General features: G+C 37.6%; 7 protein-coding genes across 13 annotated transcripts; 3 read left to right on the top strand and 4 right to left on the bottom strand.

The window, feature by feature from the left end:
* Window positions 1-864: 864 nt before the first annotated feature.
* On the bottom strand, window positions 865-6789 carry n4bp2l2 (NEDD4 binding protein 2-like 2). Its single transcript, XM_056270772.1, has 6 exons — window positions 6651-6789; window positions 5280-6313; window positions 4943-5067; window positions 1988-2076; window positions 1659-1735; window positions 865-1326 (listed from the first exon to the last, which is right to left on the bottom strand). Exons 2-6 carry the CDS (start codon window positions 6311-6313, stop codon window positions 1203-1205), a joined length of 1449 nt encoding a protein of 482 aa, XP_056126747.1. The 5' UTR covers window positions 6651-6789; the 3' UTR covers window positions 865-1202.
* Window positions 6790-17390: 10601 nt separating this feature from the next.
* Window positions 17391-20823, bottom strand: mmp13b (matrix metallopeptidase 13b). The gene is made up of 10 exons (XM_056270817.1): window positions 20576-20823; window positions 20251-20489; window positions 20017-20165; window positions 19788-19913; window positions 19154-19309; window positions 18950-19070; window positions 18689-18822; window positions 18100-18259; window positions 17915-18018; window positions 17391-17798 (listed from the first exon to the last, which is right to left on the bottom strand). Exons 1-10 carry the CDS (start codon window positions 20669-20671, stop codon window positions 17698-17700), a joined length of 1386 nt encoding a protein of 461 aa, XP_056126792.1. The 5' UTR covers window positions 20672-20823; the 3' UTR covers window positions 17391-17697.
* A 4622-nt stretch (window positions 20824-25445) lies between these two features.
* Window positions 25446-61286, top strand: inpp5ka (inositol polyphosphate-5-phosphatase Ka). Of its 2 annotated transcripts, XM_056270751.1 has the most exons (14): window positions 25446-25603; window positions 25871-25954; window positions 35286-35390; window positions 35507-35615; window positions 38709-38825; window positions 38912-39087; window positions 40045-40156; window positions 40350-40459; window positions 41265-41291; window positions 42300-42528; window positions 42617-42754; window positions 59843-59926; window positions 60029-60133; window positions 60960-61286. In XM_056270751.1, the coding sequence occupies exons 2-14, from the start codon at window positions 25881-25883 to the stop codon at window positions 61038-61040; spliced, it is 1467 nt and encodes a 488-aa protein (XP_056126726.1). In that variant the 5' UTR covers window positions 25446-25603; window positions 25871-25880; the 3' UTR covers window positions 61041-61286. The 2 variants fall into 2 exon arrangements, with proteins under 2 accessions (XP_056126726.1, XP_056126727.1); XM_056270752.1 differs by lacking the exon at window positions 41265-41291 and having other exon boundaries at window positions 25447-25603.
* A 3024-nt stretch (window positions 61287-64310) lies between these two features.
* Window positions 64311-68355, top strand: tekt1 (tektin 1). The gene is made up of 7 exons (XM_056270756.1): window positions 64311-64512; window positions 64738-64903; window positions 65287-65415; window positions 66664-66804; window positions 66945-67170; window positions 67649-67845; window positions 67954-68355. Exons 1-7 carry the CDS (start codon window positions 64323-64325, stop codon window positions 68111-68113), a joined length of 1209 nt encoding a protein of 402 aa, XP_056126731.1. The 5' UTR covers window positions 64311-64322; the 3' UTR covers window positions 68114-68355.
* A 458-nt stretch (window positions 68356-68813) lies between these two features.
* Window positions 68814-70893, top strand: LOC130104351 (sialic acid-binding Ig-like lectin 7). The gene is made up of 6 exons (XM_056270818.1): window positions 68814-68877; window positions 69251-69598; window positions 69702-69992; window positions 70091-70369; window positions 70515-70605; window positions 70711-70893. Exons 1-6 carry the CDS (start codon window positions 68814-68816, stop codon window positions 70817-70819), a joined length of 1182 nt encoding a protein of 393 aa, XP_056126793.1. The 3' UTR covers window positions 70820-70893.
* Window positions 70894-73884: 2991 nt separating this feature from the next.
* Window positions 73885-83747, bottom strand: mag (myelin associated glycoprotein). Of its 3 annotated transcripts, XM_056270766.1 has the most exons (11): window positions 83597-83747; window positions 81857-81929; window positions 81273-81641; window positions 80245-80541; window positions 79884-80141; window positions 79408-79668; window positions 77413-77721; window positions 77229-77328; window positions 75623-75725; window positions 74623-74676; window positions 73885-74299 (listed from the first exon to the last, which is right to left on the bottom strand). In XM_056270766.1, the coding sequence occupies exons 2-11, from the start codon at window positions 81897-81899 to the stop codon at window positions 74138-74140; spliced, it is 1956 nt and encodes a 651-aa protein (XP_056126741.1). In that variant the 5' UTR covers window positions 81900-81929; window positions 83597-83747; the 3' UTR covers window positions 73885-74137. The 3 variants fall into 3 exon arrangements, with proteins under 3 accessions (XP_056126741.1, XP_056126742.1, XP_056126743.1); XM_056270767.1 differs by lacking the exon at window positions 74623-74676; XM_056270768.1 differs by lacking the exons at window positions 74623-74676; window positions 75623-75725 and having other exon boundaries at window positions 74145-74299.
* A 12701-nt stretch (window positions 83748-96448) lies between these two features.
* On the bottom strand, window positions 96449-116502 carry lsr (lipolysis stimulated lipoprotein receptor). Of its 4 annotated transcripts, none has more exons than XM_056270745.1 (11): window positions 116162-116502; window positions 111134-111460; window positions 109705-109824; window positions 108995-109051; window positions 107045-107191; window positions 105303-105509; window positions 105152-105202; window positions 104595-104708; window positions 100398-100686; window positions 99848-100313; window positions 96449-96653 (listed from the first exon to the last, which is right to left on the bottom strand). In XM_056270745.1, the coding sequence occupies exons 1-11, from the start codon at window positions 116199-116201 to the stop codon at window positions 96618-96620; spliced, it is 1854 nt and encodes a 617-aa protein (XP_056126720.1). In that variant the 5' UTR covers window positions 116202-116502; the 3' UTR covers window positions 96449-96617. The 4 variants fall into 4 exon arrangements, with proteins under 4 accessions (XP_056126720.1, XP_056126719.1, XP_056126723.1 ...); XM_056270744.1 differs by having other exon boundaries at window positions 104580-104708; window positions 116162-116500; XM_056270748.1 differs by lacking the exon at window positions 108995-109051 and having other exon boundaries at window positions 116162-116496.
* Between the last annotated feature and the right edge of the window lie 1954 nt (window positions 116503-118456).

The following is a 118456-nucleotide window of genomic DNA, read 5'->3' on the forward strand; positions in this document are numbered from 1 at the left end:
TATCTATAACTGATACTGTATCTAATGAAAAGGACAGAAGCACATAACAAAATGTCTAAACACTAAGATTAAAACTAAAAATCTAAAATTAATAAATACTGTAAAATAGTAAGTAACACTAGTAAATGATTCTGCACTGGGGGTCATTCTTAGAAGTTGGTGCACTTTGAGCTTTGACCTTTAAAAAAAATGATGCCTAGCTTTTTAGGAGTCAATGTTTCATCACAAAACGCAAAAATGTATCGTATACATTTCATGCTCAGTTAACAACCTTATTTCAGTTACTGCCAAGGACACATTTATAATATTTCAAGGTTTTGCCATTTATTTTTCTAAAAGGGGTTTAAATGCTGCTTTGGGAACATAGAATTTTTTTTAAATGAGTTATAAATAGATCAAATGAGTTTTAGGCTCAAAGCTGTGAATAATATAATTGTTTTTAATTTTTTCATATTTTAATTCAGCATTATAAATGCCACAGTTTATATTAAGTGGAAAAGCATGCAACAGCAATGTCCCTTGTGCATTCTTTTTTTTTTAAATGAATTAGTGGCATCATTTAAGAAAACAGCATTTATTTACAAAAATAACAAGCATTTAAGAAAAAGATATTTTGTTCTGTACATAAGCCATCAACAATGTACAGCACCATAAATTGCAAACCCTGAGATTAGATCAGTGTCTAGTAGAGCTGCTGGTCTTTGTAAAAATAACAGAGAATGCTTAAAAATACATAGACTGTATGTGCTGCTCCTAATTCAGCATGTCACTACAGATATTATCTTTTTATGTATTCTGCCTTGGAATGTATCTGGAAGCTCAGCACGAATTGTATGTGCCAGACTGCGTAAAAGGCAAAGGCTTTATCAGACTCTAATGGTCTTATCTTACCAATGGTCGACACTTATCAATGTGGTGATTTAGACGATTTACATTTCTATATTACAATGGGAAAAACTAGGACGGCAAAGAACATTTTCATATGCATACTAAGTTTAAGTATAGAAGAAAAGTGATACTATTTAAACAGACATTTTGCATTGTTCTCAAAGTTCAATAAACCATTAAAACCACCACACAGTCATTAAAACACCTTTAGCTGCATCAATATTAAAACCGAAGAAAATAAAACCTATTGTATTCTAAAAGATCATATGAAAATGTTTCTCTTTCAATAACAGCTACATGGCATCGGTTCTCTGTTAATGGCCTTTGTTTTTATGGGGCGGCACCACAGAATTCATCACAATGTTAACGTTCATCGGCCACTCGAAACCATCCAGCATCTTTGCTATTGTTTCTCGAGGGACTCCGTGCTTGTTCCTCCTGTTGATTAAATTAATAGACAGGAAATTACCAGGATATCCAAGCCCTATTAGACTGCTATACAAAGACTGTCGTAAATTAAACAAATAAAAGAAAGTAACAATGTCTCTTAATCCAATTAAAGTCAGCTGGTCTTATTCACAAGGATTTGAAAGATACTCACTGATCCTAGACTATAAAACATTTTATCCACTTAAACACAACTGAATTCCGAACCTCTGTACCGTAAGCCAAACCCTGATCCAAAGTCAATAGTCTTTCTCATTCAGTGATTAATACAAGTCACTGTGTTCCTGGCTTGACATGACAATCAAAGCTGTTATCAGACTTACTTTTCTAACTGGGCAGGATCATATTTCCAGCAGGTATCTGGCTCAAAAAAGTCCACTCTGTATCCGTTCTTTAAAGCCTGTGTGAAATAAAGGAAAATAATAAAAATGTGTTACTAAAGAGAATCCTCTTTAAGAGAAAGAGAATTACTAGCCCGAGAATCGTAATGTAATGTAATACAAGAAGATAATATCTGGATTCAAACATATGAAAATGTTTTTAAAGCGGTTGGTTGCATTTCAGACAGTTTTCAGAGCCAGTTTAAAGCCTAACTTGTGTTTTACAAATCCCTTTATCACTCCAGTTCCAGGCATTTCTGACACCAACTCACCAATTCAACATAAGGCTTCATCTCCCAGGCTTTAACATTAGTGTTGTCGATGATAACAGGTGAGCGGCCCTCCAACATCAGCTGTTCAGCTTAGAAATGACAAAGACATAAAAAAAAATGTTTTTAAACTTCATGCTCTTTCTCAAAACATCAAATGCTCAAATTTGCGAAAGTTTCCATTCTTAAAATTGTCTGAATAATTTCGTAAACAGACAAATCTTACAAAAATGTCCTGGCCCCCCAAAAACTAAATTATAGGGCGTTTTTTTTGTTGTTGTTGCATTGTAACATTATTTTCATGACAATTAAGCTATTTAAATATAGAAATATAAATTCCTGCCTTTTCATAATTCAAATGGTATTATATGAATTTGTATACCATTGATGTTTGATAAATAAATAAAAAACTTATTTAATCTTTATTTAATCTTTGTTTTACTGTAATACAGTAAAAATGACTGTATTGCAGCAATGACAATCAAAAGTGAATCACCACTGAAAAGAATTACAAAAATAATAGTCCTAAAAAATCTAATTTAATTTAATGTATCTAGTTTTTTAAAACTTTATTTATTTTGGGCTGAAATATGACCTGGACATATTTTCATAAAAGTTCATCAATTAATGTTAAAGGGGTGGTTGATTATGAAACTTTAGTTAGTGTGTAATGTTGATGTTTGAGCATAAACAACATCTGCCAACTTACACAACACTCAAAGTTCAAAGCAAAGGGAGATATTTGCTTTTAAAGAAATTGCTTTTTAAGGACTACAACAAACGGCTGGTAGGGAATACAGGACATTCCTCCCGAGTTAGTGACATCCCTAACCCTAGAATGTACATAAACCCGGGAACACGATGTATAGATTATCACAACAGAATATGCTAATCAATGACTAGAAGATAAATACACATCAGCTACATAACATAAATTCATCAACCATTCAGAAATGTCCTGTTGCATTGCACATGTTGTCACTTCCTCTTGAGTCTCTCCATCTTTATCTGACTTTTGTTTGAACATAAAAGGCTAAAAGTTTTTGAAATTTTCAGTGCATGTCAGTGTGAGGTAATCGAAGCTCCGCCCTCTATGCGTGTGCTGGGAGCAGCAGCTCATTTGCATTTAAAGGGACACACAAAAAAGGTGCGTTTTTGCAGTAACACTTCCTTTTACAGTCCTGTTACCCATGTACTTACTATGTACTTATTATAGTAATTATAATTACTGGGTAATAACTAGGTACTAACCCTGAACCTACCCCTAAACCATGTACTTACCTTATATTAGCCAGTACTTTCTAGGTAAGTACATTGTAAGTACACGTAAGTACCGTACTGTACTGTAAAAGGAAGCGTTACCGTTTTTGCTCACCCTCAAAAAGTGACAATTTTAACATGCTAGGCTATATAAAAATATCTGTGGGGTATTTTGAGCTAAAACTTCACATACACACTCTGGGGACATCAAAGACTAATTTTACATCTTTTGAAAAGGGCATTATACCACCCCTTTAAATAAACGTAATATAATCACATGATGAAAAAACAATATAAGGATTATTAGGAACACCTGTTAAATTTCTCATTAATGCAATTATCTAATCAACCAATCACATGGCAGTTGCTTCAATGCATTTAGGGGTGTGGTCCTGGTCAAGACAATCTCCTGAACTCCAAACTGAATGTCAGAATGGGAAAGAAAGGTGATTTAAGCAATTTTGAGCGTGGCATGGTTGTTGGTGCCAGACGGGCCGGTCTGAGTATTTCACAATCTGCTCAGTTACTGGGATTTTCACGCACAACCATTTCTAGGGTTTACAAAGAATGGTGTGAAAAGGGAAAAACATCCAGTATGCGGCAGTCCTGTGGGCGAAAATGCCTTGTTGATGCTAGAGGTCAGAGGAGAATGGGCCGACTGATTCAAGCTGATAGAAGAGCAACTTTGACTGAAATAACCACTCGTTACAACCGAGGTATGCAGCAAAGCATTTGTGAAGCCACAACACGCACAACCTTGAGACGAATGGGCTACAACAGCAGAAGACCCCACCGGGTACCACTCATATCCACTAAAAATTGGAAAAAGAGGCTACAATTTGCAAGAGCTCACCAAAATTGGACAGTTGAAGACTGGAAAAATGTTACCCGGTCTGATGAGTCTCGATTTCTGTTGAGACATTCAGATGGTAGAGTCAGAATTTGGCGTAAACAGAATCAGAACATGGATCCATCATGCCTTGTTACCACTGTGCAGGCTGGTGGTGGTGGTGTAATGGTGTGGGGGATGTTTTCTTGGCACACTTTAGGCCCCTTAGTGCCAATTGGGCATCGTTTAAATGCCACGGCCTACCTGAGCATTGTTTCTGACCATGTCCATCCCTTTATGGCCACCATGTACCCATCCTCTGATGGCTATTTCCAGCAGGATAATGCACCATGTCACAAAGCTCGAATCATTTCAAATTGGTTTCTTGAACATGACAATGAGTTCACTGTACTGAAATGGCCCCCAGTCACCATATCTCAACCCAATAGAGCATCTTTGGGATGTGGTGGAACGGGAGCTTCGTGCCCTGGATGTGCATCCTACAAATCTCCATCAACTGCAAGATGCTATCCTATCAATATGTGCCAACATTTCTAAAGAATGCTTTCAGCACCTTGTTGAATCAATGCCACGTAGAATTAAGGCAGTTCTGAAGGCGAAAGGGGGTCAAACACAGTATTAGTATGGTGTTCCTAATAATCCTTTAGGTGAGTGTATATATATATATATATATATATATATATGTGTGTGTGTGCGTGCGTGCGTGTGTGTGTGTGGTAGCACAGTTCATCCTACAACAATTTAATGATTTTAATCATATATATATGATTAAAAGGATTAAGTTGTAGGACGAAAATGCTTCAGAGCCCAATGTATAAAAAAATATGTAACATATAGGCTTTCCTCACCTCTCTTCTGATTCCAGTCGTGTGCGTCCCCAAGCAGAGCAGAATCAAAAACATATCTGTTGTCTTGGAAAAAGTAGTCATCTGTGCTCAATATTACTCCATTGGGACCAGTGGACAGGAGCTCTCTAAAAGACATGCAGTGTAACATTAAAAAAATCAGTTCTCTGCTTACCTAAACTATTCAAAACATAGGCCATGTTACAATGTTACCAAAACTCAAAATCAATACAAGTATTATTTGTAATACGTCTTTAGTATTTAATCAAACATTTGGCCACTGATTTGGTGTAGAAAAAAAACAATGAGGTCTTTTCTCTACATATTTAGTTTTACTCACCTGGCCAAAGTGGATTTTCCAGATCCTGGGACTCCCCTCAACAAAATGAGCTCCAAATGTTGATATTGGTCTTTTTCGTGATCTTGCTGCTGCCAGTGTGATAACGGTGTTTCATATTCCTCAGAGAATCTATGATCCTCCTGTGACTGGAAACTGCTACGTTCATGCCAGCTGTTTGAAGGTAATGGTGGCCCTTCCCATGGGCCCAAGCTGTTATTTTTGTTTTTCGTATGAAGACTGTGGAAGTTCTCCTGAGGTCTCATGTCTGGAGGATACATGATTGGACATCCAGAGGTTGGGGGAGGGAAGAACTGAATCCTTGGGTCTGGAGAAACCCATGGTGGAGGTGGATACCTTGGCTCTGGATGTCCTCTTCCACCAAAGTCATATGTATTCCATTGTAAGCGAGGTCTCCATCTCTTTGGATCTTTTTGGTTGCGTTCATGTGGATCCGGGTAGGGTCTGTAGGCTCTACCATGATCAGTTACGACAACAGGACTGTCCTTCCTGTTTGGTAGGTTGGTTTTGGGCTTCCAGGATGAATGAAGGGCATGCTCTTCAACCGATTTGGTGTCAGAGTCGCCATCGACCTTATCTACTTCCTCAAGCTCTTTGTAAAATTCACAAAGCTCCTGCTCGATACAAGGTTCAGGGCGACACGCAGGCCCAATAAATGCAGTACTAGTGACACCTAACCTTCTAATGACACGGTTTCTGTCTGCTTGGCTTGTACTCTCAATAGAACATGTGTTAACTTCTTTCACATTAGCGTCTGTTTGCATTTGTGTTGAAGGATCCAGTTTTCCCCCATCTGGATCGACATCCTGTTGTGTCTTGAAATTACTTTCAGCAGGTAACGTTAAATAAGCAAATTCCGTGTGGTTAATCGTCTGATTATTGGATGATTTAGACACTGGAGTCACTGGAGACGCTCTGACAACATCTGATTGAATTTGTGGTGTGGTTTTATATGGTTCCTCTACATTTCCACCATTAGATGGAGAAGTAGATTTACTGGTGTTCACATCTGGCATCTGTTAAGAATAATAAAACTGAATAAAGACTTTAAATAATCACATAGTAAAGCAATATTGTGTACATTTATAGATTCATTGATTATACAAAGATTAATAAAATCAAAGCAGGCCAACCTTTTAAGCATCGGATCACAGATTAACTAAGTCATAACATAATAATGTATAGACGTTTATATCTGTCTGCTTTACAACCATCTTTTACTATTTAAAACATCACAGAAGCAGTTTCGATAGTCAGGTTCATGTTTCAATTACTATCATAGTCATGACTAAGTAATCTACGAATTATATTTTCTGAAATCGATAAAATTGCGCTGAAAAGCTTTAACGTTACCTGAAGTGCGGAAAAACTTATAAGTACAAAGGTTAATTAAACGTTTTGTTTATCGACGTATATCTGATAGTACAGTAGAGGGAAGCCAGCCGCCTAGAGACACTCAACACCACAAAGGGGAAATAAAAAGGTTTCAAAATAAAAGTCGCTTAAAAATAAAATAAAAAATATTTAAATGTAATGTACGTTACATGTATATAAACATATATTGTACCGTTAAAAAGTCTGTTGTTATATATTTTTTTAATCTTATCACAAACTTTTCAACGGTAGTGTATGTGAATATTATAATATGGCCTATGTTGTAATTTATATTGTTTCATTGTGGTAGGATTGGTCGGATATTGTCAACAAGAAGTAATTACAAATTTCCCTCAAACCTGAAGTGTGCTCCTCCAGTTTAACCACAAAATGTGTCAGTCACCACTTCCTCTTCTGTGAAGAAATGTGAAGTTCGAGTCTACACAGCTAGCACTATTTTGCAGCCTAACTTATTTAATTAATTATTGCCAAAACCATATTTTGTTTTGAAGGATGACCTATACAAAATACACATAAGGAAGTAGAATCTTCAGATCCTCCTGTAGTAGAGACTGCTGGTAAACCGCTGGAACTAAACCAAAACTGCATTTTGAGCAGAGGTGGACAAAGTACACAACTTCCTTACTTGAGTGAAAGTACATACTACTGGTCAAATATTACTCCGTTACAAGTAAAAGTTGTAAAGACAGATTTTTACTTAAGTAAAAGTACAGAAGTACTCGTTTTTAAAAGTACTTAGTATCAGAAGTAAAAAGTAAATGTCAATGCATTGTTTTATTATTGTTGCATTGTTGTATGTAATACTTACAGTAGCCTACCGTATGCCTCTGAATCTATGTCTGCCTACCTACCCTCATATCAATATCAAATTTATTTCTGAAACACCAGTTCCAGTAGTGGGATTGAATGTGAGATTGAATAAGTGTACTCAATAACGTCCACAATGGTTTCGGACACCCAAAAGGCTGTTCCCTCAAATAGTGCCCTGTTTAAAGTTTTTTGGCTTTTAGTATTAATATGTTAGCCTTACTGTTATCTATAAGCTGTTGTGCTCCAAAACAATGACAAAATGGACATTTAAAAGACCAAACCCAACGTTGAAAATGAAAATCAGGTTGATGTCAGAATCCAACGTCAGATTGACGTTAATCTCCAACATTGGATAGACATTGTATTGTGGTTGAAAATGAGAATCGGGTTGACATCAGAAACCAACATCAGTCGGGTTCTGATGTCAATCCGACGTCGGATTCTGCCGTCAACCCGACTTTCATTTCCAACCAAAATCATCCCCTGACTGACGTTACAACTTTCTACTCAAGGACCTTGACAACAATGTAGTGGAGTAAAAATTACGAGATTTGTCTTTCAAATGTAGTGAAGTTAAAGTGAAAAGTTACATTACATTTACATTTAGCTGACGCTTTTATCCAAAGCGACTTACAATTGCTATATATGTCAGAGGTTGCACACCTCTGGAGCAAGGGGTTAAGTGTCTTGCTCAGGGACACATTGGTGTCTCACAGTGGGTTCGAACCCGGGTCTCTCACACCAAAGGCATGTGTCTTATCCACTGCGCCATCACCACCCTCTAAAAAAGATTTCCAGAATAATACTCAAGTACAGATGCTCAAAAAGTGTACTTAAGTACAATACTCAAGTAAATGTACTTTGTTACTGTCCACCTCTGATTTTGAGTAAGTTGAGTAATTTCTTAAAGTAAATCATTTTATCCCCTAAAACTCATCTTTGATCACCAAAATTACACAAAAATAAATTTCTTCATGCTATAATATAGCTTGAAGGTAACACACTGCCTCATTTAGTACGCGGTTCTATGAAAATGCAAACTAGCCCCGTCTACTCACTCACACCAGCTCAGAGATCCACTCCCTGATCACACGTTGATGTGATTGGTTATAAGTTAGTTTGTGACATCTGAAACACCAGCGATAAGCTTTAAGCTGTTTGGAGTCAATAAATAGGCTTTACTGTGGTATAATTCCAAACAAATGATAAAAGATGCTATTTTATCTTTTTTTTTTCCTTTTTTAATAACGTTTTAAATAACAAAGGCAGAAATCGTCTCAGTTACGTATGGTAACCCTCGTTCCCCGAGGAGGGAACGAAGACGTAAGTCTAGACAAATAGGGATCGCTTGAGAGAGCCTATCTACTTCGAGTGAACTAAACGAGCCAATGCAGATTGGCATGCGATAATTGCACCAGCTGCGGTGCCTCACATCCTTGTTTTTCCGCTGAGGAGCCAGACCTGTGACCGTACAGCGGAAGCTCAGCAACTGTGGGGAATGAGGGTTACCATACGTAAGGGGCTCTAGGCAGAGAAGATCAGTCACTGCTGTTCCGCAAGACCCAGTCAGTGTGACTTATTGGATAACGCTGGGAAAGCGTGCCCTTGGGGAAGGGAACGCTGCGGAAGCCACATCCTACCCCGGAGGGGGGCACTGTGACGGTTACACATATGGACTAGCCAAGCAGGGTAATACGACATATGCCAGTCTCTGGGGTGGTTCCAGACAAATTCTAGGGGGGAAAGAACACGAGCAGAGACGACAGAGCAGGCTCTTTCGAGGGAAAGACTCGGGCTCGTCCGCAGAGGAGCTGATCGTGGAGGAATACACATATGGGGTCGCCGCAGGGACCGCTACATATGGACACCCAGCCTAACACCGGTTCCACAATGCATACGAGTGTAGGCCTAGCGTCAGACGCTCCCCAACGTCTGACTGCCGCAGGGGTGACGGAGGAACTCACAGGGTTAGCCATTTCTGGGGAACACTACTGGACCAAATAGACGCACGTATCCAGCCCATGGGGGCGGGAGTGGCGTAGCAACCCGACACTAAGAACGGGTCCCTCGCGCTACTGCACTGTAAAAAGTAATACCTAGATCTAACTTATAAAAAGTGAGGCAAGTGGCTGCATTGGATGTTTTATGTTGATTCAACTTGCAGCCTTTTTTAAGTATATTCAACACTTTAACATTACTTTATACAAACGCAACAAAATCAAGTTGAGTTAACTAATAGTACTAGTATTACTCAGTTAGATAAACCCACTTTTCTTGGTACAGTAAACTTATTTATGGGTTGCTACAAGTAACCTGTACTCATTTTAATTAGGTTTTATGAACTTTATTTTCTTAGTAAAATTAACTTAATCATATGTGAATAAACATTTTTATATATTTTTTTTAATTGTCAATAACAATTACAAATTCAATTGAAGAAGAAAAAGATGAGAAGATAGATTGAAGACAATATATAATTTATTCAATGTCAACCAATGTCACTTTTAACAGTGACTACAAAACAGCAAATAAATGTGGCCGCACATGTACACTCTAATATAAAACAAACACTGTAGAAGTGTATTTTCAACCTGTTCTGAACAGTACAGTGAAATATCCAAACTGCCCAATCTGAAATGTTAGGATCAAGGTAAATGTGAGCCATAACATCACATTGTATCACACTGGAACTGCAATGTCAAAAATGACTTGATGATGGTTTAGGACACACAGGGTCCAATCCTACAAAAAGCCTCTGATATATCTCAAGTATACACCAGTTTTGAGGGATACTTGAGGTCGAGAGCATAGGTAAGTTCAAACAGGAGGCAGCATGCTTTCGACAGGTTTGGCACACCTCTGACCACGGGCTGTCCTTATATGATAATCCCAATCGTGTCGGGGTGATGGCACATGTACATTTTCAGTGGGCAACTGCCAAGCTCAGCGTGCACCTCTGTTTCAGCCCGACTCTATTGGTGGAGACAAAAAAGAAACAAGAGTTTGGTCAGACAAATAGGAAATGAGATGAATATAGCAGACAGGTAGAAGAGATAAGACACAAAGTCCAAATTGTACTTTTTTTGCTAAAGGTGGTGGATACAAGATGGATACTGTGACTAGAACATGTGACCAGAGTGAAGTCTACCATGACAATGCCATAGAGTGTGGGTACTAAAATATCATGATCTACTCTAGCATGAGTGTTGTATTTTTCTGGTTCAAAGGATGCATTACAATAAAACAAATGCAATTGTCCTTGCCTGTACCTGACTGGTCATCACATTACTGTTAATTAAGCTACAGAGTTTAAATATCTTTCAAGAGCAAACGTAATCACCCCATATCATCACAATATTAATAAACCCACTAAGCAAAATTATGTCCAAAAGACATCTTTTCAACGTCTTTGTCACAAAGACGTACATTGAGGAGCCAGAATGAAAGTTTTTACGACTTTTTTTGAGGTGTTCTGTAATGAACGTTCACGGAAGCTCCATTCAAGGTTGAAAAGTAGTTCAGATGTGGACAATTTTCAACATCATTTAAGGTCTCATTTGGACAATTTATACTTATTCTAGACCAAATAAACACTCTCAGGATATATTAAATTAAAACTCACATTTATTTCAATGTAATTTCCATGTGTAATTGCAAAGCAATTCACAGACAGTGAAGTTTCTTTTCATGATTTTTGGACAAACACGCACTGACACCTTTAGACAGTTTAGCATCTGTAATTTATACATATTTGGATCGTGAGAGAAATCAGATTCGAACCAGGGACCTTAAGGTGCCTGCCCTAAGTAGACAGTAATGATTTCATGATTTTTGGACAAACGAACACTGTCTGTGAGTTGCTTTGCAATTAGAAATTACGTTGAAATAAACATGAGTTTTAATTTAATGCATCCTGAAAGTGTTTATTTGGTCCAGAAACAGTTTAAATTGTCTAAATGAGACATTAAATTACATAAAATATGTCCACATCTGAAATAGTTTTTAACCTTGTATGGAGGTTCCCTGAACGTCTATTGGACTTACAGAACACGTATAATCTGATCAAATTGTAATTGAATCTATTCTGAAGTTTGTCTTACCTGGATGTGAAGCTCGAAGACCCCAGGTAACAAAAGTGCTTGGGTATCTAAAGAACAGGCAAATGTTAGATGTTAGAAATAAGGTTAATCAGACAGACTACTAAACATACATCTCTACAGTCTAATATGTGCATCTGCTTTAGTAATGCAAAAGTATAATAACATAGACCTGTCAAAGACACACAACACACAAAACAAAGTGTTGTCCATAAAACACCACATCTTACTTTCCCTTACTTGCCCGCACAACTGAAGGCTCGAAATTGCGACCGTCTCGATCGCATATGATCCCGAAATTTAATCTGTGCAATCTAAAAATATAACTGAGGGCATTTGTGCAACTAATTATTACATACGTAACTTATATGTGTTTTTAAACACTGCTGTTGTCTGCCGATCGACCACACTGTGCAGCCATCTTAGCTTACCATGTGTGCAGGATAGCTAGCTATACAATTTGCAAACCTAACCTCAGCTCCCTAGTGGAGTAAGCGATTTTGCGTGACTTTAGTTTACATCACCAGTCATTCGGCTAAATTTGCTCAACTTACCGTGTTAATCAGACCCTGAAATTCAGATCCGCTGCAGCGACCAAACAGTTGAAGTGCCGAGGAAGATATTGCATCTGCCTGGAGTCCCCGCCAGTAAAAAAGGGATAATGCCAACTTATAAAATTTAAAATATTTACGTTTGATGAACACACCTGTCACATCGACAGCTGCTCAAATAAATTGTGCATTGTCAACTCACTTTTATAACATTTATTGTACACAACAACCACATACAAATAACTACCCAAATAAATTGCATGGGTTTTATTTAAAATATATTGTTATATAAAAACTGATATATTTTAAGTAAAGAGGAAGTATTTTGATACTTGTATGTATAAAACCAATAAAATAAACTAGATTACAAATATTTAAAATATATAAAACCTACTTTGTGGGTGTAGCACTTTTTACAGTGTGGCCACTGGGGGCGAGCTTCCCCACAGTTGCTGAGCTTCCCGCTGTACGGCCGAGTCACAGATCCGGCTCCTCAGCGGAAAAACAAGGATGTGAGGCACCGCAGCTGGAGCAATTATCGCATGCCAATCTGCATTGGCTCGTTTAGTTCACTCGAAGTAGATAGGCTCTCTTAAGCGTATACGGGAAGATACCGGCTCTACACGGAGGCTATAGAATCTAGCGAAAGTGTTAGGTGTCACCCAGCCCGCAGCTGTACATATATCTGTCAGCGAGGCGCCTTGAACCAGCACCCAGGAGCAAGCAACACTTCTAGTTGAGTGTTCTGCAACCCGAACGGGCAAGGCACGCCTTGGACTTCGTAAGCCAAGGCGATGACATCTAGTATTCAGTGGGCCATCCTTTGCTTGGAGACAGCCTTTCCCTTCTGCTGGCCTCCGTAACAGACGGAAATTTATCTGAGGTCCTGAAGCTTTGCGTTCTGTCCACGTAAAAAAACCGGAGAGAGCGGACGGGATAGAGAAAAGCTAGGGCTGGGTCTGCCTCCTCCGAAGGCAGCGCTTGCAGGTTCACTACCTGGTCCCTGAAGGATTCAGTCTCCTCGCTCCCCTCAGGAACCTGACGATCAGGTCATGCTTTCCCAATGACTTACCTTCAACTGCATCATGATGTGTTGTAATAGCGGCAACATACACTTTGAGGGTGCAGGGAGACAGCCTTCGCTGCAACCCATCTTGCAGGAAAGAAAGCACGACTCGGACATCTTCGGGGGTCTTCCCGGTGGGAAGAACACCATTCAAGGAACAGGTTCCACTTCAGAGCATAGAGGCGCCTCGTTGAGGGGGCTCTAGCAGAAGTGATGGCGTCTACCACCGCCTGTGGTAGGTCACCTAGAACCCCAGAGTTTCCAGAGGTCTGGACGCGGGTGCCATAGAGTGCCCCGTCTCTGAGAAAGCAGGTCCTTCCTCAGAGGAATGGGCCAAGGAGGTGCTGTCGTGAGGAGTATAAGTTCTGGGAACCAGGTCCGGTTATCGCAATCCAATCTGCATTGGCTCGTTTAATTCACTCGAAGTAGAGCTCTCTCAAGCGATCCCCATTCGTCAGTCTAGACTTACTCGTACTTCAGCTGGGCCTAACAACACAGCTGCAGTGGACACCTTCAACAGATTTTCCTTTGGAATGCCGACGTCAAACTGAACAGCGGCTCAGGACAAAGAGGAAGCGTGGCTCGAGAGGAGGAATTAAACGCCGCATTCGTGCAAGAGGATCTAAACCCCCAACTATAGTCCTCTCTAATGTGAGATCGCTAAGGAACAAATTAGATGAACTCCATGCCTCTACGCAATACCGGTATGAATACAGAGATAGTTGTCTGTTATGTTTTAGTGAGACTTGGTTAAACCATACAGTAAATGATGACAGTCTTTCCCTACCCGGCTTTGGTACACCGTTAAGACTTGATAGAGAACAACAAGCTACGGGGAAATCGATTGGTGGAGGACTATGTATGTAGGCTACATTAACACCAAGTGGTGCAGACACCATATCATTAGACAGACCATCAACTCCCCAAACCTAGAACTCTTATCAGTTTCCCTAACACCTAAATATTTACCACGAGAGTTTGGGCAACTATTTGTATGTGACGCAAACTACAAAGCGGCTGCAGATGCGATATATCACCATATACAAGAACTTGAAGCAGCGTCCCCAGACACTCCGAAACTTATCCTAGGTGACTTTGATGGTTGCTCTTTGTCATCTGCATTACCCCACTATCAGCAATATGTGAAGTGCGCCACGCGTGGATCAAAAACAATTGATCTATACTATGGCAACATAAAAAATGCCTACAAAGCAGTCAACAAACCAGCGATAGGCGGGTCAGATCATAACACTGTTCTTTTATTGCCCTCTTATCGACAAAAATTGAAGAGGGAAAAACCTAAAATTACATCAGTGCGGGTGTGGGACGATGACAGTGTGACAGCTCTTCAGGGCTGTTTTGACTGCATAGAGTGGAGCGTTTTTGACTGTGTAGATCTCGACGACCATGCAGATGTTGTCACGTCATATATTAACTTTTGTGTGGATAATATAATCCCAACAAAACGCGTGAAACAGTTTGCTAATTCAAATCCATGGTTTACAACCGAAATTAAAAAACTGTTAGTGGACAAAGAAAGAGCGTTTAAAGAAAATGACAGGTATGGAGGGAAGCTGATTCAGAAGGAAATACAGTTGAAAATCAAACAGGGCAAGAGACAATAAGGACAAAGTTGAACAACAACTAAAGGAAAATAACTCGCGTATGGCGTGGAGGAGTATTAAAACTATCATAGGTCAAAACCACCACTCTAACACTATGGTACATACAGTCGAGCAAGCAAATACCCTGAATGAACACTTTGCGAGATGGGAGAGTGACGTGCCAGCATATCCAATCAGCCCTGATGGAAGACCAAGCGCCTCAATCAGGGTAAGCTGTGAGGAAGTGGGGCGGATCTTCTCCCACATAAGGACAAGGAAAGCTGCCGGCCCTGACAGGCTGGAAGGCACCATCCTAAAGAGCTGCAAAGAACAACTGAGCCCGGTGTTCAGAGGACTGTTTCAGAAATCACTTGACACACACAAAGTTCCAAAGATATGGAAAACAGCGGAAATTTTACCACTTCCTAAGAAACCTAAACCAGTTGGACTGAATGATTTCAGACCAGTAGCACTCACTTCTGTTGCTATGAAGTGCTTTGAGCGGATTATCTTAAATCATCTCAAAATACAAACAAAAGCTCACATAGATACATTACAGTTTGCTGAGAGAAAAGGGGTGTGGAAGATGCTGTCACAACCCTCCTGAATGGAATTTACAAACACCTGGAAACACCTGCCTCCTATGTACGTATCCTGTTTGCAGACTTCTCTTCAACTTTCAAAACCATCCAGTCATACTTGCTGATAGAGAAGCTGACAAACATGGGTGTAAACCTCAATCTTGTGAAGTGGATTCAGAAATTTTTAACAGGTAAAATTTTTAAAAGGTTTCACAGGTATGTGAGAGCGGGACATAGTCAGTCAAGAACCATCATGACAAACAATGGAGTTCCACAAGGATGTGTTTTATCCCCATTGTTATTTCGTTTATATACTAATGACTGTGTCAGCCACCATTCAAACTGTTCACTGATTAAGTTGGCAGATGATGCTGCCCTAGTCGGTTTTCTAACAGATAATGAACAGGATTATAGGACTGAGGTTGACCATTTCCATGAATGGTGCAACCAAAACTCATTAATTTTAAATATTTAAAAAACAAAAGAAATGGTGATCGATTTTTGGAAAAGGCCCCCTCCACTGCAACCTGTTACTATTCAAGGGACAGTTATTGAGACTGTGGAGGAGTATAAGTATTTGGGCACTATTATTGATTACAAACTCACCTGGTCTGCCAACTCACTAAGATACTCGAAAGCACAGCAACGGCTCTATTTTTTAAGGAAACTGCGTAGTTTTAATGCAGAGACAACAACTCTGACATTGTTTTATTTAACTTTTATTCAGAGTGTGGTGACTTTCGCCATCCAGTGTTGGGAGGGGGTCTCTCTGTCCAGAACAGGAACATGCTAGACAAGGTGACTAAAATGGGTAGGAATATTACGGGATCCGATGTTAAAAGCATCTCCAATCTTACAGATCAGTGTACCCTCAATTTGGCTCTGAGGATAGGATGATCTATCCCACCCATTATGCTCAGAGTTTTCCCCCCTACCCCCTGGACGTAGATTTCGAATGCCCCGAACTAAAACCAAACGTGCCATTACATCATTTGTGCCGAGGAGCATTCAGTTACTGAACAGATCGGACACAGACACATAGATATTTTTTTAATAGTGTATTATTAATTATTTATTTAATTATTTATCGATTCATTTTAGCTATTGGATTGATGATCGCATGTTGCCACCATTGCTGTGTTGTTGTTTGTTTTTGTTTTTTGTATCCTCTATGTCCACAATGCTGTTGGATATTTGGGGTGGTTTACTGTTGCTGATGTTCAATGTGGCTCTCTTGAGTGCAAAACAAATTCCCCTCGGGGCAAGAAAGTTTCATTCAGTGACTGACGAAGGGCCATATTTGCTAAACACTGGATATACAGTAATTTTAAACTTCTCAAATTCAGCTACATTTTTTATAACCACCAAAGCGACCATCAAGGAACTGAGTTTTCCTATAAAATCCCCAACTAAGCTCACAACAGGATAGGTTTGGCACATCAGGCACATAAGCAAACATGTGTGGTAATATGTGGGTTTTAACTGAAATCCCCTGCACTTGAGGCAGCTTGGTAGGAGTAATTCAGAGCAGCTTTTGAGAATGTTTTCACTTAAATGTCATCTTACTTCCAAAAGCATTTAGTCTAGTCATAGACAGGGTCAGATGGAAAAGAGAATAAAAACAAAACATGTGTCCATTTAGGGGACTGGTTTTCATGGTTATTAGTCATGACAGAGACAAATGATCCTCTTTGGATTGCAATTTGTGATTAAATGCATAATGTTCCTCTTTATTTTATATGAATGAAATGATATTATGTATAATTTACATGTTTTTTGCTGATTTTACAGTCTGATCACTTCTCACAATTCACATACTACGTCTAATCATTCACTTTAATTCATTTATATATCCATTATTTATTGTTTATTCACTGTATTCATTTACTTATGCATAGACATAGCCTAAAAAGAAATCTGTCCATTAACACTTATGTGACAAATTCATACTAATAACTCACCATGAAAATTTCCGTATTAATTTTTCTGTTTATTTTTTTTTTAACAATGGTATTGTAGAGGGCATAACACATTTACAGTTTTTAGTTCAATCAATATATATTTCACTTTCTTTGCTCCCCATTGGATGCATATAAAGAATCACACAGAAGTACTTAATTTTACCAAAATATCTCAGACACGATTCCAGAATCATGGTCTATAAATAAATGAGAAAATAATGGAGACTTTCTACTGATTTTCCAGCTCAGTAGTTGAAAACACAGAAAAAGGAATGCTAATTTTCACAGCAGTTGATAACAATTGACAGTTTATGGCACATCCACATTGTAAGTGCTCAACAGTTGAGAATAGAGTTGGCCCTCATGATGCGCATGACTTTCCGTGAGTTGTAACTGTATTCAAACTGAATATGCTCATGGTAGAAGTACAAATATCCTGTTAAAAAAGAGAAACAACAATTATTTTGTCATTAAGTCATTAATGCCTTGGAGAATCGGTTCAAATACATTAGCTGAAACAATAAGAAAGTTATGCAACTAATTTACACATACCAAAATGATAGGCAGCGGCATCCACTTCATCTCCAATTCCGGGAAAGTCCTCTTCAATGGATCGTGGGTATCCACTATCCATGGTGCCTGTCTGCTCATCATAACTGGAGAAGAGATGCAGCTTACATTAGCTTTTTTTGGGGGGGGGGGGGGGGGGATATTGTCCTCAGAATATTGTAACATACCTCCAGTATTCCTCTTCTACAAACAGTAGAGTCTTGCCAGTATCTTGGATGTTTACAGCTGCATCTATTTTGCGGACGGTCTTCGGGAGACCCAGTTTGTGGATGTATTTTGGATAGCCGTCAACAAGATTGTAACCATTGAGAGCCCACATTTTGATACCTGTAATATTTTTCCATCAAAAAACATTAATATGAGTTAGTTAAATCTAACTCAAAAATGCATCTGCAAGTGTGGCAGTGTTGTTATTGTTAATTTAAAAAAAGGCTAAAACGTATAAAAATGGTTTCTGTTAATTGAAATAAAGCTGAAATAAAATAAAATATAGATATTAGATGTAAAACCTATAAAAAAATGTTGCCTTGAAGTACTGAAATTACTAAAGCTGAACAAAAAATGACTAAAAACAAACTAAAATTAAAATAAAAACTGATACTATACTGACTATAAAAATAAAAGCTAATTTAAAATATTAATAAATACTATAATAGTATTTGATGAATAAGTGTTGTAAAGAAAACGTTCACAATAAGTTGAGCAAAATGAAGATACAATAACATAATCATTTGACATTTGAATCTCATAACTAACCACTGAATATGATGACAATATCTTTCTCTGGGTTCTCATAGGCAGCATCTACTTTGTTTGGTATTTCAGGCCAGGTACTTTTAATGAGGGTTTGTTCAGGCTCAGGCATTTGTGTATGTAGCCGCCAGTAAAACCTGCCAACAAAAATATTTTCAGGAACCCTATTAGGTTATATAACACATTATACAAGAGTTTTAAAAAGGTGCTAGTGCAGCCAGGGACAGTTTTATCACAACAATGAACTGTGGACTATTTTTGCACCTGTCTTTGAAAATGATTGTCTCTCCACGGAGTTCAGTGACGGCATCAAAACTCAGTTCAGGGTCACACTTGCTTGGAGCGTCGGGTTTGGGCTTGATCCTTCTATGGTTTGGGTTTTCACCTTTGATTAACCCAAAAGTAGGTAGAATCAGGACTATGAAGACTTCTAGAAAAATCTGTTGGTCGAAATGGTATATTACTCACCATAGAGAGACTGGATCCCCTTAATGTCATCCTCAGAGAGCGGGTAACCCTTGCCGTAGGAGTACACCGGGTACATCAGTGACCCAGGGTCAGAGGAATGGGCCATCCCGAGAGCATGACCAAACTCATGGGCCGCGACCAAGAAGAGATTGAATGCTGCAAGGAACATAGTGAAGATTACTATGATTAGAAATCAAGACTTTTTATATACACTACTTTTCAAAAGTTTAGGGTCAGTACATTTAAAAAAAAAAAACTATCAATTAATACTTTTATTCAGCAAGGATGGATTTAATATATCAAAAGTGACAGTAAAGATATTTATAATGTTATACAAATATTCTGTTTAAAATAAATGCAATCAAATCATCATATTAGAATGATTTCTGAAGGATCATGTGACACTGAAGACTGGAGTAATGATGCTGAAAATACAGCTTTGACATCACAGGAATAAAAATACATTTTAAAATATATTAAAATAGAAAACAGTTCAAATGTAATAATATTTCACTGTTTTTACTGTATTTTTGATCAAATAAATGCTGCATTGTTGAGCATAACAGACAAACCGTAGCGACCCCAAACTTTTGAAAAGTGGTGTAGCTACTGCATAAATGGTATTTTTTTGTACCATGAAAGTCTTTGGTCCATGTTTCGTCCTCATCAAAGTGTGTATCACCACCAATGCCATTTCCAGGGGGGTAAGCATGAGCAAGAAGCCCCTCTGGTCCATCAAACGGGTTGAAGTCTCCATGTTCTGTCATTTGCATTCAAAAAAAGAATGGAAATTGATAGAAATAAAAAAAAATCAGGAAGAAATAGCCTTCATTTAATTCCCACTTTAATAAAAATGGTGGTACCTTTTGCTCCAAAGCTGATCATGATGTCAGCATTTCCCTCATGCAGTTTCTTAAACTTCAGTGGAGTCACCCTGCTCCAGACATTTAAAGCATTTCGGACGGCTCTGTCCACATCCGCCTTCTTCAGGTCAGGAGTGTAATTCAGAATCCTGAACGTGAATAAAACACATATTTTGAAAATAAAACTGCCTCTCTTTTTTATCGTATTCAATTATTTAATGTGCAAACACAAACCTGAAGGTCACATCTGTGGTTTTCCATTTGAGGTCATTTGGAAAGTGATTATATTCGGCCACATCTGGAACTCCGCAGCGAGCCATTTCCATTAGCTCCAAAGTGTCGTCGTCCAGCTTTCCCGTAACGTCCAACCTAAAAAACTCTTGCATCTCTTGAATTTTCTTGTGCATGACATCGGATGTTTTTCCTTCTCCATGTAGACCAGCTGGCATGCCATAGTACCTTCGAAGATATTTCTTAAAAAAAGAAATAAATGAATACAATTTAAAGAACAGAAAATGAAGAAGCAAAGATTTATCCCACAGACAAATGCTCTCCCTACCTCAGCTAATAACACCTCGTCTTTCTCCTCACTTGAAATAGGTTTTGCTAAAGCGTGTGCAGCGATCATCAGCAATACCACAGCTGTGAGCTCCATGTTGACCGGATGATGTTCTGTGCGGTCTGACAGGGTTCTTTATAGTGCTCTCTCCTGTCAAAAATTGTTTGTGATTCATGTAAAAAGTACCTTGGCCAATCCGCCACTTCCTCCGGCCGCACAGCCAGCAGAATGTGGCTAAAAACTGCTTTTAGGACACCTGAGTGAGCAATGATATCACTGCTCCGGTGCTACTTTTAGCTTCAAGTGATTTGTTGACTCATTTTGGTAAAGGACACGAGTAATGAAAGGTTATGAAGTCATGTTAGTGCTTCTTGTTTTGATTGTTTTTTGTGATTTTAGGGTTTTAGAAGCCACAATAGTACATACCTCTCAGACTTTATTTAAAAAATACACAAGAAATCTATTTTAAGGCCTAAATGATGGCAAATCATTATGCCAACTTCATTTCAAGAGTACTATTAATATTCCCAGACTGCTGGAAAGGATCGTGAATCATTCAGTTTTGACTAAGACCTGGCATATGACTTCAAAACCTGTACAGATGATAAGACAAAGTAAATTTAGCAGCTAAAGACACCAATGGATGTAGTCAACATCTTTCACTACACAATTCCCAATAAATTAAATTAATCAAAAGCGACATTAAAGACATGGATAAAATTCCAAAATATTTATTTTTCTAAATAAATACTGATCTTATATCCATCAAAGAACAAAATATATCAGTTTACCACAAAAGTATACACTGTAAAAAAATATATATTCAAAGTTGCTGCCTTACATTTGTAAGTACAATAAACTTGGATGTTTAAGTCAATTCAACTTGAATTACAATTAAAAAAATGGTTTAATCTTGTATAACTTGTAAAAAAAAAGGTTGAAAATTGCTTAACTTATTTTGATGAGTTAAAGCAATGTAAAAACATGTCATAACTTATTGATCATAAGTTTTTTTTACAGTGTATTAAGCAGCATAACATTGACAACTAATAATTGTTTCTTGAGCATCAAATCATCATATAAGAATGATTTCTGAAGGATCATGTGACACTGAAGACTGGAGTTATGATGCTGAAAATTCAGCTTTGCCAACATAGCAATAAATGACATTTCAAAATATATTCAAATAGAAAACAGCTATTTTAAATTGTTATAATACTTCACTGTTTGTATTGTATATATTATCAAATAAATGTTGACTTGGTGAGCATAAGAGACTTCTTTCTAAAACATTAAAAAAATCATACTGACCCCAAACTGAAAAAAACAAAATGCTCTGCATGTTTTGCACAGCTGTTATAGGGGCTTTTTTTCCAGCTTTGCAGCATCATCACATGAAAAACACTCAATATGTTGGTTGAACCCATTAAGCTAAGAAACTGTTGTGAATGACTGTTAATAATAGATTGACTATTTTTTTCATATTTCCATTTGTTTGTCTCTAATTTTCTTTTAAGAAAAAAAATAGCATTAAGATTTTATTATCATTAAGTCCAAAGTTTCAAAGAGCAAAATATTTCCAGGGCCGCAAGTGTAGGCATGTCCTGTTAATGGCAGCTGTCTCCCATATAACGCAGTATAATGGAGTGACAGAATTCTTGAAATGTGACTTTGCAACTCCACACCTCTGTAAACACATTATTAAGCAGACAAGTGTTTCTAATAACACTGATTTTACTCGAGGTTTGTTAAGAAAATCGCTTCTCAAAAGCACTACTTGAGACATAATGATGCGCAGAAAACAGTTTAACAGCACAATATACTTCATGCAGTTTTCGCGATGATTAGGCCGGTATGTAAAAATGAGCACTGTGGGCATTTTATCATCTGATGTTTTGTCTGCCAGTTCCGCGAGAGAACAATATCTTGGGCAACAGTGGAAACATACAATTTTAGTGAAACCATTTGTCCAGATATATTGTTTGTGATTTTCTTCAAAATGAGCAATTAAATCTTTTAGAAGACCATGATGTCTCAAATACTCTGCAATTATTATTATTATTTAAATAATTGTATATATATATATATATACTGTGTATATATACATATATACATATATATATATATATGTGTGTGTGTGTGTGTGTGTGTGTGTGTAAACGCAAGTACAAGCTGACCAATTAAATCCTTAAATATGATGATGTTGTGATGATAAATAATATAACTACCTGATTTGGCCATTAGATATTTATTTCTAAATTAAAAAATGTGTTGTTTTTTTATTGGTGTAGCCAACTGTTGTCAGGTTGATTTAGTCCTAAAATCATATTTCTGGCTTGATTACAAATCACAAAATAATATATTGATTTTAAGGTTATTTCAGTGCCATAACTGAATCAAAATCTCATCTAGAAAGAAGCAAGCAGAGACATGTACAATAAAAACACTGACTAAGGAAACAGCACGAAATGTGATGGATGTAATTCATAACCTGGGGCCAAAACCTACAGGCTTTTCCACATTTCAACAAGGGAGATGCAATGAACTCCTACACTTTTCTCAGATGTAGATGATGGGCACCAATCAAATCCAGGAGCTGAGATCAGATCCTTTAGTCAGTGGAAATACCCTCATGTCACAAGTTGAAAAAGGTTTAAATTAACCTGTCCTCTCAATACTTATTGTTAAAGAATGCATCATGGTGTCCTCTATTCTTAAAAACTGTGGTTGTAAATGACATGATGTTTATGAATTAATACGCTTTTCAAAATTAGCCATGAAAATGATGACATCCTTTTAAACTGTTGAAAAGGGAACAGGAGCAAAAATATCAATTCAAATATGCTGAATGAGTGTGAATCATGTCAGAATGAGGCCATGGGGAAATTCCCAGGTTTATCATGTGTGTATCATGACCCACATCTGCCGTGAAGATACAGTATATGAAGAAGACGATGTCAGGACTCAGGAGAGCAGCTGCCAGTACTGAATAACTTGTGCCATTTACTGGAATAAACTGTTTGCTTTACATTTACATTTATTCATTTACTAGACGCTTCTATCCAAAGCGACTTCCAGTTGAGGAATACGACAAGCGATTCGTCATCAAAAAGCAATAAACACAAAAAGTGCCAGTAATACAAAGTGCCAGTCATTGTTCAAAATAAGATGGAACAAGAAGGGATTAAAGAATAATGAGGGTCGCTGTGACTTTGCCATGCAAGACATGTTCCTGGATCAACATATTTTGTCAACATTCCTGTCCAAAAATGAAGTCCTAACCCTATCAGTACCTCTAAACCAACTTTTCCTTAAAATCAGATGGAAATGACACTAATGTAGAGCTCCTAACCCTGGTTGTAAGCCTAAACTTGACATAATAAACTTGTCTCTTAAATCTGATTGGTTGATTGGAATGTTGTTCCAGGATCAACAAAGATGTTAATCCAGGAACATGCTGTACTTGGTGAAATCGTGTTCACCCTATCGGAATGGGGTTGGGTATTCCACCAGCAAGGAACGGTAAATAAAAAACGTCCTTGAGAGTGATGCCTATCTGGGCTGGAAGCACGAGCCACCGCTCACTTACCGATCGCAGGCTTCTGGAGGGATGTAGATTCGTATGAGAGAGTGGAGGTAGTGGGTGCAGAGCCCGTGGCTGCAAGCACCGATGTCTTCATTTCAGTTTCAGTTTATTGTCCCCTAAGGGAAACTTCAAGTCTTGAACTTGATGCAAGCCCTGCCAAGCCGCAACCTGAAGCCAGTGCAGAGAGATAATCAGAGGAGTGACATGGGCTCTCTTGGGCTCATTGAGACAAGACGTGCCACTGCATTTTGAATCATTTGCAGTGGTTTGATTGCACATGTTGGAAGTCCAGCCAGAAGAGCATTGCAATAGTCCAGCTTAGAAATGACAAGGGCCTGGAAGTGTTGCATGCTCTGTAGGAAGGGCCTGATCTTCATGTTGTGCAAAGCAAACCTGCATTATCATGCTGTTTTTGTAATGTGATCCTTAAAGGTCAGCTGACCATCAAAGATTAGCCCAAGATTCCTGGCTGAACTCATGGATTATCGTTGAAGAACCTAGCTGGATGTTCGTGCTATACTGACTGAATGGCTGGGAAGAGGAGAAGCTTTGTCATTGGTTAAGTTGGGGATGTTCTTTCATCCAAGATGTCCGAAAAAAATAAACATTTCCATTGACCCCCTAACACTCCCTTGCACCCCCTGGGGGTCCCCGGGAGGACCCACTTTAAAGTTTAACATTTACTTAGTTTAAAATTTGGTTTAATAGTATTTTAATATTAGTTTATTTTTATAAAAAATATATCTCACAAAAACCCCCCCACAAAATAATAACCCACAATTAGGACTATTATTAAGTACAAAAAGTTAAACAAAATTTAAATTATTTAAACAAAAATGTTGTGATCAGTTGTATCTTACAATTGTTCTTGAAGGGACAACAAATGCACTGTCGTTTTTCATAAAAGTAACAGTCATTTTACAGTTGGCTCCTTACATGAAAATATTTTTTCATTAGAATTTTATTTTTTGAAATGCATGCATGAAGCATGTTTATTGTTCACTGTATTTTATTTATAAAATTATTTTTTTCATTTAATAAATATATTCAAAAAACTATTAGTTGATCACGAAACACAAGTTGTGTTATTTTCTGTGGAGTACAACAATTTCATGCTAAATATTGCATGTTAAATTTACATAATTTAAAAGTTAACCGGTTAAATGCACAGTATAATATATTTAAATTTGATGAATGAAAAGAATAGGCCTATTTTATTACCTTTAATACCTCACGTGTGTGGTGCCTCTTCGGGACTTTTATTTTAACTTTCCAGCAGCCATGTACGGCTGAGTTATGTTGTGTGCAGTTTCACACACCATCTCTCATGTAAATACAGTGCACAGTTCGTGATGTTACAGTATATTTTTGTCTCGACTAATTGTTGAACACCACAGAGGCTTTGAGACTGCGGAAGCGAAGACAAACGAAGTTTGTACGAGGTAGTTTGAATACTGTTTTAAACGTATTTACGTTTGATTTTGTCATTATGTTGCATTATTTTAGACATTTCAGTATGTAAATTGATATAAGAAGTGAATCTGTACTTTTATTTCAGATTATTGCATGCAAAATTTGACATTGTTATAATCCTGACGTCATACTCTTGACTTCACAATATTCTAACGGAAATATTATCTTACGATGCATTTTGATGCACATGAGATGCAGAACAGGTTAATGAGATAACGTGTTCTTACGACTGACAGGTTGGCGAAGATGGAGGAAGATTTGTCACGTGCTTTGAATTCTGTCACCCTGGAGCCTAAAGACAGTAAAATGGACAATTTTGGGTAAATATTCTTATTTTTCATTTAGCATATGCTCTCTTATCAAAAGTTATTGATATTGTATTTTCCCATTATAAGTGGTTCAAGGAGATACAGTGATCAAGAATCACCCCATCTGGAGTTTATATCTATAACATTTGGATTTCCATCAAAATCTTTTAGCACTAAGCCACAAAATTATACTTTCATCATATATTCTCATTATGTGAATGCACGGATATTGGTAAACAATGATCAATTTAGAGTTTCTTCTCATGGAGCAGCACAAACAGGTAGTAATCAGTTTAGATGATGAAATTTTGTCACAAGATTGTCGATTAAAGACCTCAATCGCTTTTTATGTTTCAACATCCAGAATTCTTAGACAAGGTGAACAGTTTAGCCTCTTGTTTACTGAAATGGTGAAAGAATAAAGCAGGGATAAGCACTCTTGGATTAGCTTTCTCAACACACTTACATGTGGGGGTTTCTACGGAGCCCGGGAAGTCACCTGTGGGTAGGGTTGCCAACTTTCTGAAATGGAAATAAGGAAGGGGGGGGGGGGGGGGGGGCTGGGGGGAGACATGTGGTAGTGACATGCCCCCTGAAATTCATACATTTTATATCCTATTATAATGCAACTTATTAGGCCTATATATTTATAGAATAGCAAAGTAGGCTTAATCAATATACAAGACTTAACCACACAGATATATAAAAGCTATCATGATCATTTTGCCAAAAATGAACCATTTATTTGTTTAGATTATAATACGCTTTATTTTTAACTTAAACAAATACAACATATAACATTCAAAACTCATCGGCTTAGACTGCATTTGAATAAAAATAAACAACAGTTTTCTGTAGCCTTGTGCAAACTTATTCAATAGAATTAGACTTCTAGAATGTTCTTTCCGGTGCAAAATTTTTTTTTAAATGTTTTTTAGTAGTTTTTCTTATCATAGCCTACAATTGTCTTCGGAAACACATTTTACTCGATTTACTGAAGCCTGTAAAATGCATTTGCAACTGCACAGCTTGCACATTGAGCGTCTGGCTCGCTCAGGCTGCGCTGCGGCAACTGCACATCCAATGGCGTGGGCGCCTCTGACGTGCGTGCGAGCCCGTCAAGGTGGCGCTAAGTCCCCGAATTTGCCATTATAGCAGCGGGTCTTAGTTCGTTCATTCATCATAGTCTGTCTAACATATATATTAGAAGCTATGCGTCTGTCATGGATTTGCACTGAATTGATTCTCAAAAATACGGAACAAAGTGCGTTCCGTATCAGTTCAATACGGAACAAGCCTTTTATATGTCAAATACGGAACGATTCCGTATTATACTGAACGGTTGGCAACCCTACAGCCTGTTTTATGCTTCTGCGTCGAATCGACGGCGTACCCCCGCAGAGCCCTCTGCGTCGCCGCGAACCCCTCTCCGACCCCTCCGCCGTAGCTCGACGTGCACCTCCAAAAAATTGTAACTACGCGTCGAGGCGACGCAGACCGCAAGGGCTGTGATTGGTCAGATTATACATCATTTCGGGAGTGTAGCTTTTCCGGTTTCCCCCTCCCGCTATACCGCCATTTTTAAAGTGCGCAGTTTGTTTCAACGATGTATCACGTTGAGGAACGATTAAATCACTTCTGCGATTAAACATTTGCAATAAAATAATTTGTTGTTCAACGTCGATAAGTTCCAGCTGCAACAACATTCTCTCTCTTTCGCTCGCCATTACGCGCGTTTCCATGACAGATTTGGGCAAAACTTTTGCCTTTTTTTCTAAATGTCGATAAAAAAACTATTGCCGAATGACCGATGTTATGCGACTAAACGTCTTTTTTTCCATAATCATTCCAAAAATCATAGCAACGGACGTTGGTAGCCACCGCACTAGACATTTTTATTATTAATAGGAGACGCATTAATGGCATTAATTAATGGCAGGGAAAGACACGGAGTTCTCCCTCATTTCAGCTCCGAGGTCTTGATTGTGGCATTTCTTTGAGGTTTAGAGTCCAGTAGGCTATTCCTGTAATTATTGTTTCTTTTATGAATTTTATGAATCCATTCGTTTTACCTTATTTAACCCGTAATTGCAAAACGAAAAATGAACGGTTGTTGTATTTTTGAAACGCAAAGTTGAACACCAAAATTTAAATTTGAACTGTACACCAAATGCTGAAAAAAAAAATATATCAACGAATTTTCAGATAGGCCTAATTGTTTATGATTTTTTTGCCCCTTTATTAAACATTTAAAATATTCACAAATTAATATAGAAAAAATGTAGATTTTACTGGTTTTCTAAGGCCAAATTAGAACCTGGAAATAATCTTTTTCCCGGAGTGCTGAATGAGAAGAGCCATAACCACAGAGCCTACAGAAAGGTGATTTATAGGTGAGATATAGGTTATAATAAATGTTTCTGAAAAAATAACGAGACATTTTAATTGTTTATCAATAAACTATTGTTTTCTAAATCAATGTCGGCTAAAAACATATCTCCATCTCCGGATGCACCTTTAGAGAGAAATGCACCTTTCATACGGATTACATAATCAGAAGGTATTAGCTTTCGATTCGAATTTGTTCGTTTTAAAGTGGACATTTCAATAGCCTACATAGGCTATTTTTGTTTCAGTTCTCGCGCTTCAGTTCACGGAGACCATGAAAGCGCGCCTGATTGTTTTATTTTATTTTACAAAAGCAAAACGTTTTGTTGTTATTGTGAGTTTACGCAAATAAAAGAAGTTGCGAATAATGTATTATTATTTTCTGTATGACCAGAAATGATTGAGTATTTTAAGTAGTTTCCACCGTTGATAGGAAAACGCAAGTGTTCGCGCCCGAGCCTCCCTGCCATCCAGTGCGCGCTCCGCACTCTGCACACACACTTGGATATGCGTCAAAAGCTTGTGTTTATTTGTGATAATCTTAGCCCTGCCTATTATTATTGTCCAACCTGTATTTTGAATGAGATGTGACGAATTGCTTTGTTCCTTTTTTGGATAAAAGCGTCTTCTACATATGTAGCCTAATAAATGTTATAATAATGATTATTATTATTATTTGCGGACACGGACCCCAAACACACCGCGTCTTCTAAGGCAGGTGACTGTAAATGCGCAAAACCTGTTTCCAAATATTATATTCAAATATACAAAATATTCCTTTTTCAAATTGCCTGAAAAACCTCCTCATGCGAGTGTAAAATCTTTTTTTGCGATAAACGGGAGTTTTTGCGAAATGCGTATTTTCAATTCGCAATTTCAATTCGCGCAATTTGAAGGGTAATGGAAACGAAAGCGGAACCGGCGCACGGAACCAAAACAAACTAGCAAAGAGATTCGCAAAGCACACACCACCCTAGCGTTCTGGCGTTGAAATGCACCGCGATGCAACGCAACCTGACGCAGAACCATAAAACGGCCACGACGCCGTAGGAGTGACGGCGTAGCTACGCCGTGGAGTTGACGCAGAAGTATAATGAAGCCTTACCTGTGGGGGAAAAAAAAAACAATCCGAGGCGACGGTTTTGCAATCCGTCCCCTCAGTTTATAAACTGTACTCACGAATTCTTAAACTGTTCCCTCGGTTTAACAATTCGTGCCCACGGATTAATAAACCGTACCCACGAGTTCCTAATCCGTGCTCTCAGATTTGTAAACCGTGCCCTCAGTTTTTGCAATCTGTACCCACAAATTCATAAACCGTGCCCACGCTTTCGCAATCCGTACTCGCGGGTTTGTAATCCGTACTCACGGGTTTGTAATCCGTACTCACGGGTTTGTGGCTCGTCCCCCAGAGTGTGCCGCGTGATTCAACCAGGCCTCCTGTTTAGATGCGGGATGCATTGCATTGTTTTTAAACCCCTTTTTTTAAATGGATAATTTCTTGCATTTTCTAAAAAAAAACTACATTTAGGCTACTTTTATCTTTAAAGTCCATTTTTTTAGAGGAAAAAGCTCAGTAGGCCTATAGTAAGCGAAAATAATAATAATAATAATAATAATTAAAGCTGCAAGCAGCGATGAACAGGGCCCTCGCACCCGTGCCGCCGCCACCCCAGCGGCTTTAGGAAAACAGAGCACGGTGGGCAGTGCGTAAAAATAAGAGGACTATGTTAAAGTAATTTGTATTTGCCACATACTATGTTAAAGTAATTTGTATTTGCCACACTTCCTGCTACCAGCAGGTGGCGCTATTACTATAACCCAATATGAGCATGGTCATGTGTTCAGGACAGGACTCTTATCAAACATGTGAAGTTTGGGGCAGATCGGACATTGTATGGCTGAGTTACTGCAGGCTGTCTGTGGTCGCCTAGCAACATCGGAACTCCAAGCAACATAGACACACAGAAATGATCTGATGATGCATATTTCACCCAGAGGCTGAAATTGAGTTTTGCACATCTACATTTGTCAGGCCGCCGAGGTCACATCTTTCGACGAAAACTCTAGATCTTCGCAATTTAACGTCGCAAAGGCCTTAAGATTAGACTGACAAAATATGATGTGGATCTGATTTAATCTCTAGGAGGAGTTCGTTAAAGTACAACATCAGGAAATTACGAAAAATGCACAAAATCTAGGAGGAAGTTCAAAATAGCTCACTTCCTGTTGTGTTTAGGGCTATGCTCCAAGAGACTTTTTTGTAGGTATTGGGTCATTACATGTATGTACCAAATTTCATACCTGTACGTGAAACGTAGAGCCGGGGCAAAATTTGGGGGCAATAATTTACCGAATTTGCCCCACCCAATTTTGAAAACCACATCACACGTAAATTTTCACCACTTCTGAAGCGTGTGCAAAGTTTCATGAGTTTTCGAGCATGTTTAGGCCCTCAAAAATGCAATTAATTTAGGAGAAGAAGAAGAAGAAGCGGAATTAAAGCTGCAAGCAGCGATGAAAGGGCCCTCGCACCCGTGCCGCCGCCACCCGGCCGTTTTAGGAAGACAGAGCACGGTGGGCAGTATGTAAATATAGGGGGAATATGTTAAAGTAATTTGCCCCACCCAATTCTGAAACCCACATCACATGTACATTTTCACCACTTCTGAAGTGTGTGCAAAGTTTCATTAGTTTTCGAGCATGTTTAAGCCGGAGGACTATGTCAAAGTCATTTATTTTTATCACACTTCCTGCTACCAGCAGGTGGCGCTATTACAATAATCTAATATGAGGATGGTCATGTGTTCAGGACAGGACTCTTATCACACATGTGAAGTTTGGGGCAGATCGGACATTGTATGCCTGAGTTACTGCAGGCTGTCTGTGGTTGCCTAGCAACATCGGAACTGCATCATTTACACAGAAGTTATCTGATGATGCATATTTCACCCAGAGGCTGAAATTGGATTTGCACATCTACATTTTTGTCAGGCCGCCGAGGTCACATCCTTCGACGAAAACTCTAGATCTTCGCAATTTAACGTCGCAAAGGCCTTAAGATTAGACTGACAAAATATTATGTGGATCTGATTTAATCTCTAGGAGGAGTTCGTTAAAGTACAACATCAGGAAATTACGAAAAATGCACAAAATCTAGGAGGAAGTTCAAAATAGCTCACTTCCTGTTGTGTTTAGGGCTATGCTCCAAGAGACTTTTTTGTAGGTATTGGGTCATTACATGTATGTACCAAATTTCATACCTGTACGTGAAACGTAGAGCCGGGGCAAAATCTGGGGGCAATAATTTACCGAATTTGCCCCACCCAATTTTGAAAAGCATATCACACGTAAATTTTCACCACTTCTGAAGCGTGTGCAAAGTTTCATGAGTTTTTGAGCATGTTTAGGCCCTCTAAAAAGCGATTCTTTTAAGAGAAGAAGAAGAAGAAGCGGAATAATAATAAACGGAGCAAAAACAATAGGGTCCTCTCACCATCGGTGCTCGGGCCCTAATAATAATAAACGGAGCAAAAACAATAGGGTCCTCTCACCATCGGTGCTCGGGCCCTAATAAACAGAGCAAAAACAATAGGATCCTCTCACCATCGGTGCTCGGGCCCTAATAAACAGAGCAAAAACAATAGGGTCCTCTCACCATCGGTGCTCGGGCCCTAATAACACAGTTCAAAAACTGTAAAAGATTTGGTTATAAGTTATAAATTATTTTATGTTAGGCTAAACATATTACTGTCTTCGGTGAACTCATTCATAGTAATAAACGCAAATAATAATTAGCTATCAAAATCCATTTAGGCTACATAGGCCTATTTAGAAGACGCTTTTATCCACAAAAAAAAAAAAAAAAAAAAAGAACAAAGCAATTCGTCAAATGTCAGTCTTAGACAATAATAATGGGCTAAGATTATAACAAACAAACACAGGTTTTTAACGCATATCCAAGTGTTTGTGTGGAGCGCGCACTGAGCCGCGGCCGCAAACGCTTGCATATGATGTTCCTATCAACAGTGGAACAATTTAAAATAATCTAGCATTTCTGGTCATACAGAAAAAAATACATTATACATAATACATTATTTGCAACTACTTTTATTTGTGTAAACTCACAATAACAAGAAAACGTTGTGTATTTGTAAAATAAAATAAAACAATCAGGCGCGCTTTCATGATCTCCGGAGCGCGTCTCATAAATGAACTGAAACAAAAGCCTATCTAAAGCTTGAAATGTCCACTTTTAAACGAACAAATTCGAATCGAAAGCAAATACCGTCTGATTATACAATCCGAAAGCTGCATTTCTCTAAAGGTGCATCCTTTACAGCGGAGATGGAGATATGTTTAGCCCGTCACTAGAAAACTGTTCATTTAAACAATAAAAATCCATCGTTATTTTTCAGAAACATTTATTATGATTAGCCTATAAATCACCTATAAATCATCTCTCTTTATGGTTCCAGAGACATGCTCTTCTCATTTAGCACTGCGGGCAAAATATAGTTTTTAGAAAGTAAAATCTATTTTTTTTTTTCATATTAATTTGCGAAAATTTTAAATGTTTAATAAAGGCAAAAAGTCAATGGTATTTATTTTTTGTGCACAAACACTTGGATATGCGTCAAAATCTTGTGTTTATTTGTGATAATCTCAGCCCTGTATTATTGTCTAACCTGTATTATGACTGACATTTGACGAATTGCTTTGTTTCTTTTTTTGATAAAAGCGTCTTATATCTAAATATGTAGCCTAAATGTAATAATAATAGCCTAATTATTATTATTAGGCCTATTATTTGCGTTTATAACTTTAAATGAGTTCACTTAAGACAGGAATATGTTAATCATAAAACAATTTATGAATGTTTTATTTTTATAGGCCTATAACTTTGTGTTTGTGTTATATATATATATATATATATATATATATATATATATATATATATAATTTTTTTTTTTGTATGTGAAGTCCTTTTAAAAACAATGCATCCCGCATCTAAACAGGAGGCCTGGTTGAATCACGCGGCACACTCTGGGGGACGAGCCACAAACCCGTGAGTACGGATTACAAACCCGCGAGTACGGATTGCGAAAGCGTGGGCACGGTTTATGAATTTGTGGGTACAGATTGCAAAAACTGAGGGCACGGTTTACAAATCTGAGAGCACGGATTAGGAACTCGTGGGTACGGTTTATTAATCCGTGGGCACGAATTGTTAAACCGAGGGAACAGTTTAAGAATTCGTGAGTACAGTTTATAAACTGAGGGGACGGATTGCAAAACCGTCGCCTCGGATTGTTTTTTTTTTCCCCACAGGTGACTTCCCGGGCTCCGTAGGTTTCAGTTGTTATTGGAAAACCAAATCGTTTTACAGTTCTATAATTTGGCCACTAGGTTCGGATTTAAATATGCAAATGCTTAAGGGTCTATGACTCTTATAAATTATTTTTGAAGTGATTATTGTGTTTCTAGGATGTTATATGTTTGGCAACAGTTCTTCTAACCCTAATTGATGGAGGGTGTAACTTTTCATTTCTAAAACAACCATGACACATCATGGCCATATTCCAGGATGACAATGTCAAGATTCATCTTGCTCAAACTGTGAAAGAATGGTTGGGAGGGAGCATGAAGAATCATTTTCACACATGAATCTGCACCTCTGAGTCCAGACCTTAAATTCATTGAAAGTCTTTGGGATGTGCTGGAGGAGACTTTACAGAGTTCTGGACTCTTGCATTGTCAATACAAAATCTTGACCAAAAATTGATGCACCTCTAGATGGAAATAACATCACAACATTTATTTCCATCAAGAGTTGCATCGATTTTTGGTCACAAATTTTGTATTGACTGCAAGAGTCAAGCACTCTGTAAACTTAATTGTATACTGTATAATTAAGAGCCGGTATTCCATCTTTCACTTTAGCACCATCTTTGAGGTTGTGAGGAATAGACATGCATCCCTTCAATGGGTTGTACTGTTATTTAATGTGTTTTTGGATTGTTCTGCTGACGAAACACTGCAAAGAGTCAAGTTTTCTGTTCATGTGGGAGGTTTCAGATGCAGTTCAGTTGCAACAATACATCCATTGGGTAAATGCAGCATTGAGTTTTCCTCTTGTTTAAATTGAATGTGTTGAGGTGGGCCATGTAAGCCCTTGATAAACCAGATTAGGATTTTAATCTAAAAATCCGCCTACGCTTCCACCCCCCCCACCCCCACCCCCCCCCCCCCTACAGCCTATATCACACACTTTACTGTATTAATAATTTCTGGAATAACTGCCTTTGCTTCCCTGGCGCTCAAGACGAAATACCTAACAAGACAATTGAGGGCTATTTTCACGCGACCAGCATGGAGGAAATAGCTGATTATTTGAACGAGAAGCTGCGAGTGCGCTCTGACAGCGTGACCATGCTCATGACCTGCGTGGATGATCTGCACCCCGACGATAAACTGCACACGCAAGGTGGTTAAAACGTTAGATGGGGCTTTTCTCGGATTGCGGGCCGACCTAAGAAAGACCAGTTCAGGTTTTGTCTTTCACTTCTCTTGTTGTCGTGTCTGGCAGATCTAAACCTGACTGCTGGTTTCTAGTTTGGTTTTGTGGCAACTGAACACCTCGTCTCTGTTTTTCCAGAGAGTATCTTGTTTCGTCAGTGATCTTCAGGGAGGAGATATTTTGAACTTTAGATTTCAGTCTGTAGTTCTTAAAAATGGTTTAACGGATTGAGCTGTTTAAGATGTTAATCCGCAATTTGCTATGCTTAAAAGTGCTCGGACCAATTAGTTGAAATGGTGTGATTGTTCTCTGAGCAGTTATGTGAGGAAAACATGGAGATTTACTTGGAGGTCCATTCCAAATGGATTACACAAGCAGAAGGAATGAATTATTATTTTATTGAACTGAATACATCTTTCTTTCTTAAACCCACAGGCTGTATGTCGTCACGTGGAATGTGGGCACAGCTGAGCCTCCTGAAGATGTGAACTCTCTGCTTCAGCTCAGCTCCCCGAAGAAACCCGACCTCTATGTGATCGGGTGAGTCTTTATATCTTGAGGTCTACGGACCCACATAAAGTAAACAGTTATAGGTATCTGACCTCAGAAGTATGTGGTCTGAATGTCCTAATGTCTGTGATGCTGCTCTTGTTCAGTCTGCAGGAAGTGAAGGCTGCACCTCTCAAGTTTGTCACAGATCTGGCCTTCGAGGACTCCTGGAGTCAGCTCTTCATGAGCACTCTGGCCCCTTTGGGTTATATCAAGGTGCTTATTCTGTCCGCCTCATACTAACATGCTTTTGTTCATATGCTAATCATGTGATTCACTATGAACCAGTGGATGATTGGTTTCTTAGTCATTGAGCACACACACACACACACACACACATATACAGACAGGTAGACATGCATGGGAAATTTTAGGTGGTTTAATGATGAAGTATGTTTACAAACACACATGTATTAATTGATTATAAATTCATGATAAAGATATATATATACACACACACACATTATATTTTATGATAATTACAATATTTACATTTAAAACGATTTATTTATTTATATATTTAATATAAATCATATTATAATTCATATAACTCACTCACTTAACTATAATTCACTCACACTTTAATTATATATTGAATTATATAATTACTATTATAATGAATTTAAAAATTAATAAATATAATTTTTATCTACAAATACATTTTTATTTATATATTTAATATAAATTATATTATAATTTATATATATTTACACACACACATACACAAACTTTAATTATATATTGAATTATATAATTATCATGAATTTATAATAAATGAATACAAATTATTAATAGCTACAATTAACCATTTATATATTAAATATAAATCAGATTATAATTCATATAATTCAGTATTCCTTAGATCAAGGGTTAGTACCTGATTTGTGGAAAAGTTCAATTATTGACCTCTTTAGTTATGAAGGCTTTTGAAAAAAGATCAAGAAGTATATAATGACAGTTGCTGGACCAGTCTTAGATCCGTTGCAGTTTGCATATCGCGCTGGGAGAGGCGTAAATGATGCAAAATTGTTTTTGGTAAATGCTCTTTGTTGTCATCTGGAAAATAGTGGGGCTTTTGTTTGTGGACTTCTCGTCTGCATTTAATTTTCTGCAACCTGTTATTTTAGGACAAAAACTTGTCAATCAGATTCATTTTAATCATTGTTTAGTCTCATGGATCATTATTTTTTTAACAGACAGGCAACAGAGGGTTAGGGTTAATGGAGTTTTATCGGAAATAGTAAATATTTCTACATGTACACCACAAGGATGTGTGCTTTCTTCTATTTTGTTTATATTATATACAAATGATTGTCAGAGTTTATAAGATAATAGTTATTTGGTAAAATATGCAGATGATTCTGTGCTGCTTTCCTAATGTCTTCACATTCAAATCAGGAACATGGTTCGGTTTTGTACAATTTTATTTCTTGGTGTAGTAGTATGAAACTAGATCTGAATGTGTCAAAAACTAAAGAGTTAGATAGATAGATGATAATTAATTTTAGTAGAACACTGGCACTAGTGCTGGGCGGTATGACCAAAAATCCATATCACTGTATTTTTCAAAATTATACTGGTTTCACGGTATATGACGGTATTATTTTTTTTCAAGCATGACTGGGTGTTAACCACATTTTCTACTGACTGAGAGAGGAAATATTGCTGTAGATTGACTTAATGCCCTATTTTTCTGTCATGAGTGAATATTGTAGAAATATCCACACTAGTATTAATACAGGTTTGCAGTGTTTACAAAGAGGCGCTGTAGGAGCGGCAGATACAGCGGTTTCCACGGTAACGGCTGTACGCTCATAAACGCTGCTTTATCAGGAAAGATAAAGAGAGATTCAATTGAAATAACATTGAAACTTTTCTAAAAAACATCAGCTCGCTTCAGATACATTCATATAAAAACACCCGCTGCGTTTTGACTTTGAAACGTGCAGTGCTCATGTTTATTCTACGATGTCAATGCCAACCACAAATAGATTTTCCAAAAGGCTGTATTGATATTTGGAACCAATGTATGGGAAACACTGTAATATAATTTGACGGCTATCAATTATAACCTATCCATCTTCACCGTCACGCTTAGTAACACACACAGTGCAACAGTGAAAAGACCCTCTCAAACAGTGTCGCGCCGCATTCACAACGTTGTTAAAGCGACATACACTGGTATTGCGGTATATTAAAAATTCATATCATGACAAAAATAAACATCGGTATGAACCGGTATACCGCCCAGCACTAACTGGCACTTCAACCTGTGGTCATTAATGGCACACAGGTGGATGTATACAGGAATATAACAGGGTTCCTACGCAGTTTGGAAAAGTATGGAAAAAGAAAGCAGAGTATGGAAAAATATTAGCATTTCCAGACTATTGACCCTATTTAGTTTTCTATAATAGAAAATTAAGAATTTAATAAATAAATTGATCATACAACAAGTGTGTTTTCATGGCAGCTGTTTAGCAATTGTCAAAAACGACTGAAATAATTCAAGGAGCACTTTTTCATTATGCAAAAATGCATGTTTTTGGGTGCATTTTTGGGTTTCTTCTCATGATATTCTTAGCATTCAACGATCCTTTTAGTCACTAAAAGGATCTTTGCAAAAATAAAAAATATGCAGACTTTCGTGTGCGCATGAGAAACCATTAAACTTAGCATAGACAATGCACACTGAGCCACCTATTGCACCATCAGCCCATTTCACTGTGTGGTTTCTTGGCCGCCATAGAGTATGTGTTAAAGCAGACCTAAGGCCTTGAAATAGGATAATGTACTGCCCTATTGAAAGCCAAATTTTGACCACTTTTTTTTTTTTTTTTACCACCAGTGTTTTTATAGACCCTTGAACTTGGCAAATAGGACAATGCACACAGCCATATTGTGCCATCAGCCCATTTCGTCTCATGGTTTCTCTGGCGCCACAAAGGATGCATTAAATTGGTCATTAGGCCTTGAAATTAGAGGTCAAGGAAAGCCAAATTTTGAGCAAATAGGCCTAGATTTCTATTAATTCATGTGCATATTTGCTCTTTTTCTTTTTAACTGTTGGCCAAAATATGGAACTGAAAAAAACGTTTGGTTTTCCATACAACTGAAACCCCCACATGAACAGAACTTGAATCTTGAAAAGAAAAATGCAATAAATAAATATTCTTGCAAATGTATAATTTAGGCTATATATATATATATATATATATATATATATACATAGGGTGAATTTTGCACAGAAAATAGTGCACACTTTATGATTATGTTGTCTAATTTCCTGTTTTACTGTGGCCCATTCAGGTGTCCTCCATACGGATGCAGGGTCTACTCTTGCTTTTCTTTTCCAAGCTGGAACACGTCCCCTTTATCAGAGACATTCAGGTCACTTACACCCGCACAGGACTCTACGGCTACTGGGTAAGACCATGGAAATGCAAATACTTCAGCGAGCAGCTCTTGATATACCTACTGAACATTGCATCTTAATTTTCTTCAAATGAAAGGGTAATAAAGGAGGCGTGTCTATCCGTCTGTCCCTCTACGGTCACATGCTCTGCTTCCTGAACTGTCACCTCACCGCTCACATGAACTACGCCTCTCAGAGGGTGGATGAGTTCGAGTATATCCTGGATGCTCAGACTTTTGACACCAAAAACACACCACACATTTTGGACCACAAGTCAGTCCATCATGATATTTACTCCACTTTTTTTGGAAATAGGCTCATTTTACAACTCCCCCAGAGTTAAACTGTTGAGTTTTACCGTTTTTGAATCCATTCAGCCGATCTCCGGTTCTGCCGGTACCACTTTTAGCATAGCTTAGCATAGATCATTGAAGTGGACAAGACCATTAGCATTTCTAAAAAAAAAATGACCAAAGAGTTTCGATATTTTTCCTATTTGAAACTTGACTCTTCTGTAGTTACATCGTGCACTAAGACCGACGGAAAATGTAAAGTTGCGATTTTCTAGGCTGATATGGCTAGGAACTATACTCTCATTCCTGCGTAATAATCAAGAAACTTTACTGCCGTACCATGAGAGCAGCAGGCGTAATGATATGACGCAGCGCCTGAAAATAGTTCCGTTGTGTTGACCGAAGGTGGCCTATTTTCAGGCGCTGCGTCATATCATTACGCCTGCTGCTCTCATGGTACGGCAGTAAAGTTTCTTGATTATTACGCAGGAATGAGAGTATAGTTCCTAGCCATATCAGCCTAGAAAATCGCAACTTTACATTTTCCGTCGGTCTTAGTGCACGATGTAACTACAGAAGAGTCAAGTTTCAAATAGGAAAAATATCGAAACTCTTTGGTCTTTTTTTTTTTTAGAAATGCTAATGGTCTTGTCCACTTCAATGATGTATGCTAAGCTATGCTAAAAGTGGTACCGTCAGAACCGGAGATCGGCTGAATGGATTCAAAAACGGTAAAACTCAACAGTTTAACTCTGGGGGAGTTGTAAAATGAGCCTATTTCCAAAAAAAGTGGAGTATCCCTTTAAGCTTTATCTTCTTATTTTGCATATTCTTTTATTGATTATGTTCTTATTATCGATTTTATTGATTGTCATGATTCTTTATCATTTATGTATTGCACTTTATTGCATATGAATTCTCTCACCTCATTCTCTAGGGTTGTGTTCTGGTTTGGGGATTTGAATTTTCGTATCGAGGACCATGGTATGCTCTTTGTAAGGAACTGCCTCACCAGCCAGCGTTTCAGTCTACTTTGGCCTAAAGATCAGGTACTGATCACTCTTGAATCTTTATTAGTGACATCAATTATATGACACTCTCCTTTAGATGTAGGAACAATGTCTATACATGTAAATGTATTAATGTATGAATCATTTATTTGCAGTTCCAGAATTAGTAACTCGCTTAATTTGTATAATATTTTTTTTATCTGTGCATGTCAATATCTCAATATCTCACCAGCTCACCATGATGAAACAGAAGGAAGCAATTTTGCAGAAGTTTGAAGAGGGATCTCTGGACTTTCAGCCCACCTATAAATTTGATTTGCATTCGGATAACTACGACACAAGGTAAATGACACAACTTCTTTAAATATATCCTGCAGTATAGGGCTGTCATGATTATTGATTAATTGCACAATTGTGGTTATTGTGTCTAATTACAATGATTTGAGATAAGAGCAATAATTGTGCAGTTCAAATTTCAATTAAATTTTGCAAAGGAAGTTTAGTAAAGTACAGAATAAAGTACAGAATAAAGAAAATAAAAAACACTGTTAAGTACACAAAGTTAGTCGAAGGTCTTCCTTTATATGAAATGAAGGCTTGTGTGTTTAATCAGACTGCATTATAATCTAATTTAATATAATATAATATAATAATTAATTTCCAGAGCATTAAAGTAAATCATATGGGCTAATATTATTATATTTGGTATTATACAGTTCAAAGTAAAGAAAATTAGGCTTACACAAGTGACATGAACAGAACAGAATTAAATCATTAATCGCTATTATTTGAATGACATTGCATTGTACTTTTATTGTCATTATTTTTGTTAGTCATTGGTTTTTAAGGTTAACATGAAATTAAAATGTCTTAATGCACATTCCTAGTCTTATTAAAATAAAGTCCTATAAGGAAAAAATAAAGTCCTGCTCATTTTGTTTTACTAAGTAATAGATTTTGATTATTAAATAATCAATTATATTATTATATAACATTATTAGAATGGATTTCATGTTGACTTTACATTTTCTGGATAGCTGTGAAGGAAACGGTAATCACTACAATATCCTGGATCTCCCTCAGCTCCTCTGCGAGGGCTGTTTTTAACTGTCAGATGTTCACACGTGCTCTCTTTTCACCCCTGCAGGGTACAGAAGACATGGTTTGGTTTTAAGTAAGCTTTAAATTTCCCATGTGCTTCTTAACTTGAACCTTCCTCCCCTGCTTGTCTAGCCTTCTGTCAGCATTCCTTAAATTTTTTCATAATTGTAGCATTTCCGTCAGAGAGCGGAAATACTTTTTTTTTGCACTAGAGCTGCTAGACCTCATCCACACTTTAATGCAGACCAGTGCATTGTGTCACCCATCCCGTCCTGTAACACCCATTCATCTACTGCTGAAATGGAAGCACCAGAAATAAACCATTATTAACATCCATATACATCCAGTCTGTGTTCGGACTTTTGGTGTTGTGTGTTCCAAAGAGTTTTTAAGTATTAGTTATCTATATCTATCTATTATGTTATCTATGTTTCTATGCTGTCATTTCTAGTACCTGTTCAGATCTTTGCATGTGGACGACTCGGCTCACTTTAGTGAAAATGCTTTTTTTAAAAGCATTTAAATTTATATATATATATATATATATATATATATATAGGGTCTTACTCTATATATAGCCTGTATTTATAGACACAATTATACATATAAAAACTCATATATATATATATATATATATACTGTATATAGCCTACTTTAATAGAAATTGCTATTAGAATTATTTTCTATTAAATGTTTTTTTTATACCTTATTAGAATATGTAGTATCATAGAATATTACATTATTCAAATTCATTTTTATTTTTTGTAGCACTTGTAGGAATAAATCTTGTTTCAAACAACCGTGACATTGCAAGGTTTTTTTTCATAAAACCTATATGCTATTTTTTGTTTTTTATTTGTTGCTGTTAAAATATTTTTCATAGAATCCTTTCATCTCATGACTTGCATAGTTATAAAAGCATGCCACATAAATTCATTTTCACAAAATGAATGATGGCTGTACAGAAAGATACGCCAATGTTCTTCCAATTGAACAAATGTGGAAAAAGGATTGAAATCCACAAGTTTATTCTATTATATATTTGATTTAATATTGTTTCCCTCTCTTTGTGATTGGCTAGTGGTAAGAAACGCAAGCCTGCGTGGTGTGACCGGATCCTCTGGCGAGTGAAGCCCAAGTCCTCGCCTCCGGAGGACACTCAAGAAGACAATGAAGATGAGCCAAAGAACCAACTGGAGGGGGAAGATGACGATGAGTTCCCTATGAAAATGACCCAGGAGTATTACACGAGTAAAATGGAGTATGGCGTTAGCGACCATAAGCCTGTCATTGGCATCTTCCGCTTGGAGGTGGGGAATCACTGAGTTTATCTAAAACAATTAGTCAATAACTCAAATAAAATACTACAAGAATGACCATTTGTTAATCTGTTATCAGTTGAGAAAGATGTACGAGACGCCTCTGGTGCAGGTCTGTGCTGAAGGAGAGTGGAGTGCCGACTTCGACGCCCTCATAACCTACAGACTTCTTCAGTCCTTTCCCTCCAGTGCCTGGGACTGGATCGGTTTATATAAGGTGAGAGCGGTTCCCAAAATGTGCTCCGTTCTGATGGGGTCACAGACTGCAGGTCAAACAAATAATGGCAATGGTAAATGCATATTATAAAAGTATATTATTAGGGCCCAAGCCTTGAAAAGGCGAAGGCCCTATTGTTTTCCTTAGGATTATTATTAGGGCCCAAGCCTTGAAAAGGCGAAGGCCCTATTGTTTTCCTTAGGATTATTAGGGCCCAAGCCTTGAAAAGGCGAAGGCCCTATTGTTTTCCTTAGGATTATTATTATTATTATTATTATTTTATCGACTATTCGGGCACTTTTGGGGCTCTTAACGTGCACGAAAACTCTTGAAACTTTGCACACTGGTCAGAACCCGCGGCCATCAGGGCCGGGCTGAAGCTGGTACCCGGGCGTGGCAGGGGGGCTCGACAGCGCCCCCTGGAACGGGGTCCGAAAACTTGGTCCATAAATCAAACACGCTTCCATGTAATAATATGAAACTCGGTACACATATAGATCTCATCGGTTCATATATCCTTTGTACTTTTACTTTTTACCCCAGCCCAACAGGAAGTCGGCTATTATGGTTTGTTTGGAAGCGTATGCCCCTGGAATTCGATATACTCCTCCTAGAGAATTCAACCAATCGCAAGGAAACTCGGTCAGCATGATGTCAAGACATTGAGGATGAAAAATTGCCAGGGGATTTCTGATATCTCGAACGGTTTGGCCGTGACGAGGAAACGAATTTTTGGCGAATAATGGAAACAGGAAGTGTGTTATAACTTCTGCATACATTAACTGATCTTGATGAAACTTCAACAGTGTGTTCGCTGTAAGAGGCCGATCACATGGATGTGACTATTGTGAGTCAAAGTTATAGCGCCACCAACTGGCAGCAGGAAGTGTGTCACTTTCTAAATGCTTTTGACAAAAGTGGGGGGGTTAGTTTTATCTACAGTAACAAAACTCGATATGTATATTGTACTCTTCGAGCCGGACAACTTTCTAATTTACCGTAATTAGCTACGACCAACAGGAAGTCAGATATTTTGGTTTGAATGTGGATTTCAGATTCTGAGTTTTTAGCTACTCCTCCTAAGTAGTTTATTTTATTCATGCCAAACTTTTTCAACATGATGAAAATACATTGAAGATGCTAAATTGTGAACAGATATTGAATATCTCAAACGGTTTTGCTATGGTTGAGGGATTCAAGTAATGTCAAAAAAAGAATCAGGACATGTCTCATATCTTTCTAAAATGTAATTATACACCATTTATTTTTATATAAAATTATACAAATATTAGAACTAAACCCATTTTATTCCTTTGTTTCAATTTAAGAATTATTTTTAAGTTTAAAAACAGCCAGAATGGTTGTTTAGTCAAAAATAATAATAATCCAAATCATATATAGTGCTATACTGCCCTCTTGTGTTCAAAATCAGGTAGGCCTATTGAATTTATATATATTTATATATTAGGGATGTTACTATGGGAATATTTTCCCACCGGTTAATCAACGTGTGATTGTGTAAACCAATTGTGTAAACCTCCCGCTGGGGGGTTTAAAAACACTAACTTGAAAGCGAAAGTATAATATGGACGTCCGCACGGACATTGAAATGGTGGCGCTCGAATGAATTCCTATGGAAGTAGAAATTAACTAAACGTTCGCTCAGCTCTGCTCGCTCGTCGCCATGGACGCGCACCATTATGAATGCCAGTGCAGCCGCATACTTTTTAGTGTCACTAAAATTAGTGCAATTTCGGGGGCCGATTGCTTGAATTGTGAGTTCAATAGTCTATTATTTTTCACGGAAAACACAACAATAAAAGAGTACAATGACAGATTCGCTTAAATAGGCGTTTTTACATAAAATAGCCTATTCCGTCATCATCTTTTCAGTCAGCTCTTCACTCTCGTGATTAATGAAATTTGACTCCTGTTGCTGATATTTGCTGCAACTTTCGTTCAGCTCACAATTTAGTAAGCAAACACATTTCAAATGTGTTTTTATTTTATTTTTGTGTATGTGTGTGTATATGTATGTATATATATAAATATAGCTTATGTTTCAAATATGAGTTAATTAACAATCGTTGGAAAGAATGATACTTTTAAACATAACACTAAACCGTCATTAGGTGTCGCCAGGCGACCGTCTTAATGAGCGAGTCATTGATTCATTCGTTTGAACGACTGAGTAATTCATGAATGAGATAGATGTTTATGGATTGATTGGTCATTGAATCTTTGAGTCAACCGATTCGTTCAAAATGCTGAATCATTCAGTAATGAGAACGGGTTGCTGTGAGATGCGCGATGGTTCTGCTGTGATCTTTGTTTAACTATTTTTGCTGCTGAAACAGAAAAAAAGTCAATATTGCATGTAAAATGTAAGTGATTTGACTTGTGTGTGTGTGTGTGTGATTGTGTGTGTGATTGTGTCTGTTACAGTGATAACAGTTTAACCCTTGTTAAACTTTAGGCCTTGTCTTTTTGGATATATATCTTTTTATATTAAAAAATAGTCATACAACCCATATATTTTAAATGTATTGTTTGCTTTAAATTACATTGAGATTTGTATGTTTGGTAATTGAACCTGAATGAATTTTAAATGAATGTGCTATATTTCTGATCATATATTTGTTTTCCTTAAAATTTGAACTAACACTAACTTTATTCTCATCTGAATGATAGATTATTTATTTCTGTATAAAATAAAAACACATTTGATTTTTCTTTTTTAATCAATGTAGAATGTGTAACTGAAAAAATAAACAGATTAGGGCTCTGTTTGATGACAAGAAATGAAAACCAATGCGATATGATGAATGTCCAAAAGATGGCTCCCACAGACTGTTTTTAAATAGGATTGTTTGATATTTTTTGCTTTTAAACTGTGTGTGTGTGTGTGTGTGTGTGTGTGTAAGAGATTTTGGTTGGGTGACAGTTGTAGTTTACAGTTTGACAAGAGTTTATAGCTTGACAAAAGCACAATGTTGTGTTTTATTGCAAGTGTACACAAATATAAGTAAACATTTTGCAGTTTGAATAATGTCCTGTATGAACAAAAGGACGGAGTATGTTTTTATGTCTACATTGTTCAATTACGCCACACACACACACACACACACACACACACACACACACACACACAAACACTATTTTTCTAATCAGATCAGGCAAGTAATATTCTGTCTTGTCTCTTAAAAAAACAATATATATATATTTATGTATATATATATATATATATATATATATATAAATGTGTGTGTGTGTGTGTGTGTGTGTGTGTGTGTGTATATATATAAATATAGCTGCGAGCAGCGATGAAAGGGCCAAAGCCGGCGGCACCGCCACCCCGGTTATAGCGCCACCAACTGGCAGCAGGAAGTCTGTCACTTTCAAAAAGCTTTGAAATCACCTGATTGCTTCAAACTTCACTACTATGATGTAAACACACGGCAGATGTAGACCTGGATGTAGACCTGACCTTTCAGAAGGTTGCTCTCGCATACTTTGTGGTTGATATGTGCCCTCAATGCACACTTTTGCAGAGCCCACACTGATACAAGCTCTACAGCACACATCTTCTCAAAGGTCAAAGCAGGGTTACGTTTTTGCACGTCGTGCACAATAACCCTAAAGGCACCAGGGTGGCGGTGCCACCGGCTTTATATATATATATATATATATATATATATATATATATATATATATATATATATTTTTTTTTTTCTCCTCTTTTATTTTTCTTACGACTATTCGGGCACTTTTGGGGCTCTTAACGTGCACGAAAACTCTTGAAACTTTGCACGCGGGTCAGAACCCGCGGCCATCAGGGTCGGGGTGAAGATGGTACCCGGGCGTGGCAGGGGGGCTCGACAGCGCCCCCTGGAACGGGGTCCGAAAACTTGGTCCATAAATCAAACACGCTTGTATGTAAGAATATGAAACTCGGTACACATATAGATCTCATCGGTTCATATATACTTCATGCTCTTACTTTTTACCCCAGCCCAACAGGAAGTCGGCTATTTAGGGTTGTTTGTAAAACGCATGCAATGGAATTTAAAGTACTTCTCCTAGAGAATTCAAAGAAATGCCACGAAACTCGGTCAGCATGAAGTCAAGACATTGAGGATGAAAAATTGCGAGGGGATTTTTGATATCTCGAACGGTTTGGCCGTGGCGAGGAAACGAAATTATGGCGAGAAACGTGAAACAGGAAGTGTGTTATAACTTCTGCATACATTAACTGATCTTGATGAAACTTCAGCAGTGTGTTCGCTGTAAGAGACCGATCACATGGATGTGACTATTGTGAGTCAAAGTTATAGCGCCACCAACTGGCAGCAGGAAGTGTGTCACTTTCAAAATGCTTCGAAATCACCCTCTTATTTTAACCCAATTTGCTTCAAACCTCATCTGTATAATGTAAACATACGCCAGATGTAGACCTGTGAATGGATTCTTGATATCTTTGATACTGTTGCCGTGGCAACACATCAAACTTTAAAATTCTTTTTTGATGCTTTTGAGACTCTTAGCATGCTTGAAATTGCATGAAACTCGACAGACATGTCACATATATTAGCCAGTAGACATGTGCAAAGTTTCAGGAACGGGCGTGGTGCAGGGACTCAGTAGCGCCACCTTTTGACAAAAGTGAGAGGGTTAGTTTCATAGTTTTACCTGCAATCTTAAAACTCGGTAGGCATATTGTTCAGATCAAGCCGGACAACTTTCTAATTTACAGATTTTGGTTCCGAACAACAGGAAGTCAGATATTTTGGTTTGAATGGGATGTTTTGGAGTAATCTCTGTCCCTCTCTCCCTCTCTCTGCATACCTCTGTGTCTGTGGGGGGAGGGGGATGTGTCTGTTTGAGTGACAAAGCTTTTAATTATTGTTGATCAAGGTTTTGGGGGCTTTTGGGGCCCTTAACATCCTCTAAAACTCTTGAAACTTTGCACACGGGTCAGAACCCGTGGCCATCAGGGCCGGACTGAAGCTGGTACCCGGGCGTGGCAGGGCGGACCGACAGCGCCCCCTGGACTGGGATTCGAACACTTGTCCATAAATCAAAGACACTTGCATGTAATAATATGAAACTCGGTACACTTATAGATCTCATTGGGTTGAACAACTTTCGTGCTCTAAGTTTTACGACATCCCAACAGGAAGCCGGCTATCATGGTTTGTTTGGAAACGCATACCCCTGAAATTCTATTTAATTCTCCTTGGGAATTGATCGGATTTCAAGCAAACTCGGTTAGCGTGACGTCAAGACATTGATGATGCTAAATTCCGGAGGGATTTTTGATATCTCGAACGGTTTGGCCGTGGCGAGGAAATTAATTTTATGACTAAAAAAGGACACATAAAGTGTGTTATAACTTTGCTCGTTTTACCTACAGTTACAAAACTTGCCACGCATATTGTTCTCATCAAGCCAATCGACTTTCTAATTTAAAGTCATTAGCTCAGAGCAACAGAAAGTCAGATATTGTAGTTTGAATGGATTTCTTGTCCCCCTGCCATTCTGTTTGTGTGTGTGTGTGTGTGTGTGTCTGTGTGGGGAGGGGGGGGGGGGGGGGGGGGCTCTTTGAGTGATAGGTTAGTTTAAACACCAACTCATACATAGGGCCATACTGCCCTCTTGTGTTCAAAATTATATACATATTTGGTATGTGACTGAGGATCGAGAGCTTTTAAATACGGACGTCCACATTGATAATGGTGGCGCTTGCAGAGCGCTCGAATGAATAAATTAACTAAACGTTCACTCAGCTCTGCTCGCTCGTCGCCATGGACGCGCACCGTTATGAATGCCCAGTGTTTCCCCTAGGATTTTTTTTCGGGGGGGGGGGGTGGGGGATTGGGGGAACTGCTAGTGTTGCGGAGCGGGTGTATTACGAATACGTGGTGTAAATTTTTTAGCAATCAAAAAGCATGTCTAATTAATTGAAATAGTGTATTATGAATCATTAAACGTATACAACATTTAAAAAAAATATGAAAAAAAATGTCACACTAATTCTGTGTTGTGTTTTTTCTGGTAATAAAATGAAGACATAAAACACAAATTTTATCATTTATCATCAATTTTAATCATATGAAATTAAATAAACTTTTTGTCAAATAACGTGCTGCACAATGAGCTTTACTGTTAAAATTAAAACATGGATTATTCCTTAAATTCAGTTTTGATGATAATTTATTTGGATTAGTGTTAGTATTATTACATTGGGACATATCTAAATTCTACTGTACAACGGTAATATGTTTCTGTCAAGTTAAACTGAACTTTTATTTTGACGGGTTGCCGTGAAGACCTTTTGAGTTTGTTTGTTTATGTCATAATGATAGTTTTTCTCAAATGAAGCGGTTAAATGATCACGAAGTGACTTTCGGAGTGGATCTAGAGCCTAAATACTAGTATCTATTAATAGGTACTAGTATCTAAAAGGTAATTTTCTCTCTCTCTCTCTCTCTCTCTCTCTCTCTCTCTCTGAGCCAATATGGCAAGCCGTTTTAACATTTAATCATTTTAACCTACTAGTCTCTATTTTCATGCTACTAGTACTTATTTTTTAGATACTAGTATCTATTCCATTAAAGGACAACTCCGGTGCAAAATGAACCTCGGGTGTAATAACACATTGGTACAGACTAAATCGTTCCCTGAGATTTGTTTTCATGATAATCGAATGTAAAGAGTTTTATCTCTAAAAACAGTTTAGCTTATAACGCTAGTATATTGGGCATCGAGTAAGCAAAAAGAGATCGCTAGTTAATACCATCAACAAGGCTCAAATTAGCCCCACACTAACACGGCAGCATAATGAGTGTCCTTACATTCAAATCGAAGCATTGAGAACTTTGTAAGTGTATAGACAGTTTAATAAGAAGATACTTTACACAGACAGTACAGCTAGCGCATACAGACAGGACCCATCTTGGAAAACAGCCTCGATCAGTCAAACCACGAACACGGTGATACGTGAGCTGAACTGTGACTTGGAATCTCATATGGTCCGTTGTTTCCGGAAGAAAGCACTGAGCGCATAAGAGAAGCACTGAACGCAACAGAGAAAATAAAAAAATAAATATAATTCATCTTATCTTCAATATCTACACGTACTGTTCGCTCACCTTCGTGGTTCGATTGATCGAGACTGTTTTCCAAGATGGCTGCTGTCTGTATGCGCTAACTGTACTGTCTGTGTAAAGTATCTTCTTATTAAACTGTCTATACACTTACAAAGTTCTCAATGCTTCGGTTTGCATGCAAGGACACTCATTATGCTGCCGTGTTAGTGTGGGGCTAATTTGAGCCTTGTTAATGGTATTAACTAGCGATCTCTTTTTGCTTACTCGATGCCCAATATACTAGCGTTATAAGCTAAATTGTTTTTAGAGATAAAACTCTTTATATTCGATTATCATGAAAACAAATCTCAGGGAACGATTTTCTGTACCAATGTGTTATTACACCCGAGGTTCATTTTGCGCCGGAGTTGTCCTTTAAGTACTAGTACTTATACATTAGCGACTAGTGCTCATTCTGTTTAGAATATTCAAAGTGCTTATTCAATTTTTAAGCTTATTTATATTTTCAGAGCAGAAAATCCGATTTTTCTGCTTATTCAATATTGCATCTAAAATGTAAGTGACTTGACGTGTGTGTGTGTGTGTGTGTGTGTGTGTGTGTGTGTGTGTGTGAGAGAGAGATTGTGTCTGTTACAGTGACAAGAGTTTAACCCTTTAAGACCTTGTCTTTTTGGATATATATCTTTTTTTTTATAAAAAAAAAGTGCATACAAGCCATATATTTTTAATATATAGTTTGCTTTAAATTAAATTAAGATTGTATGTTTGGTAATTGAACCTAAATAAATTTAAAACTAATGTGCTATATTTCAGATAAATATATTTGTTTTCCTTCATTTTAATCAACACTAACTTTATTCTCATCTGAATTATAAATAACTTATTTCTGTATAAAATAAAAAATCCAGAATAATCCAGACCAACCAGAGCGCACTATTTCTACAACATCATCAGTGCTGAAGCGGAACTACCAGAGCCGTTCGGCAGATAGCGAGCAGATATTTTGTGTCACGTCGTGCACAATAACCCTAAAGGCACCAGGGTGGCGGTGCCACCGGCTTTTTATATATATATATATATATATATATATATATATATATATATATATATATATATATATATAAATATAGCTGCGAGCAGCGATGAAGGGCCAAAGCCGGCGGCACCGCCACCCCGGTGCCTTTAGGTAACTAAAGGCACCGGGGTTGCGGTGCCACCGGCTTGGGCCCGTAATCGCTGCTCGCAGCTATATTTTTTTTTTTTTTTTTTTTTTTTCTCCTCTTTTATTTTTCTTACGACTATTCGGGCACTTTTGGGGCTCTTAACGTGCACGAAAACTCTTGAAACTTTGCACGCGGGTCAGAACCCGCGGCCATCAGGGTCGGGGTGAAGATGGTACCCGGGCGTGGCAGGGGGGCTCGACAGCGCCCCCTGGAACGGGGTCCGAAAACTTGGTCCATAAATCAAACACGCTTGTATGTAAGAATATGAAACTCGGTACACATATAGATCTCATCGGTTCATATATACTTCATGCTCTTACTTTTTACCCCAGCCCAACAGGAAGTCGGCTATTTAGGGTTGTTTGTAAAACGCATGCAATGGAATTTAAAGTACTTCTCCTAGAGAATTCAAAGAAATGCCTCGAAACTCGGTCAGCATGAAGTCAAGACATTGAGGATGAAAAATTGCGAGGGGATTTTTGATATCTCGAACGGTTTGGCCGTGGCGGGGAAACGAAATTATGGCGAGAAACGTGAAACAGGAAGTGTGTTATAACTTCTGCATACATTAACTGATCTTGATGAAACTTCACCAGTGTGTTCGCTGTAAGAGGCCGATCACATGGATGTGACTATTGTGAGTCAAAGTTATAGCGCCACCAACTGGCAGCAGGAAGTGTGTCACTTTCAAAATGCTTCGAAATCACCCTCTTATTTTAACCCAATTTGCTTCAAACTTCATCTGTATAATGTAAACATACGCCAGATGTAGACCTGTGAATGGATTCTTGATATCTTTGATACTGTTGCCGTGGCAACACATCAAACTTTAAAATTCTTTTTTGATGCTTTTGAGACTCTTAGCATGCTTGAAATTGCATGAAACTCGACAGACATGTCACATATATTAGCCAGTAGACATGTGCAAAGTTTCAGGAACGGGCGTGGTGCAGGGACTCAGTAGCGCCACCTTTTGACAAAAGTGAGAGGGTTAGTTTCATAGTTTTACCTGCAATCTTAAAACTCGGTAGGCATATTGTTCAGATCAAGCCGGACAACTTTCTAATTTACAGTTTTTGGTTCCGAACAACAGGAAGTCAGATATTTTGGTTTGAATGGGATGTTTTGGAGTAATCTCTGTCCCTCTCTCCCTCTCTCTGCATACCTCTGTGTCTGTGGGGGGAGGGGGATGTGTCTGTTTGAGTGACAAAGCTTTTAATTATTGTTGATCAAGGTTTCGGGGGCTTTTGGGGCCCTTAACATCCTCTAAAACTCTTGAAACTTTGCACACGGGTCAGAACCCGTGGCCATCAGGGCCGGACTGAAGCTGGTACCCGGGCGTGGCAGGGCGGACCGACAGCGCCCCCTGGACTGGGATTCGAACACTTGTCCATAAATCAAAGACACTTGCATGTAATAATATGAAACTGTGTACACTTATAGATCTCATTGGGTTAAACAACTTTCGTGCTCTAAGTTTTACGACATCCCAACAGGAAGCCGGCTATCATGGTTTGTTTGGAAACGCATACCCCTGAAATTCTATTTAATTCTCCTTGGGAATTGATCGGATTTCAAGCAAACTCGGTCAGCATGACGTCAAGACATTGATGATGCTAAATTCCGGAGGGATTTTTGATATCTCGAACGGTTTGGCCGTGGCGAGGAAATTAATTTTATGACTAAAAAAGGACACATAAAGTGTGTTATAACTTTGCTCGTTTTACCTACAGTTACAAAACTTGCCACGCATATTGTTCTCATCAAGCCAATCGACTTTCTAATTTAAAGTCATTAGCTCAGAGCAACAGAAAGTCAGATATTGTAGTTTGAATGGATTTCTTGTCCCCCTGCCATTCTGTTTGTGTGTGTGTCTGTGTGGGGAGGGGAGCAGAGGGGAGGGGAGGGAGGGAGGGTTGGTGTCTGTGTTTATGTGTGTGTGTGTGTGTGTGTGTGGCTGGCTGTATGATTTTTCCTGCATTAAAGGATAAAGAAATCTCTAAGTCCTTGTCTTTTCGCATAACAATTTTTGTATTTTTTTTTAAATGACAAAATATGCATCACTCCTCTTAAGTGGTTTATTTTATTCCCACCAAACTTTTTCAACATGATGAAAATACATTAAAGAAGCATAATTGTGAATATCTATTGAATATCTCTAATTGTTTTGCTATGGCGAGGGATTAAAGTCATGTAAAAAAAAAAAAAAAAACACTAAAAGCTTCATATCTTCTAAAAATGTAATTATACACCATTTATTTCTAGATAAAATTATACAAATATCAGAACTAAACCCATTTTATTCTTGTTTTCAATTTAAGAATAATGTACAAGTTTAAAAACAGCCAGGATGCACTATTCAGTTAAAAAATAAATATATCAAATAATACATAGGGCTATACTGCCCTCTTGTGTTCAAAATCAGGTAGGCCTGTTGTATTTAAATATAGGTAGCTGCTATGTGACTCCGAGAATTTTTTCTCACCGGTTATTTGACGTGTAACACCGGGGGCTTTTATATCGCTAAGTTAAAAGTGAAAGTAAAGTAAGGACATTTATAGTGGTGGCGCTCGCAGTGCGCTCGAATGAATTTCTATGGAAGTAGAAATGAAAAAACGTTCGCTCTGTTTTGCTCGCTCGTCGCCATGGATGCGCACTGTAATGAATGCCACTGCAGCCGCATACTTTTTAGTGTCACTTTAAAATTAGTGCAATATCGGGGGCCGATTGCTTGAATTGTGAGTTCAATAGTCTATTATTTTTCACGGAAAACACAACAACAAAAGAGTACAATGACAGATTCGCTTAAATAGGCGCTTTTACATAAAATAGCCTATTCCGTCATCATCTTTTCAGTCAGCACTTCACTCTCGTGATTAATGAAATTTATTGCTGATATTTGCTGCAACTTTCGTTCCGCTCACAATTTAGTAAGCAAACACGCTTCAAATGTGTTTTTATTTTATTTTTGTGTATATATATGTGTGTGTATATATATATATATATATAGCTTATGTTTCAAATATGAGTTAATTAACAATCGTTTGAAAGAATGATACTTTTAAACATATCACTAAACCGTCATTAGGTGTCGCCAAGCGACCGTCTTAATGAGCGAGTCATTGATTCATTTGTTCGAACGATTCGTTCGAACGGCTGAGTCATTCATGAATGAGACAGATTATGGATTGGTCATTGAATCTTTCAGTCAACCGATTCGTTCAAAATGCTGAATCATTCAGTAATGAGAAAACACGTTGCTGTGAGATGCGCAATGGTTCTGCTGTGATCTTTGTTTAACTAGTTTCACTGCTGAAACAGAAAAAAAGTCAATATTGCATATAAAATGTAAGTGATTTGACGTGTGTGTGAGAGAGATTGTGTCTGTTACAGTGACAAGAGTTTAACCCTTTAAGGCCTTGTCTTTTTGGATATATATCTCTTTTTTTATTACAAAATGTGCATACAACCCATATATTGTAAATGTATTGTTTGCTTTAAATTAAATTAAGATTGTATGTTTGGTAATTGAACCTAAATAAATTTAAAATTAGGAAGTCGGCTATATAGCAACAATAGTTACATCCATCTGATCGGCCTTCCTAAACCCATATATTATGGGTTTAGGAAGGCCGATCAGATGGATGTAACTATTGTGAGTCAAAGTTATAGCGCCACCAACTGGCAGCAAGAAGTGTGTCACTTTCTAAATGCTTTTGACAAAAGTGGGGGGGTTAGTTTTATCCACAGTAACAAAACTCGATATGTATATTGTACTCTTCGAGCCGGACAACTTTCTAATTTACCGTAATTAGCTCAGACCAAGAGGAAGTCAGATATTTTGGTTTGAATATGGTGAGCCTCTCTCTGTCTCTCTCTGAGCTAATATGGCAAGCCGTTTTAACATTTAATCATTTTAACCTACTAGTCTCTATTTTCATGCTACTAGTACTTATTTTTTAGATACTAGTATCTATTCCATTAAGTACTAGTACTTACTCATTAGCGACTAGTGCTTATTCTGTTTAGAATATTCAAAGTGCTTATTCAATTTTTATGCTTATTTATATTTTCAGAGCAGAAATTTTTTTTCAATTTAAGAATTATTTTTAAGTTTAAAAACAGCCAGAATGGTTGTTTAGTCAAAAATAATAATAATCCAAATCATATATAGTGCTATACTGCCCTCTTGTGTTCAAAATCATGTAGGCCTATTGAATTTATATATATTTATATATTAGAGAGAGATTGTGTCTGTTACAGTGACAAGAGTTTAACCCTTTAAGGCCTTGTCTTTTTGGATATATATCTTTTTTTTATAAAAAAAAGTGCATACAACCAATATATTTTAAATGTATTGTTTGCTTTAAATTAAATTAAGATTGTATGTTTGGTAATTGAACCTAAATAAATTTAAAATTAATGTTCTATATTTCAGATCAATATATTTGTTTTCCTTCATTTTAATCAACACTAACTTTATTCTCATCTGAATTATAAATAACTTATTTCTGTATAAAATAAAAAATCCCGAATAATCCAGACCAACCAGAGCGCACTATTTCTACAACATCATCAGTGCTGAAGCGGAACTACCAGAGTCGTTCGGCAGATAGTGAGCAGATATTTTGTGTCACGTCGTGCACAATAACCCTAAAGGCACCAGGGTGGCGGTGCCACCGGCTTTTTATATATATATATATATACATATATATATATATATATATATATATATATATATATATATATATATATATATATACATATATATATATATATATATATATATATATATATATATACATATATATATATATATATATATATATATATATATATATATATATATATATATAAATATAGCTGCGAGCAGCGATGAAGGGCCAAAGCCGGCGGCACCGCCACCCTGGTGCCTTTAGGTAACTAAAGGCACCGGGGTTGCGGTGCCACCGGCTTGGGCCCGTAATCGCTGCTCGCAGCTATATTTATTATTATTATTATTATTTTATCGACTATTCGGGCACTTTTGGGGCTCTTAACGTGCACGAAAACTCTTGAAACTTTGCACACTGGTCAGAACCCGCGGCCATCAGGGCCGGGCTGAAGCTGGTACCCGGGCGTGGCAGGGGGGCTCGACAGCGCCCCCTGGAACGGGGTCCGAAAACTTGGTCCATAAATCAAACACGCTTCCATGTAATAATATGAAACTCGGTACACATATAGATCTCATCGGTTCATATATCCTTTGTACTTTTACTTTTTACCCCAGCCCAACAGGAAGTCGGCTATTATGGTTTGTTTGGAAGCGTATGCCCCTGGAATTCGATATACTCCTCCTAGAGAATTCAACCAATCGCAACGAAACTCGGTCAGCATGATGTCAAGACATTGAGGATGAAAAATTGCCAGGGGATTTCTGATATCTCGAACGGTTTGGCCGTGACGAGGAAACGAATTTATGGCGAATAATGGAAACAGGAAGTGTGTTATAACTTCTGCATACATTAACTGATCTTGATGAAACTTCAACAGTGTGTTCGCTGTAAGAAGCCGATCACATGGATGTGACTATTGTGAGTCAAAGTTATAGCGCCACCAACTGGCAGCAGGAAGTGTGTCACTTTCAAAATGCTTTGAAATCACCCTCTTATTTTTACCCGATTTGCTTCAAACTTGATGTGTATAATGTAGACACTCGCCAGATGTAGACCTGTGAAAGGATTATTGATATCTTAGATACTGTTGCCATGGCAACGCATCAAACTTTAATATTCTTTTTGGATGCTTTTGAGACTCTTAGCATGCCTGAAATTGCTTAAAATTGCATGAAACTCGACAGACAGATCACATTTATTAGCCAGTAGACATGTGCAAAGTTTCAGAAACGGGCGTGGTGCAGGGGCTCAGTAGCGCCACCTTTTGTGACAAAAGTGGGTGGGGGGGGGGGGTTACTTTCATCTACAGTTACAAAACTTTTTCAACTTGATGAAAATACATTAAAGATGCTAAATTGTGAACGGATATTGAATATCTCTAACGGTTTTGCTATGGCGAGGGATTATGTCAAAAAGAGAATCAGGAAATGTCTCATATCTTTCTAAAATGTAATTATACACCATTTATTTTTCTATAAAATTATACTAATATTAGAACTAAACCCATTGTATTCCTTTTTTTCAATTTAAGATTTATGTTTAAGTTTAAAAACAGCCAGAATGGTTGTTTAGCCAAAAAAATAAAAAAATAAAAATCATTCACAGTGCTTTACTGCCCTCTTGTGTTCAAAATCAGGTAGGCCAATTGTATTAAATTGTAGGGATGCTACTATGGGAATATTTTCCCACCGTGACTCCGCTGGGGGCTTTAAAGTCGCTAACTTGAAAGCGAAAGTAACGGACGTCTCCACAAGACGTGCAGCTGTGAGCATTTTCGTTTCATTTTAAAAGAAGCCCCATTTCGGGGGCGGATTTCTTGAATGTATTTTACAAAATCACAATGTTGTGTTTGATTGCGAGTATCCAAAAATAAGTAAACACTTTGCAGTTTGAATGATCTTCTTGAATAAAATGACGGAGTAGCCAATGTTTCCACTGTTCGATCGCGGACGTCCACACGGACATTGATAATGGTGGCGCGTGCAGAGCGCTCGAGGGAATTCCTATGGAAGTAGGAATGAACTAAAAAACGTTCACTCTGTTCTGCTCGCTCATCGTCGTGGACGCGCAGCGTTATGAATGCCCGTGTGATGAAAAAATAAACAGATTAGGGCTCTGTTTGATGACAAGAAATGAAAACCAATGCGATATGATGAATGTCCAAAAGATGGCTCCCACAGACTGTTTTTAAATAGGATTGTTTGATATTTTTTTGCTTTTAAACTGTGTGTGTGTGTGTGTGTGTAAGAGATTTTGGTTGGGTGACAGTTGTAGTTTACAGTTTGACAAGAGTTTATAGCTTGACAAAAGCACAATGTTGTGTTTTATTGCAAGTGTACACAAATATAAGTAAACACTTTGCAGTTTGAATAATGTCCTGTATGAACAAAAGGACGGAGTATGTTTTTATGTCTACATTGTTCAATTACGCCACACACACACACACACACACAAACACACACACACACACACACACACACACACACACACACACACACACACACACAAACACTATTTTTCTAATCAGATCAGGCAAGTAATATTCTGTCTTGTCTCCTAAAAAAACAATATATATATATTTATGTATATATATATATATATATATATATATATATGTGTGTGTGTGTGTGTGTGTGTTTGTGTGTGTATATATATAAATATAGCTGCGAGCAGCGATGAAAGGGCCAAAGCCGGCGGCACCGCCACCCCGGTTATAGCGCCACCAACTGGCAGCAGGAAGTCTGTCACTTTCAAAAAGCTTTGAAATCACCTGATTGCTTCAAACTTCACTACTATGATGTAAACACACGGCAGATGTAGACCTGGATGTAGACCTGACCTTTCAGAAGGTTGCTCTCGCATACTTTGTGGTTGATATGTGCCCTCAATGCACACTTTTGCAGAGCCCACACTGATACAAGCTCTACAGCACACTTCTTTTCGACAGTCAAAGCAGGGTTACGTTTTTGCACGTCGTGCACAATAACCCTAAAGGCACCAGGGTGGCGGTGCCACCGGCTATATATATAAATACATAGGGCTATACTGACCTCTTGTGTTCAAAATCAAGTATTGTATTTATATATTAGGTATGTTTCTCGGTTATTTGACGTGTGACCGCTGGGGGCTTTTAAATCGCTATGGATGCGCGAGGACCTGTTTTATCCTAATCATTTTGAACGCGCGTTTATCAAGTCTTATGCCACTCGGTACCAATTGAAGATACTCTCTTATACCGCTATGAAGGTATTTTGTCATGTCTAATGTATTACAGTAATAATGCCACCAAAATGCAACCAAAGCACAGGATAGCAATAGTTTTAAATATAAGGTAATTAATAATCGTTGGAAAGAATGACCGTTTTAAACGGAACATTAATCCACCAATAGATAGCCCAACATAGAAGTTGCTCGCCAGAAAAGCACCTCTTCAGCAAAAAAATATATTTATATATATATATAAATATATATATTTTAAATGTATTGTTTGCTTTAAATTAAATTAAGATTGTATGTTTGGTAATTGAACCTAAATAAATTTAAAATTAATGTTCTATATTTCAGATCAATATATTTGTTTTCCTTCATTTTAATCAACACTAACTTTATTCTCATCTGAATTATAAATAACTTATTTCTGTATAAAATAAAAAATCCCGAATAATCCAGACCAACCAGAGCGCACTATTTCTACAACATCATCAGTGCTGAAGCGGAACTACCAGAGCCGTTCGGCAGATAGCGAGCAGATATTTTGTGTCACGTCGTGCACAATAACCCTAAAGGCACCAGGGTGGCGGTGCCACCGGCTTTTTATATATATATATATATATATATATATATATATATATATATATATATATATATATATATATATAAATATAGCTGCGAGCAGCGATGAAGGGCCAAAGCCGGCGGCACCGCCACCCCGGTGCCTTTAGGTAACTAAAGGCACCGGGGTGGCGGTGCCACCGGCTTGGGCCCGTAATCGCTGCTCGCAGCTATATTTGTTTATTGTTATCGATAGTAATAGTAAAATATTGTGAACTAGATATTATCCAGGGTTTCTTTAATATAGAACTTGTGTTTGTCACTTCACAGGTTGGTTTTAAAAGCGTCTCAGACTATATCACGTACACTTGGGTGAAGGATGACCAGGTGTCTTTCAATGATGAGCTCTTTCAGGTTTGCAGCATTTGCTGTCTGTGTTTCTTGTTAAATAAAGAATTTTTTTTCTTCACATAATCAACTGAGTAGATTATAGATTATATCGTCTTTTTTTCACAGGTTTATGTGAACAAAGATGAAATTCCAGTTCGTGGGGGAGAATGTGTGCTGTGCTATTATAGCAGCAACCTGCAGTGCATTGTGGGTATTAGTCAACCTTTCAGGGTGAGTAAAATTTTACTTCTATATTTTGCTATAATCAGTGTTGGGTAAATTACTCTTTAAAAAAAAGTCATTAATTACTAGCTATTATTAATTACATTTTCAACAGTGTAATTATTACTGTACTAATTACTCTCTCTAAAAAGTATAGCATTACTTATTACTATTTACTTTCTTAATCCCGTAAAAAACCTCGACCATTTGAACAATACAAGGATAGACATGAATCTGCTCTTTAAATTATTTCAAATAAGTTATATAAAATGGCATACATTTTTCTTGAACTGACCAAAGTTTTTAAAGGGAGAAGGTTAAATTATATGCATACATATCATTAGATGTTAAATCCCATTTTATTTCATATAGAATCGTTCTATAGTCTATACAGTATTTAATGCAATTACATCAGAAGTAACTGTAATTAAATCACAGAAAAATCTCTTACTTTGCTTTGTCAAGGTAAAAGTAATTTAATTACAATGATTATTTGCTTAGTAATGCATTACACCCAAAATTGCACATTATTTAAATGCTTTAACATATAAAAAATGTATTCATTTATTTACGGTAACATAGACATATGGCTAGTCCTGCTTTTATGTAAGTAATTATTTTTAATCACTGACTTCAGCTGAACAACAGCCAAATTGCATATTTTCCGGTTTATCACTGTAAAGCTGATATGAAACAATCTGTGTTGTATAAAGTGCTATATAAATAAATTTGACTTGACACTGTTATGGCTGTATGTTTTGAAAGGCATATTTTCAGTTGGCTTCAGTGTTTTACTTCTAGTATGGTATAAAAATCAAATGAATGTTCACTTCAGGTGCAGGAATCCAGAGTGGCGATTGAAGAGGGTTTAGTGTCTGAAAATATCAATGGACTTGATGAAACGGTTGCCAGTTAAGACCAAGACCAAGATGTCAAACCAAACATTACCAGTGGATTTAAGCAAAGTGCAATTTTAATCCAAAATTTGAGCTTTTATTGGTATGTGATATAGTAACTACAATGTGTGTTTTTTTCTCTCTCTTTTAACCAAGAAATATTATAAATCGCAGCCAGTATATTTTAAATTGCAGCCAGTTGGTGGGACCCGTCCCAAATAGATTGTGGTATTCTAAGTAAGCACATTTAAATTGGTACTGAGTTTATTGAAATGGATTCAAAAACAGTTGTTACAAATTAAGAAAAGCATACCAGTGATGTAATTTATTTAATTAATGAATTCACACCACAGCCTTACTATTACCACATTCTTTTAAAAAAACATTTAGTCTGCATTTAACTTGTAATATATTTTCAAACAAATGTTTTATTAGTCCACTGTACATCAAAATGTCCATGTTTACTGTTACAGCTAATGCTGTCCTTGTTTTCTCATTCCATTCTAAATTCATGCAGACTGTTACACTGTCAAGAAAAGGCTGCTTTTGCACAATATATTTGAGAACTTTTATGGCACATGTGTACTTTGTTGATCTATTTATGACTCATACTGAAGTGGTATTATTATATTATTTGTGTCTCACTGAAATTGAGTGCGAATAACTGAAGGATGTGATGGAAATACTTTGACCAATTCTATTTTTGTGGTCAGTACAATTTGATATTATTTTTATGTTTCAAGTATAAACCGATTATGCGCAGAGTGCTTTTTGGCTTAAGAATGTGTTTTTGTTTTAATGTTAGACTAATGCTAATGTATAAATTCAATAAATTTGTAAACAAAGAGTTTATTTTCCAAACAACTAAATGCATACTGATGATATGAAATAAAGTTATTTAAATAAAACAAATGTATAACAGTCTTGTTAATTTTGATAATGAAAATAATAATAAGAAACAAGGTTGTGAGGGATAAAGGTGTATTTCTTTTTAAAATCTTATTTGCTTGTTTATAATTTTTTTATTGTTTTTATTTTATTTTGAGTATGCAGATGGGAAATGAATATGTAAATTGTTTTGTCATTATTGATCGACATTTAGATACACAGTAGTACAATAACAACATCTCTGAGACTGGTACAAATTACAATCCATTCCACTCAAAGCATGTGTGTGTGTGTGTGTGTGTATGTGGGATCTACCACCCCCTAGCGTTGAAACAGTTATGTTGCCATAGTAACAGTGTGTTTACTTGCCGGCAGAGTGTCAGCACATCAGTCGTGTTTTAATTGCATTTATATCTGACAGGTAAGACACCTGATTTTCGCTTAATGCTTTAATTATAACTATTTATAATGTTTATCTTATATTTAAAACACTGAATAGATTGTTTAAGACAAGAATTGATGGAGAAAAATGTTTGTTTTATAACAGGTAACTGATATCCTGACATATCTGAATTTTGGTCACACTTTAGATTAGGGTCCAATTCTCACTATTAACTACGACTTTTGCCTCAATAAACTCCTAATTGCTGCTTATTAATAGTAAGGTAGTTGTTAAGTTTAGGTATTGGGTACGATTAAGGGATGTAGAATAAGGTAATGCAGAATAAGACATTAACCCGTTTAATCCCACCGGTCACAATTGTGACCGCAGCTTTTTTCTTATTTCTGGAAGCTCTAAAAATGTTTTTATTGACTTTGGGCAAGAAATTCAACTTTTAAATGACAAAATAGATTGTCTTGATTAAAATCAATTAATGTCATGTGACTAGTGTGAAAGGTCACATGACCAGATCAGTTCACTTCCTGCTTGCACATCTAGAAGAAGATGTCTTCCTCAGACTACTACAAAAAGTAGTATATAAAACATCTTAATTTACATATAGAACTATCATATTTTGTACATATATTCTTTAAAGGGTCTACTACTGATATATTTTGAGAATTATACTCCAGCATATATATTTTGCTCGTAAGACTTGTAAATTTGTTTACGGTCACAATTGTGACCGGTAGTATAACACAGTGCTTCAATTGAAAACAGAGGTATTGGCTGGTATTGGCAGGTTTTGGCAATCCTACACTGAACATGCCACACCTGTGAGGGGGATGGATGATCTTGGCAAAAGAGAATTGCTCACTAAAACAGATTTAGACAGATTTGTGAAGAATATTTGAGAGAAATGGGCCTTTTGTGTACATAGAAAAGGTCTTAGATCTTTGAGTTCAGCTCATGAAAAATGGGGGCAAAAACAAAAGTATTGCGTTTATAATTTTGTTCAGTGTAGTGATGAGTGTCCCAGAAACGGTCAATGTGTTGGACCTTCTTGACGTATGTGACCCCCTTCCCCCCCACCCCCACCCCAAATTGAAAGTGACTGTGATAGTGATGGCTCAGATAGGGAGTACCAGGGTGAAACAGCCCATTTGCCAAGTAGACTATTGAATGGCGATGCAGAGGTGAATTATGGAGGATTGGGCAGATGTTCATGAGAACCAATTGGTGTGCCCCACACATGACCACAAACAACCCTTTCTACAACGTACGGCCCATCTTCAGTGCACTGAATGAGTGAACACAACACACATCTCCCTGAAACTGGCCTAGGACAGGGCCCAAGTGTAGTCATGGTCTAGCCCATACGGGTCTAGCCGAACAAGCAGAAGTTCCTCCAGGGTGTAACTTTGTACATGACAACCTTTTCACCTCACTAAGCCTTCTTCACGATATGCCAAAACGAGATATTGGATGTCTTGGAATGAATTGTGTCAATAGGTCTAATTGAAGAATTTGAATGAATTCTGACTATGTTGTTTCCCACCGGTCACTATTGTGACCGAGTATAAAACCTAATATTTCACGAACTTAACCAACATAAAATCAAAAAAGGCATAATGTTTGAGTGTTAGGGAGGCCTAAGGAGTAAAATGCATGTACTCAAGTTGCAAGAAAAAATTTGGGATTAAACGGGTTAATATGTGCTTTATAAGCACTAATAAACAGCCAATATCTTAGTAATAATTATGTTAATAAGCGCCTAGTTAATAGTGAGAATTGGAACCTAAACTAAAGTGTTACCCTGAATTTTATAATATATACGTTTTGAAATATAATGTACCTGTTAGTTGTTTTTTGGCAACAGTATGACTTTAATGCAAGTGTTTAAAACAATAAAATAACTACATATCATTAAAATAACTACATATCATATCGTTATCATTATAGTCTAGTAATTATAAAACAATGACCTAAATTATTTAAAAACCAAAGAATGACTTTCTTTCTCATTAGAAAAATGTCTAGGCTGATGGGACCCCCTGATAAGTTTCTGCCATCCGAGTGGAAGCATGCAAACCAGGTGCATTTCAGGAGTTCGGAGGCAGAACGAGCGCACTCGGAGAAACTGAGAGCAGAGTGTCAGAGACTCATAGAGGAGAGCAACAAATCTACCAAACACATGCAACAGGATGCACAAAAGAAGCTGGGTATGCAGTGCTCAAAATGCATGTAACTGGAGGCCTTGCATGAGATGTGCAGTAAGACAGGAAGTGTAATGATGACACTTGACCTTTTAAAGATAAGTGATAGAAATGATGAAGAGAGGAAGTTATTTCAGATAGGGTTATATTGATTTCCTTGATAAAGACATTTATTTGTTAAACTGTTCTGGCCTACTTAGTCTGTATATATTCTCCCTCCCTCTTCTTTAGAGCAGAGAATCCAGGACATCAAATTCTGGAGGCAGGAACTGGAGAAGAAGTTTGAGGAGATGGTGCAGGAGATCGAGACCCTCGTCGTCTTCAAGAGCCGTGTGGAAAAAGCCTTGGAGAGCTGCTCTCAGCCTTTTCAAGTGACTTTGCAATGTCTTACTGAGAGGTACTTCTCACTGTAGAGCACAACCAGAGGACATTTCTAAAATCAAGTGTTGAACTACATGACCAAATTGATCAAAAGTGACAGTAAAGACTAAAGAACCCTGAAAAAACCCATCATGGTTTCCACAAAAAATATTAAGCAGCGCAACTGTTTTCAACATTGATAATAATAAGAAATCTTTCTTGAGAAGCAAATCATCATATTAGAATGATTTCTAATCAGTGGTCTAGTGACCCCAACTTTCGAATGATAGTGTAAGTTATAAACCAAATTAACCACCCCTAATTTAGGATTAGGCCGACATCATTCAGCACAGTTCAAACCTTTCACAAAATGTCTCATTGGTAACCTAATCATGTGATATGTACGGGACAACCCTTTAGAGAGAAGCGTGTGGCGATTGACCTGGTGCATGATGGGGTGGAAGAGGAACTGTTGAAGGAGAAGGAGCTGATTGAGGGTGTGATGGTTCTTCTACAGCGAACACTGGAGCAGATCAACGAGCAGATCAGGTTAGTGGGACAGTGACAAAACTCCAAGGACTAACTTGTAAGGAATTCAATTGTCCTACATACTGTAGCAATTGATGAGTAATTCCAAAGTGTTTAAAGGGGTCATATAATGGTACATGCACTTATACAAGTTGATTGTACTGAAATGTGTGTTGGCAGTGCCTGTACACAACCATCATAAAATGATAAAAATCCATCCAGTGTTTTTGTATTAATCTCCTTATATGTTTTCCCCTGCCTCAAATTGAGCCGTTCGATTTTGTGACGTCACACGCTCGGAAGCCCCTCCCCCGATTGTTGATTGACAGCATCGTTTCAACACAGACCCGCCCTCGCTCGTGAGCGAGCTGTCAATCATAGTCTGCGCGGACCGGCGCGGTCATTGTTGATATGCTGGAGCACTGTCTATGAGCAGAATGGCGTCTAAGCGATTGTGGTGTTCTGTTCTTGGGTGTAATAACGAACACAGCAGTCATTTTAATGTTCCTAAATCCGAACCGCTGAAGACGCAGTGGCTGAGTTTGTTTTCGAAGGGAATATTCCCCACGAGCAACGTCAATGCTCTCATGTTTGCGCGAATCATTTCACACACCAGACTGCTTTATAAACGAGGGTCAGTATAAAGCTGGTTTTGCTAAGAAGCTGCTCATGAAAAAAGGATCGGTACCAGCTATTCGTGTTCCTGCTGAACCTCTAGAACAACTGAAGTTAGTGTAACGTTTTATTAAACTTAACATTAATATTTATATTAATCTTTGCAAATTGCTAGCTGCACGCTTCACAATGAATGCGTCTAAGGTTTACACTCAGGGTACATTACGGCATGTTTTCTATGTATGACGTTCTCAATATAATTCATAATCCCACGTTAATACTGAACAACGCATTATGGTTATTGTGTTATTGTGTTACAAACGGTGTACGCACAGCACAGAGGGGCGGAGTGAGCAAAGCTAATTATCATTTAAAGTCATATGCACTGAAACGGCGTGCTGAAAACAGAGCTGTTTTTGACCAAGTAAAATAAGTGTTTTCTTACAATACTAATGAGAATTTTTAATTGAAGTATATTACAAACTTTTAATTTAGACCCTAAAGAATCATACTAGCTTGTACAAAAATGGCATTATATGACCCCTTTAAAATATGAATTATATTGTGTTGTTCAATCAAATTCTCTCTAGTTATATAAACGTCAATTTGCTCCAAACTAAATTGTAGTTTGTAAATTACTCCTGTGCTTTTCAGGCTTATTCGTTCAGTGAAGTACTATCTGGAAAAGGACTTGCAGGACAAATTTCAGGCCGAACGCATCGATGATTTCTGCTCTCTTCTCACCAACACATCGCCTGATTTAAACGGAGGGAATTCAAACTTAACAAGTGTTGGGTAAGATGACATGTTTATGATACAGTATTTAAAAATCTAGGCTAATTCTGTTTTATAAATATATTATCAAATGTTAACAGATTTAGGTTTTCCAACGTTTTTTTTTCCCTTTGCAAACCTATTTCCTTTACCGTTTCCAGAATTGCAGTGAATCCTGAGGAATGGGAGAGCCTCTGCAACTTAAACGTTAGCAAAGCGGAGAATGAGAAGAATAACTCTCTTTCTCTGAGAGCTCTTGTGGCAAGCTTGCTAGAGCAGACGGCTGCAGACATGCGCAGACAGTATGAGGCTACGGGAAGGGCATTTGAGCTGCGCATACAGGAGACCAAAACTGCCAAAACACAGCTTGAGAACCAGCTCAATGAGGTTGGTTGCACTTGTGAATTGAAGGGATAGTTCACCCAAAATTTTAATTCTCTCATCAATTACTTACCCTCGTGCAATCTCGGATGTATATCCCGCATACTATATAGTAGGGAAGTATTCGATTTCAGATGCAGCGAATGGCTTGAGTTGGTACTTATTTTGAATAAGTAATTACTAGTAATTACACTAAACAAATATGTTCTATATTATATGAATGTGCGTAGTATGAATGTAATCTGGACGTACTACTTTCGCCATGTTGTCAGTATCATATAGTATGGACATGTATGCGTATATATACTGTAATAAGCTGGATAATTCAAAATCAAAAATTTGTATTTTAAGTAATATATTTATTCATTTACTTACTATTAAGTAAATAAGGTCAATCTTTTGTTATCTATAGGGTTTCGTTCTAGGTTTTGCTGTTGTTGTTGTTATAATTTGACTAGTTTTATATGTCTGTGCTCTCTCAAAGCTGCTAGCAGAGATAGCAAATCAAGAAAAGAATCTGGAGGCTCTAAAAGCGGCTATCGCAGAGAAAGAAGCTCCAGTGAAAGTGGCTCAGACTCGACTGTCCGCTCGCAGCCAAAGGCCCAACGTTGAGCTCTGCCACGACCCGGCTCAAATCCGGCTGCTGGCAGAGGTCAAGGAGCTCGCTAACAACATCGAGAGGTAAAGGAAAGGGTTTGGATGTTACCAAACATATAACATTAATTGCATGTCCTAATATGCTAGTATGTCCCCAATAAAAGCATTTTCCCTCTATGGTTTCTGCATTAGACTAGCCGAGGCGTTCCAGCTTTCAGAGATGAAACTGAAAGCTCTAGCAAGCAGCCAGCTGAGCCTGGAGGAGGAGATCCAGGTGAAGACCAACTCTCTGTACATAGATGAGGTGATCTGCCTTCAGCAACGTCAGCCTGTCGTTATTCACAACTTCTGAACAGAGCTCATGTACGACGGAAATGCCTAGTATAGTTAATGGCGTTTTGGAAGAAGAGTTTCCTTTAAATCATTTTAAGTTATTATGATGGTTTCAATACAACATCTAATGTCTTTAAAAATCTCTACTGGGATGTTTCCTCTCAGAATCTGTTTGTTGCACACAGCGATGTTTTGATAAAATGTCTTTAAAAAAATGCTAAATTAAAAAGATATACAAATAAAAAAGATGATCCCAATTTACTTGGTTCTAGTCTTAAAACATGAATTGATGGTTTATAATAAAAAATAAAAATGGAATCCTCATAATTCATTATACAGAAATGAACAAATAATTAGGTATAAAGAAAATATCCGTTTTTTAGAAAATAATTTCAGTGCTAACAATACTGGTTTCTGTATTAGTTTAGTTTTACTTTTAATCATCATGGGAGGTGTATCAAGTACACACATCTCTATGGTTATGATAAATCAGTCAGACCAAGTAAAAAGCACGAAACGGATCTGAAGAAAAACTGCTGTCACATCAGCTCTTCAAATATAAGGTAAGCGACCATTTTAACAGTTTTGAAAATAAAGGTGCTGTTGTTGTGTCTTTTTTGTAACTAATAATGTCAAATAAGACTGTTATTTTTATTATTGTCATAGTTGTGCTTTAAAAATACATGATTGCCGTATTTCTCTCATTATATTAGTCTGCGATGCTGCAAACATTGCTGTTCATCCTAACGGTCGTTCAAATGACTGACTGTTATGGTTTTGTGAGTGTTGTTAACTTGTGTATTGTGTTGTAATTTCATCATGGTCTTATTACTCGATTTATAGAGAACAAGTACATTTTCTTTTGACTTTTTAGTCATGAAAAGATTTCAAATATCAGCATATAAATAGTAAGATTAAATGTTTTGACTATATTGTTTTATATATCATCTGCTGCACTTCTATGACTTTTACAGTCCAGGTTAAGAAATATGACTGATCGTAAACATTTTAATTTTAAAATGATTTTTATCCCTTTGATATGAGCCATTGATTTTAATAACATTTTGTCAAAAAAAATATGAAAATACGCTTGCAAATATTACATTTAATAAATCTACAGTATTGTGAAAGTTTTTATTTTGTTTTTTCATTTCAGACCCTAATGAACTGACTAATGAACCGACTAACTTCTCCATGATTACCGTAAAAGACAACTTCACTGAAGAGGCTGGTTTGTGTATCAGAGTTTTCTGTTTTTTCACTGTCCCTCAAAGTGTCTCAGAACCCATTGAAAGGACCTGGTTCAAAGGAGATCCACAAAATCCAACTGTTGAAGTTCCTTGGGCCAGTTTTGCTATACACTTTCATGGTGATGAGAGAGAGTGCAGCTTTATGCTGACAAACTTGGTTCAGGGTGAATCTGATGGTGAATACAGATTGAAACTGAAATGGGATCAAGAGAAAGTGTATATCTTTCCTCAGACAGTAAAAATTGCTGTAAAAGGTTGGTTGTGTGTTTGTATTTATGCATTTTAACAGAGAACGAGTTGCACACACATCCAGATTAATTTATAGCATTTCTGACTCCAGTAAATCATTGTTTTTAGAGCTCAACCAGAAACCAACTATAAACGTCCCACAACTCACAGCGGGAGAGAAGGCAGAGATATCCTGCAAAGTTCCAGGAGATTGCATAAATACCTTAGCAGATATAGTTTGGACAGGGATTGAGCCTGATGAAATTAAACGTGTAGCTTCTGCAGTTCCTGGTAGTGAACACCAATATTCAGTATTGATTTTTCATCCTGAGCCTGAACATCACAATACTAAGCTCACCTGCACAGTAATTTTTCAAAAAAGCATTCAGACCGAAAGTACTGTGATCCTTAAAGTAAGAAGTATGTATTATTTCACTTATAACACATCATAATTTCAAATTTCAAGTAATGTGATGAAGACCATTTTTTAAATAAACTGAATAATAATTTTTCTTCAGACGCCCCTAAAATCCTGAATAGCTCCTGTTGTTTGGTGTGGGGTGATGAATTGATCTGCATGTGTGTCAGCAGTGGTGTGCCGTTACCCCAGATACACTGGACGATTCTGGACAGTGAATATTACAGTATTGCTTCAGCAAAGAACACCAGCAGCAGCATCACCGTCTCCATTGCTAGTTTCAGGAACCTCAAAGCAACCATTGAATGTGTCAGTAAGAATCCCATTGGTATGGCAGAAATGGAAATCCAAGTGCACAATCATGCTGAGAAACCCAAAGGTAGGCAGGACAAAATCATGCGTTTTACAAGCATTTGACATTTTCTGCCATAGTGACAAACATCTGTATGAATTAACTATCATTCTGGAGTTGGCTTCTTGTATGAAATTTCCTTTATTCTTCTCTCATTTTTCTCATGTTTTAGTAAGTTGGAGTTTGTCCACCCCTTGGATATTTTTTACCCTTTCAGTTGTTGTAAATGTCATCTTCATTTCCTGTTTGACTGTCATCCTACGGTAAGAACTTCATAAACTCAAGAAAATTATGTTGGCTGGCCATTTAGTGTCAAATGTTTGTATTTGTCACTAATGCCACACATACCATTACCATTTTGGCAGAAGGAGAGAAAAACTTAAGAAACCAAATAATGACAACCATGTCTACATGACTCCAATGAAGAGAGAGGAATCTGTGTATGAGACTGTTCAAATGTCTTCAGAGAGATCTTAGTGGTTTGATCAACAGCTGAAATAAAGCTTTTTGTTAAGTTTATACATCAAGTGGCTTTTCTTACACATTAGCATAATGTGAAACAGCATGTAGCTATTTTAGCTCGTGCTAATGTCCTAAAATCCCAAATGTAACATTTGTTTTTATGTCCTTTTTACTTTATGCCAGCAAAATGCTTAAAAAAACAGTTTCTTATTCCACTATGTTTTAGAAAAGGTTTGCAATCTTTGTTAAGACTTTCATTTTAATAAAAAAATTGTGATTGTATTCAAAGGTCTTGTGTTTCAATACATTTCATGCCTTTCAAAATGATGTGTTCGTTTAGTGTTTTACGTGTTAAGGATAGGGGGGTGTAACGCAAGTATTGTGCAACAATATAGACATCACAGCTGCAGAAACTGGAGACAGATCAAGATCAAGAAAAACAGCACCAATCTGATCGCAATTAATACTGCTGTCACATCAGGTTTTATGAGCTCTTCAAATATTAGGTAAGTGATAATTTAGTCGACATCATTTTAACAGTTCTAAAAAAAAAATTCTGTCTATTTTCTTTGCTATGATGCTTTTTCACTGATACATTTAAAATATATTTAGACAATGTAGAAGACAATTATTAAACTTAAGTCCACAGTCTGCCTGATCTGGGCCTGAGCCTGAACATCACAATACTAAGCTCAACTGCACAGTAATTTTTTTTTGTAAAAACTCACAGACCGAAATGGATTACTGTCGTGTTCGTTTTGCGTGGTTTTGGAAGCATCAACTTTCAGGTATCTATCCACTTGAACTGCATCCAAAATTCTTCCCTATAGTAGGTGGAAAAAATAGTATGTGACATGTCTGTCTTCACAGTACACATAAAAGAGTAGGCAAAAAGTTCCCGGATGACCTTCTTCTGGCGAGATTCTTGAGTGTGCATATGATGAACGCTTTACTATCCCATGGGATACACAGCCTTGGACTCACTGATGGATTATTTTTCCAAAAACAACAACAACAAAAAAACTCTTGATGCCAGTAAAATACTTTTGGAAAAGCAGTTTATCCAAGTAATGGCGAACGAATAAAGCGAATATGCCAGTTTTAATTTTTTTTTTTTTTTTTCACTTTTAAAGAAAATTGGCAACGTTTGTGGCTGGAGACTTTTATTAAATAAAAAGAACGCAAGCAAAGAACATCATGTAAATTATTATTTAAATAACGATTGGAGATTTTCTGTTCTGCATTATTATGTCAATTAGGAAACAACATTACTTTGTTCATTATTATTGCCATCACACAGTCAGATAGGCCTACATACAAATATTCTTTACAACACTTAAAGTGAAATGCGCCCCCAAATCTTTTTGCTTACAAATAAATATCTGTGTATATACCTTCAAACATGGACTGTCTGTTACTAATTGTATATGCACATATAATGTCAGTTTTTTTGTGTGATTTTCTGCAAAATATACACCATTGTTGCACAATGTATGTTCTTGTTGTGCCGTCAAAGCTTCACAACACAGAACTATATATCATGCAGAGTATTTACATACATTGGTATCCTACCAAGGTGCATTGAATGCTTTATGAATGTAAGATGCAATTAATTTAATATCATAATGACTCATTAATCTGTTAGTCAAAATGCATTTCAAGGGCTAATTGCATATACTGACCATTTAACAAACATCTATTGGACACAACCTTACCAGAGGATTACATGATTACATAAAACATTACATTTATTTCAAGCACCTTAGGTAAAGTGATACCTTTCTATATGTTCCAAATGGTGGTTATTTCTTACTCAGTTTCAAAGGATGAGTTTCAATCATCCATTATTAAATATGAATTTCTATTGGTATCAAATGTCAGCTTGACTCTATTGGATTGCAGTGTGTACCGGGGCAGGGATGGCCATCAGGCATGATCATATACTACTTCCTACCAGATTGGCTGACTAATTAAAAGGGTGATTTTGCTCCTCAATTTATTTGGAACATATTTTAAATAAATATATATCTGAATAAAAGGGCACAAAGTAGTTGGGGCAAACAAAATCCAGCAACCATTCAATAAACCAGTTTTGAATTCAGTTACTGGCCTGTTTTCATTTACAAATACAAATAATTAAGATACAGTATAAACTGAAATGAAAAAACAAACAAAAAAACAGTACAAATGTAAGCCAAAATTAAGGAATTCTTCACCCAAATCTGAAAATTGTGGTACTTGCTCACCTCCATTTTGTTCCAAATTCACATAACTATCTTTCCGTGGACCAAAGTATAAGAATCTTTATGCAGCTATTCCATACAATAGTTCAGCCATCACAAACTCCAAAAATGGATGAAAAAACATCATAACAGCACCATAAAAGCAGTCCATACGACTCAATATTCCACATTTTATTCCACGTTTGAGTCCAGATAATTTAAAATGGCATCCCATTCTTACGTTTTGGCATAACTGATGTCAATAATGGCTTCAAAACACTTGGAATATAGCACACAATGGTACTTTAATTATGTATTTTGCCTTTTTAAAGTTTGACAGATGTAGTCACTATGAACTGTTGTTGTATGGAAATAACTGAATGGAGATTCTTGCAACATGCAGTTGAAATGAAATGAGGGTGAGTGAATTTTCATTTTTTGGGTGAATTATCCCTTTAACAATCACTTCTGGGTATGTGAAAAACGTATCAATGTACACATAGTCTGGCTATATTTGAGAGTATTAGTCTCTCTGGACAAACCCAGAGTTGGGGATAGTGCTTATTCTATATGTCGAGGCGCACAGAGCACCTCGTTCCCTGATGCTTTGACTTACAGCGGACACAGTGAAAAGGACCACTAGTGACTGAGTCTCTCCCGAAACCATACCGATTCCCTTAAGCTTGCTTCAAACTTTGAGAAAAGCTCTACTGTAACTCTTGGGGAAAAGAACCTTCTTTTTAGAAAGTCTTGTCTTTTAAACCAAGAGAACCCTAAAACCTCTCATTTCTGATTGAGAGACAAATATCTGGTATGGTTACAAACAAGAATGGGTATAGATAACCCAAAACTATCTCTATTGTATATTTTACAGGTGAGGGAAAGTGTCATTCCCAGAACCTCAGAGACGTAAGACTAAGAGAGCTCAAAAACCTCATACTCTGACAAAAATAATTGCACATTGTCCGCTAGCTGTTTAAGACCGTTCTTTTCCCCTCAAAAGGCCACGTTTAATATGGGTGAAATTGAAAATTTGTGGGGCATGGGGAATGATTGGGTCCTAGTGGCCACCGTGTCCCGTTTGGCCAAGGCATCAGGGAAGAATCGCGGTTCATTTGGCCTTAATTTCAGTATAGTCGCTGCCGTCACCATCAGCCCTCCTGAAGCCTCCCTCCCGGTGTCGTCCATGGAGGAACTCTAGGGCGGCGTAATTCAGCTCTTGCCTCTCCATGCCTGCAATTGGGCCAACAGATTGGTAATCACTGTCGTCTCCCTGTCAAGATAATGTAGGAAAGATATTTAAGCCCAATTTTGGGGGGAAGAGCAGGAAAACGTTGGTAATGTCAAAATAAAAGTTCCCAAAAAGACACTCAAAAGCACTGTTAGCAATTAGATGCTAAACATAAGCACAGCGCATGAACTATTAGTTTCCAGGCAGCAGTGTTAAAAACAGAAATAAATCTGAATTATTTATTGTCGGAATTTGATTTTTTTTTTCTAAAAAATATTCCATATTATGCTTTTATTGTTGTCTAGTGCCAGTTCATTTCACCTCCACCCATTTGTTTACATGCTCATCTTAAATTTCAGCCTTACCGTGCCTTCCTCTAGGATGGAGTTAAACTTTGAGCCCAGGAGCTCAGTCTTAAGCTATGTTAGGGGAAGAAAAAGAGACAGAGTGCAGAGAAGCAATGAAAGAGGAGAGAATAGAGGTCAGGAAATGCTCTAAGCATAGGCCACACTGGGACTCTCAGTTGTGATGCGCCATCCACACTTGGCTTTTGTAACAGTGGCTATATTCGGAATAGTATACTAGCATACTACCGTTTCTGCACAATGTATACTGTGCACATTATGCCACTTTTTGTATACACTGACTACGCAGAGTACTACTATGGTTCATTTGGCAAAATATGCAGCATACAACACAGCATACTGTATCCCACAACGTAATGCCTTTCACTTGAACATCCATTTCTAGCGGGATTATTAAACTGGAGGTAAATTCAGCCATCTCTTTCTAAATTCAATTTTTGATTGGACTTACAAAAGTTAAGACATTTTAGACAAAATTGGATTACAAATGAAACAATTTATTTAAAAGATGATATCTGCATGCATGCAACATAAGGTCATGTGACAATATGTGTTAGCATACATCAGCTTGAAAAGTCTACTCTTCCATTTGCTATTTTTTTAATAGTAGTAGCATAAAGTGTATAGGCCTACTGTGTAGTATTTAATAAATAGTTTTCTAGCATACCGTTCTGAACATAGTATATAGCAAAACTATAATTTTCCCCTCTTCAAATCATTCTTTAAAAACTTAGTACTGAGTATGTAGCAATCAGCAAAAATGAGTAATTCTTTTTAACACGTGGTTCCTGATTGTTTTAAATGTTAATGCTAAGTGTGGAAAGCTAATTACAACTAGAGAAGAGGCCGTATATAATATCATTTGCCACATGCATGGAAAAGACTATAGAATGTTGATTAAGTTATTGTATTTTTATTGTGTTCGCTTTCATTTCGTATTATCACTGTGTGTGCAAGTACTGTATATGTAGGTGATTTATTTATCATTGTGATATCTCACCACTTTTTTCCTGAGACTCTGTTTGTCCTTCTTGACTGCGCTGTAGAACATTGAGGGATTCTCCACTTTAGATCCCACGTCCTGCCCAGGGTTACCATTCTCTCTGGGGGGTGGAGTCAGAGAATCAGACTCTGTCTCACACTCAACCACACTGTAAACTAATTGGCTAGTGGCAACACTTTAAAAGGATAGTTGAGCCAAAAAACTAAACTTCTATAGTTTACTCAACCTCATGAAAAACCTGTATGACTTTCTTTCTTCAGTGGAACACAAACCAAGACATTTTGCACAGTGTCTAAGCTGCTTTTTTCAATACAATTGAAATGGAGACGAATGATGAAATGATATGCCACAATTGATGTCAGTGATCATCAGTCATTTCATAAGGTCACACTGTCAATGTGGCCCGAACCCAGAGTACTCCCCCATATCCCTGGCTGGGATAGGAACTAGCTGAGAGTGAGGAGTCGGGGTGGCGGAGGGCTGCAGAAAAGACTGTCGAGGACCGAAGGCGAGTCAGCGATATATATAGGCCTCTGATCATACTGATTGGGTAGATAATTTGAACGTGCTCCTCCCGAATGTTGTCAATAAAACATTATGTGTCACGATTCCCCAGTGTCTTTGTTCATGAACTTTTATTTTGATATTCTTTTGTCTCGAATAGCCTATGTTCATTTCCTGTGTGTTTAGTGCCCGTTTCCTTGGTTGCCATAGTTATTTTTTTGTTTCATTGATTAGTGTCTCACCTGTTCCTCATCATCCTGTGTATTAATACCCTCAGTTATTTTCTGTTCTTAGTCTTATGTTACCGTTTCATGCTGGTGTTTCTATGAATGGTTCTTGATATTTATAAAATGTGATTTCATTGTTCATCTGTGTCAAGCCTCTTTTAATCTGGATTATCAAGTCAAGCCAGTACGTGACATTGCCTGTAGGAAACTTGCAATATAATGCACAAAATCATATAGAACATTTTATGGAACATCTTTTTGTCACTTTCGGAAGTAGACAGTCCTCATTATCTTTTCATTGTATGGAAAAGATCTGCTTAGACATTCAGAAAAAAAAATATTTTAGCTTTTGTTCCTCTGAAGAAAGAAAACCATACAGTGAGTTAAAGACAATTGTAATTTTTAGGTCAACTATTCCTTTAAGCCTGGGCATCCATTTTAACACAAGGGGATCATTGCAACCCCTAAATAAAAATGGCATTGTGCCACAGTGTCAAGTTTGGGATCGTTTCATTTTGATATCCAATGGGACGTTTTATTTTTTCTTGCAAAATGAGATAGGAGCAGGATGTTTGCTGCAGAGCTCAGCGGTTTTGAGGCTGAAAAGCAATGGCATGGGGCAATTGAACCTGCAATAGTTTTGTTAGTCTGCAGTTTCATGCACAATGTGGCATGTTTACCATCTTACCAAGCAATCAAATTGGATAATCTGTGAGTGGGTTATGGCTTGAAAACCAAATGCCAAAAAAAACAAAAAAAAACTGAACATGGATGACTAGGCTTGGGTGTTTTGATACCTACAAACCCCGGTCCCAACCCACAAACTCCACCAAAATGTTCTTCTCCCAGTCTTTCTTGTGAGGGATACTCACTTTTTATTGTTATGACCCACGTATCTCACAGCTGCGATGATGAAGGCGATGACCGCCACACCTCCGATAGTCCCCACTATGACGGCCATCATGTACTTTTCTAAAAGAGTGCATAGAGTTAATTGATGACACCTCAAAATCACATTAATGATTGGACATGTGGCTTCAGTGAAAGTCTACTTACTCTCCTGCTGCAATTCCAAGCGGATGGTCTCGGAGCCGTATATGTTGCTGATACTGCAGTGCACATGGACAGCGGTATCACCATTGTTTCCCGTTTCACCCTTGTCCTGGAGCTTAATGATGCCCGTGGACGTGTACCCATCCGAGTGCATGTAGTAGTTGAAACGGTTGTTGGAGTTGTTGATGGTGATGTTGAGGTCAGGCAGGTGGAATTCGATCACAGGCTCAGGGTTTCCTGAGGCAATGCACACACACTGAACGCCCTCACGGACTATAGTGCACTTAGAGTCGTCAAGGAGGACAGGGGCAACTAGGAAAATTGAGAAGAAATAATAATAAAAAACACATCTTTCTGTGTTGTAGTACTTCAGTCCGGACAAGACTGGACTTGGAGTCAGAGTCCAAGAACGTAGTTTCAGAAGCATTTGAATTCGGCCTGGATTCTGACTTGAATGATCTGGGGCCTCATTTATAAAACTTTGCGTAGGATTTGCGTCAGAAGTGGCGTACGGATGAAACATAGGACGTGCGTACGCACAGAAATATTCGGATTTATAAAACCGTGCGCACGCACATCCTACGCATTTTTCCCTTAATAAATCACAATCAATTCTAAATGTAGCGCAGCTTTTGCGGCTTCATGTCACGCCCATAGTTGCCCATAAATAGTCTGTGAAACGCCCACAAGTTAATATTCATCGATTGCGAAATCATGGCAAACATAGAGAGGAAATAAAAAAAACGTAACTTCACTCAATGTGAAGTAGAAGTTATCGTTGGCGAGGTGGAAAAGAGGAGAAAAAATGTTGTTTGGAGGGCACAGTGTGGGCATTACTAATGCCAAAAAGGCACTTGAGTGGCAAAAGGTTGCAGACGCCGTAAATGCTGTAGCCTCACAACCTCGGACTGTGGCCAAAATAAAAAAGAAATGACAAGCTACAGATGTCGGTTATAATCTACTTGGAAATGGGAAATAGTTCAGCGCAAATGTAATTTCTTGCAGCTTTCTGAATGATTGAGACATAGGTCTACGTCATACGTTATTTTATCAAAAATAAAACAAACTAAAGGCATATGAATACCATGATTCCCTAGCTGATGAAGACATTTTTACTATGAAAACAACTTTCCCCAGTGGACAAATAATACATCTATCTATCTATCTATCTATCTATCTATCTATCTATCTATCTATCTATCTAATTATCTATCTATCTGACTGACTATCTAGCTATATCTAGCTATATCTGCTCCGCCTGACGAACACATTGGCGAGCATATCAGTTTTGTACATTATTTCGTTCTGTTTACCATCTTATTTATGAGGATGAATTGTATGCCAATATTATTGCAGAACATATTTCACTTTTCTTTTTGCAAATATGTGTTAATTTGCATTTCTGTTGTAGATCGATCAAACGGGTGTTCGTGTTGGCTGTTAATTGTAAGACTTGCTTTGTGAAGTCTTCGTGTTATTTATGAGAGGCAGTATTGCCATTTATTTTACACAACGGTCTACAGTTTCACACACTTTCACGTGTTTCTTCCATCTGCCGACGGTGTCGCCATTTCTCATTTCACCCGTTTTTGTGCGTACGCCTGGGTCAGAGCTTGCTTGAAGGACCGCACATTTTACCGTGAAGTTTGCTTTTTATAAATACAAATTATTGCGTAGAGAGCGGCGTACGCCTTCTTTTGTGCGTACGCAACGTTTATAAATGAGGCCCCTGGTCTCGACTAGTCATAGCAAATATGGTCTTGGACTTGAGATGGACTTGTCCAGACTAAAATACTACAACACTGACATCTATCCTTTACTTGCTCATCTGTTCATCTATGCTCATCTTGCCATCTTAAGGCTTGACCCAAGCTGAACGCAAACCAAAACCAACTTTTCTTTGGAGAAAACATATTTATAAACTGTCCCTCAGCATAATTACAGTCTACTGGCTCAATGTCTTTACTTAAAACTGGTCAAACTTTTACAGCGACTTACATTCTACTGTAATGTTAAGTGAGCTGCTGGCCCGTCCGTGTTCGTTCTCGGCTAGACAGCGGTAGACTCCATCGGCCTGCGGTGTGATCTCGTGCAGCTCAAGCACAGACCCCTCCTCAGCTGTGATGGTGCCCACCAGCTCCCCATCCTTCAGCCAGGTCAACGTGGGCATTGGATTACCCCTGCTGGTGCACTGTAGAGCAACTGAAGATCCCTCTAACGCTGTCAGAGACTCATTGATCCTTGGCTCCCGTGGAGGAACTTCCAGTTTGAGAGAAAAGAAAGAAAACCGGATTTCCGGATTAATGTTCGGATGGAGAATGGAATGCAGGTATACGGCTTATACTGCCATATGACTTATTAGCACAAAACGGAAAAAACTTAAGCCATTATCTGTATCCAAACTCACAATTGCTTGCAGAAACTTTAAGAGATTTATTTTTTTAATCCACAGGAGTGCATGAACTTTTACTTACAATTTACTGCCAGATACATGGATGTGTTCATGCTGCCGTAGCCATTGTCACCAACGCAGGTGTAGACACCTTCCTCCTCCGGGGTCAGGTTGTCCAGGGGCAGTGAAGAGTTTGAGGCGGTTTCCGACATCAGCTCTTTTTCACCAAAATACCAAGTTATCGTGGGGACTGGATTACTGTCCACATCACAGTGCAGGACCACCGAGCTTCCCTCCATCACCTCTTGAGACACATTCACCCACACGGTTCGAGGGGCGTCTACAGATTACAGGATAAGTCAGTAGATATTGTCTGAGAAAATTATGCATCGGTTTTGATGAAAGTTAAGCAGCTAAACGTTTAATAAAATGGTGGAACTTACACTTGATGTCCAGAGAAATGAGGCGTTCATAGACGAAGGTGGTGTTTGGGTAGTGGACCCGGCAACCCAGCAGCTGGCCGTTGTGCATGGGTTTGGGTGTGAAGGTGAGGGTGCTGGACAGTACAGCAGTGTTGCTCTCCTCAACAGTGTCAGGGGTGAAAACGGGGTCGGGTAGGTAGTCTGTGTACATCCAGTGGATCTCTGGACTCATGTCTGGACAATTGTCTGGGACATAACAGGTCAAGTCCAGGCTTAAGTCACTAACAATCTCCTCTGGAACATCGATGTTGGGCTGATCTAGAGCAGGGAAAGACATAGAAGTCAATATCAAGTCAAAAAAGACCTGTTTACTTGATACTTTAATCAAGCCAAATAATCATTTATGTATGGAATTAGCAAACCTGCATTTAGGTCTGGTTCCATTCTTCTATACAGCACCCACTTTTAACAGTACAAAGTCTCGCCCTACATTTTTACTCATTAAATATGCTGTTTGATCCAGAAATACATCTTATTACAAAAGTAAAATTGGTTGTGGCTGAAACTGCTGTTTCATCTCGACTTCAAATACTAGAACAACGTTTCAGTAACCACACTGAAAAAAAACATGTATCTTAGTTTAACTTTTCAGTAAAATATCTAAAAACCCTTCAAATTAATTTAATAAACTTAAGAAGCAAAAAGTGAAAAAGTCTTACAATGTAGTAAGACAAAATACACTTATGTTCAATATACCATTTATGAAAACAAGAGATGTCAAAGCAGTCCAAAACAACACTGGAACATTTTTACAAAGACATTTTTCAAAGCATCCTCTTACAGGTTTTGAATTACATGAGGGTGAGTAAATGATCACAAATGTTTAATTTTTGGTTGGACTAATCCTTTAATCTTAATCTTATGCAGTGTTGCTTCTCAAGTAAATTTGCATTGTTTTAAGGATTTGGGGATACTATTACTGGAAGACACATAAAAAGGTATAATTAAATAATGTTTTTTTTTCTTCATACTCTGGCCTGCATACTTACTCAACACCTGTAGATTTGTGAAGTCAGGAAAAGTGTAGATGTTTGCTCCGCCCAGGTCTGCACGGAAGTAATACCTCCCAGAAAGTTCCTCGCCGACATTTTTTATCAGCAGTGTGCAGTTTTTTTGTGTCAGGTCACCCAGTAGCCTGCTCCGTCCCTTATAACTTTCGTGAACAATATCTGTGCGTGACTTATACACCACTGGGGGGAAAAGCTGGGGGTAGGGGTGTCCAAAATACCAGATCCCGTGGACCCCCCTGTAAGGCCTGATACCAGAGGGGTATGTGAATGAACAAGGTATAACCACACAGGAGTTTGTCATGGCTGAAATGTCTCTGGGCATCCACACATTCCACTGAGCACTAACATCTGTCCAGAGAAAGAGGGAAGAGTGCAAGAAATGTAGTTAAAATAATCTAATCTTTTAACACTAATAAAAAAGTATTATTGTATTATTATATCTTTTTTTTGGGGATGTGTACTAAAGTGATAGCATGTTTTTGGACATGCATCATAGTATCTTAAGTTAACATTAACAGAACGAACCACAGTAATAGCATGTTTGATTCAGAACAAGTACTTACCTTTTAGAAAAAGCAGCAACAGCAGCAGCTCCAAGCCCTTCATGGTCTCAGTTTAAATCTGGACCATAAACCTCTGTTACAAAACCAGCACAAGCATCAGCAAGACAAACAGACATCTACTATACTGAGCTTGTAGCACTCTCATTTTTGTAGTTTCATTTATCTGTTGGCATTTTTATCATTCATAAAATAGAACAGATGGGGACAAAAGCGGTGAAGATTAAGGATGACAGAGCCTTGGCGTAAAAAAAAAGAAGTGTTTTATAGAACACAGTTCACAAGTTTTAACTTGTTTTGGCCATATTTCACTCCACAATCAAGAGGGGGGTCAAATAATTTTAGAGAAAATTAATCCTATTTTTAGGACAAATATGATATAGGGCCTATGCAGAATTACAGTAATGGGAATTTGAAGAATATGGACAAATATGAAAAAGCAAAAAAGTAATGATCCAACAACTAGGCTTTGTTTTGTTTATGCAAAATATAATATTTGTTCCCTTTTAAAAATATATATATATTAGGGTGAAATGTGACCAAAACGTGTTTATGTGGGATTCACCCTATTAATAAAGGATAGGGCCTATTCGGTAGGCTACATCTTTCGACGAATAGTTGTGTAGCCCATTAACTCAATAGTATCTAGCTCCGTGTTTTGTTACTTTCGATAAGAAACAAAGTCTCATGTCTCAAATTTTGTCCATTTTATCACGAAATTAAAACAAATTTTGACGCTCTTTGATGTGGCGTGACAGATCACTATAGACGCCTCAGTTCAAGCGGGAGCCCGGTGAGTGAGTGAACGCGATCATCCCTTCCTCTTTAATGCTAGTTACAGAATAAACATCTGAAGGTATGTTGAAAGATACAGTACAACTTACTGAAACGTATTATATCTGATGTAATCGCTCAATCAGTGTTTCAACGGCGGAAAGACGTCAGTAAAACAGCTTGTTGTAAACAACGTAGCATTACATTTACCTCAGGCAAGTCATTCAGTGTCCACAGCTTGTTATCAGCTAGAGAAATGAACTCTTATTAAATAAATAGATGCACTATATTAGCCCATATAGCCTATTCATTATATTTTAATGAACCTGTCTTGATTATTTAATGTATATGTGTAATGTATGTTTTAATAAATCTGTCAAGAAAAAAGTTATAACAGCCACTGTGTAAATTATTATATTTTAACAACGACTTGGAGGAGAAACATAATTTTATATATAGATTTAGAAGTTGCAAAATCTGCCTTATATACAATTTACATGTGTGCATACAATTTTTATGTGAGTGTCATTAAAAAATAAATACCAAATTAATTCAATATTTATGGACTAAAAAATGGGCTTTGTTGTTAATTGCATTATAGTAATGTGTAAGTAAGGGCTCCCTTTACTATTAGTTTACTGCGTAAGCAGAGATAGAAAAATTTAATTATAATTGAATTTATTTAAAGACAGAGACACAATTTGTTCAGTAAACCAGTTTAAGAAAAGAAAAAAAAACTATTTTATGTTTAGTTTTCTCCTTCCTGCTGTACTGAACCGTGACTTCAAAACCGAGGTACATACCGAACTGTCATTTTTGTGTATGTTACACCCCTAATATATGTGTGGATGGATGGATGGATGGATGGATGGCTTGAGCCTATACACAATAAAATATTGCTTATTTCTATTTGGTTCACTTAGCCTATAACTATTTGTGTTTGTTTTCAGGCAACCTTTCGGGCAATACCTTGAACTGCTGGCAGAGTGTGCTGAACCCGCGACCAACTTTAATTCCCCTCTCCAACGGTGTATCCTACTAGCCGCTGCTGTTGTTCTTCCCTCACAAACAAGGGGGCGTTCTCTCACAGCACATCAACTCAGCTTCCCTTCTGATTTGTCTTAAAACAACAACAAAAAATGACATCAGTATCAAGAAGCTGCATTATCTCTGCTCTTAACCCACACAGACACACACTCTTTACTCAGGCACACCGTAAAGGGCCGCAGTGTGTGGGAGAGGAGAATTGCTCATTATGAGTATACGACGTCAGCCCTTACGTGTTTGGCAGGCATACAGACATCACTGTTCATGCTATGACACATCATCCATAGCACATTCATCCACGCTTACACAGCGTCACCCAGCTGCCCCTGTTGACTTTATTCCCGCACACCACTCGCCTGTCAGTGGTGTGTTTACACACGCGTGTGCATCTCCTCAAGACTTTAGGGCAGACGGAGAGTACAGATGGTGGCTGATAATTGGATTGTTCTTGAAATCTCGAAGATTATTATATCAGAAGATTCCCCTGACAGCTCACGAGTTTGACGCAGTTATTGAACGAATAAACTTTGCGAGATGACAGAGGCTCTTAGTATATAAAAACAGTCAAGAGTATTGACAAATGCCCCTAATACAGCCCACATTTACAGTATATTCATAACAAGTTGCCATCCCTTCACAGTAATTTTTTCAGAAGTAGTTTATTTTAATTAATAGAATAATACAAATAAAATATTTTAAGTAAATATTTGATTAAATGATTAAATAATGAATAGCTGTGGGTTGCCATCTAATTCCAACCTGGCAAGACTTGAAACACAAATAAAAATGTCCCTACAGTGTTTTGGACCCCATTGACTTTCAGTGCATGGACAAAAACAGACATTTGAATATTCTTTAAAATGACTTATTTTGTGTCCCACAGAAGAACGATAGACATACAGGTTTGGAATGACATGAGGGTGAGTAAATCATGATATCATTTTCATATTTTTGGGGTGAACTATCCCTTTAAGGCCTGGCTTTTAAAATTACATTTTTTACAAAACTTGTAAAAAAAAAAAAAAAAAAGGTCCTATATACCCAGAAATATTTTACAAAAAAACAAAACAAAAAAAAAACAGTATTTTATTATTATGAGTGTTGAATCTTGTCAATCCTGGCAATATTTTACTGAACATAATTCTAACAATTGAAACCCTACAAAAATGTCTCATTAAACAAACATCCCTAGCAGCCTTTTTATTCTTGTTAATCATAACCGAATAATTATAGTGACTCCAGCTGTTCCAGAAAAACAGAACTAATTTATATGCCCATCACACAAGATCTAAGAGGCAGCAAACTGCTGTTGCTTGGAGCTGAAACCCCTGGTAGCACGCGTTAGAAAGCATGAAGCAATTCCCAAGCCAAACAAACGGACCATTCATACTCCACAAACAAGCCTTGCACCATCCAGGACACTTGCCTCATTCCAGATCCAGATTCCACTCTTTGGCTCTCCTGAAGGGGAAGAACTGGTCTCTCTGCTCCTGGTTCTGGTTCTTCAAAGTCCTCCTGCTCTTCGTCCTTCCTCGGAGGTGCAGGAATGGTGGGAAAAGACAAAGAGGGAGGGCAATAGAGATAGACAGATAGGGAGAGGAGAGGATAGAGACTTTTAGCTATAACAAGCTGGGCAAATGTGTGCCGTGGGCAGCCTTGAATATGCAGACATTTCCCTCAGTGCATTCTTCTTTTCTAGCCCACATCGTACATTCCTCTCCATGACATCTCTCCTTTCTACCCTGGTCAACCCCTCTTGTTCCAGCCTGTCTGGGTAACTCTGTTCCTCGTGGTTTTCAAGTATACTTCTGCTATGGGTCATGAGTTGGAGGACCCACTATATCCTGTAAATCTGCTGAAGTTCATCTTTGATGCATGACTCACCTTATTAGCTTAATCTGTGAAATATTTGTGCCTCAGTTGTGGTTCATTTTAACTAAACATGAAATCATAATGGACCCCATTTCATTTTTAATGCACATCCCTTGTCTTATTATGAATGATTCATCAGTGCATGTTATTCCAAAAAAATCTTTGGAATCTTTCATCAAAATGCAATGGCTTACTCTTCCTCTGAATCAACATCACTTACACACGTTGTTTAAAGAAACTTGCATTCAGTCTGGTACTTTTTTTTTTCTTTGAAAGAAATACTTTTATTCTGCAAGGACACATTAAATTGACCAACATTTTTTCCAAATTTTTTCTTTTTCAAATAAATTGTTCTTTTGAACTTTATATTTATCAAAGAATCCTGAACAAAATGTATCACAATTTCCACAAAAATATTACTCAGTATTGTTTCCACCATTGATAAAAATAATAATAATAATAAATGTGTTTTTTTAGCAGCAAATCGTCATATTAGAATGATTTCTGAAGAATCACGTGACACTGAAGACTGGAGTAATGATGCTAAAAATACAGCTTTTGCCATCACACGAATAAATAACATTTTAAAATCTATTAAAATTGAAGAACAGGTATTTCTAGTTGGTTTCTAGTTAGTTTGGTGTTAAATAACAGGTCAAAGTTAAAGGAGCCCACCTCCAACTTCTCTATAGCATTCTGGACTCCATTTGTTGCATGGGATTCTTCAACAGTGGACGTCTGGGATTTTTTGGTCATAGAATTTGTAAGATAAATTTTGTTTGTCAATATTGTAAATCAAAATACTATTTATGATGGACAGTTGCCATAGGGACTCCCATAGTTAATGGAGGGGGCTGTGTGGAATAAATACACAACAGGGAGCCTGTGTGAAATCAAGACGTACGACATGCCACAGCACCCCACACACACATGCTATGACACACGCACCGTAACGCACCACCTTCCCACTAACACACACAAATGAATAGTGTAGCACATGCCAACACACTCACATCGCAATGTAAAGCTGCTAAATGTCCTTTCTATTTTTCTGCATCCTTCACTCAATGTAAAGTTTGTGTTTGAGTGTCTGTGTGTAAGCGAGTGAGCAATCCATCTAATAGTAAAGAGCAGTATATATCCAGAAACAATGTGATACTGGAACCATGCTGTACGGTCTCGTACTTCTATGGGCTTCTTAAGTGGGTGTCGGAAACAGCTATCAGCCAATGCAGCTTGGACAAAAAAAAGTGAAGCCTCTCCTTCATTGACATCCATAAAAAACAGCTTCTTGTCTCCTTCCCTGCATACCGCACTGTTAGCAGGCGTTACAATTATTTTGCTAACCTTGGAGGCTTGTATACATATATATATATATATATATATATATATATATACAGAGAAGAAACCCATCTCTGGAACATTTAAAGGTGCATTCAGTATATTGCATTGCGTAATATGAACTGCTGACACCTAGTGGTGTGGATGTAGCATTGGGCAAAAGCAAATGTTTTTCTGATGCCAGAATGGGCAATTTTTGTTATTAACACTTTTTGTTATACTGGTTGAAACTCTCTTCACTTTTCTGTTAGCTTCAGTCCGAATGCAATATGTTGTCCTAACTGCCTGTCAAAATGCATTTCCATATCTCCATGCACCCGCTCTTGCAGACATCACGTCATCAAGGCTATACAGACTTGTAGACAGACTTCAGTCACCGAGCGCCACAGACAAAACAGCAGCAGCCTTTTACAGTTCCTCCTGAACCAAAACAATTATGCTGCATTCACGCCACGTCACAATCATAAATACGAGATGGCAACCTGTGACGTTCTACCCCCAGCTGTAGTGTCAACACGATCAACACTGAAATGAATCTGCAGCAGTCTGTTGATACAAGTAAGAGCTCTGTAAGTTGTTTACATTCATTATTATTGTAATGTTATGTGCTTTAGGACATGAGACATTTAATGCCCTTTCTCGTCTCGTGACGCTTTGCAGACTCTGCTGTGTGTTCATGTGTTTTGAAGGACGCGTGACTTTGGAGATGTTCTGAAGGAAAGGTGGGAGCTTTCAAAGCTAGCTTGCTAACCTCTCTGAAATTGCCTACCCTATAGCTTTAAATTATTCCACAACCAAAAGAGTCCAAAAACAGGGAGGTTACAGAAGTAAAGCAAATATTATTCAGCAGGTCATGTGATCTCAAAATGGCCGCCCCCATGAGGCAACCTACTCCATGTAAAATGAAACTACTGATATGACTGGAGGCTTTATCAAATCATTTTAAACATTGGTAATGCATAATTGAGGTAGTTAATTAATTGAGTGCAATTAATTTATGTTTAAATTAGGGAAATTACTTACTGCACCTTGAAACATTGCTATGTTAGTGCACATCTATCAATCGGTTCTGTATAAGTGTGCACCTTGTGCTATAGATCTCTTCAGAACAGGTCTGTTCACAGCATGCTTTGCTGTCCGCCTGTGACGCGCCCTGCGTCCATACGCCTGGGCACCCTCTAAATTTACCAGAGGAGCAGATGGTGGTAAAAAAAACATGACTGCTGGCCCTCCCACGCTGTTTGCTGTATAAGCGACTATGGCTGAGAGTGTTTATGAATGTGCACTTAGTAGGGCATATTATCCGCGGCTTGTATAATTTTTGTGGGAGGGATTACAAATGCCTGTGACTCAAAACACACAGCATACAAAGATAAAACTATCAGCATCATCAGCATGGAGTAACAACTTTGGGGTGATTAATAAATCCCAAATGTTGGCAAATCTCAAAACAGAACTTGCACAGCTTGTAAACTAGCAAGGCAATAATGGATAAACGGCTAATGTGAGCAGCAATCCATCAATGAGTCAGACTGTAAACATCGCTCAGATTCAAAATGATCTGATCCGGGCATGTGTAAAGTTTCATGAAGCAGCCCACTCACAACCGGGACCCACAAGAACGCTGCCAGGACGGGGATTCTAATTGTCAAAATGTCTAAAGTTTGAAACAATATCCTGTTGCGTTATTAAATTTCCCTGAAACAGTCAGAATTGCTTCAATCCACAGAATACAAAAATGGGAAGATCCTCTATTCAAGAATAGAGAAATAGGCATTTAATTTGTAATGTTTACATATATTTATTTATAATAATAATTAGGGCTGTCAAATGATTAATCGTGATTAATCACATCCAAAATAAAAGTTTTTTTTACATAATATATGTGGGTGCACTGTGTATAATTATTTTATATATATAAATACACACACATGCTTGTATATATTTAAGAAATATTTTCATGTATATACTGTATATAGATTTATATATAATTTATATTATATATAAATATAAATATTTTATGTATAAATAATATTTTTTTCTTAAATATACATGCATGTGTGTGTATTTATATATATACAAAATAATTATACACAGTGCACCCACATATATTATGTAAAAAAAACTTTTATTTTGGATGTGATTAATCGTGATTAATCATTTGACAGCCCTAATAATAATATATTTAATATTACTTTTTGTTTTATTTTAAAATGTACTAAAACTATACTATCCTAAACCTAAAAATTTACTATAAATATATATTATTATTATTTTATAAATATATATATTTATATATATACACACACACACACACTCTATTAACTAAGTTAATAGAAGAATATATTAAGATCTTGCACATGAACATATCAATTATGTTTTCTAGGCTGAAATATTCCACAGCCTGCTATATTCATCATTCCATAGGGGCAGATGGCAGTCTCAGTAGTCTACCTTCACTACATAGCAGCTTCCTGTCCACATTTCAGACTGTGAAGACAGAGGCCCGGGTCCAATTTAGTAAAGCTAGGCCCGTCCCACCCTCTAGGGGGAGAATCCATGCGAATCCACTGAAGTTACTCCTCATTTTGAAAACCGTTTTTGATTTCCTGTGCCAAATTACAGTACCCAGACAATCTGTTCAGAACAACTGGATGATAGAGAGTATTTAAAACTATACGGAATAGATTATTGAGCTATGAGGCATGAAATGCAACAGGCTTTACTCAGAACGGTGTCTAATGAGAGCATCTTGAACTTCTTGGTGTTGTCATTATTACATTATTTGGGGGTCATTGGTATTAAAAAGTTGATCAATAGCTTACTGATGGGCCTCTCCATAAAAATGCCCCATGTTGCAATGACCCTGTTAACAATAACTGCATGCAACATTAAGCTCTGCTAAACTTATCAGCGCCAATGATTACAAACAAATGCTGCTGTTCTATAGCAAAAAATGTTTATGAGTAATCCGGAACAGATCCATCATCACGCCACTCTGCTGCTAACCTAAAGTGGGATGTGATGAAGCCCCACAATGTTGTTCCAGTGAGTGATTGAGGAGTTTGGCAGGAGTATGTTGGCACTGCATGACACATATCCATGCATGACTGAACCACCATTCCCTTCAGTACCTAAACATCTCTCTGTCTCTCTTTAAATCCTATTCTTTTTTTTATCTCATTCTCGTGACAATGTCTTTGAAATATTCTCAGTCCATACACAATTCATTTACTGACAACAACAGCATGAAAAACACATTTAGTTACTTAACTAACAACCAACAGCAGGAACGATCAGCCTTGATTTACTTCTCTAGTTTTCTTATACATCCAATACACTCTTATCTGCGCAGCCAAACACATTTGAAAAATCTAAAAGTATAAAAAGCTTGTACTATTGTACTATTGTACTAAAGCTTGTTTATTGATTAATGTACTTAATCAATAAACATGGCATTAAAAATGACCTAATCCATATAAAATGCATTAAGACTCACCAGTCTCAAGGCTCCAGACCTCCTCGGCTGGAATCAAGCATTAATCAGCAGAGAAAAACCGTAGCATGACAAACACTCACAATGACATGCACACATACGGATGGAGGCCTCTCTTGCCACCTTCTGTACCAGGCGGGGCGGGCAGGACGGGGGCAGGAGGAGGAGGAGGTGGGCTCGTTTCTCTCCTCCTTTCAACTCCTCCGTTCTATATGAAAATGTCAGAGGCTCAGAGCAGGGAGCATTGTTCCATCCACTCAGGCCATTCATAAACAGACACCCACTCTACTCAACCCACAATGCACTGCACTGTTCCTCCCGGCCCAGAGCACATGGATGTGGCAGCGCTCACAACCTAGGTCAATCCAACCAAGGATCAAGATGCCCCCGCACACTAGTATGCATCATTTACACTGGGTGACATGAGAGGAATGCAAGCATTTTCATTGGACAGCTGCATGGAGTGAGAGAACAGAAAAAAACTAAAATAATAAAGGTTCTTCATTTTGAAGCACATTATGTTCAACAAAAAGCTCTATTCTTATCAAGAACCGTTTTTCGCTTTTCATTGGTTAGCATGGATATACACTGAAAAACGATTTTACAACAAAGTTATAGAAGAATAAAGGTTTTTTTTTTTTTTTTTTTTTTTTTGCATCTGTTTCCATGAAGAATCTTTATAACATCCAGTTATAAAGATGTCAGATGTCATCCAGACTCTTAAAATGAAAGATTATTTAATGGCATCGATGGTTCCATGAAGAACTGCCTTAATTTTTTTAAGTACAATCAACTTGGATGTTTAAGTCATTTCAACTTAAATTACATTAACTTTAAAAAAAATGAATTGAATCTTGTATAACTTATAAAAAAAGTTGAAAATTGCATAACTTATTTTGATGAGTTAAAGCAATGTAAAAACATGTTGTCATAACTTAATGTTCATATATTTTTTTACAGTGAGCCTTTAACATCCATGCAACGTAAATGTAAAACGTTGCATGGATCCATTGCACATAAGGTTCTTGAAAAAGGGTGCTTCAGATCATTGTTCTCGATAAGAAGTGAAGAACCACCTTTAAGAGAGTTGAGAGTTCATTGGATGTTCTTGAGGTCATATTTTAAGCTATTCTAATTAACATATTGGCTTATAAGTTCTTTAAAGCACCAGTGCATAGACGTTTTTTTAAAGAACTGGAAAATTAAAAGTTCTTTGTGGAATTTCAAAAATTGTTGAATGGAATCTGGCTTTACAAACTTTCTTGGTTCTAACAGGAACCTTGATTTTTAAGAGTGTGTGGGACACAAAGATATACAAGACGTCTCTATGCCAAAACACTAACCACTGCACATCACCAAAAATCTTGAAAAAAAGAAAATCTACATAACAGAAACAAACACAACTTAGGTGCCACTAAGGGCTAACTAAAAGACATATAGACCTGTCTAGTTGTCATTTCCAAACAAAGTGATTAAATTAAGAGCATTGTGTCCCACTGTCTTGATGAAAACACACTGTTCCACTCATTCCAGTTACAACACTCCGCATCAGAGAAATAAGTCAATCAGCATAGACGTAAATGCTCCAGAGCCTCGACAAACACTACACGGACACACTCCTGCCCCTTGTGCTTCTGTACATAGTGCCTATTGTTTAGGCCGTCCCGGGGAGAGAACAGAACGGCCAGGCTGGAGCCTGACACCACACAACACAACACAGGGAAGTCGATGCGCACAGCTAATTGTCTAAAAAATCACAACAATCCCCCATTCACTCTTCTCATTTCACTGCCTTTCTCTCGTGGATGTTACAGTCATAATTAAGCACTAATGTATGGGACGCTGTACTGTACTGTCAATAGTCACGATTAACAGGCGTAAGCTTGAACACACAACGACGGTTACTGCATAATCATTTTTAAATCTAAAAAACATTACATAAAATATATATTTTATTATTAACTTAAGCAACATACTCCTGCTAGAACCTCAACAGGGGATCCACCAATTATTGTCTACTAATTTCATTAAAGAATATTACATTACATGTAATATTAAATTAAAATAATTAAGGTCAAGCAGCTAAACATTTAATTGTTTAATTAATTTATTCATTCAATTATTATATTAAAAATATAAATAAAATGCTTACATTCATTATTTTTCAAATGTAAAAAATTAATTGACTAACATACACACTATATATGCAGAAAGAATAATGTAGACTATCTTATCCAGTGAAATGCATATAAACATTTTTAGATGGTATAGACAGATATAGATCTATTCATTATATACCTATAACATTATTAATATTAATACGCATTAAAGCGTTGCAGATCCCTCCCACTGACCCTGCCTATACAACCACTCCCTCTCTCTTCTCAACAGGGTGCTCTTATACCCACATGAGTCAGGCTTTTCCCCATTACTGCTGCATCTATGATCATACCCCACTATACCAGTCACACACACACACACCGGCCTACAGCAGGCCTCTGGTTTGAGCCATGAGGTCAGCGTGCCTGGAGGACTGAGCTCTTGCCCTGCTGTATAGATATGGGGTGAGGGCGCTCAGCGCTAGGACAAAAAAGGATCCATTGTCCTCCTTTTGTCTTTGGAAAGACAGACAGTATAGATGGTTTGTGGCACAACGGAAAGGTATGAGGAGAACGGGACACGGAGTCATGGAACAGGGTGACTCTGATGGTAATTAATGACTCCTGTCTGAAACAGGGTCAGAATAACAGACCTAAAACCACTGTCCAGCAAAGACAAGGACGGCAGATGAAGAGGAGTATTTGTTTTACTCGGATCAACAGAAAAAACACAGCAGGAAATAATGTTGAGTAACAGCCAGATTGTCATAATCTGCATCTTTTCAACAGAGAAAAAACAGTGCATTGACAACCAAGACTGGTCTAAAATGAATAAAAATAGATGCATTTTGTAACATTAATCCATGTAATTATTCACAACTCATTGTGGATAAGAACAGTGACTCAAAACATGTTTAAGCCAAAAAAAAAGATGTCACTGCATGAGATAAAATATATCAAACCAAGTGTCACTTTTAGCCAAAAGGTACGATTTTTATGGATTTATGGGCCAAAAGTTGAAAAATGCTGCATTCGGAAGATGCATTCCAAAGCAGGAAGGCATCAAGGCCCGTCCGAATCCAATGTTAGCTTTACTTCCGGTCTCCTGAGATACCTTCATCTGATCGATTTTTGAAGGCAGCATAGATGTATTCTCTCTCTATTTTGTAGATGAATGAATGGAGGCATTTATATAGATCATTAAACAGATAAGCTGCCTCAAAAGTCTGTATGAAATCAGTTTCGTGAAGGACCTTCGTGCAAAAAGCTGCCTGCAAAGTCATTGTCTGATAGGGCAACAAGTAAGCTGCCTAAGTTTTTGGACACAGCCATGAAGTCAGTTCTCCTCACACTCACATTCACACAGGTGTCCCAGCCAGCAGAGTAACCAGGTGTAGAGAATCACATCAGTAATGAACACTAATGTTTGACAACCAAGAAATACTTCCTTTTGAAAAGTAAGATTTTTCATTTGATCATTTAAAACCCTTACAAACTTATTTTTTGTAAAATATGTCTTTTCCTTGAAAAGTGTGTTCATGCCATCTATCTTTAAAGTAAATGACATTTGGTTAGAAATTTTGCTATATATGCCTACTACAACGACACAAGTCTGAGTTAAGCATCAAAATATGTTTTGGGACTACTTTAAAAATGACCAAAGCAAATGCTGTTTAATAAAGTGTAATTTACTGAACTGAAGTGCACAAACAAACACACTAACTAGAAACTGCCAATGAGGCAGCTGGCACTCAATAATAGGTCATACAGTTAATATTGTGCACTTGGACGAGTGCAAATGCCAGATAACAGCACACTTCACATCTCCAAAAACTATAGGACATTCATCCACAGTGGGGTTTGATTCACTGGCACGTAACCAAGAGAGGAACTGGCCAACATAATAATCACCCTTGAGAAAAAAAATCATTTTGTGAGGCATTGACTTGAGTTGTATGACCAAAAACAATGCATTTCACTGTTAGGATGCATGATTAATCTCTAGTGCCATATGTCTAAAGTGCCATCACATTTGATGCTCTGATATACTGTATACACAATAACCAAACAACTGAGAAGCTTTTGTGTTAAAAAAAAGAAGGGGAAAATGGATTTCACAAAATTAAATGATAAAGTAATAATAGGTGTTAATCACTTATTTGTCTATAAACTACTTGCACACAATATAAAATAAAAAATCTGATAAATAAATATTTAATAATAGACAAAAAAAAGTTAAATGAGAAAAATAATAGTAAATTAAATTGTCACTCAAAATAAATTGTGACTTTCCAAATAAACATTTCTTAACCTCACGTATGTGTCGCCTGGCACATCATGTATGGTTGCTGGCTTATAAAGATCAGACTTACCTTATCAGATGGTCTTCACTGTAAACAGGCAGACAGAATGCCGATAAACTCGAGCGATTCCCGTCTCTTTTCCAATTGCATCTCAATCCCTCCCACCCTGCCTCTCTCTCTCTCTCTCTGCCACCCCTCACTATCTGGTGGCATGTGCCACTGACACATGATTGTTATTGTGGTTTTACATTAACACTCTGATTAGTAATGCTTTGATTTCACAAACAGAAAAACATCACTGCAGCAAACCGAATTTCTACAAATGTTACTGCATTTAAAAAAGAAACTGGACACAAACATACCTCAAGTCCTTGCCGTTTTGAATTTCTCCATACATTTTCAACTGGATTTGATTAGTCTTCTCATGTAGTGTTACACTCAACTCTGCAATGTAATTGTTATAGAAAACCGTATATTACTCAGATTCATTTACCAGCTGTCTGAACTGTAGGGGTCACTTGGCCTTTACTGATGCCGTTTCTTCGGATAGAAAGAAGGTGGGTGAGAATTTCCTAAGGAATTGCTGCTTTAAGACACCAGATGGATGAAAGCATTGATGGCTACCTCTCTGCTGTGATCTTGGCAGGCAACCAGCGGTGGATTTCAGAAAGTACGTCTCACAGAGGCAGTTGTTGGTCCTTCTTCTCTATCTGGGTTAGAAAATATGCTTTGTTTTCTGATAAACCCACCAGGCAGAACACAATAACAGTAGAAGCACTTAAAAGCAAGCACTCTCTCATATACATATGTCAGCTTCTAGTCTGTAAAGACAGCAATGTACAGGACCAATGCCATCAGAACAAGCTGCCCAAAACATGAACCTTAACTTTACAGAAACATTTCTAACATTAAATGCATATTTGAATTGCAGACGTACAGATGAAATACCTGTAATTTATGTAAAATACATGTAAATTAATTCTGTATGTCATTCCCTGCTATTATTGTACATGAATAGTAAACTGCCATCTAGTGGGCACAATTCAGAAACACCAAAGAATATAAAAAAAGTATGTCACATTGATCCCTAACAAGACAACAAACCTAAATACAATAGAAAAGCTTTATTGAAAATTGACATTACAAGACTGTACAAAAATAGCAAAATCACAAATGACTGTATGACCAAATCTCAGATTAGAGTAAGTATTAAACATATGTATAAAATAAAAAACACAACATTAAATAATAGCACACACAGGGGTATTTCATAGAGGGTTCTTGAATTTGTAAATGTGCATAAAAAATTTAACAATACATTATATAAATCACCCACTTGCAGAAACCGCATGATGCCTCAAACACAATAGAATTTCAGTCCATACAAATATCATTTCTTTATGTTACATTAATTAAAAATCAATACCTAAAAAACTAAAAGGCTCTATAGTTCATATTTTCTCCGGACACAAATTAACATCTATTAAAACACATTCAAATACAGAAATAGACGTATTTGCACAGTCTGACAGTTTTTGAGCATTTGCTGTTAAAAAATGTTCATGGTAGGAACCAAATCATAAAAATAAAATAAAAATGCTTCGAATCTGCCATTTCATGTTCATAAACGAGGCTACATAACAGTGAAATAATCTAAACTATATGGCTATACAATTATTATCATTAAAAAATCCCATAAAAATACATGATGAATATTAACAAAAATTCTTCTTAGCAATCAACCTAAAACTCATACACACACATAAGTATTGTGAAAGAGCAGAGGAAACACACACACACACACTATTTCCACCTGAGCATTCACTGCCGCGTCACACCACCAGACTCTCTCTGCTCACAGCTCCATTCTGGCCAAAGAAAACACAGCAAAACGTTGTATTATTAAAACTATAATATGACTGAATATTAAAGCATTCATAGTGTCGTCTTCTTCTGAGTTTCACATAACATTGACAAAGAAAAGCTAGAATTTGAAATGGAAAACATTCAGAAAAACAGAAAAATGTTATAATGTTTAGCCAAAGGTGGAAGCGAACCAACAAACTACTATACCAGTGTTACCAGTGTAAAATCCACTATGACCATCTAAAGCAAGCATGACCTTTTGCATTTTTTTCAGGAGAGTCATTGTGTACAGAGTTCAGCAAGTCAGTCAAACTAGTTAACTAAAATACAATTTTGTACATGTACATGCTGTAAATATCCATCTCCATTTTGCCTACTCGTTTATTTCTAGTATCACTGCTCCTCCCTGCTTTTTGAATATCTTATTATTCCATGCCAGGAATATGTATATTCCTTGCATATAGATGCATCACATGAATAGTGCACAACAATGATTGCACTATAAAATAGATTAAAATTTAATTAGGTACCAACAAACCAGCATTATTTTAGTATTACTTATATATTATCCATTTTTTATTTCAGTTTTAGTAATTTTAGTACTTTGGCTAGTCTAATTTTTGTTTAAAGCTTTAAAGTTTAAGTTTTTCCATCTAATATTTATATTTTCTTTTATTTCAAAACAATTTTTAATATGTTTAGTTTTAGTTAACAATAACAGCATTGCAATAAATTGGTATTTCAGCTGGTGCTGACCACTTGCCTTGTTGTAAAGCTATATCTGGTTTTAGTTGGATTTTCAAAAAGCTTTCAGTTTGAAATATCACTGTGAATAAAACAACCAACAATAACCTAAAAAATTGTAATTAAAGAAACGATACATAATTCATACGTTTTAAAGGCACAGTATGTAAGTTTCGCTGCTAGAGGTCGCTTATTCAAAACAATACTTGAATTTGAATACCAATACCTGAACTTGAACTTTGTTACAGTTACGTTTGTTCACTTAAATTCACATTATTTTATCTCATTCTAATGAAACAGCCACGAGTGCTGAATTACTACTTATACAGGTCACTTTATTTGACCAATTAAAATTATGGGGTAATGCAGCACTGTTTTACTTGGTCAAAACAATCCTACTAAAATATCATTAATAAAAGCTGGATTACTTTTGTTGCTAAATGGCATGCAGTTCATTTTAAAATATATTGTATGGTGGAGAAAATACAGTATTACTGTTACTACAAATAAACCAAATAAGACACATACCCGTTTACACCTGGTATTTTAATCAGTCTCTTTTGTCCACTTTCAATCACTTCTGTGCAGATTTCTTGGCGGGGAGGGTCTATGGGTGGGTAAATGTATGGGTTTTAGGGATGCTCCATTCGGTCGGGCACAGATCAGTATCTGCCGATAATCATATTCTATGACTCGATCAGGAGTCACTAAAATAGGCAGATCTCACCAAACGATCGCAAATTGATCACGTCAGAATTTAGCGCCATAGTCATGTCATCACCACTGTGGAGTTATAGCGTGGTCTCAAGAAACAATGTGTGTTTTAATGCTATGCGATATGTGAGAAGGATCTAAATCTGAGGGCAGTCAGTGCACACACCTGGAACACACGCACATAAAGCTGCTTATCATACAGTGTGTGAGTACTTATCTTACTGGGCTTGAACAGTCAAATACACACACATATGTGTCAAAATGTTTCTTCGTAAACAGTCGTTTATGTCTTAAGTGAACGTGTATTTAACATTGTCCACTTGTAATCCGATCGACCAAAACGCATCTTAATACCAGGTGTAAACAGGACCCAACCGTTTTGAGCAATAGAACAATAATTCGTTTTCTGTCAATAAAGGTATCCAATAAGGCTGAGCAATTTTATCGATTCTGCGATATAAATCGATATTTTTTCCCCAAGAAAGTATCGATTTTTAAGCCGCGAGTATCGATACATAAGTCCCATTCAAATCCCCGTGTTGCACTTAGCTCGTCAAGGGGTTGTTTCACATATCGTGTCTTTTGCGCACTCAAGTTCGTTATTTCAAATGTAGGCGCGGGGCAAGCTGCATAATTGAAGCGACGCGCTCATTTTTCCCAGGCGCAGCGAGATGAAAACGCCTCAACTTTTCATAATGCCGCAAGCGCACCGCAGTTCATGAGACAAGAACCAACCATCAGCTTCACCCTTTACGTAACAACATTGAAAGCTCGGTCAACATGAAGGATGGGGGTGCACCCAAACACTACGGGTGTTTTTCTCTTCTCCGTAAATAATTCTTGTAACTTATCAGAGCTACAGCAAGCGTTTTTCGGTGGTGGAAATCTATTAGCTACTAAAACGTCTTTGTTGTGGAGTGGAGAGCGCAGTGCATGGTTGCTTAGCAACGACAGACGCCACAGGAAAATCGGACCGAATTTTACTATTAATAAAATATAAGCTAATGTGCAATGTAAATGTCAGTAATTTATCTTTTTTGACTCATTCTTTTTATAAAAAATGATTTAAAGGCTGAAATATGTGAGGTTTATCTTTTTATAAAACCTTTTTTCTCAAAACTTTATTTGCCCTTTTTAACTCTGCATTGTTAATTGCAATACTGCACTTTATTTACTTTTCAAAGGCTTGTAAGCTACAGTTTGCACTGTTTCAATAAATGGAACTAATTTTCTCAACACATCTTTGATTCACTTTGTCCACCATTTGCAAGCTGTAGAGACTCTGTCCAGTCAGACATATATTGTGTAATTGATGTTTTTAGTTTTCAGTTCAATTAATTCAATCCAAGTAAATTGAACACTCACAAAATGTCACCAAAATCACTCTGTCCCCTTTAAATCTTTCAGAAAATGATGTAAGTGTATCGAATTATATCGAATCGTGTCGTTGGCTGAATATCGTGATATATATCGTATCGTAAGCTGAATATCTAGTATCGTATCGTGAGATTAGTGTATCGCTACAGCCCTAGTATCCAAACAGTTGCTCACCTGCCTAATAAAAACATAATATATTAAAGCATATTTGGTGTTTCCATGGTTTTTACAGAGGTAGGACCAGAAATCGAGGGTGCGGTGGATAAAACGTTTTTTTTTTTTTTTTTTAAAGTATCTTTTTTCAAAAAGTATCTCACGACGTTCAAAAAGTATCTTTTGAACTTTTGAATCTGGCTCTTACCTTTTTTAAGTTGCTCTTTTTGGATGATGGCAAACTGTCACTGTCCTCAGTGTAGGGAGGGGGAGGAGGTGGGAAGTTGCTGTGATTGCCACGGCGATCGGGGTTTCCAGAGGGCGGGGCGAGCGGCAGAGGAGGCGGTCCGCCGTGTGGCCCCCTGTAGCGGTCAGAACGGTCGCTCTCGCTGTCGAGCCTCTCGCGGCTGCGGCCTCTCTGCTGTTCGCCTAACTTCTTCTTTTCCATGGCCTCCTTCAGGAAGCTGTCATCGTACGCGTCCCGGCCTCCGCGGCCACGATCTCGCTCCAGATCCATCAGGTCGTCACGACTACGGCTGCGGCGGCCCTGGAAACCGACCCCACGGAAGGAGTCTCCACGACGAGGACGATTGTCTGGAGAGTAATCACGGCGTCGACGGTCATCGGCGCCACGGTCGTATCCTCGTCCGCTGCTGCTCCACTCGTCATCCGAACTAGACAGAGTAAAGTCATGTTTTAAGAAGGACTGAACGCATTAATTTAGCAGATTAATCGTCAGCAACGATTAATTCACTAACCCTCTTCTGTCGCCCCTGGCCCCACCATCTCGACGAGTGGGTGGATAGTCATCTCGGTCTCGGTAATTGCGGCCAATATCGTCTAAGTGTTCCATGGAGCGGGCGCGTCCTCGATTGTCAGCCCCCTGCCTGTGCTCGTCCCGTCGGATGTGCTGAGACACGCTGCTGATGGTACTCATATTCTCGTCCACATCATCGTACACCGTGGTAAGCTGAGGTGGTCTGGCCCGACCACGATTTCGAGAGTCTGGACCGTCGTGAAGTGAGCTCACCTCGCTCATACCATCCACTGGAGGACAGGTGAGAAAAGCAGAACAAGACCAAAATGTTTTAATAAACAAAACGATTACAAATAAATCATCCCCCAACCTTGGAAAAATGGAGAATCTACAGGAAACATACAGGTCATTCTAAAAAAAAATTAGCATATTGTGATAAAGTTCATTATTTTCCATAATCTAATGATAAAAATTTAACTTTCATATACAGCGGGGGAAATAAGTATTGAACACGTCACCATTTTTCTCAGTAAATATATTTCCAAAGGTGCTACTGACATGAAATTTTCACCAGATGTTGATAACAACCCAATGAATCAGTACATACAAAGAAACCAAAACAAATAAGCTCAGAAATTAAGTTATGTGTAATAATATGAAATGACACAGGGAAAAAGTATTGAACACATGAAGAAAGGGAGGTGCAAAAAGGCATGGAAAGCCAAGACAACAGCTTAAAACTATTAGTAATTAAAAAGCAATCCAACCCCCTGTCCGTGCACATTAATAACAGCTGGTTCAGTCCCAACGGATGGCCTACAAAAAGGTCTCATTGCCAAGGTGTCACACAAGACACATCTCATGATGGGTAAAAGCAAAGAGCTGTCTCAAGACCTTCGCAACCTAATTGTTCCAAAACATAATGATGGCATTGGTTATAGGCACCATTCTAAGCTTCTGAATGTTCCAGTGAGCGCTGTTGGGGCCATAATACGGAAGTGGAAAGACAATCATTTCACCATAAATTTGCCTCAACCACTGCTCCTCGCAAGATTTCAGATAGAGGAGTGAAAAGAATAATCAGAAGAGTTGTCCAAGAGCTAACACCAAGGTGTATGGCGTTTTTAGGGTAATGTGCAGTGCCATTTCTCCTCCAAACATGGTGTGTATTATGGCATCCAAACAATTCAATTTTGCTCTCATGTGACCACACTAAATTCTCCCAGTATTTCCCTGGCTTTTCCAAATGTTGTGCAGCAAACTTTAAACGAGCTTCAACATGCTTTTTTTCTTCAGTAATGGAGTCTTGCGTGGTGAGCGTGCATACGGGCCATGGTGGTGGAGTGCATTACTTACTGTTTTCTTTGAGAACACAGTACCTGCTATCTGCAGGTCTTTTTGAAGCTCTCCACAAGTGATCCTTAGCTCTTGGACAACTCTTCTGATTATTCTTTTAACTCCTCTATCAGAAATCTTGCGAGGAGCAGTGGTTGAGGCAAATTTATGGTGAAATGATTGTCTTTCCACTTCCGTATTATGGCCCCAACAGCGCTCACTGGAACATTCAGAAGCTTAGAATGGTGCCTATAACCAATGCCATCATTATGTGTTGGAACAATTAGGTTGCGAAGGTCTTGAGACAGCTCTTTGCTTTTACCCATCATGAGATGTGTCTTGTGTGACACCTTGGCAATGAGACCTTTTTGTAGGCCATCCGTTGGGACTGAACCAGCTGTTATTAATGTGCACGGACAGGGGGTTGGATTGCTTTTTAATTACTAATAGTTTTAAGCTGTTGTCTTGGCTTTCCATGCCTTTTTGCACCTCCCTTTCTTCATGTGTTCAATACTTTTTCCCTGTGTCATTTCACATTATTACACATAACTTAATTTCTGAGCTTATTTGTTTTGGTTTCTTTGTATGTACTGATTCATTGTGTTGTTATCAACATCTGGTGAAAATTTCATGTCAGTAGCACCTTTGGAAATATATTTACTGAGAAAAATAGTGACGTGTTCAATACTTATTTCCCCCGCTGTATTTTAGATTCATTGCACACCAACTGAAATATTTCAGGTCTTTTATTGTTTTAATACTGATGATTTTGGCATACAGCTCATGAAAACCCAAAATTCCTGTCTCAAAAAATTAGCATATCATGAAAAGGTTCTCTAAACGAGCTATTAACCTAATCATCTGAATCAACTAATTAACTCTAAAAACCTCAAAAGATTCCTGAGGCTTTTAAAAACTCCCAGCCTGTTTCATTACTCAAAACCGCAATCATGGGTAAGACTGCCGACCTGACTGCTGTCCAGAAGGCCATCATTGACACCCTCAAGCAAGAGGGTAAGACACAGAAAGAAATTTCTGAACAAATAGGCTGTTCCCAGAGTGCTGTATCAAGGCACCTCAGTGGGAAGTCTGTGGGAAGGAAAAAGTGTGGCAAAAAACGCTGCACAACGAGAAGAGGTGACCGGACCCTGAGGAAGATTGTGGAGAAGGACCGATTCCAGACCTTGGGGCACCTGCGGAAGCAGTGGACTGAGTCTGGAGTAGAAACATCCAGAGCCACCGTGCACAGGCGTGTGCAGGAAATGGACTACAGGTGCCGCATTCCCCAGGTCAAGCCACTTTTGAACCAGAAACAGCGGCAGAAGCGCCTGACCTGGGCTACAGAGAAGCAGCACTGGACTGTTGCTCAGTTTTGCATGTCATTCGGAAATCAAGGTGCCAGAGTCTGGAGGAAGACTGGGGAGAAGGAAATGCCAAAATGCCTAAAGTCCAGTGTCAAGTACCCACAGTCAGTGATGGTCTGGGGTGCCATGTCAGCTGCTGGTGTTGGTGCACTGTTTTACCAAGGGCAGGGTCAATGCAGCTAGCTATCAGGAGATTTTGGAGCACTTCATGCTTCCATCTGCTGAAAAGCTTTATGGAGATGAAGATTTCATTTTTCAGGACGACCTGGCACCTGCTCACAGTGCCAAAACCACTAGTAATTGGTTTACTGACCATGGTATTACTGTGCTCAATTGGCCTGCCAACTCTCCTGACCTGAACCCCATAGAGAATCTGTGGGATATTGTGAAGAGAAAGTTGAGAGACGCAAGACCCAACACTCTGGATGAGCTTAAGGCCGCTATCGAAGCATTCTGGGCCTCCATAACACCTCAGCAGTGCCACAGGCTGATTGCCTCCATCCCACGCCGCATTGAAGCAGTCATTTCTGCAAAAGGATTCCCGACCAAGTATTGATTGCATAACTGAACATAATTATTTGAAGGTTGACTTTTTTTTTTGTATTAAAAACACTTCTTTTATTGGTCGGATGAAATATGCTAATTTTTTAAGACAGGAATTTTGGGTTTTCATGAGCTGTATGCCAAAATCATCAGTATTAAAACAATAAAAGACCTGAAATATGTCAGTTGGTGTGCAATGATTCTAAAATATATGAAAGTTTAATTTTTATCATTACATTATGGAAAATAATGAACTTTATCACAATATGCTAATTTTTTGAGAAGGACCTGTAGTTGAAACCAAATATGTTTCCTTTAGATTGCCTGTAGATCCTTGGCCAACTGTAGTGGGAAGAACAAATGATCAACTAATTAGATTTATTAATGTAAAAAACTTTCACACACACAAGTAGGACATGTTTGTGAATCCCTAACCCTGTCAAAAATTGGTTGATTTGAATGTTGTTCATGGACCATCAGAGGATCTTGACCCAGGAACATGTCCTACTTCATTTTAAAGCGGCTATATGTACGAATTTCCATGTATTAATCCCTTTTTTATTGCCATGTGTCAACAGCTTGTAAAGAAACTTTAAAAAAAGAGACCTTCCCCGACTTTCTAGATTGTCTTTGAAAGCCTGTAAACTGATTTAAGGTTTTTGTTAGGAAAATGAAATTGATGTGACATTTACTCAGACTCCTGAGAGCCTCTCTTCCATTCTCTGACACATGAAATGAATGCTTATACAATGTTCTGGATGATGCTAAGCAAAGAACGAAAATGAATACTAATCAACTTTGTGTTCACTTCCAATCTCTTGTACGGCCACCGGTGTCACTAATAACAAGGGTTTCTGAATTTTACATATAGCCCCTTTAAGCACCACTTTGTTATAACCCAACCCTCAGAGTGAAAGATAGTGCCCATCTCCAGAACTCACGACGACTGTATTTGCCTGGAGTGTTCCCTGGGCGACTGGGGTCAAGGTTGGCCAGTTCTCGCTCCATATAGTAAAGCACCCGTGTTGGGTTTCCATCTTGGTCGGCCTGAACACGGTATCCACTACGGTCTGAAAAACAATACCAACATTAGATTTAAATCAACCAACATTTAGGCTTAAAATCACTTACAAATAAAGATCAGGGGTGCCCAATCCTATTCCTGGAGATCTGCCTTTCTCCAAAGTTCAGCTCTAAACCCTGATCAAACACAAGTTAACCAGCTAATTAAGATCAACAGAAGCACTTCATAACTACAGACAGTTGTGTTGGAGCAGGGCTGGATCTGAACTCTGCAGTTAGGTAAGTCTCCAGGAAAAGAATTGGGCACCCCTGATTTAGATGGATTAATAAATGAGTAGGAAAAACTACTAGACAATAAATAAATTGCGAATTGATTACATATGCTCAGCAAAGTATTTTAATAATTAAAAAAAAGAATATTTTAATAAAAAAATATAATATAATATAAAACATAAGTCAAACACTGATATAGTAAAGATCTCTCGCGTACTTCCTCCACCATCGTGGTCTTGCAGCAACGGCACTTGAGATCCTTGGCCAACTGTAGTGGGAAGAACAAATGATCAACTAATTAGATTTATTCATGTAAAAAACTATTTTGTTAAACTGCAGTTTTTAGGGCAATGAGAGGACGAGTTTACCTGAGCTGGCCCCGTCGTAGTCTCTGCCGTAGCCATTGGAGGGAGGACCCATCGCCATAGTGTGGCCCATCGGCATAGGGAGCATGGGCATGCCATGTGCACCTCCGCCAACTCCATAAGCTGGCTGTCCGTACATGCTTGGGGCATAGACGGTGGGTGCGTACTGACTGGGGACACCAGACTTAGCCATTTTACCAGCCTCGTATACTGCAAACATTTTTAAATTTAGTGCAAGTTATTATTTAAAACAAAAATGCAATAAAATGTGTGTTAACGCAAATATTCATGCATGCATATGTTTACAATTGTGTAACAGGCTCAGGCCTGTTGCCATGTTTTTTTCGTATTGAGTGTACTACACACCACCAGAGGCGCTACTCTAGGGGTACTCTAGTAGATGGTATATACCCAAGTGGGTAGTAGAGCAGGTAAGATTTGTTGGACAGAGGAAGCATGGCTTACCTGCTGTCTTAACACAAACCACTTTTTTTTTTTTTTTTTTTTTACCTATTTTCTGGTGTGGTTTTTGTATTGGTTTATAATCATTATCATTGCACATGCTTTTTCTGTGTTATTTAAGACTGTTTATTAACTGGCTTCACTGCTAATGTTAAGTTGATGTCTTCTGTTGTAGAAGGACTCTTTATTGCTACTCTCATTTATATGGCTTCTATTCATTGCTTGAAGATCAAAAGAGAATTTTCATTTATGAAATGTGTCTTTATTCACCTTGTGGATCTCTTGGATCTCAGGCACAAGGATTGTAAACATGTAGCTTTGCTTTTTGGGATTACCTGCACATTGGATTTATTTATTTTTGATTGGAATTATTCTATGTCCAAGACCACCATCTCCATCTTCACCAGACTGTGTTTCGCACCCATGGACTATATCAGATAAGGCTTTCAGGTTCATTTTAATTCATGTATTGTTGTTACACCGAATTGAAAGTGTTGTTACAGTCTTTCTTTCTTGTATGCCCATTGTTGGTTTATTATAGGTTTTTTTTTTGTCTGTTTGTTTGTTTATATAAAATAGCAAAACACATTTTTATTGCCTGACTGTGTCATGTGAATTATGCCTGGTTTTGTTTATGTCTATGTAAAAAGAAGCTGGTGGTTCCCTTCCTAAAAATTTAGACTTAAAGTAGTCTTAAACTTAAAGTGGTTGAGGCAGTTATAATTGATCTGATTAATTCATCAGCATATCAAGTAATTAATTAGATTATTTATTTTCAATCTACTGACAGCACTAATAAAAAAACAATTCACACAAAGGGGAATTTTGAACACTTTTCTTTAACACATTTTCCACTCCCAGGGTTACTATATTTAACTAAAAGTAAAACATAAAAACATTTGTTAAGCTTATATAAAAGATTAAAACTAACCGAGATAAGTTTTATGTGGAAGTAAAAAGAAACTAAAGCTAAAATAAAGCTAAAATATATATAAAATAAACAATTTATAAAATATAATAATACCTAAATATATATATATTAAAAAGAAAGTAAAATAAAAGGCATAGATGACTAAAAATGTTATATAATATAAATATAAATGCTAAATCAAACTATTTAACTATAATAGTATATAAATAATACAAAAATAACACTGACCACTTCATCATTTTTACTGTCTTTTCATTCAGTTTGATTTACTTTCATCTTCCTAAATGAGGAACAGGCCCATTTGTGGCTAAGAGGGGAAGGGGAAGTGGAAGTGAAGGAGGTGTGGACTCACAGGCGCGGGGACAGCAGCAGCGCTCCGGGCAGCAGGGGCATCTGACGTAACAGCAGCAGGTGTGAGGGCAACACTGACACCAGCAGATACCGATCAGGAGCAACAACAACAAGAAGCCCAGGACCACCAACACCACTAACAACCAGTCTGGAGAACAACAAGAGAGACAAATTGCTTGCTTCAGATACTAAACAGAGGACTCAGGGAATTAAACAGAAAAGACTGAAGAGATGCGCGTGTAAAAGCAATATTGGTTTAATTTTCATTTCTGAAGACTGCTCAGAAGACAAAATTGGGATATAATTGGATTATATATAGTTTTACACACACTTTTATTTTGGCATGTCATGAGATGCTTTTATCTTCGTGTGTGCACATGTCTGTCAGTTCTTGCTGCTGGCAAGCAAAAAAAAATAAAAAAAAGAGAGAGAAGTATTTGACGCACATAAAGAAAAACCAGCCGGACAGGTTTTGCTTCACAATACTCTGCCAGGGCTTGATTCCAGCATGCACCATAACAACATCCTACATGCACAGACACAACATGACTCATGTGCAGACGCAGATCTTAGAAACTATTCCACAATCTGACAGAGAAAACCACCAAATTAAAGAGCCTTATGCAAATCTAAGGTGGCAGTAATGTACAGTCAGTCATCTAACTGTAAATCACCCCACTTATTCCATAGCTACTTACCAAATAAATAAATGAATGGATGTTTAATATTGTTTTACTGAAATTGGTTTATTACTTGAGAAGAGGTTGAGTGATAAGACAGAATGCTGCCAATCAGAATCAAGTATTCAAATAAAAGACGCATAATAATTAATTAGCAATTGACCTCAGTCAGAGTAGACAACATACTAAAAGGTACACTATGTAACTTTTATCAATACATCAATCCTTCTTCCAAAATGTGTTTTTGTCTTACTCTGATTTACTATAGTAAGCCTATTATAAATGTTTATATATTAAACCTGTCGGGATGGTTTTCCACAAATAGAGAAAAGTTGCTGCGGCTGCTTTGAGGTGTGTATGGTGTGTGAGTGTCAGAGGTTAGTTGTTACAACGAGTGAGAAAGATTGACACAGAGCCGCTAAACTCTCTGGGGAATCACCCGTTTTAAATAAATACAGAACAGAGGAGAGTCTGCTGGCAAAAAGAGAACGTGACAGAGCTTGTAATAAAACTAGAATCAACATTGGTTTGGCTTTTCGGAGATGGCGAGAACTGAGGGTTTGAAATGTTGTCAAAGTGATGCGGAGATGGCGTTTTTATTACTCAACAGGTGAGTAATGCATTTTATTGAACAGATTTTTCGCCATATGTAGCTCTCTAACAGAGTTTATTGTAAAGCATAATCTATTGTGAAGGGTCATTCATTATGGTTGTAGAGCTGTGCTGGAATTTATTTTCAAGGAAGTATCGTGTCTATTAATGGGTAAAGCTACAGTAATGTCTTCAGCTAGTCAGCTTGACAACCTTTCTATCTAAGCTGGTTATATCTCTTAAGCCTAGTTGTGAAGGTTTTGTGAGCAGTAGGATAACCATATTCATTACGCAGAGGCAAAGCACAACCAAAACAATGTTTTTCTGCAAAATGCATGCAATGTTTTTTTTGTTTTTTTACCGTTAGAAGGCCAAAAGTTACATAGTGTCCCTTTAATCTCACAAATAAAAACAAGGCTGTGGATTCATTTAACATACATGTTGTACTATATCGTAAAATCTAATTTTTATGTTTTAGAGGCTGGACACCATTTAAGGACACAGTGACACACATTGAACACACAGTCCTTCTGTCCCTCAAAATCTTGTTTATGCATCAAATTCTACTCCAAGATCTATAGTTTTAGTCTAGTATAGTTTTAGACCTGGCTGTGGCTGGTGAAGGATTCAAGTACAGCTCCAAACTTAACCAGACCTCTAGAGAAAAGCACTTATTCTACCTTCCATGATCAGTAAATCAATGCCAGGCAGCAGGTCTGTAGTATTTGACTTTCTCTCTGTGAAAGAAAGACAAAGCCATAATTACTGAAAAAGGCCTTTCGGCATCGGCCCAAGGAGAAAAATAGCCTTTAAGTGAATAAAATTACTACTACTGTTATTAGTCTAATTACTAATATTAGTATTTATCAATATATAATTGTTTTCTATAACAGAAATACCCTTGAATCCTTCACAAGCAAACCGTGACCTTCCAGGTGGAAATTAATGAAAAGGTAAGTAACACTTTAGTTTAGGGTCCAATTCTCACTATTAACTAGGCGCTTATCAACATGCATATTACTAGGATATTGGCTGTTTATTAGCATTTATAAAGCACATATTAATGCCTTATTCTGCATCCCTTAATCCTACCTAATACCTAAATTTAACAACTACTTTACTAACTATTGGACCCTAATCTAAACTGTGACCATTGAAAATAATAATTTTTAATAATAAAAATACAAACAAATAGTAAATGAAAAAACGCAAACAACTTCTAAGATATCATCTAACACAGCCCTAATTCCTCACATGCACAAAAATAAAACAAACAAAACAGAGTTTGAAAGAACGAACAAGTGTGCAATGCATGCGTTTAAAATCACACATGATGAAATGTTTGGGTGTCTATCAGTCTGAGATTGTTTGTCAGAAGGTAAACACTTACCAAGCACAATGAGCTCTGTAAAACACTCGCCATTCCCTGAAAGGTCCTGGGCTGAGCCGACTGTACAGACATACACACCGCTGTCTCCCCAAGCAGTCTGAGCAAAGTTAAGATCTGCATCTATATATATAAAAATAAAAGTAAGTATAGGTTTCAGAGGTGCTTAAATCATATCATAAATGTACATATTGAAATCTTAGCAGATACAATTTAGCCAGGCTAAACTTGGCACATTGTTAGTGAAAATAATGAAAAAATAATAAAATGCATATAAATAATAAACAATATATACGTATATATATTACAAAAATACCACGCTCATGTACACGTACTCATTAAAACGCTCTCAAACCAACTACACAGCTTGTTGTGTTTCCGTCCAAACAAAGAGAAACAGACAACACAGCAAACATAAAGCACAATGGAGATATCAGAGAAGGATGTCTATGAAGTAAATATATCTAATTAACAGAATATTAAACAAATTAAATATTCACGGCACGCTATAGCTGCTGTGCGCGAGCTGATAAGGGAAACATGCAGAGTGGATTGAGTGCGCAACGGCACAGATGCGCAAGCTTGTTGATTCTATCCCTTTTTCACAGATGTCACTGGAAAGTTTGGAGTGCAGTCAGATATGGCAAATTGGTAACAGCAAAGAAAGTAAAATAAGGACCATATTACTAACATTAACTGACGTTGCATGCTTTTGATTGCTGATCTTGATTACTCGGCAGCACACATGCATCATTTGGATTAAAACTAAATCATGTGCAAGTAAAAACATGAACGTTACGTGAATTATGTACAATGAGTGATTCCCTACATTACTACAGGAAGGCGGTAGAGTAATCGCATGACATTTTCAAGACGTTTTCTGTGCGCAAACATCCCAGAAAACTGCCTCTCAGAAAGCGCACGAACAGCCTATTAAATTAAGTCCGCTATCATGTCTTCTTGCACTTGAATGGACAAATTCACACATATATGTCAAAATGCCCATATAGAAAAGTATTGAAAGTATAAGAAACTTTTGTAACTGTAATTTTATATTTATATTTTATGTAACTTTATTTTATACAGTGAAGACTATTAGTGTTATTTTACATTTGATTCCTTTATAAAAAAAATGTACCTGAAAATTGACGTTTCACTGGTATCTAAAAATTGTAACCACTGGCCAAACCAAACAAGTAGAAAAAAAAATCCTTAGCATTGCTCCCTGCTGAAGCAGCTCTAAATATTCACTGTGGTATTAAATTAGTTAAAATATGATAGACTAATATCAACAACAGTGAAATTAACAGTAGCTCCAACAATACATTTTAACAGGCATAATTAGCGTGAAAATAATGAAGGAAATATCTAGTTGCTAGGGCAACTAATTTGATTCATATTCTTTTAGTTTCTCTGCCCAAAGATGACTTACTATTGGTGATGCTGATCTGACGACCCTGGTACTCTTTCGCAAGTGTGACCGCCGTTTGTTTCGAAGCCACTATGCGAACGGTCCTGGCACTGTCTGCACACTCTATGTTGGGGTTGTAGTTTGGGTTGGACTGAGCGATGGCATTATCAGCACTGCTGGGGTTTAGAGCAGCTTGGATCGGGTCTCTGCAGTAGGACTTGTACTTCCAGGTGATCAGTGGAGGGGATGTAGCCGTGGTACTGTAATCACAGCTGAGTGTGACCGGCTGGAATAATATGACCACATAGCGTGGCTTATTGCAGATCACATTGATAGCTGTGGTGAAGCCTGTGGGAGAAGAGACACATTTGAATATAAGTGTTTCCACAAATAGATGAAACAGGGAGGTTTAAGACATTCCCATGAACTTGGACAGGAATTAAGAATATAGATCAAATACCATACAAATTAAAAAAAGGAAAGGATTGAAAGTCCTTTAGGCAATAACAAAGACTCAAGCTATTTCAAAAGTCAGCACAGTACATTAAAAGAGCCTCTCTTAATAAAAGCTTTAAGACAAAGACTTTCTGTAAAAAAAGGAAACAACAGATTATAACAATCCAGGTAAACCACATAAAAATGACTGTGAATGTGTCGATGAAGATGCAAATCTTTAATCTGTTCAAATAATAAAGTGACTTTTCTTAGGCTTAGATTTATTGGAAATGTTTTGAATGCACAGAAAGCAAGTGATCCTCTTGAAAAATAACTTTCAATCACATAAAGCAGGGGTGTCCAAACTCTGTCCTGGAGGGCCACTGTCCTGCAGAGTTTAGCTCCAACTTACTTAAAACACCGGCTAGAATATATAGTTTATGCTAAACTCTTGCAGGACAGTGGCCCTCCAAAAATTTACAGATTGAATTTAGGCTTGTATTCATAAGCATTCATCAACTCACACATCAGTTTTGGTAAATGGAAGCGGCATTGGTAAACGGCATTCTCGCTTGATGTGCGAGAATCAATGAGGCTTATTCTTTTGTGTTATGCAGCACATTTGAGCTTCAGCAAGAACCAATGAGGTTCATTTTTGTGTTACGCAGCACGTTTGAGCTTCAGCAAGAACCAATGAGGTTCATTCTCGTGTTACGCAGCACGTTTGAGCTTCAGCAAGAACCAATGAGGTTCATTTTCGTGTTACGCAGCACGTTTGAGCTTCTGCAAGAACCAATGAGGTTCATTTTCGTGTTACGCAGCACGTTTGAGCTTCAGCAAGAACCAATGAGGTTCATTTTCGTGTTACGCAGCACGTTTGAGCTTCAGCAAGAACCAATGAGGTTCATTCTCGTGTTACGCATCACGTTTGAGCTTCAGCAAGAACCAATGAGGCTCATTCTCGTGTTACGCAGCACGTTTGAGCTTCAGCAAGAACCAATGAGGTTCATTCTCGTGTTACGCAGCACGTTTGAGCTTCAGCAAGAACCAATGAGGTTCATTTTCGTGTTACGCAGCACGTTTGAGCTTCTGCAAGAACCAATGAGGTTCATTTTCGTGTTACGCAGCACGTTTGAGCTTCAGCAAGAACCAATGAGGCTCATTCTCGTGTTACGCAGCACGTTTGAGCTTCAGCAAGAACCAATGAGACTCATTCTCGTGTTACGCAGCACGTTTGAGCTTCAGCAAGAACCAATGAGGTTCATTTTCGTGTTACGCAGCACGTTTGAGCTTCAGCAAGAACCAATGAGACTCATTCTCGTGTTACGCAGCACGTTTGAGCTTCTGCAAGAACCAATGAGGTTCATTTTCGTGTTACGCAGCACGTTTGAGCTTCAGCAAGAACCAATGAGGTTCATTCTCGTGTTACGCATCACGTTTGAGCTTCAGCAAGAACCAATGAGGTTCATTTTCGTGTTACGCAGCACGTTTGAGCTTCAGCAAGAACCAATGAGGTTCATTTTCGTGTTACGCAGCACGTTTGAGCTTCAGCAAGAACCAATGAGGCTCATTCTCGTGTTACGCAGCACGTTTGAGCTTCAGCAAGAACCAATGAGGCTCATTCTCGTGTTACGCAGCACGTTTGAGCTTCAGCAAGAACCAATGAGGCTCATTCTCGTGTTACGCAGCACGTTTGAGCTTCAGCAAGAACCAATGAGGCTCATTCTCGTGTTACGCAGCACGTTTGAGCTTCAGCAAGAACCAATGAGGCTCATTCTCGTGTTACGCAGCACGTTTGAGCTTCAGCAAGAACCAATGAGGTTCATTCTCGTGTCTGCAGCAAGAACCAATGAGGCTCATTCTTTCATGTAATGCAGCACGTTTGAGCTTCAGCAAGAACCAATGAGGCTCATTCTCATGTTACGCAGCACGTTTGAGCTTCAGCAAGAACCAATGAGGTTCATTTTCGTGTTACGCAGCACGTTTGAGCTTCAGCAAGAACCAATGAGGTTCATTCTCGTGTTACGCATCACGTTTGAGCTTCAGCAAGAACCAATGAGGTTCATTCTCGTGTTACGCAGCACGTTTGAGCTTCAGCAAGAACCAATGAGGCTCATTCTCGTGTTACGCAGCACGTTTGAGCTTCTGCAAGAACCAATGAGGCTCATTCTCGTGTTACGCAGCACGTTTGAGCTTCTGCAAGAACCAATGAGGTTCATTCTCATGTTACGCAGCACGTTTGAGCTTCAGCAAGAACCAATGAGGCTCATTCTCGTGTTACGCAGCACGTTTGAGCTTCAGCAAGAACCAATGAGGTTTATTCTCGTGTTACGCAGCACGTTTGAGCTTCAGCAAGAACCAATGAGGCTCATTCTCATGTTACGCAGCACGTTTGAGCTTCAGCAAGAACCAATGAGGCTCATTCTCGTGTTACGCAGCACGTTTGAGCTTCAGCAAGAACCAATGAGGTTCATTCTCATGTTACGCAGCACGTTTGAGCTTCAGCAAGAACCAATGAGGTTCATTCTCGTGTCTGCAGCAAGAACCAATGAGGCTCATTCTTTCATGTAATGCAGCATGTTTGAGCTTCAGCAAGAACCAATGAGGCTCATTCTCATGTTACGCAGCACGTTTGAGCTTCAGCAAGAACCAATGAGGCTCATTCTCATGTTACGCAGCACGTTTGAGCTTCAGCAAGAACCAATGAGGCTCATTCTCGTGTTACGCAGCACGTTTGAGCTTCAGCAAGAACCAATGAGGCTCATTCTCGTGTTACGCAGCACGTTTGAGCTTCAGCAAGAACCAATGAGGTTCATTCTCGTGTCTGCAGCAAGAACCAATGAGGCTCATTCTTTCATGTAATGCAGCATGTTTGAGCTTCAGCAAGAACCAATGAGGCTCATTCTCATGTTACGCAGCACGTTTGAGCTTCAGCAAGAACCAATGAGGCTCATTCTCATGTTACGCAGCACGTTTGAGCTTCAGCAAGAACCAATGAGGCTCATTCTCGTGTTACGCAGCACGTTTGAGCTTCAGCAAGAACCAATGAGGCTCATTCTCGTGTTACGCAGCACGTTTGAGCTTCAGCAAGAACCAATGAGGCTCATTCTTGTGTGTTACGCAGCTTTCGTGTTACCAGCACGTTTGAGTTTCCGCAAGGGGTTTGTTCTCGCGAGTGAATCAAGTTAATTTGAGCTTCTGTTTGTTTGCTGATCAATGTTTATATGTGAATAAAAGCCTAGATTAAATAATTTTGTTCATTATATAAAGCGATTGAGTCTCTTCAAAAAAAATTGGACTAAACCCCTCTATTCATATGGATTCGTTTTACAATGTCAGTTACGTAGCTGTCAGTGGAGGGGCAAAAATATTTCAGATTTCATCAAAAAATATCTTAATTTGTGTTCTGAAGAAGAACAAAAGTCTTACGGGTTTGGAACAACAGGAGGGTGAGTAATTAATGAAGAATTTTTATTTTTGGTGAACTATTAAATCCTATTAAAACTATAAAAAAAATGAACATGATATTAGCAGTGTTTAAATCAGAGCATTATTCTAGTCAAATTCAGGAGATAGGTTGTATTGTAATATTTATTAGCCCTGAATTTGCAACAAATGTTCAAAGCAATGGTCAAAGTAATATCTTTTGTATTTTTGGGTTAAAACTACAAACAACATTTGATACATTTTATTGGTGGCTTCCTAAAAACACTTTTAAGGAAAAAGAATATCTCGTCACACTTGACTCTCTGAGGGTTAAGGTTATTATTCCTACACATAATATGTAAACATTCCTACACATAATATGTAAACAAACAATGTGACATTGATTCCATGCTTCATTATTATGCATATTCCTGTTGTTAGTCCTAATCTGATAGTTCTAAAATAAAGAAAACCCCCACACAGCTCAAAGAACAATAGCCTTTCACAAAAGCTATAATTAAACAGTCTTTTCATGCACAACTGTTTAATGATACAGATGACAGATGCATTTACTCCAAAAAGACTCCAAAAGACCATTTTACGCAATCTTTGGGATTACTAAAAAAGGGTAAACAAACTTTTCACATAGGTGACATCACATTGTGACATCAGGCTCTGGGTTAAATATGGTTTTAGAAAGATTATCAGAGGATGTGACTCATGTGTCTGAACGAAACTATTTCAGTGTGAAGGGGACATGACCACCTCCTCCCACACAATCTACATTACTCATTCCCTAAACAACAAACACTTAAGAAAATACAAAAAAGACGAAGTGAAACCGTTGCACAATAACTAAGTTACCTGGTCTTTTTCAAAATGGATGTACATTTGTACTAATATCTGATAAATCGATTTCCATTAGTAAGATAGTAATTATCTGATTAAAAATTGGGAAGGATAAATATGCAATGATTATCATAGCATTTGGCCACTTATTTTAGTTAATTATAAGACAAAACAAGTAACTACGAATAGGTCCATATGCCCGTCATGAGATCTAGTGCTGTAAACTCAAATCTGATAATCTATTGATATTTTCCAATACAAATCTACAAAAAAGTGAAAACAGTAGCAGCTAAACCATAAACTGTCACAGCTTTGGTGAAGAAGAAATAACGCACTTACCTGTGAACAAGAAGAGGGTAAAGATTATACCCTGCCACATATTATCTCAAGATCTTTTAAAACACACCCAACATTAAATTCCCCAAAAGTAGGTAAAGAAAGTCCGAGTAGGCCTATGTGTCGTTAATGCAGCAGTATTTGTCTCAGACAGGTGCGTCCTCCATTTCCTCGTGCAGCGAGGTATGAAAGTGTAACCCGAAACTCAGGTGAGATCGGCGGGCCACTGCAAACACAATACGCGTACAGTCATAGGTGCCCAAAAAAGAACAATAGTTTGCCTGTTTAAAAATAAGGACTCTTATACATTTCTTTTGCTTCTTAAACAATCGGACATAATATTGAAGAACAGTATTTCGTGACTGCAGATCCAGTTTGACGAGAATAACCCAAAACGTTTAATAATACAACGCCCTGTAATCCACCTTTGATGAGAGAAATGGTTTAGTCCACTGGCAATCTATGAAGGCCGAGTTAATGATCGCCCGGAAGATTTTGGTTAACCTCGAACGGGCTCGAACTATTTTCATACTTCGCATATATTTTTCAACAAGATTCTCAAATCTAATTAAACATTCACTGGTAACTAACGTTATTTTGAACGTGTTGGTAAAACACAGAATAAATAATTCGTTATGTTTCTAGGATAAACGTTGATCCTCTGCGGTTTCCTGATCACACGACACGTTTTGTTTGTTTGTTTGTTTGTTTGTTTGTTTGTTTTTTAATTAATTAAAATATAATTTACATAGCCTAGAGTAGCATGTATATAGGCATACATGTCAGGAGTGGAAGAAAAAAGAAAAAGAAAGATATTTTACAGAAAAAAACGTGTAGCATACCACATAGTTCTCATTGCTTTGTAGTTTTTACTTTTGGATATTGTTTCTAAATAGGCTATATTTAACATCAGTTTTAAATTGTTCAAAATTTCACATTTTTTCATTCCATTTGACTTCATGAATAGGCCTATTAACGGGCAATTATAATAATGAGATCAAATAAACAAAACAAAAATGTCACCATCAAATGAAAAACATTTTAGCATAAAATCAACTTTTTCAAAGTTAACAAGAATCATAGCTTTTTTTTTTTTAAGTAATTATTGAGTTCTTTCCAAAACAATTTGGGACTTGGGACACTTTACAAAAAACACAAACATCCCCATGTTCACTTTAACCCGACTTAACTGACTTAACTGGGTAAACTCGATGGAAATTTTTATATGAAACCTCTTTCACTTTATTTGTGATGCAATGCTTATGAGGTGTCATGGGTGTCATCCAAATTTTACTCCAATCAAGACGTTTTTTTAAATAGAGAATTCCAGTGAGTAACAGCAAGTATTTAGGATTGGAGAAGGGAACGCAAGAAAATATTATTACATCAACTTGTGAAACCCTTGCCCTGCAATTTAATAAGTAAATTCTTCAACTGTTTGTAAAGAATAATAATTATTATTACATCCTATTAGTCTCAAAATGTCCTTGGGAATTGCATGTAAAACCAGAAAATATTGGATAGGATTAACTGAAAAGTTATAAATATGAACAAATTCAGTATAATTTTAGAAAACACCATTTGATCAACTGTTTAACCCAAATTATTCTTTTTTCAAACCAATTCCCATAAAAAATATTGATTTGTTTCTAACCCTTATATCTATTATGGGGGGGGGGGGGGGGGGGGGGGGGGGGGTCTAAGGTCTAGAGGGAACAGCACATCAATGGGCAACACTGCTGCTAGTTGTGACACTTTTACTAAAGTGATTATTTCTCAGTGTTGGTTTATTATTGAAAGGCAGTTACATATTATATATACTACTATATATTTGTAAATTACATAATATTATAAATATTATATTTAGTCCAAAATGTCTACTTCATTATTTGTTTCAGTTTCATGTCACTATTTTGTTCATTAGGTTGTCTGATGATATCTTTGCTGAGCTTGAAACATCAGAAAGCATTTTGAGAAGTGTTAACCACAGGCCTACTTAGTGGTTGGACATTTTTTTTCCTTATTCTGATTGCACAAACAACTCACCAAAGTAATAAAAACGGATGCATCGCATGGTTCTTGCCCAACCATTCTTCCATTCCTGGACTCTCCCATTACTCTGTCAATCATTATACTTGTACGAGAAAATTAAATTAAAAAGAAAAATACACACGCCTTCATTCGTGCAATGGGCAAGTGATATGTTTATTTTGTTTATTATTAATTTACTTTAAAATTCAATTTGCAATACTTTAATTTTTACTTCTATATTATGCATAGGATTCAAGAGCCGATCTG

This window comes from Rhinichthys klamathensis, unplaced genomic scaffold (genome assembly GCF_029890125.1).
Source record: "Rhinichthys klamathensis goyatoka isolate OS25496 unplaced genomic scaffold, OSU_Roscu_1.1 h1tg000308l_1, whole genome shotgun sequence".
Classification (NCBI taxonomy): domain Eukaryota; kingdom Metazoa; phylum Chordata; class Actinopteri; order Cypriniformes; family Leuciscidae; genus Rhinichthys; species Rhinichthys klamathensis.

Bases quoted from the DNA above. Each gene is read 5' to 3' on its own strand.
- LOC130104351 (XM_056270818.1), top strand. From the start codon at position 68,814: ATGCTGCAAACATTGCTGTTCATCCTAACGGTCGTTCAAATGACTGAC. The intron at 69,599-69,701 runs GTTGGTTGTGTG...CATTGTTTTTAG, and splicing joins AGTAAAAATTGCTGTAAAAG to AGCTCAACCAGAAACCAACT. The intron at 69,993-70,090 runs GTATGTATTATT...ATTTTTCTTCAG, and splicing joins TGTGATCCTTAAAGTAAGAA to ACGCCCCTAAAATCCTGAAT.
- inpp5ka (XM_056270751.1), top strand. From the start codon at position 25,881: ATGGAGGAAGATTTGTCACGTGCTTTGAATTCTGTCACCCTGGAGCCT. The intron at 59,927-60,028 runs GTTTGCAGCATT...TTTTTTTCACAG, and splicing joins TCAATGATGAGCTCTTTCAG to GTTTATGTGAACAAAGATGA. The intron at 60,134-60,959 runs GTGAGTAAAATT...TGTTCACTTCAG, and splicing joins GTATTAGTCAACCTTTCAGG to GTGCAGGAATCCAGAGTGGC.
- lsr (XM_056270744.1), bottom strand. From the start codon at position 116,201: ATGTGGCAGGGTATAATCTTTACCCTCTTCTTGTTCACAG. The intron at 100,687-104,579 runs GTGAGTTCTGGA...CCTGTCCTCCAG, and splicing joins TCCAGGCAAATACAGTCGTC to TGGATGGTATGAGCGAGGTG. The intron at 96,654-99,847 runs GTAAGAGCCAGA...TTCTTTGGCCAG, and splicing joins AAAAGAGCAACTTAAAAAAG to AATGGAGCTGTGAGCAGAGA.
- n4bp2l2 (XM_056270772.1), bottom strand. From the start codon at position 6,313: ATGCCAGATGTGAACACCAGTAAATCTACTTCTCCATCTAATGGTGGA. The intron at 5,068-5,279 runs GTGAGTAAAACT...CATGTCTTTTAG, and splicing joins GGAAAATCCACTTTGGCCAG to AGAGCTCCTGTCCACTGGTC. The intron at 2,077-4,942 runs GTGAGGAAAGCC...GTCATTTCTAAG, and splicing joins CGACTGGAATCAGAAGAGAG to CTGAACAGCTGATGTTGGAG.
- mmp13b (XM_056270817.1), bottom strand. From the start codon at position 20,671: ATGGAGCTCACAGCTGTGGTATTGCTGATGATCGCTGCACACGCTTTA. The intron at 20,166-20,250 runs GTTTGTGTTTGC...ATTCACGTTCAG, and splicing joins ACCACAGATGTGACCTTCAG to GATTCTGAATTACACTCCTG. The intron at 19,914-20,016 runs GTACCACCATTT...TGCAAATGACAG, and splicing joins GATCAGCTTTGGAGCAAAAG to AACATGGAGACTTCAACCCG.
- mag (XM_056270766.1), bottom strand. From the start codon at position 81,899: ATGAAGGGCTTGGAGCTGCTGCTGTTGCTGCTTTTTCTAAAAG. The intron at 77,722-79,407 runs GTAAGTCGCTGT...CAATTTTCCTAG, and splicing joins ACTTAACATTACAGTAGAAT to TTGCCCCTGTCCTCCTTGAC. The intron at 75,726-77,228 runs GTGAGTATCCCT...TCCACCCCCCAG, and splicing joins GTGGGTCATAACAATAAAAA to AGAGAATGGTAACCCTGGGC.
- tekt1 (XM_056270756.1), top strand. From the start codon at position 64,323: ATGTCTAGGCTGATGGGACCCCCTGATAAGTTTCTGCCATCCGAGTGG. The intron at 66,805-66,944 runs GTAAGATGACAT...TACCGTTTCCAG, and splicing joins TCAAACTTAACAAGTGTTGG to AATTGCAGTGAATCCTGAGG. The intron at 67,171-67,648 runs GTTGGTTGCACT...GCTCTCTCAAAG, and splicing joins TTGAGAACCAGCTCAATGAG to CTGCTAGCAGAGATAGCAAA.